Raw genomic sequence first — 121,909 nt, 5'->3', positions numbered from 1 at the left:
AGCACTTAAAGACCTAGGTAGGAGGATTATGAAAAGGACTTGGTCTAGCACTCTGCTCTATTGTTAGGACATTGATTTGATTCCTGAAACAAAAAGACTCAAAGTAATCATGTCTTCAATGAAACAGATCCTGTTTCTCTCTCCTGTAAAGGTCTACTTGGTCGCTGAGGCCAACATGGCAGCTCAGCGATCACAAGGGGCCTGGGGTCCTTCTGTCTTCTGCCACCCTCATCTTGTGGGTCAAGACAGCTGCTCCAGCTGGTCCTATCTCTACCCTGGAGTTAGCAGAGAGAGGACACTGGGATGGGGAGTCACTCTCTTCCATCTTTTTAAGGGCACATCCCAGAAACTGAACATATCAATTCTATTCATATCCCATTGGCCAGGATTTAATCTGCCTACTTATCTGCAAGGGAGTCTGGGAAATGTAGTCTTTGCCATGTCAGAAAGGGAGATGTGATATCAGGGAGCAGCCTACAACTTTTGCCAGGGCCGCCGACTTGCTTGGGTCACTCAGCCTCATCTTTGAACCAACCTCTTACTGTCTGGACGACAAGCCCCGTGAGGTCTGGAGTGGGGTCTCTCTTGCTCATCACTGAACCTTAGCGTGCACTGCAGGGTCTGGCGCATGGGAGCCCTAGTGTTGGCTGATGCGGGTGATGAATGGACAGCATTCGGGCTTTCATAGGCGGGAGTAGCATTCTTCCTCATTCATGGGTTTAAATTTTTTCCCTTTCCATGACTTCTGGCTCCACTCTCTACCCCCATCATCTCTGTGTGCCAAGCCTTTCTGAGTCTATGAAGTAAAATTGTGCTCTGAGCCAGAATCCAGAGTATGATTAAAAATAAATGAAAGTTGCATCAAAACAAGTTAACCACAAGAAATGGCCTTTCCAGGGTAATTAGCGTTAGCCCTGGAGGCCAAGCATAGAGGGCCAGACTCTAATTACCAAGGGCTGTTATCAACACCTCTACTGTGTAGGGCAGAGAACAGGAGAGCCTGGTCTGCACCCCTCCATCACTGGCCCCCCACCACTGTAGAGCAATAGGCAGGACCCTCCCCACAGTGGGAGGGAGAACGAGTTCTAATTCCATCTTTGTCTCTACCTGTTGGAATGATGTTATGAAAATCCATACCTCGGGGCTGGGGATGTGGCTCAAGCGGTAGCGCGCTTGCCTGGCATGCGTGCGGCCCGGGTTCGATCCTCAGCACCACATACAAACAAAGATGTTGTGTCCGCCGAGAACTAAAAAATAAATATTAAAAATTCTCTCTATCTCTCTCCCCTCTCTCACTCTCTCTTTAAAAAAAAAAAAAAAAAAGAAAATCCATACCTCCTGGGGCCAAGCATGGTGGCTCACACTTGTAATCCCAGAGTTTGGGACACCTGTAATCCCAGAGCTTGGGAGGCTGAGGCAGGAGGATCACAAGTTCAAAGCCAGCCTCAGCAACTAAGCAAGGCTCTAAGCAACTCAGCAAGACCCTTCTCTAAATAAAATATTTAAGAGGGGCTAGGGATGTGGCTCATTGGTTAAGTGCCCCTGGATTCAATCCCTGGTACCAAAAGAAAAAAAATATATGGACCTTTTGAAGCCTCGGTTTCCTCATCTGTTAAATGGCAGGCTCTGTAATCATTAATAATATTCAGATAATGATGGCGCCTAACTCAGAGACAGAGGATCCTCAACGTTGTCAGTTCACCCACCCTCATCTCAGTAACTTTTCCATTGTGCCAGGCCCCAAGAAATACCTGACATATATAAAAAGTAGTTAGGTTGAAACAACTTAGTAATATTTGCTTGCACAGCATCTGACAGATTGTCCTTTTGTTTCCCTCAGAAATGTAACTGTTTTTTTCTGCCTCTGTGAGTTTTCTGCAGTACCTGGGGGTGCCTTGGAACACAGTTTGGGAACTGTAGTCATAAAAAGGTTCTGGAGATGCTCTGAGGTTATGGATGCCAGCAAGATGCCTGGCGCAGAGTAAGCCACCCAGAAATGTGGGTTGTCCTCAATTATCCTTCAAGCCCGGTGCTCAGATCACCCTCTCTCGTCCTTCCTGGGTCTCCCACCACCACCAGGCGGCACTACCTCCTGCCTCTAGCTCCTGCCCTGGGGTCCCTGTCGGCCAGCCTCCCTCGGGCCCCTCCAGGCCTGCAGCCCCCAACTGTGCTGATTTCCCTACTAGGGTGGCCCCACTGCTCCGCCTCTCCCTCACCTGCTCTCTTGGCATGACCTCTTTGTAGATGGCCCACGTCCTGGCCCCTCAGGTTTGGGGTCGGTCTTGTGACTCGCTTTGCCCTCAGGCAGGTGATTCTGAGCTTAGGCCCTAAGTGACCTCATGCCGTTCCACTTGTTCCTTTCTTCTCTGTCCCTGTCAGGAGGGGAACATGTCCCAGGCACCCAGTGATTCCAGGAGGATGACAAGAGACCCATGGAGCAGCCTCAGACCTGCCGATGGGCATTCTGAAGGAAGCCATGCCAGGCAGCCCACACACTCAGAGCAAAAGTAAACCATGGCTGTGGCTGGAGAAACACCCCCGACCGCCACGTGTTCAAGACTTGACCCCCGCCTGCAGCACTGCTGCCGACGTGACTTGCTTGGGTCACACAGCCTCTGTTTGAACCAGCTGATGGAGCCTCTTATAGTCTGGAGGTTATCTAAGGGTTCCAAGAGGTGGGGCCTGGTGGACCTTATAGTCACATGAAGGGGATAGTGAGACCCTGGCCCCTCCTCCCTCTCCCTCCACGCCCCCCCCCCTTCCTTTTCAGGAACCATGAGGTGAGCAGCGTATTCCAGCACACATTATGCTGCTTTGTCAGAGTCCCAGGCAACAGGGTCAACTATGGGTTGAAATCTCCCAAACTGTGGGCCAAAATAAACCTTTCCTCTTTTTAAGTGGATTATCTCAGGTATTTTGGTACAGTGATAGAAAGCTAACTCAGTGATTATTTTGTTGGAAAGTGTGGAATTTTGGAAAGGTTTGTTATACAGTGTTCTTACTTTGTTTTGTTTTTATGGGGGGTGTGTGGGTACCAGAGATTGAACTCAGGGGCACTTCGCCATTGAGCCACATCCCCAGCCCTATTTTGTATTTTATTTAGAGACAGGGTCTCACTGAGTTGCTTAGCACCTCATTTTTGCTGGTATGTGTCACCACACCGACGTACAGTGTTCTTGTAACAATCCAACTTCCCTATCTGTGGCAAACTCAGAGTCTCTTGAGCTCAGCTCTGATTAGGTTACCAACTCAGACACACAGCTCTTCAAATACAAGCCACCCCAGAGCCCAGGGTCTGCCTCCTGACCAATCCGTGGGGGCCACCGCTGTGCAGCACCCACCTCTGCTCCAGGCAGTTGTCCATGATGACAGGGCCCCAGGAAACGAAGCCTGGGGTCCTACCTGGAGGGGCTCATGTCTAGTCCCTGTGTTCAGAAGGGGTGTGAACAGGGCTGGGAGAGTTTCTCAGATCTTCAGTTCTGAAGAGTGACAGCTGAACCAGAATAGAATTGGCACATAGCATCTTGTCTGCACGTGGCAATGAGATGCACTCAGGCTGTAAATCCTAGAGTACAAGGAACCTGAGGCTCGTTACAACTCAGGTTAGTAGTTATTTAGAGACGTTTTGCCTGAAGAGGGAAAGGATAAAGCCCGGCTGTGAACAGAAAGTCTGATGGATCCTGGGTTGGATCCCAGGCACCAGGGCCCCCAGAACAGCACCCATTTTTCTGCCCGGTAGTTCTGATGCTTGGAAGGAGCCCAGGTGCACCTCTGACCCACAGAGTCCCTTCTCAAGTCTCCCTGGTCTCCTGGTTCAGGCTGCTGCTTGCTGATTGCGTCCTTGAAAGAACTCTCAGCCTCCTCCTGCTGGGTCCCAGCCTGTGCCCCGTGTCCCTTACCCTCTGTTAGCTTTGTCTTCTGGGGCCACAGTAAATTCATTTATAAACCCTTCCTATAATTTTTACTTCTATGAATTCGATTGAGTTCTATTTCAAAAAAGTTTTAATAGCATCTTTTTCTGTGTTTTTGATTCTTTCTTGTATGCCTTTCATTCTTCTCAGAATATGTTTTTGATCTCCTTCATCTCAGGGGGGAGAGGAGCCGGATCTGGCGGTAGATGGGGTCCGCTGACTCTGGTCCACTGTGTGTTCTGTCATCCGAAGACAGCTTTATTTGGGGGTTCTTGTGTCACCGGGGTTGAGGGAAAGTCCTTCCAACGTGTATCGAATTTGTTTTGTCCCTCACCTCAGGGGATCTGGGTGACAGAACCCAGCTATCTGGGATGACTGTGTCAATCCTCAGGGTTCCTGGCTCACAGGGATAGAATGAATTTTTTAAGACCCTCCATCAAAGTAGGTCTGATTTCTTTCCATGATAACATCAGCTTGATTATTGTTTGTTTCAATCTGCTAGAATATCAACTCCAGGAAAGCAGAGATTTTGTCCCTCTGGTATTGGGCTAGTGCCTAGAGCAGAACTTGGCACACAGTGGATACTCAGTAAGTATTTATTGGAAGGGACAATTAAAGAATAACCACTTCATATTATCCTGTGAGAATATCTGGGAAGTCAGTGAGGACAGTTTGTCTCCCAAGTGGTAGAGTGTCCAGTTACACATGGGGTCTGTTCTTTCACCTAACAAATACCTGTTGCTGCTGATTCCATGACTTCCAACCCCTTTAATTCTCTTGGCCTTTGTCTTATAGTTGCAAGATGATTGCTGTAGCACCAGACATCACGGCTACATTTAAGGTAAAAGGAAGGGGGGGAAAGTAAATGCAAAGGGGAAAACATCAGTAACACTTTCCCTTTCATTAGAACCAGGTAAAAGATCTTTCCTAAGGTCTAATGACAAGTTTCTGCTTTGGTCTCATTTGTTAGGAATGGGTTTCGCAGGCGTCTTAGAAGTAAGGGAATTTGGGACGTGAACATCTTCCTTTATCTAGACTCGCTGGATAAGTGAGAAACGGAGGGAGGGACTGGACCACAGGTGGGATATCTACCCCCCCCCCCCCAGAGGCATATACTCCACATATAAAGCACTAAACAAGCCCTGGGCAAGAGCACTATTCACCTATTTCAAAATAACCATTATTGTTATGCTTTAAAGCTTCACAGTCCCTGTCATCCCGCTGGCTTCTGGAACCAGCAGGCGCGGAGGCACTCATGCCCCAGTGGTCCCCTCCCTTCATATTCCGTTTGTGCAGAGCACTCAAGCCCTTTAAAAAAAAAACCACTACACTTTCCCATGTGAACTGCTTCCTGCTCCCATTTACTCCATCTTGAGTGACTTGGCCACCCTGCTGCCAGCTGAAGGAGGTTGGGGACTCTATGAGTCACAAGTCCCTCCGGCCCACAGCTGGGTCATCATCAAGGTCTTCTCAAGGAGATGAAGGCGGCTGGAGAGCCACCCCCGGACCTTGGGCAGACCCTGGAATGGCTGAGACGGGAGCTGGTGAGGCTTTGCCCACTTCCCCCCCCCCCGACACCAGCACCCCACATTTCCAAGGTTTCCCGTCCCTCCTCTCAGGTGCCCATTGGACAGGGCAGAGGCTGCAGGCAACCCTCTGGGGACCAGCCACCCCATGCATGATCACAGTTTCAGGCCGGGGTAAGTGGGTCGTGGCCTACATAGGAGGCGCGTACCTGGTGTGTCCCTGGCACATCCATGTGGGCTGCTGACCCTGACCACGGTGGACAAGGAGCACGCCGCTGTCTCAGCCCAGATCCTCTAGAGAGCAGAGGACCTAGCAAGGTGTTTGGAGGTAGGAGCCCAGAGGGACTGGGCTGGCAGTGGGAATGCAGGCCAGAGCCATGCTCCTGCTGGGCGCTGGGTGTTACTGAGCTGGCTCCCAGTTCAGAAGTGGCCAAGGAGGCCGAGGGTCTCTCAGCAGGTGGGCTACCAGCTCAGGACTTCTCTGCAGGGCTGACTCAGAGAAACTGAACCTTGGAAGAGAGAGAAAGGGGAGGAAGTCTCTCTCCAGGAAACATCTCCTGTGTCTCATTTCCAGTAAAGATCCACCCCACGGGGTGCAAGGCTCCTGAATGAGTGTGTCAGGTTACTTGGTCGCTTGGTGGCTCTCAGGACGCTAGGCCTTATACCTTTCACTGGGTGTTTTTTTTGTTTTTGTTTTTGTTTTTGTTTTAAAGAGAGAGAGAGAGAGGAGAGAGATATGAGATGAGAGAGAGGGAGAGAGAATTTTAATATTTATTTTTTAGTTCTCGGCAGACATAACATCTTTGTTGGTATGTGGTGCTGAGGATCGAACCCGGGCCGCACGCATACCAGGCGAGCGCGCTACCGCTTGAGCCACATCCCCAGCCCTCACTGGGTGTTTTTGCAACACAAAAATAAAGGAGTGCTCCAAAGTATGGGGGCCACCAGCTGAGAGAGAGGAGGAGGCGGGTCTGGGAACCTCAGGGAGGGCTTGGATTCCAAGACAACTTCTTCTTCTCCTGGGGAAGGACAGACGGGATTGTCCTGTGTATTTCTGGGTGGCTAGAGATTGGGCCAGCGGGGACCTAACCCTGTCTTCGCCCTCAGAGGGAGTAGCTGAGCCAGCAGAGGGGACTGCAGTTTCTCACATCCACAGGCACTGGGCCTCCCGGGCCCCCCCAGGGTGAGTGCCTATGCCAGATTGCTAGGTGCCGGAACCCAAAGTGCCTGTTTTCTCTATAGAACAAAAGCAAGGAAACCTACCAGGTCCAAGCCCCTTTCTCCCCAGGGTGCCAAGAGATGAGAGGCCCCTTGAGCCTCCTCCTGCAAATCCCTGACATCTCGATCACATGAAATTTACATGAACCCATGGGAGCTCCTCGGGAGCACACCCAAGAAGCCCCCTTGACCTTGTCGGGGAAAGGGCCCGCACCAGACTGTCATTTCATGCAGCAAGGGGAACAGATGGTCAGCAGCCACCACAGGCAAAAGTCAGGGCTCTTCCTCTTTTCCTGGGATCCTGTGAGCTCCAGAGTCTCGGTGGGTCTCCAGGAGGAGAGAGCCACAGGCATTCATGGCAAGAAGGTAAACCAGCTCGATGCCCCAGTGCCCAGCCATGTGGCAGCAGGACGGAGATCCACTGCAGAGGCTGAAGACACTCTGCTGTGGAAGCCTCTCCTCAGGGTTTACATTCCTCAAAGTCAAAGGCATCGTGTCTGGCACCTCCCTTCACATCGCTGTGATGCCAGGAGGCCGAGGCAGGAGGATTGCATGTTCGAGGCCAGCCTTTGCCCCTTAGCTGGACCCTGTCTCAAAATAAAAAGGGTTGGACAGATAACTCAGTGGTAAAGTGCCCCTGGGTTCAACCCCCAGTATCCAAAACAAAACAAAACAAAACAAAAACCCCACATCTCTGCATCTCTGCATCTCTGCCATGCTGGGAACATACTCAGACAAAAAGATGTGTGGGGGGAAATCCAAGTCGAGAAAACGCACCCTGAATGCTTTCCTGGGAGTGGGGAAGGGAAGGTCCTAGACCACTGGGGGGCGGCCTGTGGGATCCCAGGGTTCTCCAGGACACAGTCCACGCTCCACCGGAGGGTTCTCTTCCTCCTGGCAGTACTAGTGATGCTTGAGCAGCGGACACCGGCTCCGTCTTCTCATTTGTAAAGTAATCACAAAAATTAAACTGATTCTTTTTCATTGAATATTTTATTTGTCCTTTTTAGTTATACATGACAGTAGAGTGTATTTTGACATATCTTACATCCATGGAGTGTAACTTCATGTGGTTGTACCTGATGTGGAGTTGCACTGGTCGTGTGTCCATATATGGACATAGGAAAGTTACGTTCAATTCATTCTACTGTCTTTTCCATCCTCAACCCCCTTCCTTTAGCCTAACCGCCCCTGTCCAATCTGATGAACCTCCCCACCACCCCTCCTACCTATTATGAGTCAGCATCTGTATATCTGAGATAACATTTAGCCTTTGGTTTTGGAGGATTGGCTTATTTCACTTAACATGTTAGTTTCTAGTTCCATCAGCTTACCTGCAAATGCCATGATTTCATTCTTCTTTAAGGCTGAGTAATATTCCATTGTGTGTGTGTGTGTGTGTGTGTATATATATATATATAACATTTTCTCTATCCATTCATCTGTTAAAGGGCACCTAGGTTGGTTCCATGGCTTAGCTGTTGTGAATTGAACTGCTATAAACATTGAAGGGGCCATGTCACTGTAGTATGTTGATTTTAAGTCCTTTGGGTATAAACTGAGGAGTGGGATAACTGGGTCAAATAGTGGTTTCATCCCAAGTTTTCAAAGGACTCTCCATACTGCTTTCTAGAGTGGTTGCAACAATTTGCAGTCCCACCTGCAAGGTATGAGTGCACCTTTTCCCCCACATCCTCGACAGCTTTTATTGTTGCTTGTATTCTTTTTTTTTTTTTTTTGGTTGTAGTTGGACACAATGCCTCTATTTATTTATTTATTTTTATATGGTGCTGAGGATTGAACCCAGTGCCTCACATGTGCTAGGCAAGCGCTCTACCACTGAGCTACAACCCCAGTCCTGCTTGTATTCTTAATAATTGCCATTCTGACAGGAATAAGATGGAATCTCAGCATAGTTTTAATTTGCAATCTCTAATTGCTAGAGATGTTGAACACTTTTTCATATATTTGTTGACTGATCATTTTTCTTTTTCTGTGAAGTGCCTGTTCAGTTCCTTTGCCTATTTATTGGTTGGGTTATTTTGGGGGCAGTGGGGTGTCAGGTTTTTTGAGTTCTTTATTTATCCTGGAAATTAATGCTCTATCTGGGGTGCAGGTGGCAAAAATTTTCTCCCATTCTATAAGCTCTGTCTTCACATTATTGATTGTTTCCTTTGCTGTGAAGAAGCTTTTTAATTTGATTCCATCCCATTTACTGATTCTTGATTTTACTTCTTGTGCTTTAGGAGTCTTACTGAGGAAGTCTGTTCCTAAGCCACGTGATGGAGATCTGGGCCTAGTTTTTCTTCTGGTAGACACAGGGTCTTTGGTCTAATGCCAAGGTCCTTGATCCACTTGGAGTTGAGTTTTGTGCAGGGTGAGACATAGGGGTTTAATTTCACTTTGTTACATATGGATTTCCAGTTTTCCCAGCACCATTTGTTGAAACGTGATCTTCTCTCCAATGTATATTTATGGCGCCTTGTCTAGTATGAGATGACTTGAAATACTTCTTTTTTTATTTTACTTTATTTTATCGTGGTGCTGGGGAGTGAACCAGCCCCTCCTGCACTCTAGCCAAGCCCTCTACCCCTGAGCTACATTCCCCGGCCCCTAAAATACTATTCTTAATAGAGAAATAATGTCACTAATTATCTCTTATAAAAAGAGACAGAGAGGGGTTGTGAATCTGCATATCTAATCATACATTATGCCTTGACCAGAATCAAGAGCGAAGCCTGGGAACTCTTCCCAGTGTCGGCCTCTGGGGAAGAGACTTGAACTACAGGAGCGGGAGGGGTGGGAGCGAGACTTTTAACAACAGCGGTCCTCTGTATCTGCAGGTTCCATCCTCATCCATTCAACTAACCACAGATTGAAAATATGGAATTCAATTGAAAAACTGTGTCTCTAAAAATGAATGTATAGACTTACTTCTTGTCATTATTCCTTAAGCAATACAGTGTAACAGCTATTTACACGACATCTACATTGGATTTGGAATTATAATGATTCTAGAAGTGATTTAAAGGCCACAGGACTGTGTAGGTTAGATGAGGGGCTTGGGCATCCTTGGATTTTGGTATCCCTGGTGACCTGAAATCCCCCACGGATACTCAGGGACCACTGTACATACCCTGTGTGGCTATTAAATGTTGTATCATGTGTAAAAATTACTGACTCAGAAAATAAAATCTGAACATTTAAAATGAGGAGGTAAAGCATAGAAAAACGTATGAAAAGGTAATTCTTAGGGGAACAAGGGAGAAGGCCAGAGGTGAGTGAGTGACAACACTTGGGGTCCGAGGGAACAGGACCCCTCGATGCTCGTCAGAATGATTAAGACACCAAGAAGAAGCCTTTGTGTGTGTGAATTATATCCATCAATATTGACTAAATTACAAAAGAAAATGGAGAAATGTTTAATATTTATTTACTTATGCATTTAAAAATAACAAACTCATTAAATGTCAATAAAACATTATTAATTTAAAACAACTATCTTTTGAAGCAGATATTTAGTGAGAAGTGTGGTATCATTTTATATTGTTGCAAACTGCTTCATCTCTGGCTTAACAGATGACAGCTGGATTCTCCTCTGCTTCTGCCTCCAATCTGTTAAGGTAGCACATGTGGCCAGGTGTGGTGGCGCAGGCCTGTGGTCCCACGAGTTCAAAGCCAGCCTCAGCAATGGAGAGGGCTAAGCAACTCAGTGAGACCCTGTCTCTAAATAAAATACAAATAGGGCTGGGGATGTGGCTCAGTGGTCAAGTGCCCTGAGTTCAATCCCTGGTTACCACCCCCCCCCCAAAAAAAAAAGGGATAGTACATGTAATAGCTTCTAGAAAACTTCACCATTCACTGATAAGAAAATAAAAGTGAATAATTGAAATAACATTAGTATTGTAATAAAAGTAGTTTTGGCTTTGCTGATCCCAGAAAAGAATTTTGGGGACCCGGGGAACCCAAACTTTATTGGGAATCATTGTTCCAAAGGGCTCCAGCCTGCTGAGTTGACTTCACTTTGTTTTAATATGAAAGAAACCCTGATCACCTTAACACCTGTGCAATGATCGTGGAATTTTACACATCACATGCTAAATAAAGCATGTTTTCGGGTGGAGAATTCATTCAGTCCTCATAAGAGCCTTGGAGTATAAGTAATTTGCTTTCTTCTTTGCAGATGAAGACACTGAGGCTTCGGTGGGTATGGCTTCTGCTGGGTATGGCTTCTGCTGGGTGGTGCGGGGGACTTGCCTAGGACCAGACAGTCAGGGGGACATCGGGCACTCTCGCACCCCCTCACAGTCCTCTCTCTCTCTCTCCTAGTCCGAGATGCAGATCCAAGACCAGCAGCTTCTGCTCACGCTGAGACATCTTCACGGGGTCCTGGAGGAGCTGCGAGCCGAGAGCGCCCGCTGGGAGGAGGCACGGTCCAGCGCAGGGACCAGCCCTGTTAGAGCCCGGGCGGGCTCTGAAGGCCGGGGCTGCCAGCCGGTCTCCCTGCGGGGGCTGGCCCAGCTCCTCCGAGGGGAAGAGAGCAGGCGAAGCTCCCTTCCGTAACTGGGCAGAAAAGGCACTGACTGGCCTTGGGCCCTCCTGCCGCTGGTGTGGACTTCGGCTGTGATGTATGGGAGGGGGCTCTGGAGGGGAGCCCGGGGGCCTGGAGCCTGGGACCGGGTTCTGGGGTCATCTCTGGCCTTATCTGCTGTGTTTCTGGATCCGTCACTCAGCTCTGTCTCTGGTCCCTTTTCTGTCACTTATCTGTCACTGCTTGTTTTGTTTTAAGCACCAATAAAGTGCAGGACGCGGACATTCTTCAACGTGCAAACGTGCCCCGGCTTCAGGAGGCTTCAGGAGGGCAGCCGCAGCAGGAACCCCGTCCCTGGGAGTCTCCCACCGACGGTTACGATGAAGGGAGTCGGTGTGGCCACGGTGGAAATGAGACCTAGTGACTTAGAGGCCGATTTCTTCTTCCCAGCAAGCTTCCTGTCCCCCTTCACCTGATAACCACCGGGTCCTGTCGCCATCCTGGCCCCGGAATGCGCCTGTCACCAGGCCTGGCCAATTATATGATTCATAGTTGGCCTAACAACGTGATTGGTTGAATAGGTGAGCATGTGACTCCACAGAGCCAATCACAGTCCTTCCTTGGGATTACTCTCTGGAAGCTTGGGCTCTCCCTTTGTAAAGCAGAGGCTGTGGGGGGCCTGGCAGGTAGAGAAGACCAGTCTATGGTAGGAAAGAAAGGCTAATCACTTGGAATGGAACCACCGTTTGACCCAGCTCTCCCATTCCGTGGTCTTTACCCAAAGGACTTAAAATCAGCATACTATAGTGACACAGCCACTTCAGTGTTTATAGAAGCTCAATTCACAATAGCTAAACTGTGGAAGCGACCTAGATGCTCTTCAATAGATGAATGGATAAAGACACTGTGGTATAGATACACAATGGAATATTACTCAGCATTAAAAGAGAATAAAATTATGACATTTGAAGGTAAATGGATGGAGCTGGAGAATATCAAGCTAAGTGAAAAAAAACAAAGGCTGATAAGTGGAGGCCGATCCATAATGTGGGGGGCAGGAGGGGGGCATGGGCATAATGGAGAAACTTTGGGCAAAGGGGAGGGAGGCGAGGAGAGGGAGCATGGGGGCAGGAAAGATGGTGGAATTAGACAGACATCAGTTTCCACCCCCAACAAAAAGAAGCAGAGAGAGGCCACATAGAGATGGACAGAGAGGAGGAGCCCCGACTCTTTTAGCTCCTGGTTTTGAAGCCTAGCTTGTGCATTCTTTCCAGTGAATTCCACAATCACCACTCCCAACCACATATGCTGATTTGGTTTTGCTTCCCTCCTATGCAACCAAAATGCTTCCAAGGGATACAAAGAAGCAAAGAGAAATCATTAAGAAAATAGTGTTTTGTTCATTTAGGGTTCAGGCAATGACCTCTGAAATAGTAGGCAACAAGGCTCAAAATACAGCAGGACACTCAATTGTGTGGGATGCATCATCAGGACTTTGAAAATATGTCTGCCTTTAAGACAGGCTCAAACAGAAAAGGTGAAAGTGAAAAACGTCATCGTGTTAGGATGAGCCAATTGGTGGGCTTTTGTTTTGACAACTGAATGGCATCTTGTTAGAATATTGTTCTTTACAACTTTGAAAAAGTAAATCCTTTGCATACAGAAGCAGAGTGCAGAGGGTGTGTAATAAGTACAGTGTGTGTAGTCAGGCTAACCTGCAATGTTAATAAAATACTTGATAACAGCCAGGTGTGGTGGTGCACACCTATAATCTCCAGCATCTCGGGAGGCTGAGACGGGAGGATTATAAATTCAAAGCCAGCCTCAGCAACTTAGCAAGGCACTAAGCAACTCAGTGAGACCCTGTCTCTAAATAGAAAATACAAAAAAGGTCTGGGGATGGGGCTCAGTGGTTAAGTGCTCCTAGGTTGGAAACCTTGGTACCAAAACCCCAAAACAAACAAACAAAAACCCCTGCTCTGTGCAGCTGAGGCCGGGACCCTGCCAGCCACATTTCTAGGCTGCCAGCTGCTTGCTGTTGGGCTTTGTTGTCTTTGCCAGTAAAAAGGGGGGGGGGCGGTTAGACTGAAGTAGCTACCAGGTACCCTCACCAAAACGACCCTCCCCATAATTATGCTTCTTGTCACCAAGATTTTGCAAGGGCATCACAGGAGTTCTGCAGAAAGCCCAGTGTGCTCTCAGCTCCCTGACTTGCAAAGGCCCAGTTTCTCTTTCTTGTAAAAACTAGATCTGCCAGCAAGCTCATTGCCCCCAAATTACTACTAGTGTTTTTGTTGTGAAAACCTCTGTCTAGCCTAGGAATACGGAACAAAATTTACCTCCACGGAACCACCCACTGCTATGTAAATCCCACCTCCCCCCACACACACTGGGTCTAAATCTACAAGAATTTTCAGACTCAGGGTCCAGAGATTTTTAGTCATTAGCCCCTCTGGACTGCTGCAGCTTAAATAAACCTGCTCCCTGCTAATTCTTCAGGTGACCAGCCTCATCTGTCCTACATCAAGACCACCAGGCAGGAGAGAGAAAGGCCCGGCCTTTGTTCCCTGTGGCCTTCCTGCTCCTATGAACAACCTCTAGCAATGCCGCTTCCCCTCTGGCAGCACCTCCTTCCAGGGAACCAGCCCTCTCCAGGGTGGAGGTCTCGGCCCCATGGGCACTACAGAGTGCAGAGTAGCCGGCTGAGGCCCCACAGGGCTCCTCCTCCTCTGAGGTTTTGGTTTTTTTTGGTGGGGGGATTGTATCAGGGATTGAACTCAGGGCCACTTGACCACTGAGCCACATCTCCCCCCCCCGACTTTTTTAAAAATATTGTTCAGTTGTATATGGACACAATATCTTTAATTTTTACTTATTTATTTTTACGTGGTGCTGAGGATAGAATCCAGGACCTCATGAGTGCAAGGCAGGAGCGATACCACTGAGCCACAACCCCAGCCCCCCTAGCCCTTTTTTGTATTTTATTTAGGGTCTCACTGAGTTGCTTAGTGCCTCGCTATTGTTGAGGCTGGCTTTGAATTCTTGATCCTCCTGCCTCAGCTTCCCAAGCTGCTGGGATTCCAGGCATGCACCACCACAGCAGGCTTGAGTTTTTAAGTTTTATATAATTTCAGCTTCTTTTCTATGTTCCCTCAGCCCTGGGGGTGGTAGATGCTTCCTGTAATTGCTACCTTAAAATTCTTTTTATAACCTCCAGTCACCCAGTTAACAACTCTATACCTAGTTAACACTTCTTTATATTAAATTCTCTGTGATTAAAAAAAAAAAACTGATGTGGTTTCTGACTCCCACCTGTCCCCGACTCAAACAATTGTTTGCTATTCTTACTAATGTCACTGTGATCATTCTTGTTGCTGTCTCTTGGTGCACAAGTACAAGAGTCTCTAGAAGGAGACAGTTGTAAGTGGAACTGGAGGAATGTGAACACTGATTTACAAGAAACCTGTTTTCCAAGATGGGTCATCATTGACCCTCGTCCCAAGCAGTGCATGAGCGGTCCTGATGCTCTGTATCTAGCCAACAATTGATATAATCAATCTTCTTAATTTTGCCAATATAATGGATGCAAAATGGTATTAGATTGTGATCTTAGGGCTGGGAGTGTAGCTGAGTAGTATAGCATTTGCCCAGCATGTGCAAGGCCCAGGGTTCCATTCCCAGCACCACAAAAAATAAGAATAAAGAAGATTGTGATCTTGAGCTTAACTTGCACGACCCTGACCACATGTGGTTCTTAACCTGAGTTTTAATTCTATCTCTGCCATTTACTTACTTTTTGATCTTAGTTAAGTTGCTCAGCCTGTCTGGTCTATGATAAAGGGGATGATAATTGTACTTACTCATGGGATCATTGTGCAGATTAAATGGGATAATGCACATAAATCACTTTACACAGCACTTGGCACTGGAAAGGCTAATAAATGGCAGCTTGTCATTACTGCCGTGTGATTATACACCGATCTGTGAAATTGTGACTATTATAAATAAATGGGCTTGTTAGCAACCATCATCTAGAGAGATCTGCTTAGCCTTGAAAAGAACAAAAGGACATGGGTCTATCACATCCAGCTTCCCACAACTGGGCCCACTGACCAAACCCCCCTGCAACCTCCACCACCTAATCTGTGAAGATAAACAGACCTAAAGTACCCGAGCCTGCCCCTCTGATGTTTTTCTTTCTCCAAGACTCCACATCTGGAACCAATGTTCAGTTCCGGATCTCAGCTCCCAACTGACATCCCGAGCGTGGATCCTCTGGGCTGGCTGGGCTGGGAGTGGTACCCATCCAGGGCAGCCAGTGAACACCAGGGGGCGCCGTGCACCGTGCTCTCAAAAAGGAAAGCGCGGGGCTTTCTCTGCTGAGACGGCAAAACCAAGAACGCACCCCCGAGCCTGGCATCCAGGTGAAGAGAGGACGGGACACAGATGGCAAAAGACTTAATGAGATCAGAAGCTAAAAGCCGAGGAGCAGGAAGAAGAGGAGTTCAAGACGTGAAGCCCACAGTGGGCAGGGCAGGACTCACTGTGAGGGCTGGGAGGTGATCAGAGGCTCTCCTTGAAAAGAGGGCAGCCTCATCCTTGGCCTGCAGCGACAATTTCCGGAGCAGGCACGGGCGGGTAATAAACTGTCCCTGGGCCAGGAATGTACAGCGCTTGCCTAGCATGCACAGAACTTGGGTTCCATCCCCAGCACTGCAAACACAAAACAACAAAGGGCCCCAAATTTAAAACAACGTCATTCTATGATTGCAACAACACTCACAGCTGTTGAGACCCTACTTCCCGTGGGTCTGTGGGTTGCCTGGGCTCAGCTGAGCGGTTCCTGCTTTGGGTCCCGGGTGGTTGCAGTCAGGTGGTGGACGTGGCTCCATCCGTCTCAAAGCCTGAGTCCTTCACCCCTCTGGCTGATGCTGGCAGCTGGGGGATCTGAGCTGAGAATGTCAGCTGGCACAGCTGCCCAGGACCCTCTGAGCCCAGGGGCTTCCTCACTCATGCTTGGCCTTTACGTTCTGGCCTTCTTTTTGCATCTTTTCGCTTCTGTTTTTTTCTGCTAATGATTTCACTGTCTTGCTGCTTTTTTGAAGTCGGAGTCTACAGAGGAAATCTGATTGGTCGGCTCAGCTCTTGACACCTGGACACATGTTAGATTGTTGGCACAAGATAGGTTTATTTCTTCTTCCTCCTTCTCTTCTTTTTCTACCTCTTCTCCTTCCCCCTCTTCTTCATCAACACACATTAATATAATAGGGGGATTTAACGTGCAGGCTGGGACTTGAGGTTGCCTGGGTTTGAATCCCAGGTCCATTGCTTATGAGCTCTCTAACCTTGGACAAATAACACAATTTTTTTTTCTGCGTTTCAGTTTGCTCCAGTATAAAGTAGTGGTAGTAAAAGAAATACCTCATAGGGCTTTGAGCAAATGTAATGAGCCAATATGTTCCTGACACATTGGAAGTGCTCCACAAAACTTTGCTATCATTAATGATGACAGCTACCATTTTTCAGTCAGGATCATGTAGTGGTTAGAGGTACAGCTGGAAGGCCCACTGCCCATGTTCAAATCCCAGCTCTGCCATTTACTGTGTGCCCTCAGGCAGGCCATTAAATGTTCTGTGCCTGAGTTTTGTCACCTGTAGAATGGGGCTAATAGTCTTACCTACCTATCTCCTGGGGTTACTGTGAGGAACAAATGAGGTCATACCTGTAAAGCACTCACAATGGTGCCTGTCATCTAGTCAGGTCCAAGTGTCACATGGGCTATTCATTATCATTCTCAATCACCTTCTCTAACTTCCAAAACCACATGAAGCATTGTAAAGATCTTATCACACTGAATTGCAAGGGTGATATTATATCTCATTTTATGGGCAAAGGAACTTTAGAGGAGCTAAGTTGTCCCCAAATAACAAAATAACCAAAGGTGTTGGTGGAATTAAATCTTGGGCCCTCCTCCTGCCTAAGCAGGGCTCTCACCAGATGATGTTGCTCTTCTGATCAGCAACAGTGGGGAGAGGCCCAGCATGGGAGAGAGGAGGCCCAGAGGTCAGGCACACGTGTCCCCTTCCCCTCCTCCCTCGGGCGTGTGAATGGAACTCCAGGTCAGCACTTCTGTCCTCACCCTGGCTAGCAGGCAGAACAGAATCTGGGATCCCCAACAGGGCACCTTCTTCCAGGCTACCAGCATCTCTGGAGCCCTAGTTCATAGGTAGGGTTTATGGCCTGATCTGCCCAAGGCCTCCCCATGCCATAGTTCTCCTGTTTCACTGGCCTGAGGTCAGTTTTACTGGGCCACAGGCTAGGTCAGGTATTGGCCATGCTGTCCTCCCTCTGGGGGCTCTGAGGGAGAACGCTTCTCACTCCTTTCTGTTGCTGGTGGTTATACCAATCCAATCTCCACCTGCTTTCTTTGTTTGTTTGGCAGTACTGGGGATGGAACCCAGGGCCTGGTGATGCTAGGCAAGTGCTCTACCACTGAGCTACATCCCCAGTCTCCATCCATATCTTCTAATTGCCTTCTACTCTCTGTGTGTAAAAATCTCCATCTGCCTTTATGAGGATTTGTGTGATTATACGTATGGCCCACCGGGACACCCAGGATAATCTCTCCATGTGGAGATCCTCAGCTTAGTGACATCTGCAAAGGATCTCCCCCCATGTTTTTTTTTTCTATGTAAACTAACATTCACAGCTTCCAGGGGTTGGGATGTGGTAGCCTACCACAGCTGGTGATCAGCAGAAGGGAATTTCTCTCTCATTCTTGTTGGAAATCATTCTCTGACCCATGTGCAGGAGTAAGACTCTCACCTAGAGTCAGCCCTCCATATCCATGAGCCCCACGTTGTTGGATTCAACCAACTGAGGATGAAAAATTTTTTTCACGAAAAAAATTGCATTGTACTGAATGGGTACAGACTTTTTTTCTTGTCGTTATTCCTAAACAATAAAGTATAATCACTGTTTAAACAGCATTTGCATTGTAATATTTTAAGTTATCTACAGATGATTTAAAGTATACAGTAGGACGTGTGGGTAGTTTATGCAAATATTATGCCATTTTACATAAGGTACTTTCAGCATCATGGAATTTGGTGTCTATAGGGAGTCCTGGAACCAGTCTCTAAGTACACTAAGGAATCACAGTAGCCGTAACCTTGGGCCCAGTTAGAAGAACTTATATATATATATATATTTAGTTGTTGATAGGCCTTTATTTATTTATATGAGGTGCTGAGAATTGAACCCAGTGCCTTACACATGCCAGGCCCCAGCCCCCAGAACTCCTATTTTTTGATCACCTACTATGCACAGAGACCATATCCTCTCACTAGTAAGTATTCCCACTTGACAGAAAAGAAGACTGAGACCCAGCGAGCAATGGCCAAAGAAGCAAAAGCAAGACACTTGAGAACAACTGAAACTGGCATTCAGAGTTGGACTTGTGACCCATAGTTCACTTTCTAATCCTAGGCCATCAGAGGAGAGCAACCATGTACTCTGTACGTGGGCGCCACCTAGTGTTCACGTAAAGCCTTCCTTCAGGGAATGGGCCCCTCTGCATCTTCCCATCGGCTTTCCTATGTATTGTGTGGCATTGCATTGGGAGGATGGCAGAGGACAGGGTTTTCGGTGCCAGAGATCTGGCTTTGAACTTAACTCTGCCACAGACTGAGCCACCTGGGTCAGTCACTTCTCTGAATCTCCACTTAGCCTTAACTCCAAAAGGAAAATGACACCTCTCGGAGATGTGGAAAGGATCAAAGTGCTTGGTAAACTGGAGATAACTGGCACAATGGGAAGAAGCCTCGCGTGCAGCTGAGCAGGCCTGGATTCACTCAGCAAATACTGTGCACCTGCTGGGTGCAAGGCTCGGTCTGGGATGTGGGAATGCAGCAATAAATTACAACAGACCAAGTTCGGGCCACTAACATTGAGCATTCCAGTTTGGGATTCATTCATTCATTTACAAATACGTTTCTGATGCTAACAGGCACCAAACACTTCCTAAGTCATCGGTACAGAAGGCATCCAAGATGACTGGAGCCCAGGGAGCAAGAAGGCTGAGCAGGACAGATCCAAGTTTGTGGGGCCTGAAGTTCACACAAGTTAGTGTGTCCTTTAAGAAAAGAATACAGGTTGCGGCTCAGTGGCAGGGCGCTTGCCTAGCATGTGAGGCACTGGGTTGAGTTCTCAGCACTGTAAGTAAGTAAGTAAGTAAGTAAATAAATAAAATAAAGTAAAGTTCCACCGACAACTGATTTAAAAAATTTTTAAAAAGAAAGAAAAGAATACAAAGTCAGAAATACGGAATTAGGTTAGGAGGAGGATATTTTTTAGAATTAGAAAAAAAATGACAAATTCCAAAATTTAAAAATCTGACAAATATCACACATTATAAAATATAGAAACATAGAATAATATTTTTGTTGTTGTACTGAGGATTGAACCCAGGGGCACTTAACTAACTAATCTCCAGCCCTTTTTAATATTTTGTTTAGAGACAGGGTCTCACTGAGTTTCTTAGCCCCTTGCTAACTTGCTGAGGCTGCCATTGAACTAGTGAGCCTCCTGCCTCGGCCTCCTGAGCTGCTGGGATTATGGGTACCCAGCAGCATAATGTTTTTTTATTAATTAACTGTATATGCCTCTATAATAATTTTCTCTATGCTTTTTCTGATATTCTTAAATCACCTACTCATAACCAATGATTTTTTTTGTTTTTTTTTTTCTATAAAGAGACCAGGGAAATAATTTAGTTCTACAAGGTTGATTAACTTTTTGTGTGGCTACTTTAAATAATTTTCTTTATGTTGTAAAGTTTAATGCTGTGTAAAGTTTAGGAGTATTGCCAAATTTGGAGAAATCTCTAAGTTTCTTTCATATGAGCTCTAAGTCTCATTGCATAGTGACTAGTTTTAAATATTCTTTGAGCTAACAGTATATTAACTAGTTTACTGTCAAAGTCCCCATTGTAGTGGTGTGTTATAAGTTCTGTATTTCATTCATCCAGGTTAGCATTTCATATCAAATAATAGAGAAAATTAAATCTGTCCCAATATATTTATTGTTCACTCATTTTAATTAGATTATCAAATGATCCAAGAGTCTATTCATTATTTTGTTTTCAAATGTATCTATCCACCTTAGTGAATTACTATTTCTGTTATGATCCACAGGACATTTTGTCCATAGGCACCAGACATCAGCAAGACAGATGTGCCAACTAAACCAAGATCCAATACAATGAGATCATACAACCTGCAACTTCTCACATGGATGTACCAGCTGTTTATAGGACTGTCACGTTTGTGCACTATGAGCACAAGATTCATTTCTCCTACTCTATGCAATTCTTGTTTAAAAAGAAGAAAAGGCATGCTGTGCATTTATAATTGTATATGCTTCACTGCCAGATAGATTCTGATAAAAAAGAATTTCTGCTTTAACTGAGCTTTGATGAGAACCAAATCCTCTCTTAGTTGAATATGACTGATGATTGGAAGAACTTTCCATAGACCAGTTTCTGGCTCTGTTTCCTATCCCTGTGCACACACTCCTGATGCTGGGCACCATGGACCTGCATCCTCAGTCACACGAAGGGTGAGCCAGCTTGGTGGGCGGCTGGTGTGTTCCTGGAAGCCATTCCTACACTGAGATGGGTAGCAATAACTTACCAGAGATGGAAGTGACTAAGGACCACATAATTAGATCTCTCTACACCTGAATCAAACGCACACTCAACTCTGCCTTAACCTCAGCCCTCGTTTATCCATTGCCACTACAGTGTGATAGTGTCCAAATGGATGACCTTGATCTGAAAGGATCACAGCTAAATATCTTTCATCTGTGAAGTTTACAGAAACATCTGCCCATGTGAGCACATCACTAGGTGTCTCCTAGGACCTTAAAAGGGCTCATACAAGGAAGACCCTGAAAGTGAAGATGCAGGATTGTCAAGGGAAATCCACCATATGAGATGAAATCATAAGTAAGGGGAAGATCATGGAAGGTCTTGTAGTTGTTAGAAGGGAGTTTGAATTTTATTCTAAGGGCAACAGGAAGAACTTTCAGGCTTTAAAAGAGCAGGTTGAGTCATATAACAGGATTTGAGTCACATTTTTCAAATACTTCTTCTGGCTTTGTTGTGAAGAATGGGCTTCTGGGAGGCAGGTGACATGAAGGTGACTACTGAGGAGGCTATGGGAGATCTCCCAGGACAGCAGGGGCTTATCTAGGGTGGAGTGGGTGGAGAGAGTGAGAAATGGAGAAAGTGAATTTTTATTTGAAGGTGGAATGATAGGCTTGCTGATGGGTTGAGGTTGACATCAGTGGATGTCAAAGGTGGCATCAAGGGTGTCTCCCAGACTTCTGCTTAAGTGGTTGCTGTAATCATCCCCTGAGTTTGGAAGATGAAGTTAAACTTGAGTATGAATCTTCTAACATTCCCAACTATGTGACTGCGAAAATGTCGCTTTATGTCTCTGGACTTTATTGCAAAGGAGAAAAAAAAACCCAATAACTATTTTTTTGAGGTTGTTTAAAGAGTAAATGAAGTAACCTATGAAAATGCCCAGCAGGAGACCAGACTTATCAATAACCTTATGTTGGATGTCACTGCTGCTCTGAGATTTATTAGTATTTACTATGCAGCTCCAGGGAAAAAGCAGCCTTGGATCCTTACATTCTAGTATGATTTTTCTCAGATCCTAGCAATTGGCTTTGTTATTTAAAGCTGTGATATTCGAGGCTGGAAAACTTTTGTTGTCCCCAAAGGGCATGTTAACGTGAATGACCTTACTAATAATAACAAGTATTTATTAAGCACTTATTATTGTAAGCCATTTACATGCATTGTCTCATTTATTTCTTACAGTATCCTATGGCACAGGTACTTTTATTATCACTTCCATTTTACAGATGACAAAAACTGAGGTATCAAGGGATCAAATAATTTCTCCAGAAACTTCTAACTAGTAAGTGGAGGAGACTGGACTGCATTATAGGGATGTTCAGAGATCCAGGTGGAAGGATCACCTTTCACAATGGAATTATAGGGATTGTGCCTGGTCGCTGTTGTGCCCCAGGTTAGCAGAGGTCCCGCTGCAGCGCCCTAGCACAGCCCCTGAGACGACTCGCTAGGACGGAGCGCCCCGCCCATCACCGGTAGCCCCGCCCACCCCCTGCCCTTTGCCCTTTCCGCTGCGCTCCTCATCAAGCCACACCCTCTCTCCCAGCCCCAGCCGCCACGCCCCCTTCACGCCACGCCCTTCGCCCGGCTGCGCGTAGCTGACGCACAGTCGCGCCGGCGAGCCCCTTGCCTCAGACCTGACGCGCGCCCCCGGCGACTCTTCCTCACAGTCCCTGCTCCGGCGCACCTCTAGTCAGACCGGGCTCTCAAAGTAGGGCGCAGCCTACGGGCCGGGCGGGCTCCGAGGGCAGTAGGCAGGCAGGGTGATGGGGATGCAGGCCGCCCGTCCCCGCGCGCGCCAGCCCGCTCCTCACCGAGCCCTGAGGGCCCGGCCTGAGGAAGAAACGCGCCTCCCGCTGCCCGCCTGGGGCTGGCGGCGCCGCCCAGGACCCCGGGCTCTCTCACGGCGTGCACGCGGGCTCCTGCGGCCGCCCGGGTCTGGGGTCCGCCCTCGGGGGAGTGGTCTGCTGAGGAGACCCGGGCGTCCCTGCCGGCCGCTTCGCGGACCGCGTCCCGGCGCCTCCCTTTTCCTCGCCCCTCTCCGGCTCTCGCTGCCCTGGGGGCTCGCCGACTCGGCTCGCCAGGGCGCCCGCCCCTGCCCCGCTCTCCTGCGCGCTGTCACCCTGCAGCCCGGGCGCTGGCGCCTCCTCCCACCCACTGTCATTGGCTTTACTCCGCGTGAAGCAGAGTCAATCTAGGAAGAATCCCCAGGGTTGTGGGGTATTGGAAGGGTGATTGGGGGGGGGGGAAGGGGTGAGGAGGATTGGTTTGATTAGTATATGCTTAAGAAAATCAATATCTCAAAGAAAAAGAAAAATCTCAGGGTCTAGTTTTTTTTTTTTTTTTTAATCGGTTACTTAAAAGGTCCTTTTAAAGGATCTCTCACCTGGGAGCAATTTCAAAAGATAAATTGGACTTTATTCCAAGATGCCCAAAGACACCCATTATAAAAGAAAGTGGAGCCAACGCAAGGCATAAACCTCAAACGTCGAAATCTCTAGGTGTCCCTCGGGGGTTGTGGTTTGGTAATTGCACAACCTATAGTTTTGAGCATAAGGAGGTGATTCTGGCGGTGAAAATGGGCATTGATCGAAGTTCACTCCGTTTATAATTCCGTGGCCGACGTTGTGTTCATTTTGGCTCAATGTTCTCTTATCCAAACTTGAAATAGAAAAAAAGCTTCAGTAACCTTAGTTTAAGGTTACTTACATGTAGACAGTACTTGGTTCTTCTCTAGGAGTCAGCCAAAAAGTGCTGTAAAATCTCTTCTCACTTTGGGCTTCATTATGGAGCCTTAAAATGTTATCAATAGTACAGTTTGCACCCTAGGTACTGGTATGACTGCACATATGCTGTGACTCTACATCGTGTACAACCAGAGAAATGAAAAGTTGTGCTCCATTTGTGTACAATGAATCGAAATACATTCTGCTGTCAAGTATAACTAATTAGAACAAATAAAAAAAAAGAATAGTACAGTTTGTAGAAATGTATAGTACTTTCTTGTCGTCAAGTGAGGATGTTTTTGTTACCATTCTTATTTCAAAATGTTTAAATTTGTTTCTTTTCTTGCCATCTCTGATTCATTTTAAACCTATAGTTTCGTTTTGTCTTCATTTTTCTCTTCTGATAGTCCTTTAGAATTCTACTGCCTTAACTTCAAAAATTAGTCGAATAAACCAGAGCATCTTGAAGAAAACAAAGAAATTCAACACTTGAATATGAATCAATGATCCCAACACTTCACAAATTCTCAAAATTCTGTTTCTTAGTTTTGTCCACTTTTTCCTATTCTATTGTTTCCCATTACCATCTCCTATTTCTTCAGCCTTTCCCCTTTATTTATTTGACCGCATTAGTATGATCTCAAATTCTGTATAGGATAAAATAAAACCTAGGAAGAGATCATTGATTAGGATACATTTAAACCAGATATAGTTAAACTATTAGAGCTCTGTCATTACTTTATAATTTGTGTGTGTGGGGGGGTGGGGACTGGGGACTGAATGAACCTAGGGGTGCTCTAGCTGAGCTACATCCCCAATATTTTCATTTTTTATTTCAAGACAGCATCTTGCTGAGTTGCAGAGGATCTTGCTAAGTTGTTGAGACTGGCCTGGAACTTGCATTCTTTCTGCTCAGCCTCCTAAGTGGCTGGAATTAGAGGCATGCCCCATCACCCCTGGCCTGACATTAGTTTATTATTTTATATTCTAAATAAACTTCTCTTTTTTTTCAAGAAAATATTTTGAAATATATTGAATTAAACAATCTGTTATTTTATAGAATTGATAAGAATGTATTTGCTTGCTGTAAAATAGTCCTGAAAGGTTTTTATTATCAAATTTTAAGTATCTTTTCATTTTCTCTCTAATTTGTTAAAAATTACTAAGGAATACAGGCAACATGTTCTACACCCATGTGCTTATGAGTAAACGAGGGCCACTGGCCAAAATATGGCTCGCAGCTCACTGGGAGAAGAAACTTACAAAGGCTCATGTATTTGAATGTAATCTAGAGATAACCATTGAAAAAATTCTTTCACCTAAGGTATGTTACTGATTAAAACGATAGTTTTTATTTTCCATGACTTCTGAAGAGGAAAGGACTTAAAATATATTGGCGGGGCTGGGAATGTGGCTCAAGCGGTAGCGCGCTCACCTGGCATGCGGGTGCGGCCCAGGTTCAATCCTCAGCACCACATACAAACAAAGATTTTGTGTGTGTGAATAACTAAAAAATAAATTAAAAAAAGAAAACAAACAAACAAAAAATATATTGGCAAGAAAAAAGAAAATTTCTCGTCTAATGTTCTTTTTTTAAAAAAATTTTTAGTCTTAGACACAATATCTTTATTTTATTTATTTATTTTTATGTGGTGCTGAGGATTGAACCCAGTGCCTCATAAGTGCTAGGCAAGTACTCTACCACTGAGATAAAACCCCAGCCCCTTGTCTAATTCTTTAACATGGAAGCTGTTGAAATGGATTCAGGCACAGGGCATTTATATCATAAAATACATTTGCAAAGCAATTTTACTTCTCATATGATTACTTTAATTGTATTGCATTTATTGCCTGAATATATATCAGTTTTGGGCTGGGGCTGGGGCTCAGCGGTAACGCACTTGCCTGACATGTGTGAGGCACTGGGTTGGATTCTCAGCACCACATATAAATAAATAAATAAAGGTCCATCAACAACTTAAAAATATATATATTAAAAAAATATCAGTTTCCATTGGTAATTGTATCATATATTTATCATAAATACACTGGGCCCTGAAGAAAAAAGGGCATATTCTATGCATATTTTGTAATATTTCATATTCCCTAACAAAATACTGCTATACATAGTAAGTACCTGATAAGTACTTATTAGAAAATAATGAATTAATGAATTGGGAGCATAGGAAAAAGAAGGAAAATTGATTATAAATTTAAAAAATGTGAAATTATATTATAAACAAGAGTATTATATTCCTTATAAAACAACTATTAGAATTTATATGAAAATATTTTAACTCAAAACAAATATTAGAATTTGCATAAAAATTTGATATTTTTATATTAAGTGTCTTTCTGCTTGAGAAAAGGATGAATTATAATTAAAAAGCTACTATGGGCTGGGCACTGGGTTAGACTGTTAATTTTTTAAATTTCCACAACAGCCCTCTGAAATCAACTTCTTTTGGCCTTAATGAAGTGTGGTAGTTGGCATGAACTTTTGTGTTGATCAGATTTATATTTTATCCTTGCTTTATTACTTAATAGTTATATTACTTACACATGCCACTCAACATATCTGAGTATGGATTTTTTCTTCTGTAAATAGATGTTGTCAAAATTAAGTAAATCAGTGTATGAAAAGCTCTTAGGACAATGCTTGGCACAAAATAAATATAGAATAAGTTATTAAACTGAAGTTCAGAGGATTAAGTTACTCAGCCTTTGCAATTGAGCCACAGGTTGAACCCAAGTCTGCCTGACAGCAGAGTTTACATTCTTCCCATAATATTAATAATAATATACTTCACTTAAATGCCACAGTAGGTTACCTTTACTGAGTAAGCAAAACAGAAGTTAATAATTTTGCAAGGTGAAGGAGAAGTTAAGTGGTTTACTTTTAGAATATGGAATGTTTTTTTTAAAGAGAAGAAATTCTTATGATTTAGTAATTTTCAAAGAACAGGATTCATGAACCTAATTTTTATTATTCTAATACTTCAAAAATTATTGAAAGGTGAAAATTGCACTTCGAACTTCAGGACACCTTCTTTTGGGAGTTGTTCGAATCTATAATAGGAAGGCAAAATATCTTTTGGCAGATTGCAGTGAAGCATTTCTTAAAATGAAGATGACATTTCGCCCAGGTATACATGCAACGTTAATTTGTCTCACTCTTGGTTCCCTTTTACATTTTTATGTTGTGTGGGCTCTTTTAATTGGCAGAACCCTGTAATTTCAGGCAAGAATAGTGAATGTAAACTTCATTTTGCTGAATTTAAGTTTCCGTAGTTAAGGAAAAATTATATTCTTTCCCTTGTTCTTTTCCCGAGTTTTCAGGAAAAAAGTTATGATTCCTAAAACTTGTAATGTTCCTGTGATTTGTGTAAGAAATACACTTAAAACAAGCAGACTGTGTAAGAACTCTGATATTCCATTTGTAATGTGTCATTTAGTCTGTTACGTCTGTTTTTGCTTCTATGAGAGAAATTAGAACTAGCATGACTGACAAAGTGTAAATATCAATAATTGTCATTGTTTTTAAAATTTGCAAGACTTTTAAGTTTCATGCTGTTTATGAAATATTGTCAAAATTTCCTGGCATTTTAAAGTGCTGGAGATATATATAAAGACTTCAAATTTTAGTTTATGTAGCATCTGTTCTACTTTTACTACACCCATCATTTTCTATCCTCTGTGATGGTTATTTAGATACAGTAGGTCTTTCCTTTATCGTTAGTTTTTAAGTTCCCTGGCAGAAGCATCTTTGACATTCCATTTTCTGAATCTCTTATAGTATCATCTTTTGTAGATTTAGAATTTACAGTTTTTTTTCTTTTTCAGTTAAAATATTTGTAGAATCTCAAGATAGATTTATACTCACACTGTGGTTCACTTGCCCAAATATAATTTCATTTATATATTCCATAAATATTTATTGATTTCATACCTTGCACCAAACATGATGTTTGACACACTGACAAATAAGATAAATAGGTTCTTTTTAGTCTGGGGAAGAAATCAGAGGATGAAAAGGTTTAAAAAACTTATTACAATACTTACAGATTGTCATTGTGCTATAAAGGAAAATAAACAGAACACTACAACAGAAAATAACAGAAGTTCTCTTTAGTTGGCCAGGAAAAACTTTTCTGAAAGAACAGAATTTAAGCTCAGACTTGAAAAATGAAAAGTACCCAGTCATGTAAAAAGTCCCCGAGGGAATGGCATACTAGGCAAACGAAAGTGCAAGAGCAAAGGTCTTGAGGTGAAAAAAATGCTTGACTTTTTCAGGGAACAAAAAGGCTAGCATATTTGTGGTAAGTATAAAAAGTGAAGAAGAGAGTGTCTTTAGATGATGCCTGATAGATTTGTAGCACTGGAGAGGCCCCAGTTAGAAATCTGAATTTTATTTAAATGTACTGGGAAAATTGCTAAACTGTTTTAAGCATGAGAGTCATCTGATCTGTTTGCTTTTGCTTTTGCTTTTGATCTGGATGCTTTGTTAGAGAAAAAGGACTAAAGATGGACAGGAGTGGATACGGGGAAACCATTAAATAGATGAAGCAGTTGTTCAAAAATGAACATTTAATTGGGAATGTCTTACTTTATACCACATCATTGCTTATTGAATGTGATTCTTTAATTTTCAGGATTGGTTGATCTCCCAAAAGAGAATTTTGAAGCAGCTTACAACGCTATCACATTACCAGAAGAATTTCATGATTTTGACACCCATAATATGAAGTAAATTATTTTATTTACTTTCCCTCAACTTGATATTTTTGGATATTTTATTGTTTTCATATTCAAATTTTGTGAAGGCCAATGGAGTGTAGTTAACAACTAAACAAGTACGCAGTTGACAAAGGCTTAAATATAGTATGACATTCTAAAGTGCAACAATAAAATGTATGCTTATATGTTTATTGAATGTTGTATGCAATATTGACAGTATATTTATCTAGTCATTCAGTAAATATTCATTGAGTGCCTTTCCTACCAGGCTCTGTTCCTATCATTGAAGAGATAGCAATGAATCAAATACAGCTTTTGGCTTCCTGGATCTTACGTTTTAGTTGAAGTAAACTGACAATAAATACACAAGTAAATACATAGTACTCTAGGAAATGGTCAGATGATAAGTATGAAGAGAATAGAAAATAAAATAAATAATAGGATGGTCAGGAAAGGAATTTCTGATAAGGTAAGAACAGAAACCTGAAGAAAGTAAAGGAAAACTCATTCAATAATGTGGAAAAATGTTCCACAAGTGGAAAGGCCCCAAGAACACATTCGACATTTTCAAGGAACAGAAAGGAGGCAAGTGAGATTAGAATAGAGTGAATGAGGAGCTGAATGGTAGAAAAATGTGGTCAGAGATGCAAGAGGTGCAGATGATATAGGGCATTGTAGTTTGCAGTTAAGTCTTTTATTTCACTCAGAGATGAAGCCCAGGTGTGTTGTGGTTTTTTGTTTTTTGTGGTGCTCGGAATAGAACTCAGGATCTTGGGCATGCTAGGCAAGTGCTTTACCACTTAACTACAACTCAGTGCTCCACAGTAAGGTTTTGAATAGAGGAGCGACCAGATCTGACTTGATTGCAATGCCTTCTCTCTGGCTACTTATTATAAGGGTAAAGAGAAGAAGCAGAGAGCCCTTGAGATTATCAAAGCAGGAAATCCTGGAGAAAGAAGATAGTATCTGTGACCAGTTCTCACTCTTCATCTTATAGAGGTGGTAGCAATTTATAGATATGCGTGGAAGGCACAGCCAACAGGATTTGCTGATGAATTGGATACGGCTCTAAAAAAAAGAGGTGAAGGATGATTATATGATTTTAGGAATGAAAACAGAATTAGGATAACTAAGGAATGTCAGGTTAAAGAAGGGGAGAGAGAAGGAAGTAAGTTAAATCTTGCACATAAATTTTGAAGTGACTATTACACATTTCCAGTGGTCAGAATGTATGTGTTCTCCTTAATTCAGATGTTGAAATCTACCCCCTAAGGTTATTGTACAAAGAGGTGGGGCCTTTGAGTGAGTGATGATTAGGTGATGAGGATGGAGAGTGCTTGTGGATGGCATTAGTGCCCTTATAAAAGAGACTAGGGAAGGCTTCCTTGCACCTTCTACCACCTGAGGACAAAGCAAGAAATCACCATCTATGAGGAACAGGACTTCACCAGACATCCAATCTGTAGGCATCTTGATTTTGGACTTCTCAACTTCAAGAACTGCACAGTAAATTTCTGTTTATAAATTACCTCATCTCATGGATTTGTTACAGCAGCCCCAAAGACTGGGAAGTCCAAAGTCAAGGTGCCAGCAGATTCAGCGTCTAGTGAGGGTCTGCTTCCTGGATCATAGTCTTCTCACTGTGTCCTCATATGACAGATCTTGCAAGGCAGCTCTCTGGGGCCTAATAAGGGCACTAATCCCACTTCTGAAGGCAGAGTCTTCATGACCTAGTAACTTCCCAAAGACCTCACCTCCTAATGCCGTCACATTGGTGATTAGATTTCAACCTATGAATTTGGGGGAACACAACGTTCAGGTTATGGCAGGAATGGGCGTCTATTTTGAATGCTGTTTGTTAGCACAAGTAGGATAAAGACTGAGAACAACCATTGGATTTGGCAACTTGGATATATGTATATATAAAAAACTCATGATTATATGTGTATGTGTATATTGTGTATGTATTTATGTGTACGTATGTTGTGTATATGTATATATATAAAACTCCTGTTTATAAATAATAATATTGAGAAAATAAAAATTTTTATTTTATAATAAACCTATTTTTTTCTTTTGTTTAAAGTTTTTTTTTCTTTTTAAGGATGCTTCAAATTCATTGTGTTCTATTCTTATGTTTTCCTCAATCTTATATTCCTCTATAGTGCAATTGATGTTACAGAACACTTTACTCAAAACCAAAGTAGACCTGAAGAAATTACACTTAGAGAAGATTATGGCAATGATCTACTTTTCCAAGCAGGGAGCTTTGGTGAGAATATATCAGAAATCAAAATTACAAGTCATAATCAATTATATTTACATTTCTCTGTTGACACAATGCCAGTAGAAATAGCTATAGAATGAATACTTTCATTTATAAATATAATCCCTAATAAATTTTACGTGCCATTTTCTGGTACAATATCATCTCCAAGACTCAGTCTTAGAATGTATTTCTTTCTCAGTGTACTTCTCTTTGTTGACTACCTACTGTGGCAGCTGCTGTCACAGACTTACACCATACCAGAGTTTAAAGGAGCTGTTTTTGCCCTCAAGTAACTTCAGGCTGGGAGAGAGACATGCAAATAAACAATTGCTATAATTAACACATATACAAATTTTTATATGTATGCTGCATTAAATGTCTTCAAATATATTTCCTCCAGTGTATAATGAATATTAGTTGTAAAATAACGGATTTCAAATCAGCTTGGGTGTGAAGAATAGGAAATACTACTATTGAATAAAGATTGATTATAAAATAGAAACTGATTTTTGAAATGTTAAAATATGTTTGGGTGAATGTACTTGACAATTGAAGTGATAAGTTTTAATTCAACTGTATAGTATTTGTTCTTTTTTTCTGGCATCTACCATACTCTGTCTTGTAACATGATATTTATACACATTCCTTTTTAGTTAGCAAGCTTCATAAGGGTAGGATCTAAGTCATGCTCATTGTTTAATTTCTTATAGTACCCAAAACAGTGAACATAGCAGGAGGATGGCCTAAATCTGTCTTGGGTCAGGGAGGGAGGTCAAGGGTATAATGCTTAAACCACATCTCTAGTCTTGGCTTCTCATCCACACTCTCTTTATGTAACTCTTGCTATCTATAGTTGTTTCTCAAGCAATCTGTTGAAGGACTAGTTTTATAATTTTTGTCAATTTCAAATATGTCTATGTTGTACTTTAATTTTGTATTAATAAATTACTAGACTTGAAAATGGATCATTAGAAAAATTAAAAATGTCAAGAAATAAGCCTCAAGTTTTTGTTATTAGAGTTTAGTTACATAAAACTACTAATTGCTATAAAACTTCCTAAAGGTTTACTTCTAATTGCTATTATTTATTATGGACCAGCACCAGTCTGCAGATCATATTTTGAGTAGAATAGGTCTCTTGCTGGCTGTATTCCCAGACCTAGAAATGTGACATATTGGCAATGACATAATTATATTCTCTTAACTACCCAAAACACTCTTTATAGTTTTCTCTGCAAATTCTGCTATTTTTCTTCATGCCTGAAACTTTTAAAATTACTTTCAACTACACTTTCTACCATCTTCATATTAGTGCTGATTTAAAACCCACACACAGACACACACCTAAAATGTCTCTTAGGTCTTTCTGTTTACTTAGCCACCAACATAATTCACCAGTACCAAAGGCCTGGAGTACAGCACCACCCACCTGCAAATCAGCCATTCTCTTCCCACATTTTACATATCTCTGCAAGAGCAATTGTCTTTGAATTTTATTTTTTTTTCATATCACATTTTTTGCTTAAGTACCTTGTCCTTATGACACAGTATCAAATCCCTCTGCTTATCCTTGAGGCCTTATATCAATTTATCACCTTTATTTTATCAACCTTGTTTGTTTTACTCTTAATATAGACACTTTATTCAAGTGTCTTACCATCCAATCAATACAATTTAGTTGTTCACAGTTCTGTGTGTTGTATAATTTTTTAAGAAGTGGGAAGAACATGTTCTTAGAAGATCAACAGAGTTAGATTTGAATCTGGATTTTCTCTGTTGATTTGCTCTGTTGTACTGGACTTCTCTGAACCTTACTGCCCTGTCATGAAAGTTGAGATACTACCAGCAGCATCATAGATTATTTCTTTTCTTTTCTTCTTCCTTCAGCCTTCTCCACCAATATGGGATTTTCTCTTCAAAAACAACCTCAAATATTTCCTTTGAGAAATATTTAATATTAACCCATCAAATTTTGGGTTACTACATAAAATTGGGCTACTATATAAAGTTGAAGGTAGCAATTATTTCTTTTCTGTAATCTCAGATTCTTATGATGCTCAATGCTTAGAAGATAGTGTCTGTTCATTAATTCTTATTCTTAACTATGCTTAACTATGCTTCTCTAGTTCATGTAATGAGCACTCAGGTAATGCTAGCCGTTTCAGTGTTATCATTTTTACTGCTCTAACTATTAACATATTCAATGGACATTATGAGTCCATTCTTTAATATTTTTAATATCTTTCCATTTTCCTAAAAAGGTGGATATGCTTCTTATTTTCCCGATTCTCCTTAGGAGTAAAACCACTGAAGCAATTGTCCTTGAAATGATGTAATGCTTGGTCAAGCAGTATTGGACCTACCTACAGTAGAGGAAATCATTTTACTATCATAGTATTTCTGCCTTCTAGGACATTATTAAACTATATCACAACTTTAAACTCTACCTAATGTTTTTGCATTCTTTCTATTGGGAAGATTATTAAACTAGAATTCTAATCTCTACTGATTAATTGAGTGACTTTAGTTGAACAATTCAAATAATTATTTCAGCTTTTCATTTCCTCATAAAATGAGGGTGGATTATGCTAGGTAATATCTCATTTTCCTTCTAACCCTAAAGTTATGTATTTCTATGACTAACTTAGCATTAATGACATATATTATTTAGGGGAAGAATCTGAAATTCTTAGAAGACATAGCTTCTTTGATGACAACATATTACTGAACTCCAGTGGTCCTTTAGTTGAACATAGTTCTGGAAGCCTTATTGGAGAAAAGTCTTTGTTCTATGACAGTGGAGATGGATTTGGAGATGAAGGAGCTGCAGGAGAAATGATTGGTATGATGTCCAGTCATATAGAACTTAAATATTTATTACTATTAGTAGATTTATTACATCAAACTAAAGTTTCAGCTGTGCTTCTGTATCAAGTAGGTAAACTCATTTTTCAGACAAGCTTTCAAAATCTACAGTATATTTAAGCTAGTCTTAAGTAAATAGCCATCTGTTTAAACACATTTTCTATAAAAGTTTGGAACTACTACCCAGTTTTTATAAAGTCCTAATTTTGGGAAGGGAAGGAGTGAATTCAGTATATCCCTCAAAATACATACTAGATTATATGCTGGAAAACATAGCTTTCTTTGACACAAATTGTGGGACAGCTATTCTAAAGAATCTTTCTGGCATTTTATATTACCATCTTATATTTATATTATGATATTATTATAATCATAGAAATAGGGTAGACAAAAAGTGAGAAAACTAAATGTATATATTTAACCCATCATCCTAGATGGGGAACACCTAAAAAAACTTCTAATATATAATATGTATTTATATAACAATATAATTATATAATAATAGGAAAAATAATATTAAGCATAATATTAATATAATAATAAAAAAGCTCTAGATTATTATTTCCAACCTATTTTACTATGCCTGTGTGTCAATATCATTGAAATACTTGCAGAATCAAGAACTTTGAGCTTAATAAGTTTAAAAATTGTTTGTTAGCTGTTCAGATATAGTTTAAATGTTTTCTAGTTCACATTAAAACTCTGATTATTCCTTCACAATGCCTTTGTATAAAGTAATGTTAATAAGTATTTAGTGAACAAATGACAGATTCAAATCTGTATGACTAAAGTGTGTGTTGTATTTTTCAAGACAATCTATTGCAGGATGATGAGAATATCCTGTTAGAAGACATGCCTTTGAACAGAGAAATCTCCCTTCCTCCTGAGCCTCCTCATGCTACAGTAGGTATGTTGAAGTTTTCCTCTGTGTAGAAAGTCAATGCAGACTAATGTTGATATTAAGCCTTAGAACTTCTGAGTTCAAGCAGCAGTATAGTGCAGTGAATGATAAAGACTGTTGTCCCTCAAACTCTTAGAAGGACTCTAGATAATATAGAATAGGAGGTTGGGTTCTAAGACAGGTGGAATGAAGGGTATTTAATTAGGAATGAGTTGAGTATGAGAACATGTTTAACCCCCCTGCCAAAACTATGCTTTAGAATCACTGAATATATGTTACATGGAAAGAAAAAGATTTTTAAATAGTATGACTTGACAATCTGTATACAATTTAAGAGAAATTATAAATGGAGCTATTTTCCCTATTTGAAATTCTTACAAAATATCTCAGATGATTTAGGTCTTTTAAGCTGATTTTTCTTAAAAATCAGAGGTACTGGGATTATGGCTCAGAGGTAGAGCACTTGCCTAGCACGCATGAGGCGCTGGGTTCAATCCTCAGCAACACATAAAAATAAAATAAAGATATGTGTCCACCTATAACTAAATAAATATTTAAAGAAATTAGAGGTACAACTAGCCTGATTTTGATTCTTCACGATTTTTTTTTAAAGAGAGAGTGAGAAGCAGAGTGAGAGAGAGAATTTTTAACATTTATTTTTTAGTTTTCGGCAGACACAACATCTTTGTTTGTATGTGGTGCTGAGGATCGAACCCGGGCCACATGCATGCCAGGCAATCACGCTACCGCTTGAGCCACATCCCCAGCCCCTCTTCACGATTTTTGATGTTGTATTTACTTTCCAAAACAATAATCAAAATTGAAAATGTAAAAAGAGGAGTAAAATTTTAGTTTTGGTTCTTTATGAGTCAGTTGATAAGTGATCCAACAGAATATAAATATTTTAATGGACATATCAAATTTATGTCAGTCATATATTGCTACCACTGTTGTTACTGCCACTGAGTGTAGCCTACCTTTAAATGACTAGTGTGCACAGAGAATGATGATACTCGACTCACCTAAATACTGTGGGTCCCAGTCCATATAATCTCTGAGTCTCTTCATCTCTATTAAATATATGAGTCTAAGAATTAGATAAGGCTCCCATTAGCAACATAGATCTCTGCTCTGCTTTTACTTTAACTCTCATAGTCTTCTAGCTTACAACATAACTGTATGTTTTTATAATTACTTTTATGGTGTCATTGATTAGTAGAACCAGATAATCCAGATTACATGTGTCTACCTGAAAATGAAAAAATGAACGAAACAACATTATTGTCAAATGAAGAGGAAGGATTTACTCTTGATCCAATCGATATTTCAGGTCAGAGGCACTATTTATCTCCAACACACTGCTATCATGTTTACCTTGAGATATTTGTAATAATCCAGAAAATATTCTAAGAGGTAGTCAATCTAGTAAAAGCATTTGTAATACAATAGGAGAAGAGCATGAAGGAAATTTGAGATGATTCTTTCATTATACTCATTCCTGTTTGAATAATACATCCAGTTTGGGAAACTGGAATATTAAAAACTGAGTTTAGTTAAGGAAGTTATTAAGCCATTATTCTGTGCTGGGGCTAGGAATGAAGAAGATATGGTACCTGCCTTTAAGAAGTTTTCAGTACAATCAAGATAAATAAACATGCAAGTGAATATAGGGCAGAAGAAAGGCATTGTGCCCTTTAATATTTAGCCTCTGACATTTAACATGTTTTTAGAAATAAACAGTAAGTATGAATCTCATATGTAAATAGGTCCTTTAGGATTATACTAATATTAATATATAATTTTAAATTATACTTTTTAAAACTAGAATATTCTAGTTTTAAATAGTATAATTGATATAGATTTCAGTTTATAAACTCAGGCATGCAAAGAATAAAGCGTTCCAATTTTTTCTTTACTGAATTTAACTCTGAGCTGCTATCCCAAATGGCTGGTGGGAAATTCAATCTGCACAACTCCCCTATGTTCTTGGAGTGTTGTAGTACCAAAGTTTAGGGGAAGGGTGTGAGAGGTGAACCTGTAGTCATCAGCTACATCAGTTAGTAGTGACCACTGTCCCAGCTCCACAGACAACTGTATAGTATCTTGTGCTCCCAGGATTTTTACTAAAGCACACCAACAAGCAGGTTTATGTTTTTTCTGGCTCCATCTGATCTGGGATCTTCATAGACTGGGAAATCTAATCCTTGCTCCCCTTTTGCAGTTTTACTAAAGAAAAGCTTGACTTCTGCTTTCTGCCTGGTAAAATTCCCTAAAGGAGTGAAATTCCACAGACCTAGCTTCCTACCTTGAATTTATACATGAATTTAATTAGGGGAGAGCAAAATACAATGGACAAATACAAATGAATGTTTCAGAAGGTTATCCTGGTACATAGGCATTTTAAGGAACCTTCAGATTGGTTAACTTCCCTCTCAATGGAGCCTCTGCTCCAAGCTTCCTCAGATGCCTACTTAGCAAGTCAACAGTGTCCCTCATGAGTACTTTCAAGCAACACCTTTAAAAATATATCAGTTTTTGGCTGCTCAGGAATTCTAGCTGTGCAGAGACTTTACAAAGCATCATGTTCAGAAAATAATGGATTTTCTTCCCAGTGCGACTCTGCAGGTTGTAGACATTTCTTAGATATGCAGTGCCTAGAGTATTATTTCATCAAGCTACACAACCAATCACATTTATGCCTCTTTCTTATATTTAGACATTACCGAGAAAAGGAAAAGCAAAAAGAGAAAACTGCTCATTGATCCAGTCAAGGAGATCAGTAGCAAAACTATGCATAAGCAACTTACTTCCTTTGCGGATACACTCATGGTTTTGGAACTTGCACCTCCTACCCAGAGATTAATGATGTGGAAGAAGAGGGGAGGAGTGGACACCCTGCTGTCAACTGCTGCCCAGGATCTGACTCATGCTGAACTGAAAATGGTAATCATTTCCCTACTATCACATGAGTGCAATGTTTGTTTAAAATTAAATAAATACTCATTTGAATACATATGTGCAACAGAATTTGAACTTGTAAAAAATGGCTCCTCATTTTAAAATTATTTGTTGGAGATCTATCTATCTATCTATCTATCTATCTATCTATCTATATCTATGAATTATAATTTCTGCTTTTTAGCATCTATGCTTATGCTTTATTGGATTGCTTTACTGGGGAAAAAAACAGGAAATAAAAATGTATGTTTTTACAGTTGTTTACAAAGTGCTTTCTGTCCTCTGGCTTTAAACTTGGAAGAAAATTGATACAGAAGGAGTCAGTAAGGGAAGAAGTGGGAAACCAATACATAATAGGTGAGATTTCCTAATTCTGTTGATGTTGAGGGGAATGTGGAAACAAAAGTTTCAATTTACATTTTAAAATGAAAATGGAATCCAATTCCATATTTTTTTAGTAGAAAGGCTATCTCTAGAAAAATATGTTAATTTAAAAGTTACTTCAGTATTGCATTTTTCTGCTTTTCAGATCAATTTTTGTTCCAGATACTTCATTAAAAAGATGAAATATTATTCTTATTCTTACTCTTTTTTACTTTCCCATCCCCAAAAGCAGTACTCACAAACCCTCAAAAAAGAAAATATTTATATCTATCAGGATAATGTTTAAAACAACTAACATGAAAAACTATATAGGAACAAGAGCTATATAATTAAACTGAGGCAGATATTACCATCCACCCAAAGGTACACGGAGTATTAATAATAGCTGATTATTATTGTGACAATTATAAAGTAATAATAAAACCAACTTCTGTTGTCAGTGAGCCTCCACTTCCCAATCTACTGAAAGCATTAAAATGTACTGAACAACATAATGAACTTGAGCTATCCACGTTGTCTTGTGAGTGAACGTGTGAAAGTGTGAGTGTGGAGGGGTCAGCTGACAGAGGATGGGAGTGAGGTGATAAGAGACAGAGGAGGGGAAGGGAAGATCAACATGGTAGACATAGGGGAACTATAAGAAAGTTTGTGTACCCTTTGATTAAATTTGTGGATTCCAAGTGGTCTCCAAAGTTTTCTTTTGTAACAGTCATATCTCAATTCAAGTTTGAAAGGTACTTTGGTTTGAAAGCTTGAAAGAACTCTACTTTACTTTCCTTGATAATTCAGAGGTCTCCAGGGTAGAAGAACCACATTACCAGAAAGAGTTAATTCAACCCCAAACTTGGAAGGATGTGATTGATGAATTTAAGGGTAACTCTCATGAGAATATCAATAAACATATTAACTCTGAGGTAAGTTAACCAGAGAGAATCACAAAAATGTTCTTTTTCTGACAACTTATAGTGAAGGACTGTTGCCTCTGATAGATCTTCTTACATTGACAGTTCATATTTCATCTTAAAATGTTCTATAGTTTCTTTAGTAAGTGAAAGTACTATAAGATAAAGCATTATTTTTATTTGTAAGGCAATATTCTTTACAAGTTTAGAACAGTGATTCACAGAGTAGAATTATTTCACACTGAAATAGTATTTTACATGATATATTAAGTGAATGATAGTCAATCCTTGAATTTGGCTATGTACTGAGAATCTTACTAGGCTCCACATTCAATATGTCATGTAATCTTTTAGGACTCTAGCCAGTCAACATGTTTTATTTCTCATTATAAATTCACCCTTCCTACCTCTAAGAACATTTTAGACCTACCAGTTACCTTGACCTTGAATCTGAAAGATTATCTGAAGTCCATGACCAAAATAAATTTTAAAATTTTTATTTAAAGACATAATTTTTATTTGAAAAACTGCTATTTGAAAACATAGTTGGAAACAATGTGCTTTAAAATATGTTCTCAATTGCCACTTTATTAATGACACAAATGTAATATTATAGTTATACCAGATAAAAATAAACCAATGCTTTTCTGGTCTCTTCTATCTTCACTGTATTTGATAACCACTCAGGGAATTCAAAGTTAACCCACATTGAAACTGAATGCCCTTGGAAGGAAATACAGCTTCACAGTGCATTAAACAGAACATGTATTACTAAATACTTGATAATATATTAGATACGTACTGGGTTGCCAGTACCATCTTCTGTGTTGGGGCTCTGGCATTTCTTATAATGTACCTACTGAAAATTGTAACTAGGTAAACTTATTTAGTTTATGATTTTTGAAAGGAATATGGAAGTGAAGTTATCACAGATATATTAACAATACAGATTTTTTTTTCAATCTTCTTGGAATGAAAGGAAGGAGATTGATGTACTGGTTCTTTGGAACTCTTACTCTTATATCCTCTGCTATGCTTTAGCCTTCAATTCCATTATTAGGTGGCTTCCAAAATAGTGAACAAATATGAAATATAGTGAAGTATGGGAGCACTGTTAGTTTGAAGGGACAGGAAAATATTGATTCTAATGAATCATTTTCAAATCCTCATAAAACAATTTTATATACAATAACTACAAAATTAAGAGTATCTAAACTGTGGGAATAAAAGAAAGTAAAAGCAGAAAAACACAATAAGGCACCATAAATGTGTACAATAAAAAATAAAATGTAGCTGAGTATAATGGTAGGTGCCTAAATCTCAGCTACTAGGGAAGCTGAGGCAAGAGAATTGCAAGTTTGAGGGCCCAGGGCAATCTAATGAGAATTTCTCAAAATAAAAAAAGGCCTGGAGATATAGCTCAGTAGTAGAGTGAGGTGCTGGGTTCAATCCCCAGTACTGTAAAAACAATAATAATACAGTTTCTTGTAGTCACTAAAAAATTTTAAAGCTAAAGTAAAAATCAGCAAACTCTGTTGGAGGAAGCTCTTAAGGTCAGGGATGAGAGCTGGGAATGAAGCTTGGAAATAAATGAAATGGGCTGACAGTTTTATAGCCATGCAAAGGGGAGGTGATGGCGGGGAATAGGAGAATTTCTGGCTTTCTCTTTTTCCTTCTTCCTTTGTCTTTTATCCTCCTTTCAGAGGACACGGTTTTTCCTTTCCTCTTGCCAGTGATGGCTCCAGCAGTGGTGTCAAAAGTCCTGTCATGCCCTGGGTAGGGATATTAATATCCCTTCCCTCACTCTCACTCCCTCTGCTTGCCCATTGCAGGTCTCTTCCTCTGCCACCTGGTACTGGTCTGAGAGGGAGAGGACTGGGGCTTTATAAAATGCTTCAAAGGGAAGTGATCCCAGCAGTAGAGACTGTTTGATGAAGCCTGAAGTGGAGACGGAAATAGGAAGGAAAAGGATAGGGAGCAAGGCGGGAAGGGGTGTGCGGGGTTTTCATCTGTGTGAAGCACATGAGAAAAAGGAAGGTTTATGTCAAGGCCTGCCTGTATGGGAAATTTCAGAAATAATATTTTGAGAATGTGGGTAGCATTTTAAATTAATTTGAGAAACAAATATTCATTTGATTAAAGCATTTAACAATATTAGATTATACCTGTGATAATCACTACCAGAATGACCTATCTTTGTCTAATTTACTTTAGCAGGATCTTATCGAAATGGTTTATTCAGCTACTGAAGAATCACCTTTGATGAATGCTTTCTTGACCCAAGAAAATTGTCAGGTTGAATTGGTAAATATATGGATAATTTGGGGGATATTCTTAAAAACTTTGTTCCTAAATATTTAATATTTAATCTAAAATTTGTTTTTTAGGGCTGTCATGTTACTTTCTAAATTTATAATTAAATTCATTATTTAAGCAGAGATGTATCAGTTCTTTTGTTTTCTTAATTTATTTTGAAATGCCAAATAATTATATGAGATTTTTACCAAAGATTTTAAAATATTAAGAAATCACTGTTGTAAGCTTTTCTAATTAGCATCTCTAGAGAAACCATGCTGTCTGTATTAGGGATACAGCCTAGGGCATTTAAAATTTTATTTTATTTACAAAATAGTGAGGGAATTTTTTTTCTTAACATATGGCTCAAGCTTGTATCTGTATAAGACTTCTGGAAATCAGAAAATGGTTTGCTCATCAGACCACATGTTGATAGCAAAATGAGAAGTAAAATCTAACTCACTGACTCCCTATGCACTGCCTTGTATCTCTGGTCCTTGTCCTAGAACACAGAAGGCATTTGTAAAAAATAAATTCTTTTCTTGTTTTCTTTTTTTTTTTTAGATATACGTGACAAGAGAGTACAGAAAGCATTTTGAATTGTAAGGAATTTCAGCAAAAATTCTTTAGTAAACAATATAAAAACACCTATTAGTACCTGGTGTTAACTGGCTTTAAAATGTTATCTTTATAATAAGTTCTAAGACTATTAGATATTTTTTCAGACATGAAAAATGGACTAAATTCTTTAGATAATCTAGGACAGAAGAAATAACCTGAACTTTTTACCTGAAACATCCAAACAGCTGAGCCAGAAGTGAACTGATTCTTTTTTTTTTTAAGTTGTAGTTGGATACAATACCTTTATTTTAATTTTTTGTGGTGCTGAGGATCCAACCCAATGCTTCCCATGTGTGAGGCGAGTGCTCTAGCACTGAGCCACGTTCTCAGCCCTGAGCTGATTCACTTTTGCCACCCTCTTTGCTCCCATTGACAGTTTATTTTCATACATGGTCAAGCAAACCACACCTCAGCACAAGTTCAGCTGTTTTAATAATCCACTGGGCTTTCCCCACAATAGATTCAGTTGTAGGATGTCAGATAGATCAAATGGACAAGCGCTAGCAACATACACACACGATGCTGAGCCTTTTTCTGGTTATTTGAGCCTTATAGGTGAAGCTACAGTTTCATGGATTTTAACAAAACTTTTTACATTTCAGAAATAGCATTTATATATTTAACAATAAACACGAGTATAGGTAAACTAATTTACCCAAGGACAGACCAGAAGGGAATAAACATGAATCATACCTAGAGAGATTTCAACAACTCCTCAGAAAAAAAAAAAAAATGACTATATTTTTAAAATCAGTCTCACTGGGACAAAGGTAGGATACAGGACAAGCAGGACCATGCTGCATAGCTGGTGGGAATGGGGACTCAGCAGTTTCTGGGGGCACTCAGCAGTTTCTGGACGGACTCAAAAGGGTCCCTTTAGCCTTAAATGATTTAAAATTTTGAAAAATGTAATCTTATTTCTTTTCTTGTAAACTTCATGATAGTTTTGTTTCTATTGTTGTTGGAATTAATCATAACCTAATTTTTTTAACATCTGAACCCCATCTTTAATTATTTTTCCAAACCCTCTGACAATATAATAAAACCCATTTATATATATATATATATTGATCCAACAGATTCTTTTTTTTTTCTCTTGAAAATAACCTCTCTGAGCTCATTGTCCACTTGTTCTAATTCAAACCAATTGCTCTCTAGGTCGGCTGCACAGCTTTTATTTCTTTATCATAAATATGGGAATTTCCAGAATATTCTGGAACTTTCTGAAATCATCTTGGAATCCATGAAATTGAAAGTACTTTGAAAATTTGTTTGATCTGCAGATTTATAGGAAGCTAGACAAATAGCAAACAGTGTGATAACAGTGAACAGGTAGTGTGTGGCATGATCAGTGATAGTGCAGGAAAAATGACAAAGTAGGTCAGATCTGTGCCACTTTTCTTCCCCCAACCCTTGGTAGGCCTGCTCTTTCATCAGATTCATCAACACATTTCCTATGATAATTTCCATTCTCAGAAGCTCATAAGGTGTTTATTGGAAGGGTAAAATTTTACAATTTTAAATATTGAGGTATTTCAGAAAGTGGTTAAGTTTTAAAGACTGAAAAAAATGAACCTATTCAGATAATATAACAGGCAGTTGCTTGACCTTTTTGGACAAGACATGCTCAAAATTGACAAGGTTTCTAACCCAATTGTCATAAACTACTAAACAACAGTTATTTTTAGAGCTCCAGAATCACCAGGGAAATTCAAATAAAGGTCTTTACAAGGCAGTTTTTCTAGAGCTTTAAGTTTATTCTTGTCAACTGAGTTCAGTTTGACTAGAAATAGGATAGTCCCAGCAGAAAGCAATGTCTTGGCTAACTTTACTTTTCAAAGCACCTAAGGGCATAATGCTCTGGGAGCATTATCCAGACAGAATGCAGAATCTCCTACTTTAGATTTCCTTATTAGAAGACAATCTGGAGAACAAAGTTATAATCCTGAAAGGCTCATCTATATTTGTGTTAGTCTTATTCTCTCCATTATCATAAGCTCTTTATTTGGCAGAACTTGGTGTTATGTTTCCCATAGCAGTGAACATAGCTATGCTTGACCAATAGTTAACATTGAGTAAAATTTGCTTAAGTGAAATATTTCTCAATCATTCATACAGGAGTCATTGGAGAATGAACAAAACACTGAAGCAGAGAGATGGAATAGAAGATTACTTCAGATGTTAAATAGTTTACGGGTGAGATGGTCAAGTTTGGCAACTGTTTTCATTTTTATATGTAGTCCTGATTCAATAACTATAAGCCCAGCTAATAACTCAATTATTATGGAAGAAGAAGAAAATGGATATTAAAGGACAACTAGCAGTTGCTACTACAAAGACTGTACAAAAATTAGTTCACAATGAAGCTTCAAGTGTAATTGTATTTCTTGTAAATGTTATGGTTTGTTGTTGTGATTGTTGTTGTTTGGGTTATTACTTCATGTTTTCCATTTATTTACTGTTTATATACCCATACTTAATTACCTTTCCAAACTCTGTGACAATATAATAAAACTCCTTTTAGTATACGTATATCTCAAATTATTAATGGATGTGTCAGTTCCATTTTTCCCCCTAAAAATAACCTTCTTAGAGCTCATCATCCTCTTGTTCTGATTCAAGCTAGTTGCTCTTAAGGTTTGCTCCATAACTTTTATCCTGGGACATTCCTTTATCTTAAACACAGGAATTTCTTTGTTCCCTTTTAATTCCTCTATTTCTTGGTGCTTGATCATCTTTTATCCTAAATGTTTTGGTAATTAACATCCTCTCATAATTTCCTAAGATAACAGTGTGTAGGAAATTTGATCTCACAAGACTGAAAATTTCTTTGTTTTACCTTGAACTTAATTTCTGGATATAAGTTGGAAATAATTTCTCTCAGATGCTGAAAGCTTTGTAACATGGATTCTTGTGTTATTGAAAAGTCAGACTCTGCCTTGGTTGGTGATCCTTTGTAGGTGAACTTTATTTTCTCTCTGGAAGTTTTTTGATCTTTTATTTATCCTTAGTGTTCTGAAATTTAAGGATGATGTGCTTTTTTTTTTTTTTAATGTTAAGTTCATTGTGTTGACCATGTAATGGGTTCTTTTAATCAAAAATTCCATGTTCTTGATCTCTAGGATTTTTCCCCCCTTGGACTTTCTCCTTTTTGTTTATTTGTTTTCTCTTCTTGGAGGGCTTATGGATCTGATAGTGGATCTCCTAAATTGATCCTTTAATTTTTTTGTTTTGTTTTGTTTTTGGTACTAAGGATTGAACCCAGGGATGCTTAACCACCAAGCCACATCCCTAGCCCTTTTGAATATTGTATTTAGAGACTGGGTCTCGCTGAGTTGTTAAGTGCCTCACTAAATTGCTGAGGCTGGCTTTGAACTTGTGATCCTCCTGCCTAAGCTTCCCAAGCCACTGGGATTACAGGCATGTGCCACTGTATCTGGCTGATACTTTAATTTTTTAAAAAATATTTTTTAGTTGTTAATGGACCTTTATTTTACTTATTTATATGTGGTGCTGAGAATCGAACCCAGAGCCTTCAAACATGTTAGGCAAGTGCTCTACCACTGTGCTACAACCCCAGCCCCTATCCTTTAATCTTTAAAACATATTTTATCTCCTATATTAACTTCCCTTGGCTTTGAATGCTTTCACTCTCTGGAAGATTTCCTCAACTTTGTATTCTAGTCTTTACAAAATTTTTATTTCTGCTTTCAACTTTTTGTTTTCCAGGAGTTTTTTTTTAAGGTTATTAACTATGATTTTATAGATTCCTAATCTTTGATTTAATTATTTATTCGGTTTTTAAGATAAAATCTTTATTGAGGTATGGTTAACATCAGTATACAGTTAGATAAGTTTTAATTTATGTGTACATCTGTGAAACCATCACATTCAGGATGACATTAATGTATCTAAAATTCCCAAAGTTTCCTTGCCCCTTAACAGCCCCCACCCCATCACTTGCACTGATCCCGCATCTCCAAGCCACCACTGATCTTTCTCTACTATCAGCCTAACTGCTTTTAATAAATGTGAAACACTTCTCTTCACTTCAGAGATTTCTGTTTTCTTTTGTCCCCTGCATTCTCTGTCCTTGGCTTTCTTAAATACATTCTTTTTTGCTTTTAATGTGAGAATAAATTGTACTCAAATATCTGATAGTTATCTGTTCCTATTTAAGAGTATCAAAAAACAAGATTCAAAGTTCTATATGCATGGTAAGGCTTGTTTGTAGGCTTGTGGTCTTGATAGCTAACTGGGTGATGCTCCTCTGCCATACATTATTATTGAAAGGATTTTTTTTCCTTAGAATGGTGGGTTTTCTTGAAGCAATCTTTATATCTGCTGCCTAGGAAATATAAGTATGATGCCAGTGGTTCAGGAACCAAAGGAAAGGGAGAGGCTGGTTGCTTTACTGTATAGATGTGGAGTGTCACTTAATCTCCATGTTTGTGGTGTGATACTTCTCCTTGCCCATCCACAGTGCCAGGGTACCAAGACCAGAGCTTCAGTGGTTGGTACCTCCAGAAAGACACCTTCTTGCCTTCTGCTGTATGAGTGAGTAGTCATCTGGTTCTGTGAGGTTGAGGAGTGTCAGAATGTCTAACTCTCAAGGAATTCTGGTTTCAGTCTTCCCCTCACCTCCAGCTTTTAACATTCTCATGTCTCCAGTTCCTGGGTTTTCCCAAGGTCTGTGCCTTATGCTGGCCTCCCTTGGCTGGCTTTCCTCCTTGTTGATGCATGGGTTGCAACCTTCTCTACTCTGCTAAGTCAGTTATGTTTTCCATTTCTGTGTCTTTATTTCTTTTACTTGTCACTTTTTTATTCCTTCATTTTAGAGGGTTTCTTTAGGAACAGAAATAAGCAGATGTGTTAAATATTGCATATTTGACCCCTCAAGATTTTTCAAAAGAATTTTTGAAATTGAAAAAGTGGTTCCTATTCCCTCCGGGTGAGGGGATGGCTGTGGGGGGCACCCAATCCACATCTTGTCTCTCAAGAGAGGAAATAAATGAAAGACTGAAAGGTTGCTGACTCTGGGCCACATTTTCGGTTAAGATAAAGCACAATAAGATATTTCATTTATTAATTTGTTAAGGATTATGAACTGGAAAAACATAATATTTCTAAAAGTATTTTACAATTATCCAAGGAATACAATACTCAGGGTTATCAGACAATATTTACTATACTCTTTCTAATTAAAAAAACTATGCTTCTCTAGGAATCTGATTCCAAGGCCTAGACTCTAAAAAATGAGTTATCTTAATCCATAATTATATACTTTATTATACCTCAATTATTTCTAGTAGGTACACAGGTGCCATATGATGAATCCAATATCTTTTAAATCTGAAAGATGTTCTCTTATTTTATAAAATGTACTTCTGTATTTACCACTTAAGTTGTTTATTGTCTTCCCTGCCTCTTAGTACTTTTAGGAGAAGAACCCTAATAGGCTGAGCATTTTCTTTGTATTTGAAGCCTCCCAAAGTTCTGTGGATATTTTTCTGCCTGAAAGTATAAACTATTTGCATTTTCCATAGGAGGTATTTATGTTAGCATCAATGTTTTAAATGACCTAACATTTTGTATAACACATTACAAATTTACATAACATCCTTTATAAGATGGTTTTTTTTGTTGTTGTTGTTGTTTTGCTTGTATTTTCTTGATGAACCAAACTGGTGCTGAGTAACCTATGGGATTTTTATAAGTTTAGTAAAGAATTGTTTGTATTCTTCCATTTAAGGATATCATAGTTACTTATCTAAAATTTCAGTATCTTGTTTTTCATTTTGAATCCACAGCCTGCTTGACATCTGATGATTTTGTTTCCCTTTCCCTTCCTCCTTTCTAATCATTTTCCCAGGAATCCAACAAGATGGGAATGCAGTCCTTCAGTCTGATGAAACTCTGCAGAAATAGTGACCGAAAGCGAACCGCTGCCAAGTTTTATAGCTTTCTTGTTCTAAAAAAACAGCAGGCTATTGAGCTGAACCAGAGTGCTCCCTATGCAGATATTATAGCTACAGTAGGACCAATGTTCCATAAGTTGTGAAGGAAACCAGAACATGCAGGTTTATGCCAACACTGGCATTTCCGCATTGATTGTTCAATTTAATGCAGAAGCCACCTGGAAACTGCCGAAGTTCTGACATCTCATAGGTCAGATGCCTATTTCTATTCCCTCTCTAGGATTCAGATCCTATTCCCTCTCTGTAAATTCAAAATAATCATAGACAGGATTGGAAAACTAGATGCTTACAGAAATACTTCATTATAACTATTTTTTTTTAATGTAGAGCCTTTATCATTTCCTTGATTTGAATGTTGTATTTAGGCTACATTTAGGATTACATTTTTTTAAATACTATACTTTCAAGAAACATTGAAAGATGTTTTTTCAAATGATATTTTACATTGGATTATTTACATAAATTTTGTGGGATTAATGAATAATTAATACTTTCTTATTTCTACACAGACAGTAATTTAATTCTAATGCATAACATCCTTGATATGACCTAATGCCATATTTTTAATATGATAACTTAACTGAAGAATTATAAAATTCATCTTTGTTTTAAACTTCCTAAGTGATTTTTAGTCTACTTGTTGGTCATTTAACTTGTTATTTATTATTTAATTATTATTATAACTACCACTAATGTTTCAGCATAACTAAATCTGCTCTCTTTAAATTTTTTTAGTTGTTAATGGAACTTTATTTTATTCATTTATTTATATATGGTGCTGAGAATCAAGCCCAGTGCCTCATACATATGAGGCAAGCATTGTACCACTGAGCCACAACACCAGGTCCTAAATATGCTTTTTATGTTAAAAAAAAATCAACAGACACTTGTTCAACTGCAGGCATGTTGTCTGCAGCTAAAATTTGAGTAAAGTTCACTAAAATAATTGTTCTTTAACTTGGTGCTTACATTTTTTACATTAAAACAATTTTTTTCTTAGTTAATGTTTGAGTTAGGAGATTTTGTTTTATGCCCTGTGAACTCCATAGTCACTGTAAGATGAAGCCTATAGTGCTACAAACAACTAAATCCTGAATAGCCTCAGAATGAATAAGTCATAAGGTACAAATATGAGGTACAAATGTCGAATTTGCTTTTATAATTTTTCTTTTATTTTTAAAATTAACATAGATTGATTTTATTTTTGGTGCACAGCTATGTAGATTTTTATAGATAGACAGATAGACAGATGGATCACAATCAGGAGAAAACAGTAGCATCACCCTAGAAGACTCCCTTGAATTCTCTCTTTGTATTTACACCCTTCCCACATTTTAATGTCTGGCAACCACTCTTCTGCATGACTACACTTTTGTTTTTTAGATCCCGTCATATAAATCATATGGCATGTAACTTTTTGAGACTGATTTCTTTCATTCCACATCACATCTTTGAGATTCACCCAAGTTGGTACATGCATCCGTAGTTTGTCCCTTTTTATTGCTAACTATCATTCTGTTTGTCTGGATATGCCAGTTTATTTATGTGTTTACCCATTAAAGGATATTTAACTTGTTCCCAGTTTTTATATTTATAAATAGAGCTTCATATATCTGTGTACAGTTTTTGTGTGAATATAAGTTTTGATTTCTCTGAGACTGGGATTGCAATGTCAGGTGGTACATTTAACACTATAATACACTTCTTTTCCAGAGTGGAGGTACAATTTTGCATTCTCACTAGTAATGTATGAAAGTTCTAATTTACTTGTTAGTTTGAGATAATTGTAGATTTGCATGCGATTTTAAGAAATAATACAGAGAGACTGTATACCAGTTTCTCCCATTGGTAACATCTTTAGTATAATATCACAACCAGGAATTTAACATTGCTATAATCCACCAACCTTATTCAGCTTTTACCAATTTTCCATGTACTCATTTGTGTGTGTATTTAGTTCCATGCAATGTTTTCAGTGGGTAGCTTTGTATGAACACCATTATAATACAGAAGCAGAATAATTCTATCTCGAGGATCATTTATGCTGCCTTTTATTAGCTAGTTACCTCCCTCCCTACTCTTCTCCTTAGCCACTGGCTACCACTAAGCTGTACTTCATTGCTATAATTTTGTTAGTAATACAATTGACTTTCCTGGGTTAACGTTATATCCAGGGACTTTGTTAAGCTTACAAATTAGTTTCAGGTGGTTTTGTTTGTTTTCATGAAGTCTCTGATATTTTCTACACAGACAACCATTTTATCTACATAAAGAAACAGTTATATTTCTTCCTTTGCATCCTGTTTGCCTTTTCTTTTCTTTTCTTTTTTTTTTTTTTTTTTACCCTGTACCACTGGCTAGAACACTTAATATGATGTTGGATAGGAATAGTGAGACTACTTTGCATTGTTCCCAGTCTTAGAAGATAAGTATTAATTATTTCACGGCAGAATATGATGTGAACTATATTTGGGTGTATAGTTTTTGTTTGTGTGTTTTTAGTGGGGAGTAATTTGTATCAATCAGATTGAGGATTGTATTAGTCTGCTTTCTATTGCTGTAACAATGATGCTGGGTACTTAAAAAGAAAAGAGGCATATTTAGCTCACAGCTTTAGAGGAGGGTAGAAGTCCAAGATGAGGCAGTCATATCTGTTTGGCCTCTGGCGAGGGCCTCCTTAACTACATCACAGCATGGAGAATGGCATTATGGCTGGTGTATATGCCCGAAGGAGAGCTCTTGTGGTCATCAGGAAGCAAGGGCAACCCAGGATCCATACTTGCTCTTTTTAGAACAATTTGCTAGTTGCCTGAACTAGCCATGATCTGTGCTCACAGTAACTTAACCACTATCCACCTTTTAGAAGTTCTGTCGCCTCAGTACTGCCATGCTGAGGACTGACCTTCCAGCCCATGAACTTTTGGGAGGCATCTGAATCATAGCAAAGACATTCCTTTCTATTCCTAGGTTGCCGAGAGATTTTTATTATGAATGGATGCTGAATTCTGTCCAATGCTTTCCCTTATTAGTTAGTTGGATCATGAGGGTTTTTTCTTTTCTGGCTGTTAATATTGTAGTATACACTGATGGACTTCTAAATTTTTAACCCATCTTGTATTTCCTAAATAAACTCTACTGGTCATGGTGTACTCTTCATTTTATGTATACTGTATTTGATTTGCTAATAAATTCTTAACAGCTTTATTTAGATATAACTCACATACCATAAAATCAACCCTTTTCAAGTATTCAATTCTGTGGTTTTTAGTATAATCACAATGTTATGCAACTATAACCATTATCTAATTTTAAAACACTTTCATCACCCCAATTAGAAACCTCATACTCATTAGTAATAACTACCAGTTCCCTTCTTCACCCTCCACAGGTCTTGGCAACCACTAATCCACTTTCTGTCTCTTAAGAATTTGGCTATTTTATATATTTACATAAATGGAATCATACAATATTAACTTTCATGCTTTGTACCTGGCTTCTTTCATTTTCAAGGTTTATCCATGTTGTAGGACATGCCTTTTTTTGGGCAGGGGGCAGGTTACCAGGGATTGAACTCAGGGGCACTCAACCACTGAACCACATCCCCAGCCTTTTTTTGTATTTTACTTAGAGACAGGGTCTCACTGAGTTGCTTAGCGCCTTGCTTTTGCTGAGGCTGGCTTTGAACTTGCAATCCTCCTGTCTCAGCCTCCTGAGCCGCCGGGATCACAGGCATGTGCTACCTCTTGGCCATACCTTTTCTTTATTTCTTTTAGTGCCTAAATAATATTCCATTGGATGGGTATACCACATTTTATTTGTCCAGTCATCAGTTGATGGACATGTGGGTTGTTTTCATTTTTGACTATTATGAATTATGCTGCTATCAACATTAGTGCATAAATTTTTGTGAATGTGTATTTTGATTTTTCTTGATTATGTAGATAGTAGTATAATTACTGTGATATAAGTTTATATTTAAAATTTTAAGGAACTATCAAATTATTTTTCAAAGAGTAACACCATTTTACATACCTACCAGCAATGTATGAGAATTTCAGTTTCTTTATATCCTCATCAAAACTTGTTATTATTCCTCATTTTTATTATGGCCATAGCAGTGAGTATGAAGTGGTATCTTAGGTATCTTACAATTTTGACTTGCATTTCTTTAATGATGCTGAACATCTTTTTCATGTGGATTTGATAATATATTATTGAGGGGTTTTGTTCAAAGACATAATCTTTTTTTTTTTTTTTTTTTTGGTAATCTTTCTCTGGTTTGGGTAGCATAAAATGCTTGGAAAGTGTTTCCTCCTATTCTCATGCTCTGGAAAAGACTGGAGATTTGTGTTATTTCTTCTTTCAATATTTGGTAGAATTCACACCATAAAACCACCTGGATCTGGAGATTCATATTTTGGAAGGGTTCAAACTATAAATTGATTTTTTCAATAGTTGTAAAACTATCAGTCGTCTATTTCATTTTGGGAGTGTTTGGTAATTTGTGGTTTCAAAGAATCATTCTGTTTCATCTACATTGGTGAGTCTGTGTATGCAGAGTTGTTTCAAGTATTCCCTTATTATTCTTTTACTTTCTATGAGATCCATAGTAATAACCGCCCTTTCATTCCAGAGGTGTTAATTTATGTCTTCTTTCTCTCTCTCTCCCTACCTCTCTCTCTGTTTTTCCAGTTGCTCTAGAGGCTTGAAATTCATTGGTCTTTTCAAAGAATGTTGTTTTGGATTTTTTGTTCATTCGTTTTTTTTGTTTTGTTTTGTTTTTGTTTTTGGTGCTGGGATTGAACTAGGGGCACTTAAACACTCAGCCCACATCCCGAGCCCTTTTTATATTTTATTTAGAGACAGGGCCTTGATAAGTTACTGAGGCTGGCTTTGAACTCATGATCCTCCTGCCTCAGCCTCCCAAGCCCCTGGGATTACAGGTGTACACCACAACACCCAGCCTACTTGGGGTGGGGATATAGCTCAGTTGGTAGAGTGCTTGCTTCACATGCACAAAGCCTTGGCTTCAATCTCCAGCACCACAGGTAACAACAACAACAACAACGAAAACAACAAAACACTTCTGTTTTGGATTCTTCTTCTCTTTTGTTTTTCTATTTTCAATTTCATTGATTTTGGTCCTGTATTTATTATTTTTCCCCTTTGGCTTGCTCTGAGTTTCTTTTGCTCTTATCTTTCTAGTTTTATTAAGGTGGAAGTATAGATAATTTATTTGTGCTCTTCGTTTTTGGAGGGTGGGGGTACTAGGGGTTGAACTCAGGGACAGTCGACCTCTGAGCCACATCCCCAGTCCTATTTAGTAGTTTACTTAGAGACAGGGTGTCACTGATTTGCTTAGCGCCTCACTAAGTTTCTGGTTTGGAACTCATGATCCTCCTGCCTCAGCCTCCCAAGCTGCTGGAATTATAGACCTGCACCAGTGCACCCAGCTCTCTTCCTTCATTTCTAATGTAAAAACACAAGGCTACTCATTTCCTTCCAAGCACTGCTTTAACTGTATCACATATTTTGATATATTGTATTTCTGCTTTTGTTCAGTGAAAAATATTTTCTAATTTCCCATGAGACTTCCTGTTTGACCTATGAATTATTTAGAAGTATGTTGCTGAATTTCTAAGAGAGATTTTCCTGCAATTTTTTCAATAATGAATTTTGTCTAATTCTTTTATGTTCAGAGAACATACTTTAAATGATTTTGATTCTTTTTAACTTTGTTAAAGTTTGTTTTATGTACCAGTTTATTATCTATCTTGGTGAATGTCCCATGAGTACTTAAAAAGAATATATTCTTAATTTTTAGGTGAGCATCAATAAACATCAATTGGACCTCGTTGTTAATAGTGCTGTTCAATTCTTATCTTGCTTTTTTCTATTAGTTCTACCAATGACGGAGGACAGGAGTATTTGTGTCTTTAGCCTATGATTGTGGGTCTGCTTATTCCTCCTCTCAGTTTTGCTTCATATGTTATGAGGCCTTCCAACAGGCACAGACACATTTACAATTATTGTTGTAAATGGATTATTGAAATGTACAATTGTTATATCTTCTTGAGTAAGTGAACTTTTTAATTATTGTGTAATGATATCCCTGGTAGTTTTTCCCCTGAAGTCTGTTTTTCTTATATTAATAGTAACTATAGTATACTAATAGTATCTATACTCTCTAATAGCGATATCTACTTTCCTTTGATTAGGTTTACATGGCATATATATATATATTTTTTTTTCCAGATTTACTTTTGGTCTACTTATGTCATTGTGTTTAAAATGAATTTCTTGTATCCTGCAACTAATAGTCACTTTTATCTATTTTTATAACTTTGTCTTCATTGATGTGTTTAGATCACTTCATTTAATGAGCTTATTAACATGTTTGGATTTATGTCTGCCATTTTATTTTTTGTTTACCATTTGTTCCCTTTATTTTTCATGCCTGTTTTCCCTTTTCTTGCTTTCTTTTGAAATATTTGAACTTTTTTTAGAATTCCATTTTAATTTATCTGTTACATTTTTAAAAATATAAATAAAATTTCTAAGAACTGCTCAAGGGATCTCAAAATGCATCCCTAACATCTCATACTCTACCTAGAATTGGTATTTTACCACTTCATGTGGAATGCAGAAACCTTTCACTTTCTTTATACAGTATATGTCTTATTATTATATCTAAATACAAAAACCCATTAAACAATGATACAATTGTTGCTTTCAACAATCTCAACTGTCAAACATATTTTAAAGAATTTAAGGGGAGTGTATATTAGTGTATTTAATAGTATATTAAATTCACTCAGATATTTACCATTTTTTAATGTCTTTCCTTTTTGGTATTCCATGTTTTGTTTTTGACATAACGTCTCAGTTTTTCTTTATCTGAGAAAGTCTTTATTTCACTTTGGTTCCTGAAGGATATCTTTGCCCGGTATGGAATTCTGGTTGACGTCCCCTTTCTTTTGGCAATACATACAGTTGTTCTATTTTCTCCGGCCCTCTGCAGGTTTCTAATGAGAAATCTGCAACTACTCAAAGCATTACTCTCATATAATTAATGCATCATTTTTCTCTGATTGCTTTCTCAAGACTATGTTCTTGGATTTTAATGTTTAGTAGTACCTGAAACTATGACATTGTTCTCATTTGGTTCATCTTCTTTGGGGTTCCTTATAAAGTTGGAAACTGGAGCCTTATTTGCTCAGCTCTGCTTTGCTGCCTGCTTCCCACAGTAATTGTCTGCATCTGGGACCAGAAAAAGATGCAAACTAGCAGGGGCTCACCCTCCCTCAGGACCACAGCTACTCTGATTGGAGAAGTTTCTTCTCCCTCAGAGTTTTAGGTACCCTGTGTGTTCCTGCTGCCAAAGGATTACCTGGGGACTGGGGTAAGAGAAACTGAAGAAAAGATTTTAAAAGAAAAATGTATTTCCCCCACTCTGAGAATCAGAAGTCTCCTGTCTCGTCCTCAAGTCAGAACCAGGGGATCATTTGTGAGCTTTCTCTCTGTGGATTCCCGATTTTGGTGTATCTTGAGACCAGCCTGGGAGAGATCAGAGGAAACAAAAATGGTAAATTCACCACTAGCTCAGTAGCTCATCAAATTCTGCCTTTCCCCAATGTGCCTGCTAGTATTTTTTTTTCTTTAGAATCCTCAAGTAGCTGCCTCTTTTATTTTGTTCCGGTTTTATTGCTGTGTTCAGTGGGAGGAGTGCGCTTACCCAGACCTGAAATGAAAATTGCTTTTGAAACTAAAAGAAATGTAACTATTTCCCAATAAATACAAAACCAAACAAAATTCCTGACTTTTTTGGAATAATTTTATCTTGTTTTATACTTAAAATCCTCACTCATTGCAATTAATATTATAACTAAACACTGATTCTCTTCTCAATCACCTGATTTCCGATGCTCAGGAGAATTCTTTACTAGCTGACACCATTCCAGATGGAAATAATGGGGGTAGAGAAGCTCTCTTGTTTTGGAGATGTTCCTAGTGGAGATTTCTGGGAAATGTAGTCTTCTAACTACCAAGCAAAATAAAACATGGGGGAAAGACAAAAAATATGTATATATTTGTATAATGAGCTCAGAAATTTTCTCCTGCTAACCATATAGTGATTACATGGCTTCTTTTGGTTTTGTTTCAAGTGTAAAGAAGTCATATATGATTTAGGTGGATGTTCCGACAGATAAAAAATTCCTCTGTTAACTGGTTAATACAGCATTACGCTTTGTAGACAGCAGGCCTCAATATTTCACATGGCTTTTTCAACTACAATTTCTATTCCTGCTACAATTTCTCTGCCATATTTTCCCACAATGACTAGTATAATAATGACCACCTGATAGGAAGATTCAGTGTAATTGAATAGAAGGGAAAATATAGCTACCATCAAAAATGTATAGGCATTTATTGCAAGACAAGAAAAGACACATACACACACAAACAAATAAACAAACAAAAACTGCACTTATTATAGAGTGCTATAGAAAAATATTCGGCTTTGAAAAGTAACAGAAAATTTTAAAATAATGATTTCTTCATGTACATTATAAATATTAGCTATTTCTCACCAGGCCAATAATGCAGAGTCATGAAGTAAGTCCTTGCACTTAGTTTATACATTTTTCTCTTGGAAAAGTCAGCTTGGGGAGGAGAAGACAGGGTACCAAGTTTAGCCTTAGCAACAGTAGACAGATACTTAAAGACTTAAAGAGACTTCAGACATAAAGACCCCCAGCATGACATCTGAGCATTCTTATAGACAACTAGGGCCTGGAATAATGTGTGCTTGCTGGACTGTTCATTCAGTCAGTTCTTATTGAGCACTTACTATGTGTTAGGTGCTGTTCTAGGCAATGGCGATAGTGTATATTCTAGTGAAACAACTAGTAAGTCAGCTAGCTGGTGATCAAATACAGGGCAAAAGAGTGGGGGAGGAGACGGTTTGTATTTTATATAGGGTGATTAAGGAAGGCCCACCAAAGGACAGAGACATTTGAGCAGAGACTTGGAGGAAGTGAAGGAGCAAACCACTCCAGGCAAAGAATGGCAAATATAAAAGCCTGGAGGCCTAGCAAGGGAGACAAGACAGTTCATGCCATGAGATAAAGTCGGACGGGTCAGACAGGGCAGATGGCAGAGGTGACAGAGAAAAGTGCCTGTGAGCAGAGGACGGCTGATCAGATAGGGCTTGTTCAGAAAGAGGGAGCCCCTCCCCACCCACCCACCCCACTTCCCACCCGTGGAGCAGATGAGGAATCAGGCCCAGAGAGTGAGTATCTAAAGTTGCATGGCTCAAGTGGAACGGCTAGACATGGAAAGTGGAAATGCAGTTTCCTGGACTTTTTTTTTTTTTTCTTAATCCCTTTGTTGGGGAAAACTGAAGAGAAAGACCCCAAATGAACATTTTAGGTTGCGAATGCTTTCCTTTAATCAACAATTCTCTGTTTTAGTCTTTCAAAGGAAAACATGTCTGTCCTAAAAAATCAGTTTCTGCTTATTATTTTCTTCGTAGTCCAAGGGTTGTCCACATTAAATCCTCAGACTGGGTCTGGGGAGGGAAAAACATTCCTAAAGGCCTTCAGCTCAGATTACTATACTGCGCGCGAGGGAGCGAGATGGGTGTCCTCATCCCAGGTTACAGATGAGAAAGCTGAGGCCCCAGTGGCGAAGGGACTTGCCCAGGGTCAACACGCTTTCAGCCCCGCCCCGCAGCCCGCCCCGGACAGGCTGGCGCGTGGGTGGGAGGGGAGCCCCCGTGGGTGGGAGGGGAGCCCCCCCTCCCGGCGCGCCGCGTCCCTCGGGGCCCTGGGGAACCGGAGATCAACTATCTCTTTAAGAAGGAAAGTGAAGACGGGCCGCTTACGCAGCTGCCGGCGAGCCGCCGACTGGCTGGTCCCCTGCATCCACCTCACCCTCCTCCCCTCCCTCCTCCCTCCCGGCAGCCCCAGCCCGGCCAGCACCCGGCCAGCCGCCTCCAGCTGGGGCTCGGGAGAGCGAGTCGGCGGCCCGGGCTGGGCAGCCAAAGCCATGGAAGCCTCGGCAGGTGATGACCAGGACCCTGGGGACCTCCGGGCCCACCGCCCAGCTGCGCCCGCCGCACCCACGAGCGCCAAGTGCCAGGGGGTGGGGGCGGCGCGGAGCCGCGCACTGGGCCCGCGGCGGGCAGCCCGCGCCCCCAGCCCTCTGCCCGGGGCGGCCCAGCGGTCGGCGGGGGGCTCGGCTGCCCCGGCGTCCCCCGCCCGCGCTCAGCCGCCCCGTGTGTCTCTCTCCCCCGCCGCCGCAGGTCGCTGATCGGGGCCAGGCGGCTGCAGCGGCGACTGCAGAGGCGCTGCGCCAAGCCGGGCCGGAGCGGTGCGGGCGGCGGGACTGCGGAGGGCGAGTGGACTCAGGTAAGGAGGCCGCGGCCGGCGGGAGGGACCGCGCTCGGGCGCCCGGGCCGGGGGCCGCTGGCGACCGCTCGCTGCGACAGAATCCCTCCGAGGGCACCGCTAGAGGGATTAAGCGTGACTCATTCCTGCCCTCCCTTCAGTCCCCTGCATCTTCCTAAGCGCCCCCACCCAGCCTGAGATTGACTGATGACAGGATGCCGAGCGCAGCAGGGGGTGCCCCAGGTGGGCGACACCCGAGCGCTGCCAGGGAGCGCCCCCTCCCCGTCCTGTTTGTCTTCCTCTGGTATTTGGCAAACAGGCGGGGTTTCTTTTTTTTTTTTTTTTTTTTTTTCCTTCTTGGAGAAGGAGCCAGGGTACTGGGGGTGGGAGCAGGACGGAACCCCACACCTACTCCAAGGTCAAGTGCCAATGACTGCTTCTTCCCCACCTTTCCCTCCGGGGAGCCTCCGCGCTCTGCAGTGTCTGGAAAAACTGCCCAGGACTCCTAGAGTGGGCCGCAGTCTCCCTTGAGCTTCCGCGGGGTGTCCGCACTCTCCTCCACTCCCGGGCAAGGAGGGGGCTGTGGGCGACACCTACCAGCCTGGGGAGCCCCAGATTCCCTGCCTCAGCCCTGCAGACTCAAGGAGAGGCCTGGTCACATGCTGCCTGTTCCCTGAGCCTTCTCTGCCCATCTGGTGGTGTGGGCTGGGCTGGGCTGGAGGAGCTTCCTAGGAAAGATGATCTGCGTGGAGTGGGGTGAGGAAAAGTGCTAGAGATCGGGGTTCTAGGCCCTGAACTTGCTAGTTGGCGACAAGTAGCCATCTTAAAATGCTCCAGGCGTGGGTGTCTTTCTGCTGTGTTCCATGCGGGAGTTGGATTCAATGGTCTGTTCCGTTTAGGGTACCCCTCAAGCTGCTCTTGTCAGGGGAACCTCCCTACCAAAGCTATTGGATTTCAGGTCTGTGGATTCATGGGGATTCCCTGGGTTAGTGCCTTTCAGCTCTGGACTTCTCCAGTGAAACGCTGACCTTGTGGGCCTCCCGGCACTGGAAGTGTCAGACAGGTCTACAGTGACATCCCTGTGCTGTTATGCCTCACCTCAAGTTTCAGCTTCCTCCTCTGTCACCTGGGAAGAGGGGTGCCTGCTGGAAGCTGCTGGGATGGTGCCCATGCCTGGCACATAGTGGGTGCTCAGATCTTCCAGGCTCAGGGGAGGTGGCCCCAGAGAGAGAAGAGGAGGGCTGCCTTGAATCTGCTGCCCCCCCCCCTCCCGGGCCAGTCTTTTCCACATCCCTGAGGATGGTGTCCCTGCCAGGAGACGATGAATACTGGAAGGTGTGGGGCCGCCCTGCTGAGGGCCTTGGCAGCAACCAGGAGGTGCAGACATTTCCACTGCCAGGGCTGTGACATCACTCTAGCAATTGATGGCCCCGAGGAAACGTGTGTGGGCCAGCCCTGCGCTTGGAGCACCCTCACGTCCTCGGGCAGAGGTTCCCAGGGAGCAGAAGCATCTGATCTTGCATGTTGGTAAGGGGACGGGCACGAGACTGCCAGATTTCACAGGAACCCCCCTCCCTGGAGTCTCTCCCTGAGACCAGGTCTGGGGCACCTGTATTTTCTCTTCTTTATCTTCCCTCCATGGCGTCGTCTCCAGCCTCCATTTGGCCTTTTCCAGTTGATTGCACAGATGCCTTCTGCCTTGGACACCATGGTAAAGAGGTTCCCCACTGGGGCGGGCAGGGCATTCTGCCACTGCACCATTTAGGCTAAAGGGAACCATGGTGTCCCCGCTCTGCCCTAAATCCCTGTTCTACCGTGAGCTCCTGCTGACAGAGGCTTTTCCTCTCTGTGTTTCAGGCTCTGTGCTGTTGAGCACAAAGTAGATGCTCAATAAGTGCTGGATTGAATATATTTGAGGAAATGTTTCCTACAGCAGCGGGGTTGACTAGCTCCTGCACTGGGTAGGGGCGCTATAGGGAGGAGGGCTTTCAAGTAGAGGACACGGTCATCGTTATTATAACTAATACTCTCGGCTTTGCCATTGTCATTGGCTAACAGATACTTGACATGTCCTTCTAGGGCTCCTGACTAGGGCCAAAGGGGGGCGCATGTGCTGGGAGGGTGGTGATGTTGCCAAGGAGGGGTCCCGATGGCTTTGGCCAGTGTGAGACGTGACTGTGGAGGGAAGGGGCTGGGAAGAGTGAGCCCAGCCATCGCTGTGTGGAGGGAGGGAGCAGAGCAGGAGTCAAGACGGGCAGCAGGAGGTCAGGAGATCAGGCCCCGGGTCCCACTCATCCACCCCCTCGTCACGTGGCCTTGGCTCAGCCAGGCCCCCCTCAAGGTCTCTGCATCCCCATCTCTATACTGAGGGGACGGGGCTGGACGGCTGAGGCTCCTTTAGGACTGACATTGTTTCAAGTGGATAACTATTCATTCCTCCTGGTATTACGTGTAGAAGATACCAGACCCACACCCACCTCACGTAGGCTTCAGAACAACCTAGGCCTATTGGAAAGATGAGGAAACCGAGGTTTAGACCAAGTGACGTGCCCATGCGGCACAGCTGGAGATGGTGGCCTTGTTAACCTGCCACGAGGCCTGACTCGCTTTCCTTTATGAACCCCGCTGTGGCTAAGTGAGGGTGCCCTTGCACACTCCTACAGGGGTCGGGACAGGAGGGTGGGAAGGCTTCGTGATGAGAGGTCGCAGGCTTGCTGCCGAGGGCCGGCCGGTCAGATCGAAGGGTGTGTGAGTCATGGTTGGGGAGTTCAGCACGAGCTCTGCTTTCTGACGGGGCGGGGTGCCCCTTGACCAGGGAAGGTGCCTGGGTCTGAATGGCAGTCAGGACAGACACACTTTTGAGTGCTCCCTGTTTGCTGTGCTCTGTCTTCTGCCGGCCGATGATCTGCTCCTCAGACCCTCCCAACACACAAGCACTTTATAAGAATCCTAGAGGCCAGAGAGCCAGGGTAAAGGGGCTCAGGGCTCCCCAGGGCTGACCGCTGATGTGTCATAGAACTTGGAAGCCGCTGGCCTGGGCCTCAAAGGCCTGCTTTTAGTCTGAGGCCTCCCATTGTCCCAGTAACCGTGTAAGCCAGGCTCCTCTGGGAGTCAGCGTTCCCACCCCTCCACCAACTGGGTGCCTCTCCTGGCCCTAAGAGGCCCAAGTGTGCCTTTACCCCACCCTGGGGGCTGGGGTGGACTCCTGCTGCTGGGTGCTGGTTAGTATCTGCTGTTGTCTGTTAGTGGGGTCCTGGGCGAAAAGCACAGGGTACAGGAAAGAATCAGAGGTGATCCCTGGTTTCCAGAAGTTCTCATGGAACAGGGAGAGCTGGATACCCAACAGTCAGTGTGAACAATGCCTAGGAGCTGTGAGGCGTGCTGACGCGGGGTCTCAGGGGAGCAGAGAAGCCTGGGTGCTCTGTCCCACCTACCCCATGGGCCTGGTCGGTTTTGGTGAGGTGGCACATTGAGGTTGGGAATAAAAACAATGATAATAAAGGGTTCAACCAGCTCAGGACATCTCCAAAATATTCTAGAGAACTGTTAGAGCTCTCTCGCTCTCTCGCTCGCTCTCTCTCTCTCTCTCTCTCTCTCTCTCTCTCTCTCTCCCTTTTTTTATTTTTTTGGTACCAGGGATTGAACTCAGAGACTCAGCCTCTGAGCCACATCCCCAGCCCTGTTTGTATTTTGTTTAGAGACAGGGTCTCACTGAGTCTCTTAGTACCTCGCTCTTGCTGAGGGTGGCTTGGAACTTGCCATCCTCCTGCCTCAGCTGCCTCAGTGGCTGGGATTACAGGTGTGCATTACTGCGCCAAGCTGACCTTTAGTTCTTGTCCCCAGCAACTCAGAAGGTGGCCAGAGAGTCTGAGGGCCATCCAGGCTCACTCTGTGGCACAGTTCCAGTTGGACCATTCATTTGGCCTCGGGTGGACCAGAACCTTCCCTGTCCTTGGAGGATTCTAGAAGCTGGACTCTTCAATTCCTCTTGGAAGGCCCGCTTACTGCCTTGCTTGGGGGATCCTTGACCCTGTCCACCCTCGTCTGTCCTGCCCGGAGGAACTCAGAGTGAAAGCAGTTACCCGCGATTGCTCAGCAGGACTGGGCTGTCCCTCTGGGCAGTGGGGCTGCAGTTCTGAGCCAACTGCAGATGCTCTTTCTGCATCTGGGCCACCAGGGGCCTGCAGGGCCACATCTCCACCTGATGGGCAGCCGGTGCTGACAGGCTGGGTGCAGGTGCCACACTGAGTGAGGCCCTTGAAGAGAGGGAAGCCTGTGTGCCCCCCGGTGCTCTGCATCCCCAGTGGGCAGGTATTTTTCGAGTGTTTGTCTCATGCCCAGCACTGTCCTCTGTCACTGAGGCGCCAAGCCGGCCAGAACGCAGTGTCGGGGAGGAAGTGGCCTGGTGCGGAGATCCAGCCCTGAGGAGCCAGGAGCTGTGGGCCCTCGTGCTGGCTCTGCCATCGACTCAGTGGTGACCTGAGACCAGGCCTGGTGCTCGTCCACACCTCTGGGAAGCAGAGCTGGTGACCCTTCCGACTCTGGCCATCTACAGCGCTTCTTCCTGTTCCATAACCACTTCAGGGGTGCAAGGGTGGGCGGGTGCAGGTAGCCGTGACTTGGGGAAGAATAAGATAAATGTAGCAAGAGGCCAGAGGAGGGCTCTGGGGCTGGGGGACGGGGCTGGGGAGGGGCTCTGAGGCAGGAGACACCTGGAGGCGGTTGCTGTGTGTTTTGTTTCATGCACTGAACCAGGAGGAGCAGGAGTCTGCTGTCACATGGGGACAGGAGGGGACGGGAGGGCTGGATGGTGAGCAGTGGCTCCTGGACTTGGATCTCAGAGAGGGCCTTGGGAACCAATCCTAGGTTGGCCAGCTCTTTATTATGCTGGGGAAGGACATTTCTAATGACACTGAGGGTTCACTTTATGGTCACATAGAAGCATTTAAACACCCCTCTCCCTGAGACAGGAAGGCGATGCTGTCAGGAAAAAGGCACCACTTCCAATCGGATGCCTTTTCCTTTTCCTTTTCTAGAAACTCACTGTGGGCCGTGGGTGTAGCTCATTGGTCGAGCACTTGCCTCGCCTGTTCCGTCCCAGACACCGCAGATAAACAAACAAACAGCCCCTACTGGGCACGGTGGCTCTGGGGTGGCACACGCCTGTCATCCCAATGCTCAGGAGGCTGGGGCTGGAGGATGGCAAGTTGGAGGCCAGGCTCAGCAACTTCACGAGATTGATCATAGAGCGCCTCTGGGTTCAGTTCGAGGACCACCAGCCAGCTCGTGCATTGTCCTGACTTTGCTCATCTCGCCCCACAGACAAGTGTCCTTGTGTGGCTCTGGAGTCAGGTGCTTGGGTTTGGATTTCCTTTTGGCCTCAGAGTCTCTGCTTGTCACCTGTGAAATGGGGAGATGATGCTGTCAATCTCCTAGGGCCATTGGGAGGTCTGTGTGCTAAAATAAGGTACATAAGCCCCCAGGGACCTCGACTGCAGTCTCCTAAAAAGGCAACATGGGGGCTGGCCATAGGGGAGGTTGTAGGCATGGGGATTCTGGTACCACCGTTCTTGTCCATGAGTACGTGGGCCCGTGCTCTCAGATCTGATCCACAGCACAGAAATCCAGATATTTGTCTGTGACATCTTCTAATTTTAAAAATGTGGCCGACTGGACAATGTTTTCAAATGCACACTTTAAAATGTGCCTGCGGGCTGGGGGGCGTGGCTCGGTGCAGCGGTGCTTGCCTGGCCTGCACCAGGCCCTGGGCTCAGTCCCCAGCACCACAAAAATAAATCAGCAAATAAAGAATCAGGTGCATCTGTGACGGGCCATGAGGTAGTGGCCTTGATGTGGGTTTCAGATGTGGGGCACGCCCTGCCCAGCAAATTGCCAGCCGGTTCACAGAGGAGGGACACTCGGCCGAGAGGCGACCCCAGCCAGGGCAGCCTGGCCTGTGAGCTCAGAGCTCAGCCTCTCTTTGACAGCTGTCAACCGTTGGATTCTGGGCCCCCGACTTCAAAGGCCCTGGTTGTGCCCCTCTGTTTTGGGTGGCTCTGGCAGGACTGAAGCTCTGGGGACTGAGGCTTCCAGACACCTCCCTGTCCCCTCTGGAGCCTGGGCCCCACCAGGCCTCCCACCAGAGGTCCCTGACAGTTGGTGGACAGGACAGCCTCAGAAGAGGATGGCCTGGGAACCCTGGCCCTTCCCCCACCCAGAGGCTCTGGAGAGGAGGCCCTCCTGCCCGGGGAAGCCGCCTGGGCGTGCTGCCTCCACTCGGGCGGGCGCTGGGGGCCGGCCTGCAAGCTGTCGCCTATTGCATGGCCCTGCACAGGCGAAGCTGAGGTCGGGCGGCATTCTTGGAGAGGGACCTCCGAGGAGCTCCTGATTAGCAAGAGGGACCCTGCAGACATGGCTCCAGGGCCTTTGGGGACTCAGATCAAAGCCACTGAGGACGGTCTGCGTTCCTGTGGTCCAGGGAATCCCTTCTTCACCGGGCACTGGCGGTGGCCAGGTTCCAGTCTGGCCCTGGCGTGGGGGGGGCGGGGAAGGCAAAGAAGTACGTGTGTCCCTTAATCCCCCTGGTGGGTTCTGAGGGTCTCCGGCACCTACAGTGGTCCCTTCCCGGGAGCTCTCAGCCTGGTTGAAGGAAGAGGCACGGCTGGTGCATCAGCCTGACGGAAATGGGGTCTCCATTGACACTGACTTCCGAGTGCCAGGTGCTGGCCACCAGAGTGCCTGCCCTAGAGGGCAGATGTGGCAATTGTGACAGCACCCTGCATGGTGCCAGCCACTGGGTGCAGAGCAGTGTTATTATTGGCCTGAAAAACTGGGAAGACCCTGAAGAAGGACCCTAGCTCTGAGCCCTGGCGCCACAAAACTGACATTGTTTGAGGCCCACTTAGCCTCTGTTATCCACATTGATGAGGACGCTGAGGCTCAGAGAGGGAAGTGATTGATTCAGGGTTGCACAGCGGCTGGCCGCAGAGCTCTACACTGAGGTGTGGTTAGAACAGGGTCTGAAGAGCAGGTGGCGCAGGCTGGGGGAGGGGAGAGGAGGGAGGCGTGGGCCAGGGAGCCCGCTGCTCTGCTGGCCATGGGTGGGCAAAGGCAGTTCCCTGTTCCTCTGGTTGTTGAAACAGTAACGTGGAGGCACAGTGATCCTGGGTCCCCCCAGAGCCCCTCAGGAGGTGGGCCCAACACTGCCCCTTCAGTGAGACCGGTGTGGAGGTCACCTCCCTCACATTTGGGTCACAGAGCCAAGGGGGAGGAGCCCCTGCTCCGTCCTCTGAAGGAACCGCCTCCTGGGAGCAGCTCAGGGTGAGCAGGGCCTCGGGTCAGGCCTGGCCGGTTTCCAGTCCTGTCACTTGGGACTTGGGACACATCGTGTCACGCCCCTGGCCATTTCCTCATCCACCAGAGAGGGATCGATTGTTCCTGCCTGAAAGGAGAGGGGACCCTGTTGGCAGCGGCCATGGGAAAGGGCCTGTGTGCAGGATGGGACGTCCCCTCGGTGGCTCCTCTGCCCCCAGCCCCAGCTCTCGTGCAAGTTAAGTGACACCACACTGTGCACGGCACAGGGACATGTGACCTTCTGGCAGTTTCCTGGCAGCCAGGGGAGAGAGCAGGCTGTGGAGAGGAAGCAGAGCCACTGTCCCGGGCGAGGTCCCCAGCTCCTTCCCAGGGGCCGAGCTGCCAGGTCTCGGGCCCCAGAGCCCAGGTTCTCCTGTCCCCTCTGTCCTTGGCTCTCGGCCTGTTCCTGGAGGAGGCCGGCGCTGCCTGGTCCTCCCTCCCGCTCTCCGCGGGGCCCTGGCGGGCCAGGCTGCTCACCCGGGGTGGACGGGCGAGCTCAGGGCCGAGGACGTCTCCATGCTTGATGGCTTCAGCCAAGTAAGTCCCTAAGTGACCCTGGGCGCACTGCCCAAGCAGCAGTCGCGGCGTCCGGGCATCTCATTATCTTCCCTGCATTGTCCCCTCTCTCTGGGCTTTATTTTCCTGTGGCTACTGCTCCCTCTGCTCCTTCAGCTCTGTTTGGGGGCCCAGCTCACACACCACCTTCGCCCCACGCTGAGCTCTGTGCTGTCAAGAGCCCCGGCCACCTGCCAGGTGAGGAGCTCCTCGCTCTAGGGGCTACATGCCCGAGAGAGCAGGCTTGGGTTCCTGGGGCCGGGCAGGCGATGCGTGTTGTGAGGAACCTAGAGACCCGCTGTCCAGGTAAAGGACACCAGGATCCCGCCCTCGGCAGAGAGCAGGAGTCCTGCTTCCTGACTGGGCCTTGCTGAAGGCACAGATCAGAGGTGGATGCACTCTAACCGCCCTCTCTGCCTCTACTGTGGATTTGCTCTGTGACCACGGACAAGTAACTTACACTCTCTGTTCGTTACCTCAGTAGTAAAATGAGCATCCCAGTGAATTCCAGCCTCATAGGAGCAAAGTTGGCATGAGAAACCAGATCAGAAATTCCCTCTGTATGTGCCAGCTCCACCTGAAATTCCAGCTACCCAGGAGGCTGAGGCAGGAGGATCTCAAGTTCAAGGCCAACCTGGGCAACTTAGTGAGACCCTGTCCCAAAAGAGCTGCAGACATAGTTCAGAGGTAGAGACCCCAGGTTTAAATCCCTAGTACCACACACATTAAAAAACAAACAAACAAAAATATATGCAAAGTCCCTTGCACAAAGTTTAGTATATAGTAGGTGCTTAATAAATGACAGCACCGTTCCTTCTAGAGTTAGGAAGAACCTCCTGTTTTCCCAAGATCCTGCACCCCTTTGGTTGGTAATGAGCTCCTTCTTCACCGGAAGGGTTCAAGCAGGCCTGGGTTCCTGCGGATCAGGAAGATTCTGGAACTTGAGTCCCTCTGACCTTGGCCTTTGACATCTTCAGATTCTTCCTGCCCCAAATTTCCATGATTCTGAAGATCTCAGTAGTTGACCATTAGAAGTCAGCTACTTGTTGATTGATTGTATGTCCTCCTCTGAGAAGTGTCTGTTCAGGTCCTTGGCCCATTTGTTGATTGGGTTATTTGTTATCTTATTGTCTAATTTTTTGAGTTCTTTGTATGCTCTGGATATTAGGGCTCTATCTGAAGTGTGAGGAGTAAAAATTTGTTCCCGTGATGTAGGCTCCCTATTTACCTCTCTTATTGTTTCCTCTTGCTGAGAAAAAACTTTTCAGTTTAAGTAAGTCCCATTTGTTGATTCTTGTTGTTAACTCTTGGGCTATGGGTGTCCTATTAAGGAATTTGGAGCCTGACCCCACAATATGTAGATCGGAGCCAACTTTTTCTTCTATCAGACGCAGAGTCTCTGATTTGATATCAAGGTCCTTGATCCATTTTGAGTTAACTTTTGTGCATGGTGAGAGAAAGGGATTCAGTTTCATTTTGTTGCATATGGATTTCCAGTTTTCCCAGCACCATTTGTTGAAGATGCTATCTTTCCTCCATTGCGTGCTTTTAGCCCCTTTATCGAATATAAGATAGTTGTAGCTTTGTGGATTAGTCTCTGTGTCCTCTATTCTGTACCATTGGTCCACGCACCTGTTTTGGTACCAGTACCATGCTGTTTTTGTTACTATTGCTCTGTAATACAGTTTGAAATCTGGTATCGCTATACCGCCTGATTCACACTTCCTGCTTAGAATTGCTTTTGCTATTCTGGGTCTTTTATTTTTCCATATGAATTTCATGATTGCTTTATCTATTTCTACAAGAAATGCCGTTGGGATTTTGATTGGCATTGCATTAAACCTATAGAGAACTTTTGGTAATATCGCCATTTTGATAATGTTAGTTCTGCCTATCCATGAACAGGGTATATTTTTTCCATCTTCTAAGATCTTCTTCTATTTCTCTCTTTAGGGTTCTGTAGTTTTCATTGTATAAATCTTTCACCTCTTTTGTTAGGTTGATTCCCAAGTATTTTATTTTTTTGAGGATATTGTGAATGGGGTGGTTTTCCTCATTTCCAGTTCAGAAGATTTGTCGCTGATATACAGGAATGCCTTTGATTTATGCGTGTTGATCTTATATCCTGCCACTTTGCTGAATTCATTTATTAGCTCTAGTAGTTTCTTTGTAGACCCTTTTGGGTCTTCTAGGTATAGGATCATATCATCCGCAAATAGTGATAATTTAAGTTCCTCTTTTCCTATCATGAAAAATGAAAAATGAAAAAATGCTTACCGTCTCTAGCAGTCAGAGAAATGCAAATCAAAACCACCCTAAGATACCATCTCACTCCAGTAAGATTGGCAGCCATTATGAAGTCAAACAACAACAAATGCTGGCGAGGATGTGGGGAAAAGGGTACACTTGTACATTGCTGGTGGGACTGCAAATTGGTGTGGCCAATTTGGAAAGCAGTATGGAGATTCCTGGGAAAGCTGGGAATGGAACCACCATTTGACCCAGCTATTGCCCTTCTCAGACTATTCCCTGAAGTCCTTAAAAGAGTATACTATAGGGATACTGCTTCATCGATGTTCATAGCAGCACAATTCACAATAGCTAAACTGTGGAACCAACTTACATGCCCTTCAATAGATGAATGGATTAAAAAATGTGGCATTTATACACAATGGAGTATTACTCAGCACTAAAAAATGACAAAATCATGGAATTTGCAGGGAAATGGATGGCATTAGAGCAGATTATGCTAAGTGAAGCCAGCCAATCCCTAAAAAACAAATGCCAAATGTCTTCTTTGATATAAGGAGAGCAACTAAAAACAGAGCAGGGAGGAAGAGCAGGAGAAAAAGATTAACATTAAACAGGGACGAGAGGTGGGAGGGAAAGGGAGAGAGAAGGGAAATTGCATGAAAATGGAAGGTGACCCTCATTGTTATACAAAATTACATATAAGAGGATGTGAGGGGAAAGGGAAAAAAATCAAGGGAGAGAAATGAATTACAGTAGATGGGGTAGAGAGAGAAGATGGGAGGGGAGGGGAGATAGTAGAGGATAGGAAAGGCAGCAGAATACAACAGACACTAGTATGGCAGTATGTAAAACAGTGGATGTGTAACCGATGTGATTCTGCAATCTGTATACGGGGTAAAAATGGGAGTTCATAACCCACTAGAATCAAATGTATGAAATATGATATGTCAAGAACTATGTAATGTTTTGAACAACCAATTAAAAAAAAGACCCCCCCCCAAAAAAAAAAAAGAAGTCAGCTGGGCTTGGCTTGGAGGTCTGCTTAGCACAGATAAAGAGTCCCGCTGGACGTGTGAGCTCATTGCAAGACTTGGAGGAGGCCAGCGCCGGTGTCTCCCAAGAAGTGGCAAGGGCACAGAGAAACTCAGGCCCTGGAGAGGCGCTCGGATGGCCGCAGTGGGGGGAGCCGGCCTGAGCAGGTGTGGGTGGATCTGGGGAAGGCTGCACCGTGGCTGCTGGAACGCATGCCCTAGGGAAGAGATGGGGTGGATGTGCCTCTCATCCCCCTGCCCTGCACAAGCCAGTCACAGAGGAAACACTCTGGAAAAATGCTGAGTATGTGACAAATAGCCTAAGCCGGGCGCAGCAAGGTTTGCCTGTGGTCCCAGCTACTGCTCAGGAGGCTGAAACGGGAGGATCACAAGCCAAAGTTTGAGGCTGGCCTCAGCAGCTTAGCAAGACCCTGTCTCAAAAAACACAAAGGGCTGGGGGCGTAGCTCAGTGGTTAAGTGCCCCGGGGTTCAATCCCCAGTCCCCCAAACGAAACAGAGCACAGCACGAGTGGCCTGGGGTCAGGGGGATCCTCGGTGCCCCAGAGGCCAGGTGGCAGTCTCATACTTGGTGTGAGTGTGTGGGGGGCTGCGGGGGGGCTGGGTGTGCATGCCTGGGGTCCCTGCACAGGGCTGGTCACAGCACTGATGCCAGCAGCAGGTGACACTGCTGTTCCCAGGAGCAAGAGCAGCTATAGGCCCCTCTCCTCTTCCAGCGTCACTGAGCAGAGTGGATAACCGGAAGCTGCCGGTGTTTAAAGTCCCCTTTGGGTAAGTTTTGACATAAGTGTAGACCCAGAGCCGACCCCCACAGTGAGATGACGGTCCATCCTCCTCAGGCTTTGTAATCCCCCCTCAGCCTCCTCCCACCTCATTCCCAGACAACAACTGAAGACGCCTTTGTTTTGGTTTGCTTTCGGTGCTGGGATTGAACCCAGGGCCTTGCACCTGCCAGGTGAGCACTCTCCACTGAGCCACACCCAGCCCAGCTGGCCTCTAGTTCCCATAAAGGAACCACGAAGGGTGCACCGATCTTGATGGGGTTTCTTTCACTCAGTATATCTCCATTTTGAGGTACTAGAGATGGAACCTGGGGACACTTAGCCCTGAGCTACATCCCCAGCCCTTTTAATTTTTTATTTTGAGACAGGATCTCACTAAATTGCTGAGGCTGGCCTTAAACTTGCAGTCCTCCCACCTCAGCCTCCTACTCTTCACTGGGATTACAGGCGTGTCCCACCACACCTGGCTTCAGTATTATTGAGAGTCCTGTTGTGTGTATCTTCCTTTTTCTTACCGAATGGTATGCATCCATTGTGTGGATAAATCATAAAACAGGATTTGTTTGTCCATTCAGTTGATGGACAATTGTTATTTTCCAGGGTTTTTTTTTGTAATATAAATAAAACTACTATAACTATTTGTGTATAATCTTTCAATGAACATGTGTTTTTCAGTTTTCTTGGGTAAATAGCTAGGAGTAAAATGGCTATAATTTGGTGAATACATATTTAACTTTCTGAGAAACTGCCCACGTGTTTCCAAAGTTCTGTGCATTGTACATTCCCAGAGCTGCAGCGTGTGAGGATTCCAGCCCCTGCACAACTTGGCCAGCATTTGGAATGGCCAGGCTTTAATTTTAGCCATTCCAACCGCCTGGGTTTCCATTTGCATTTTCCTAATGACTAATGACGTTGATCATCATTTTATATGCTTGTTTGCCATCCATGGATCTTCTTTACCGATTTGCTCATTAAAAAAAAAAAAATAGAGCCAGGTGTGGTGGTGCAGGTCTGTAATCCATGCGGCTTGGGAGGCTGAGGCAGGAGGATCGTGAGTTCAAAGCCAGCCTCAGCAACAGTGAGGTGCTAAGCAACTCAGTGAGACCCTGTCTCTAAGTAAAATACAAAATAGGGCTGGGGATGGGGCTCAGTGGTCCAGTGGCCCTGAGTTCAATCCCCAGTACCAAAAAAAAAAAAAAAAGAAAAGAAAAAAAGAATTACTGTATGAGTTGTATTACTGTACTGACCTTGAGCCTTAAACTTGAATACAAATTCTTGGTCAAACAATATATTTTGCAAATATTTTCTCTGGGTCTGTGGCTTTCCCTAGAGGGGTTGTGAGAGTCTCATACTCATGGTACATGTGTGGGTGAAAAAGAAAACTTGAGAATCTAAAAGACTGGCCAGGCACCACGGTGGTACACAAAGTGCACACCTATAATCTCAGCATCTGGGGAGGCTGAGGCAGGAGGATCACAAGCTCAAGATCAGGTTGGGCCCTTAGCAGGCCCTGTCTCAAAATAAAAAATAAAAAAAGGGCTGGGGGTGTATGTGGCTCAGTGGTAGAGCACCCCCGGGGGTTTCATCCCCAGTACTGCAGAAAATAAATTAAAGAGAGGGGAAAAGAGAGAGAGAATCTAAGGGAGACTGGCTTCCGAGAGACCCTTGCTTCGGAATTCAGTTCTTCCTCCTGCCAGGCAGGTAGGAAGGCCTGCGCCTGCAGGTACTCGGGCCCACAGGGCTCTGCAGCCTCCGTCTGCAGACAGTCCCAGGAAAGTTTAATGCCGGAGCCCACATGGCACGCTGATCTGAGAGGAAGAGGGCTGTGGCCGGCCCTTGATGCCTCATTCCTGTGACCCGGGGTGAGTGCTGGGAGAAGGCCACCACAGCGCCTGGCCGTGGGTGGGAGGCTCAGCAGGGCTCTGCAGCTGACCATGGCCCCGAGAGGGTGAGGCCTGGGGGTCTGCCCCATCGTGATCTAAAGGCCTCTGGGGTGCGGAGGAGGAGGCTGCGTGCTCTTTGATGGCGGGTGGGGGATGCCTGACTCCGCTGTGCTCCGCCCGGGCTGACCCACAGGAGCAGGCGGCCATCAGCGCCTCTTAGGGAGCCCGTCCACAGCGCTCCAGCAGCTCGTGTGCGCGTGTGGGGTGTGCATGCGCGTGTGGGGTGTGCATGCGCGTGTGGGGGTGTGCATGCGTACCTGTGCGTGTGTGGGGGCGTGGAGGCCGAGAAACCCCGACAGCTGGGAGGAGCAGGCTGGAGAGGGACACAGGCGGGGACTTTGCAGGCGGAGGGCCCTGCATGGTGGGCAAAGGCGGGCAAAGGCGGGCGAAGATGGTTCCCGAGACGTTTGGGAAGGGAGTGCGGTGGGAGGTCACTCGGAGGTCACACGGAGGTCACGCTGTCCCAGTAGCTCTGAGAGGTGGCAGGTGTGGTTTCCACTTTATAGACCGGAGACAGGTCCGCGGTCCGGAGGTTGTGCCCTCCGGTTGTGCGTGGACAACAGCTGAGTCCCCTGCTGCCAACACTGTGCTGTACTCTGCCAGGCTTTCCCCGGGAGCTGGAGGCCAGAGAGGAGGGCTCTGTGGGACCCCTGCCCTCCAGGTCATCCGCGGGCTGCCTGGCTCCCCTCAGCCTGGTAGCTGAGCCGCAGTCTGAACGCAGCCCTGTTCCCGCACCTGGCAAGGCTCCCAGCCAGGGGGAGGCACCGTGCCGGCCTCTCCCAGCCCCTGCAGGTGAGCGGACAGCCAAGGTGGGGCAGCTCGAGCTCACAGGCCAGGACTGTCACCGCAGCTTGGACACAGAGCCCGTGTCTGCTTGTATGTTTAAGCAGAACAAAAACTGGCTTCTGTTTTAAGGGAGAGGGAGGGTGTGACCTTTGGGAGGCAGTGACTGGAGTTCATCACCCACCTCTTGGGGTGCCTGCATCGTCTCTGTTATTCTCCCCCTCATTCCCCACAGGGTTTCTCCTGGGCCTCCTCCTAAGTGTCTCTCTGAAGCCATCTCTGCTTCTCCTTCCTCCGTGCCCTTCCCTCCCCCACTTTAGCTTGGCAGCCTCCCCTTGAAGCCTCATTACCCCCCACCTGGTCTCCTAGTACCTCTCCCCCTCCTTTCCTCACCTATTCTTGACAGAATTAGCACAGGATCCTCTTTTACAATATAAATCTGACCTTGAGCCTTAAACTTGACCTTGACCTTAAAACTGCTCAGGACTTTTCTTTGGTAGGTTCCTCTCCTGGCCCTTGTTCCTCTCTACTTCCCTGCGCCCTGAGCTTAGCCCTGCAGGAACTTCAGCCCCCCGCCCCACCCCGCACTCTCCGCAGCCCTCCTCCATAGACTGCTCTTAGTGCCCGGCAGCAGCTGGGCATTCACCCTTGAGAATCCTGCCCCAGTGCCCCTGACTCCTGCAGAGACTCCTTTCGCCTCTGCCCACCCCCTCTTGGAGCCAGGCCTTGATGACCAGGACTGTCTGTCTGCAGAGGCAACCACTGTGCACCGGAGAGGCTTGGTCAGTGTTGAGGACACAGCCACTCCAGAGCCGCCACACAGACAGAACCTGCTGGCATTAGGAGAAGGAGGAGCTTTGGGAGCCTGTCTTTGGGTCTTGGAGCTGGGCCACTTTAAAGCTCAGCCTCAGTTCCCCACTGCCCCATGGGGGTGAAGGCCACAGAGGGTGGGGATGGAGGGTAGGACTATCCTGGATGACTCTTTCTTTCTTTAAATGGTATTAGGGATTGAATCCTGGGGTGCTTTACCACTGAGCTGCATCCCCAGTCTGTTTTAATTTTTATTTTGAAACAGGGTCTCACTAAGTTGCTGAGATTGGCCTTGAGCTTGTGATCCTCCTGCCTCGGTCTCCTGAATTGCTAGAATTATAAGTGTGAGCCCCCATGTCTGGACCTGGTGACACTGTCTGAGCTTTGGCCTAGTGCCAGTGGTTTTGTAGAGTGGAAACCCCAGCTACTGTGTGGCTGTCATGAACAGGGGAAATCAGTGACACAGACCTCCAGGAAAACAATGTGGTAACACATTCAGACATTTTGACCCTATTAATCCCTAGCAGGGATCCATCCTGAGGAAAAATTCCTGAATACAGAACAGTAATTGTGCATAAATATATCTATTTTTGCATTATTTATGACAGAAATAAAGTCTAAATGTTTAGCAGAGAAAAGTTACATTAACCATCATGGACCAACAAAGTGGAATATTATGTAGCCCATAAAACACTTTCTATAAAGAATATGCCATATGTACAATTCCTACACTGTGTTAAAACTTTAAAAGATACAAAATTGCACATGCACAGGAGTGCCGGCACGGGTGCACACACATACACACACACACACCATGGCCAGAACACACACACACACACACACACACACACACACCATGGCCAGAACAGTGTAAAAATAACAATGCTCCCCTTACCCCCTGCCAAAAAAAATCTGTGCTCAGGCAAAAGAAAAAAGAGTAACAATCAAATTATTCAGTGATTTATCTTTGAGTAGCAAAACTGGAAGTTCTCTAAAGGGTGAGTTCTACTTTAATAACTATATTAAAAATGTAAAATCCACCCAGGCTGAGCTGAGGGAGTCTCTCCAGTCTGTATCCTCCTTGGGATGACTTCCTGTCTGTAGAGCAAGGGGAAGACACCGCCGTCCCCTGAGTGCTGGCGCCAGACTCCCAGGTACATCAATGCGTTCCACTGAACCTCAATTAGCAGACGAAGCCACAGCACCCGGGGCCCCAACTCTGAGCTGCCTGAGGATAGAGCCCTTCCTCCCGCCCTTCCTCCCTCCTTCCCTCCCTCCCTTCCTTCCTTCCTTCTTTCCCACTGAGCCATCCCCAGCCCTTTGTACATTCTGTTTAGAGACAGGGTCTCACTGAGTTGCTTAGGGCCTTGCTAAGTTGCTGAGGCTGGCCTTGAACTTGCCATCCTCCTGCCTCAGCCTCCCGAGCCTCAGGGCTTGCAGGAGTGCACACCGCGCGCCCGGCTAGAGTCCCTGCTGTCTGTGGTGTGCTGGATCCCTGTGACTGTGACGCTCTGGCTGCTCAGGGGAAAGGACAGGTGGAAGGGACACTTGAGAGCACTGTGTCAACAGGGCAGGGGAGGGGCTGAGCCGTTCACCTGGTGCGTTTCATAGAGAGGAGGTCAGTGTTTGGCAGCAGCTGGAGGAAGAGCGCTCTTTGCTGGCTGTAGTGGGAGAGGGGTGCTCTGCCTCTCCATCCCAATAGCCTCTTCCTGCCAGGACTCTCCACTGGCCCCAGCCCCCCATTCTTCTCACCATCTGGGATCCAAGCCAAAGAGCATTCGTTTCAGGGCTGGGTTCCCGCCCCCCGTGCATCACACTGCCCTGGATTCAGAGCTGCAAGCCGCAGGTTGAGCTCAGCTCTGCCACCAATTGACTTGGCGCCTTGGGCAAGTGCCACCCCTCCCCACCCCCAGCCCAGGTCCTCCGCCTTCAGTGGGTCTAGGCTCCATGAGACATGCCAAACCCCAGGGCCAGGCAGCTAACAAACAAAGCAGGTCAGGTTAAGAGCAAGATCTGAGGTAAGAATTCTGCCCAAAGGGAGCCACTTCTGAGCCCTGGATAGTCATTGCCCTGCAGAAATGTGGGCACAGAGCTGCAAGATCCTCAGTTCAAGACAAACCAGAAGCCTGGATTAAAAACATCTGAGCCGGACGCCATGGCGCCCACCTGTAATCCCAGCAACTGGGGAGACTGAGGCAGGAGGATCGAAAGTTGGAGGCCAGCCTCGGCAATTTAGCAAGACCCTGTTTCAAAATACGAAGGACTGGGGTGAAGTGCCCCTGGGTTCAACCCCCAGTCCTCTCCCCCACTCAAAAAATAAATCTGATTTAAAATTATAAAGGCTGACTCAAATTAACATCCGTACGCACGCAGGTGAAAGGAAGGCCCTCAGCAGGCTTGGTGCAGCCTATGGGCTGCCAGTTTGGGGCACCATGGTCGCCTGCCTCGGAGCAGCTCGGACTTTGACTCTGCTGCAGCCAGGGCAGAGCAGACCAAGGCCCCAGCCTGTGGGAGCTGGGAGGACGGCGGGTGGTCAGCCCAGAGCAGGGCTTTGCTTAGCCTTCATGGTTGCTTTTGCCAAGTGCATGGTCTCCAAAGGCTTCCTGCCGCCTGCCGCAAGTCCTGCCAGCTGGAACACGCTCCGTGGACTAGGGCTTGTCATGGGCTGCCCTGCACTTGGGTCACGACAGTGTGCCTTTAAAGACACAGGCTGGCACCCACTGTTGGCAATACAGCAGTGTGACTCTGTCACCTGAACTTCTCTTTCTTTTGGTTTTGATTTTTTTTTTTTGTACCCAGGATTGAACCCAGGGGCACTCGACCACTGAGCCGCATCCCAGCCCTATTTTGTGTTTTATTTACAAACAGGGTCTCACTGAGTTGCTTAGCAACTTGCTTTTGCTGAGGCTGGCTTTGAACTTGGCCTCAGCCTCCCAAGCCGCTGGGATTCCAGGCCTGCACCACTGTGCCTGACCATCTCCTGAACTGCGGCATCGTAGTCACGACGGGCCTCAGAGGGAACCTCCATGCTGGAGGTCGATCCTCATGTGCGGTAGTTATATTCTATCAACTTGTGCAGACTATTGAGCTGGGAGGGGAAACACAGGTCTGGGACCTGTGAGTCTCGGGTCGGGCCATCTGCCTGGACGCAGAGCCTTGCTGTCCGGGGGCTTGTTTAGAAGCACCTTCCTGCTCCAAGTGGCTTCATGCTCGTGAACACCAGCCCCAACTCGGCAGCCAGGCCTGGAGGAGGCTCACCCCATCCAGGCATTCTCTCGGGGAGACCCCCTGTCTGCGAGAGACTGTGGACTGCGAGGGACTTGAGTATTGATTTGGGGATTTCAGATAAAATCTGAGCAAGCAGGTGAATTCATCACGGAGACTCCCGAAGGACGGCTCCCCGGGTTTGACTGTCTTGGCTCATTCTCTGAGAGCTGCGGTCAGGATTGGGAGTTGTTGACACAACTAACTGGATTTCCTGAGTGTGCAGAGGTGCTCTGAGGGGCAGGAGGAATCCACTCGAGTTCCAGACCTTCCCCAGCCTGCGCCAGGGCGAATGGAGAGAATGCAGCGGGTAGCGCCTGCGCCCAGGGGCTGCGGACACAGGGAAGATTGCAAGTCCAAGGGCAGCCCCACAAAGTGAGACCCTGCCTTGACGTTTAAAAAGTAAAAAGAAGTGGGAATGGAGCTCAGGGACAGGTCCCCTGAGTCATGTCCTGCCTCGCATGCACCTGGGTTCCGTCCCCGGTGCTGCAGATGACAACAGCAAAACACGGTGCGGCTTTGGTTCTCCCCACTAAGACCCAGTGGCTGTGCTGTGTTCCAGTCTCCGCTGGTCCCTGAGGACTCGGAGGCGGAGGAGACCCTTCCCCCTCATGACCTTGCACAGAGACAAGCCCACTAAAGAGGGCTGCGTGGAAAGGACTGTCATCATGTAAATGAAGCACTGCGGAACCTCTGCCCTGCTGTTGACCTGCCCAGAAGCCCGTACTTACTTGGGTGGTGACATCCACCCCAGGGTGTGCACACCTACTTATTTGGCAAATAGGTACTGAGTGTCTTCAGTGTCCTGGGGACTGGGGACTGGGGACTAAATAAAGATCAAAATGGACCGGACACAGTAGATCACACCTGTCCTCCCAGAGGCTTGGGAGCCTGAGGCAGGAGGGTTGTGAGTTCAAAGCCAGCCTCAGCAACTCAGCGAGGCGCTAAGCAACTCCGTGAGACCCTGTCTCTAAATAAAATAAAAAATAGGGCTGGGGAGGTGGCTCAGTGGTCGAGTGCCCCTGAGGTCAATCCCCAGTACCCTCCCCCAAAAAAGGTCCAAATGGGCACGTATCCAGGGCTTCCTTATAGATCCTTGTCTTCCTTAAATTCTAAGGACAATAAACAAAATAAGCACATCAATATATTAGACGCTGCTAAGCATCATGGGGGGAAATAAAGTGTGGGTAGAAAGAGAGGGTGTGCTGGGGTGGGGGATTGTATTTTAAAAGGCTCATGGAGAAGGTGCCTTTGGAGCAAAGACCTCAGGTGGGTGACATTACAGCAGGTAGCAGTCTGGGAGCAGAGCATTCCAGGCAGAGGGGATGGCAGGTGGGAAGGTCCTGAGGTTAGGAGTAGGCACGGAGTCCCGGAGACTAGGGCCCAGGGAACCGGGAAGCAGTAGATGAGGGTGGGAGGGCAGGGCAGGAGGGAAGGGTGTGCAGGACCTAACATCAGAGGAGTAAGAGCTCGGCTTCTGCATCACCATGGGATCTGCTGGAGGGTTCTGAGGGGAGCAGGGATCTGTCTGATCTGCGTTCTGAAAGGACCTCTCCAGCTACAGCGTAGAGATGCAGGGGTTTAGGGGACTGCTGCGTCCAGGGGAGGGAGGGTGGTGGCTTGGACTAGGGAGAGGAGACCGCAGTCACTGGCGAGTGTCGGATTCTGGCCACACAGTAAGGGGGAGAAAGCTGGTGTTTCCTCTGATGCACCTGAGTGTTGACCTCATCACCTGGAACAACCGCATCGCTATTAACAGAAACAAGGAAAGCTACAGAAAACCACATTTTTTTGAAGGAAAAAGCAGAAATCTGCATTTTGGACATTTAACTTCAACACACTCTGTTTGACCAAAATGGCTGTGTCCTGACATTCTGTGGTTTGGTAGACAGCTCTTGGCCTACGACTTCTCTCTCTCTCTCTCTCTCTCTCTCTCTCTCTCTCTCTCTCTCTCTCTCTCTCTCTCTTTGCCAGTAGAACTAAGAAGATATAAAAACTGACACTGTAGTTAGAAATCTCTAAAATACAAACTATTACAATATTTCAGATTCAGATTTGGGGTAGGGTCAGTGGTGGTGGTGCACCCCTGTCATCCCAGGAACTCAGGAGGCTGAGGCAGGAGGATGGCAAGTTCTAGGCCAGCCTCAGCAACTAAGTGAGACTCTGTCTCAAAATTAAACAGTTTTGAAAAGGGCTGGGGGTGTGGCTTAGTGGTTAAGCGCCCTTGGGTTCAATCCCTGTTACAAAAAAAAAAAAGGATTTGGGGTTGGGATAAAGATATAATATGTGGAGTCCATTAGAATAATAACAGACTTAGGTAAATAAATAACTGCCACTGGAGGGCTCTCCCAATGCCAGGACCTTGCCAGGCACTTACCAAATGTCACTGCTCCTCAGAGCCATCTTGTGCTGGACCTTGTTAGCCCCACTCTACAGATAAGGAGACCGAGGCCTCGAGAAGTAGAGTAGCACGTCCACCCTCGTCCATATGGTGACTGTGGGAGTTTGGAATCCAAATCTCGTTGTAATTGACCCTGGAGCCTTTGTGTCTTCTACCCGGTCAGTTCTACTCCTGGGCAGGGGGAGAACCATGGAGATGGGGTCTTTAACAGGTTGTCAGAACCTCCCTCCTGAAGCATCTTGAAAAGCCGACTCAGGCTGAGTGGAGGGGCAGGAGGGCATCTGATGGTCACCCGCCCTCATCCAGGAACTGGGAGCCACGGGGCCTCATGGCGGCTCTGGATCCCCTGGAAGGTGGTGGAATCCAGCGTGGCTGGCCGGGACCCGAGGCCAGGGGCGGCTGCGGGGAGAGAGCTGAGGGGCTGATGGGGGCCGTTCTGGGCTTAGCCCCCAGGAGCTGCGGGAAGATGAGTGCGAGGAGCTGAGTGGCCACCTCGCAGTGTCGCGGTGTCGGTCTCCTGTCCACGCTGTGGGTTTCTGCTAAGTAAATGTGGCAGTTGGACTAGAGTCGTGGATGCGCAGGGAGGTAGAGGCGGGGGGTCTGTGGTCCCCGTCTGGGATGGGGACGTGGCCCTGGCAGATCTGATGGCCTCTCCACAGCCCTTTAGCCCTGTGGTCCTCGTGACCCATGGGTGCCTCGACCCTGTGACGAAGCACGGCACAGTGGGGAACTTGGTCCAGCTCCGAGGCACCGTCTTCTGGCCCGAGGACCTTGGTGCTGGTCCGCTCCATGTCACTGTGGCCAAAATACCCGCAGCCACAACCTCGAGGAGGAAGGGCTTTGGCTCAGGCTCCAGAGGGGAGCTCTGGGCCCAGGGGAGGCAGCTCCTAGGGGCAGAGGGGTGTGGGGGGGAGAGCGGCTCAGGTCCTGCCGGCTGGGGGCCGAGGAGGGAAATGGGGAGGGGGCCGCAGGAGAGACGCGCCCTTCCAGGCTCACACCAGTGCCCCACCTCCCAAGCCATGCCCCGCACGTCACAGTGACCACCGGTCCCTTCTCACTAGGGTGGACTGAGGAGGCTCCTCATAGCACTCGTGGTCCAGTCATCTCACCTCCCAACACTCCCGCCTTAGCACGGGATGTTGGGAGTGGGGGATACCTCATACCCAAATTATACCACCCTCCTCACGGGCTCCTGCAGTTAATCCCATGCAAAATTCTTTCTTTTGACACTTGGTTTGGGATATCCTTATTTCTCCCCCCAAATTAATCTGCTTCCTGCTTTCTCCTAACCAGGAGAACAAGACGGAGTACAATTGCCCTTTTCACCCAAGTGGCCAGGAAGCTCAGCATGAAATCTGAACCCCATTACTGCCACCATGTCTGTGCCTGCATTCTGGCTATAATCTTCCCTCCTTCCCTGGGCTGTAGTTTCGATGCACAGTTTACTGTATGTCCTTTGTGAGTTGCTTCAAAGTTGACAGGACTTTTTCTATCTTACCCCTGGGCTTTCCTTCCAGGACTTCTTTAACTGGAAAGCTACCCTGTGTCTTATCTGATGGAACCGTTGCCTGGGTTTAGTGGGGGTGACAGGTGGAGGCTTGTCACCGGCGTCAGCTCCCAGCCTAGGCTGTGCTCCCTCTCTGCAGGGCAGTCCCAGGGACTCTCAGACTCTCTGGGCTTCAGTTTCTCTCTATGTAAAATGATGGGCTGTGACAGGCTCTGCCCACGATCCATGCCTGAATTCTGAGAGTCTGTTAGCCCTGTTGGTATTTGGGGTCAATGCCGGGGACACCGACTCAAGGATCCTAAGAACCAAGTCCAAGAGATGAAAAGGGATAGCAGTGCCACCATCTGCCCCTTCCCGTGACGCTGTCAGGCTGGAGGCTTGGAAGGAGGGGCAGGGAGAGGAGCCGGCTGAGGCTTGACAGCTCTATCAGTCCGGAAGCCCAGGGAGGCCTCTGCGGCGGCCAAGGTTGCTGACGGCCTCCATCTGCTTGGAGCCCCTTGCCAGGTAGCCACCAAGCTGGGACTGGCTCCGTGGCCCCTCTGTCCCCCTACCTTTCCCTGAGCGTCCATGATGGTGCAGCTGGGATGGTGGAGGGATGGGAGTCAGGAGGTACCTGCGGCTCCCTTCCCAAATGGGAGGCCTGGCCCACGTGGCCCTGGAGAGCGGTCCTGGGGGAGGCTGGCCTGGAGGCCGTGCCCATAACTTCAGAAGCACCCCTGGGTGTGCTCTGACTTCCTGAGGGTATAGGCCGGCGAATCTCTGAAGAGAAAAAAAAAAGATCTCCTTCAAGACATAATGGTAGCTGGGCGCGGGGGGCACGCCTGTCATCCCAGCAACTCCGGAGGCTGAGGCAGGAGGATGGCGAGTTCAAAGCCAGCCTCAGCAACGTGAGGCACTAAGCAACTCAGTGAGACCCTGTCTCTCTCTAAATAAAATATAAAATAGGGCTGGGGATGTGGCTCCGTGGTCGAGTGCCCCTGAGATCAATCCCCAATCCCCGCCGCCCCCCCAAAAAAAAGAGGAAGTGGGAGTAACAGAGGAGATGACCAGTCTTCTGACCTCCCAGAACTGCCCCATCCTTCCACTATTCTCTTTCTTTCTGGTGCTGCTGGGGATTGAACTCCGGGCCTCCCACGTGCTGAGCAAGTGCTCTACCAGAGTCCAGCCCCCGGCCTTCCATGGCCCTCCGTTTGCTACTTTAGTTGGATCCTAGAGAGTCAGGCTGGGAGAGGCCAGAGCAGGGTGGTCCTGCAGGGCCTCTCCTTTGCCTCCAAGATGGTTCTTAAGAACAAAGATTAGGGCTGGGGATGTGGCTCAAGCTACCCGGTAGAGCGCTCGCCTGGCATGCGTGCGGCCCAGGTTCGATCCTCAGCACCACATACCAACAAGGATGTTGTGTCTGCCAAAAACTAAAAAATAAATATTAAAATTCTAAAAAAAAAAAAAAAAAGAACAGAGATTTACTCTGGTTCAGAGGAATTTCTTTTAAACCAGCTCTGTCCTACACTTCCCTCTCATCCTGGTGAGCGCCGCATTTATGGAGGCACCTGGGGACATTCTCCCTCACCTCCACATGGCTTGGGAAGGTCACTTATTTCTTTTATGCAGCACCATGCATCCATTGTCTGACGAGGGCTTCCCGATGCAGTGGAAATGCAAAATGCCCACTATCCAAGTGGCCACCTTGGGACTTTCCCCTCCCCTGCGGCTTCAGGTTTCCCAGGTGTCAGAGCCAATAGTCTCCGCCTGGCCTCCCTCTGCAGGGAGCTCGGGAAGCACTGCCCAGGGCTGACCCAGGGCCAGGAGACCAGGCGGCTTCTGGGCCCACTGCCTGCAGGCGGGTGGAGGAGGCGTTGCCTGTGTTCCCCTGCTGCACACCTGCCGAGAGCTCTGGGCACTGCCTGCCATCTCAGGCATCCCTGGCCCTTGTGCGTTTAAAATTCGCATCGTGCTGGGCATAGGGGCACACGCCTGCCAGCCCAGCGGCTCTGGAGGCTGAGGCAAGAGGATCGTGAGTTCAAAGCCAGCCTCAGCAAGTTAGGGAGGCACTAAGCAACTCAGTGAGACCCTGTCTCTAAATAAAATATAAAAAAGGGCTGGGGGGGCTTGGGGTGCGGCTCAAGTGGTAGCGTGCTCACCTGGCATGCGTGAGGCACTGGGTTCAATCCTCAGCACCACATAAAAGAAAATAAAGATATTGTGTCCACCTAAAACTAAAAAATAAATATTTTTAAAAAAGGGCTGGGGATGGGGCTCAGTGGTTAAGCGCCCTGGGTTCAATTCCTATTATATATGTATTTTGTGGATTTTTATAAAGCTGCAAAATTTTTACTGAGATCAAATTCACACAGGGATAAAAGTTACCCTTTAGACGTGTACGATTCAGGGGTTTGTAGGACATTCACAAAATTGCCCAGCCAGTCCCTTCATCTAATCGAAAACACATTTTCATCATCCCAGAAAAGAAATTCTTGCAGTTGTTCTCTATTCCTCCTTTCCCTCGCTGCTCTCTGCCAACCTGTCTCCAGGGTTTGACTCTGCTGGGTATTTTGTGTAAAGGAAATCATACAATACGTGGTATTTAAAAAATATATTTTTTAGTTGTGGATGGAATAGTTGTAGTCGTGTTTATTTATTTTTATGTGCACTGAGGATGGAGCCCAGGGCCTCACGTGTGCAAGGCGAGCGCTCCGTCCCTGAGCCCCAGCCCCAGCCCCAACACACGGTCTTTCATGTCTGGCTTCTTTCATTCAGCATCATGTTCTCGAGGTGCCTCTGAGTCGCAGCACATACGAACCCCTCATTCCTTTTTGTGGCTACGTAGTATTTTGTGGTGACCCCTGTCTCATGGTGTCCATCCGCCCGCCTATGAATGGACCCTGGGCAGTCTCAGGCTCAGTGATGGATCGCTTGCTGGGCCTGCAGGAGGCCCTGAGTTCCATCCCCAGCCCTGAAAAAAAAAATCAGTTGACGTTGGATCGTGTCCACCTCTTGGCCATTGTGAATGCTGCGGCGGTGAACGCGCCTGGCAGGTTTGTTTGAACACCTGTTCTCCGTTCTCTGGGGAACACACCTGGCAGAACTGCTGGTTCACATGGTGATTCTGTGTCTCACTACCGGGGAGCTGCCAGGCTCCCCCAGCACCTTCCCCACTTCCTGTTTCACTGTCCAGCCACCCTGGTGGGTGTGAAGTCACACCTCGTTGTGATAAACAGGGTGGGCACATCTTTACCCGGCAGCCCCTCCCCTGGCTCCGCACTGATTGGCACGCGCTCCGCCACTGAGCTGCACCCCCAGCCCCAAACCCTTTTAAAAGGTAATCTTACTTCAGACCCCCTTGTGCAGAAGGGGTACGGGAGGGAGCTCTTGAGGCCTGAGCACCCTCCTGGGAGTCCCTAAGCCAGGTCCCCTCCATGGTTCGCAGACCCAGCCCAGCGCCCAGAAGTCAGAGTCTGACAAGTGGAGATGTCCGGGGTCGGTGGCCTCAGCCCTCCAGCCCATCCTGTTGCCCTGGGAACCCTTCAGCCTTTGGCCAAGTTGTGGGTCCACCCTGCCCCTGTCCTGGGGTTGCCACTGGGCAACCTTCTCCCAGTGGCAACCCCAGGACAGGGGCAGGGTGGCGTCCTCTGTGGCTGCAGCCCTGAGGTGACTTGTGTGTGCCTCGATTCCCAAATCCTGAAGGATGGTCAGCTTCTGCTGATGGTGCGCAGGAGCAGGGCAGTGGCTGGTGTGGCCACGAGGCCAGTGGAGGGTCTGCCCAGCTCAGCCGCGAGTCGCCTGGTGTCACCAGCTCTTGGAGATGGAGAGGTGGCTGTGGACATGTGCTCAGCCCGCCTTCCTGGCCTCTCTGCACAGCACTCTAGGAGCACCCGCTCTGCCCAGGCAGCAGGGACGAGCCCCCAGGGACTGTCCCCAGGTGGTTCCGTTCCCTGGGATTTCAGGGCTGCGGTTTTAGGGTTGCTCTTCTATACCGACGGCTCATGCTTCAGAAAGAGATCACTGAAGGTCCACGCAGGGACTTTGCTGGGCTGGAATCTGAGGTCACCCTGGTCTGTGCCCTCCCCCAGGAAAATGCCATGGTGCCTGTCGGGGTCCGGGTGCAGCTTCCGAGTTTTACAGATGTGGAAACTGAGACCCAGGAGTCCCAGCGGTTGAAGGGGGCAGCATTGTCACTGGACAGCACTGGAGCAGATCGTTAGATCCAGAAGCACCTCAGAGACCATTTAGTCCAGCTCCCGGGTCCAGCCCGCGTGTTTCATCCACTGTGTGACCCACGTGCATGTGTGTTGATTGTTTGTTCCTGTGAAATCCCCCGGGGCTGCTCCCTGAGTCCCAGCCCCAGGCAGTCGACATGGTCAGGAGGAAGTCGGGGAGAGGCCCCTGGGAAGGGCTGCGGGCGGCACCTGCACACGCAGTTCCTGTGCCTGAGCCAGGGCTGGGTGGGGGAGGGTGCCCCCGGCTGGCCGTCATACCGTGTGGGGGCGGCCGTGACCAGCAGGGCCCCTGGGAGTCACCAGAGGGAGAGGGAGAAAGAGTTGGGACCAGTGTGAATGGGAGGGCCTTGAACTTCAGGGTCCAGAGTTGTGCCTTGGTTTTTATTTAACTCTGACCTCTAATGAGTTCCAAGAGCAGACCCTCCTCTCCCTCCCCCTGCCACTGCCCCGTCTCCATTTCTGACCCTCTCCATTTCTCCCTGGGAGCTTTTAGTCACCCCCAACTGGTCCCCCGCCCTCTAATCTCTCCTGTCCCAGCTCACGCCACAAGGACCCCAGCCCAGGAGGTTTCTCAAGTGCAAATCTGATTGTGCCTCACCCCCTCCTTTGAAAGCACCTGCAGGCCCCCGCCACCCCAGCTCCCATCTGTGCCCACAGCCCACCTGGCCGGCCACCTGCCGCACCTCGGCCTCCATCTCTGCCCGCTCCGGGCACCCTCGCTTCCTGAGGCCCTGCTGTTGAATGATTTGCTGCCTCTGGCCAGACTGCTGCTCCCCTCCCCTGGCCATCTCCATTCATCCTCCAAGGTCCAGCGCAGATATGGGTTGGGACAAGCTTTTCCTGACCTTCCTGAGGCCACCAATGTGCCTAGAATGTGTTTCTGTTTTGAATCTCATATCACATTGCAATTGCTTTCAGATTACTGGCTGTGTGTGAGAGTGTGTGAATGTGTGTGTGTGTGAATGTGTGTGTGGTGTTGTGTGTATATGTGTGTGAGTGTGTGTATATGTGTGTATATATGTGCTGTGTGTGTGGTGTGTTTTGTGTGTATATGTGAGAGTGTGAGTGTGTGTATTGTGTGTGTATTGTGTATGTGTGTATTGTGTGTGCGTATATGTGAGAGTATGTGTGTGTGTCGAGTGTGTGTATATGTGAGAGTGTGTGTGTGTATGTGTGAATGTGTGTGAGTGTGTGTATTGTGTGTGTGAGAGAGTGTATTTGAGTGTGTGTATTGTGGGTGTGTGTATATGTAAGAGTATGTGTGTTGTGTGTGTGTGGTGTGTGTATATGTGTGTGCATATATGAGACTATTTGTATGTGAGAGTGTGTGTATTGTGTGTGTGTGAGTGTGTGTATGTATTGTGGGTGTGTGTATGTAAGAGTATGTGTGTTGTGTATGTGTGTATTGTGTGTGTATATGTGAGAACATGTATGTGTGCATATGTGAGACTATGTGTATGTGAGTGTGTGTGTATTGTGTGTGTATTGTGTGTGTATTGTGTGAGTGTATTTGTTGTGTGTGTATTGTGTGTGAGTGTGTGTATTGTGTGTGTGAGTGTATATTATGTGAGTGTGTATTATGTGTGTGTAGTGTGTGTATATATGTGTGTATTATGTGTGTGTGAGTGTATGTATTATGTGTGTATGTTGTATGTGTGTGTTGTGTGTATTGTGTGTGTGAGTGTGTGTATATGTGAGCATGTGAGTGTGTATATGTGAGAGCTTATGTTTGTATGCGTGAATGTGTGTGAGTGTGTGTATGTGTGAGTGTGTGTATTGTGTGTGAGTGTGTGTGGGTGTGTGTATATGTAAGTGTGTGTGTTGTGTGTATGTGTGTTGTGTGTATATGAGTGTGTGTGTATATGTGTGTGCATATGTAAATTTGTGTATGTGAGAGTGTGTGTGTGTGAGTGTGTGTGTTGTGTGTGTATGTTGTGTGAGTGTATGTGTGAGTGTGTTGTGTGTGTATGTTGTGTGAGTGTATGTGTGTGTTGTGTGAGTGTATGTGTGAGTGTGTTGTGTGTGTATGTTGTGTGAGTGTATGTGTGTGTTGTGTGAGTGTATGTGTGAGTGTGTATTGTGTGACGCACACTGACCTAAGCCCCACATACGTGTGGTTTCATGTTGCATGTGTGGGGCTCAGGTCGGCTCTCACAGTAACCACAGAGGTACATTTCGTCACTGTCCCATGTACAAATGATCCCGACGCTCTGAGGAGTGGCATGAGCTGCCCGAGGCCTGCATCTGGGATTCGAGCCCAGATCTGCTGGACCCTGGTTGCAGGCCCCCAGGAAACCTGGGCATGTGGGGGACCCGTCTCAGGGGTGGACGCAGCAGGGTTGCCATGGTGCCCACAGGATGGGAAATGGAGGGAGCCAGGAGCACGAGGGGCTGCTCCCTTAGGGTTCAAAGGATACGCTGCGTGCTTACCAGCCAGGCCACTTCCATTGCAAATGGCACCCTCTGGCTGCCTGGGGACAGGCCTGTGGGACTCCAGGCTGAGCTGGTGGCATGGTGACAAATGCCATGACAACCTGCCTCCTCTCTGGGGCCTTGGAGGGAGGGAGGACCTGAGAAGGCACAAGGCACATACTGAGGCGTCAGAGCAGAACTTGGAGAGGTGGCTCCCTTTGAGCCTGGGTGGCTTCTGCCCGCCCACAAGGGACACTGCCTGTCAGGTCCTGTCCCAGTAGGGGAAGTGCCACTTCCACCTCCATCCCGAATGAATGGCTGGCTCTGCCTCCCAGGAGACTGTCCCGGCATCCAGGTTCCAATGCCGGCCCTGTGGAGGGAGGAAGGAAGGGGGGGCGCAGGAAGAGGGAGGCAAGGGATTGCCAGGCAAGGTATCAGCAGGGACAAGTGGGGACAAGGCCTTCATTGTACCAAGGCCACACGCAGCTCCGAGCCAACGTGGCATCTTGCCTGCCTCTCAGGACGTGGCCCTGGAACTCTACCTGGACTTTCCTGGCTCTTTAGCAACTCGCGCCTGAGCTGGCGGGCAGGAGAGAGCCCCGTGCTGGGCTGGGAGTCCCGCGGGTGCTGGGCTCAGCCTCCTGCTCGCCTCCTCCCAAAAGCCAGGGGGAGGGGCGGTGACTGAGAATGGCCTGCAGAACCAGCCTGGCGTGAACTGGAGGCCAGAGCCCAGCAGACTACAGTGAAGCAGGCTGGGGATACAGCTCAGCTCGTAGAGCCCTTGCCTCGCGTGCCCAAGGCCCTGCGTTCAATCCCCAGCACCACACACACACACACACACACACACACAGCCTGCCTCGAGGGACACTGTGGGAAGTAAGGGGGCAGGATGCAAGGAAGTCCTCAGCAGGGCCACCTGGCCACAGAGGGATTCAGTGGATGACAGGTGATCTTTGGGCTGTTGTCCATCCAGGAGGAAAGACCACTAGCCCTTGCTGGTGCCACCCCCAGCTGCTCCTGGTGCTTGGGAGACAGTGAGCCGTCCACACCAGCACTGGGGGCACTGCTGGCCTGCCCCACACCTGCCCAGAGCTCCTGCTGGGGCTGCCCTGTGGCTCCTGGAGGCCCTGCCTGGGGGGCGGGACACTGCCCGGTGAGCAGCTCAGGTGACAGGTGTGGTGTCTGCGGCTCCTGCAGCCCGGCACCTGACACCTCCAAGCAGACAATGCTGGCTGTGTCCAGGCTCCAGGGGAATAGGCCATCTTTGTCCACCAAGGAGGCAGCCCCTCCACTGGCTGGGAGGCCCGGACTCCTGGGAGGCCCTGCTGTGGGAAGGGGTGGTCCCTGCCCCAGGGACCCTGAGGTTTGAGACCCAGTCCTTAGTGCCTGATGTTGGGCTGGTACCCAGGGGGTGACCCAGACACTCCCTTCCCTCCTGGGGGCTGGTTCCTCGTTGGTGACAGGGGACTAATCACAGCACTTCCCCATAGGGTTGTTGGGAGGAGTCGATGGCGTAATGTACGTAATGTGTGGCACGGGGTCTGGCGTGGAGCGGGCTGGACGCTGCTCTCCCTGCACGAGGAGGTCCACAGCACGAGGACCCCAGCCAAGTCTCCTGGAACCCAGGCCACTGTCCTCAGTCCCTGCTTGGAAAGTCGAGGGCTGCCTCTGGAGCTGGCTTGGAATTAGCATTTGGCTGCAGAGAGCCCGGTCCCTCTGCGTGGCACTCTAGGGGTCCAGCTGATGCCCACACGGCCCTCCTCCCCACCTGGCCACAGCCTCGCTGGCATGGAGCTTCCCCTTCCCTAAAGCCCCACCGGCTGCCCTTGGAGCCTGTGCCCCTGCCCAGGAAGGAAGCCTCAGACACCTAGCAGGAGCCAGTGGGCCAGAGTCCCTCCAGCCAAGGACGCTTCCTGTAGGGCCCACCCACCAGCACAGCTGGGAGCAAGCAGAGGGGGGTTCTGCTCCGTCCCCACCCCCTCTTCATCTGCGCTCAGCCTATGCCCTAAGCTCCCGGGCTCTGCCAGGCTCAGCATGTGTGGTTGCATGGGGGACTGCGGGGGTGCCTGCATGCGGCGAGGGGCTGGGGGCCACAGCGTGTCCCGTGTCGCAGGCAGGCGCTGGGCATGTTCATGGAGATGTGTGTGGTGCACCTTGGAATGACCGGACACGGGGCCTGCTTGTGTCTGTGTGCGTCCGTGTGTCTTTCTACACATGTGTTGGTACGTTGGTCTGTCTTGTCTCCCCTGTAGACGGGAAGCCCCGAGCATCGTGCCAACTGGGAAGTTGATGGTCGTCGAGACCAGGCCAGCCTCACCTGGGGCTCCTGGTCCTGCCCGGGGGTCCTCCAGACTGCAGCCTCTGCCGAGGAGGGGGACGAAGATCGGGGGAGGCGGGGTCTGAGGGTCAGGGACCCAGCCCTGTTGCCCCGGTGACCCTGGGCACGACCTTTCACTCGTCTGGAGACACCGGGTTGGACTGACGGTTTACAGCCACCCCTGGGGCTGTGACGATCCGTAGCAGGAACCTGTGCACCAGCCCCTTGAACTCACTGGGAGAGGCACTTGTGGCCAGAGCTTCGCCCAGTCCTCGGGTGTCCTGCCAAAGGGTGGTGACAGGAGAAGCCATGCCGGGCAGCGGCCCCAGTGAGAGGATGACATGGCCTGGCCCGGCCCTCCCTGCGGCCCCCCCAACCCGCCCTCTCTCCTCAGCCCCGGGGACACCGCCTATCCCGCCCCTCACCCGGACCCGCAGCCTCATGGCCATGTCCCTGCCAGGGAGTAGACGGGCCTCTGCCGGATCCCGCAGGTGAGTCTTCCCCTGGCCCAGAACCTTGGCCTCCGGGGGCGGGAGGAGGGCAGGCCTCTGTCCCCACCTGCCATTGACCTGCAGTGTTCTTGGAGCAAATCACATCCGGGATTTCCTGTCTTTAAAATGGGCTTGCTAATGCTCAGCCCTCCAGGAAGGGCTCAAGGGCTCCAGTGACCCGGGATGAAGGTTACCTGGAGGCTCCAGCCTCGGGGCTCCTACCAGGACCCCCCTTCAGCGTTGCTCCTGGAGGGGGCCACAATCCCCTCCCCCGGCTCCGCTGGCCTCCATTGGTCTTCACCCAGGCCCTCCTCCAGTCCCTCTTAGATCTCCTACCCTGGGCTTGGGGGACCCTGGGAATTGAGGACTCACAGAGGGGCCCCACCCTTGGTCCACAGCCCCGCCCACCCGCTCCTTGTCCGGGGACCCCAAGGACCAGCCTCCTGGCTTCCATCTTGATTTGCGCTGTCTGTTTTGTCACCCCTGTCTGTGCTCCCCCTTGTCCCCCCGCTTCTCTCCCTGATGACCCCAAAGTGGGAGTACTTTGGGCCGCAGCGGCCTGGCTGTGTTCGCCCAGTGTCCGCAGCTGCCCACCAGCCAGAATGAGCACCTGCCTCTTCTCCCCGCCCCCAGGCGCACCTCGCCCCCGGTGAGCGTGCGGGACGCCTACGGCACCTCCTCCCTCAGCAGCAGCAGCAACTCGGGCTCCTGCAAGGGCAGCGGCGACAGCAGCCCCACGCCCAGGTAATCGGCTCTCCTGGAGCCCGCAGCAGGGCTTCTGACCATCCCTGACTCCAGGATGTGACAGCCGCGCGACCTTGAGCAGGTCACTGCCCCCCTCTGAACCTCAGTCCTGTCTTTAAAACGGACATGATAATACTCACCTGCACAAAAGCAAATCCAGTGTCCTAAGTAACCTCGGGTGATGCTTTCAGAACGCGGAACATGAGGTAGGCGGCTTTCGAAAGCATAAGTGCTCTTCCCCCTTCCTGTCCCACCATTCTTTGGGAACAGCATTTGTCCTCAGCACCACAGGATGGCTCTTGTACCACCAGCCATCAGGTCAGCCATCCAGGAAGAAAAAAGATGGAAAAGACCCAAGACCCCCTCTGCTGTCTTCCCCCCCACCCTAAGAAGACACTTTCCCTGGGAAACCCTGCTGACACCTCATTGGATAAAAGAGGGCCATGTGACTATCTCTGGCTGCAGGCCAGTGAGTGCAGAGAGTTGGACTTTTCCCCAGCACAGTGCCACCCCAGACAAAACCCAGGTTCTGTTGGGAAGGAGGCAAGACCCCTATGGGCACGCCACCAGCATGCTGCCAGCTTGCTCTTCTCGGGGAACACTTTGAGAGTGGCAGAGGTGGCCAAGTTTTGGAAAGTGAGATGTGTTATAAAGGTGCTGAGTTGTGGTGTTGGACACCGGGCGTGAGACTGGAAGAGCAGGGTCAGGTGTTCAGGCAGGGAGGGGGGGTCAGGTGGACAGGCAGGGAGAGGGGGACTGCAGGTCCTCAACACCAGGAAGCAAGAGCAGGAAGGGCCCCTCATTCTGCTGAACTCACCGTGGGTGGTAGGGGAGCGCGGGACCTGCAGGGAGTTGGGATTTGGCCTCTTCCTGTCTCTGAGTCCCCATTTCCTTGTCTGTGAAGTGGAGCTAACAGGCCATACGCCTGCCCCTCATCCCACATGCCAATTATTGCTCTTATTAGGACTTTGATCTGAGTCAAAGGTTCTGGGCAAGAAAAGCCCAGGAGATGTCCTGCCTGCAGCTCCCAAGGCCAGAGCCTCTCTGGGGAAGACCCATGTGGCCCTTCCAGCAGAGAGGCTGTCATTTGTGTGCAGTGAGGTCCAGAGCTGTGGAAGCAGGAGATCTCAGGATTTTCCACCAAGACACATGGGACAGATGACCTGTGCAGGATCCCCCAGTTTCCTGCTTGCATCAGACCTCAGAACCCTGAGGACATAAGGGGATGTGTTAGCTTACGTCTGCAAAAGTCTATAATTGGCAATTTCAATATTTTCTCGTTAGTAACAGATTTTTCTAGCACATCTCATAACCGTAGCCCTCAGGGTCATCTCAGCCCCAGCTGGAGCTGTGGTTCTGCAGAATCGTCCTCCTGCTCATCACGAGGATAGCTGCCCCTGGGTCAGCCAGGGTGCCTGTTAGAGCCAAGCTTGCAAAGGCCTGAATGGCTGAGAGACACGCATCATAGCATGTTTTCCTTTCCTTTTATTTTATTTTATTTTTTGCTGGGGAGGGGTACTAGGGATTGAAGCCAGCGGCGCTCAACCACTGAGTCACATCCCCAGCCCTTTTTAAATTTTTATTTTGAAACAGGGTCTCTGGTCTCACTAAATTGCTTAGGGCCTTGCTAAATTGCTGAGGCTCTCAAGTCACTAGGATTACAGGCACATGCCACCACACCAGGCTCTGTTTATATATTCATATATGTATTTTACAAAGATAGAGAGTTAAATGTAAAAAGACTCATGAAAGAAAATGGAAAAATATTAACACAGTCTCTTCCCTCTAACCTTCTACTTTTACTAGTTTTATCTTGATTCCACTAGTACCACCACCACCCACCACACCCCAGGCATGGAGGACAAACTGCGTCCCTCTGGCCAAGTCCCTTACATGGGGAGGACAGGTAGAGGGCCACATGGGCCTTAGGACAGTCCATGTGGCTTGCTTCTCATTTGGAAAGAGATTTTTTTTTTAGATCAAAGGGAGAAAACACAAGCCCCCAGCCCATGTCACCCCCTGACCCCCTGCCCCTTGCCAAGCTATAAAGAGGCCTACATGGGATTGGGCTTGAGTCGAACTCAGGGACCAGGAGGTGACTACATAGATGGCATTTCTCCTCCTTCCCACACTAGTGCCACATTCTCTTCCATGGTTTACAATCTACAAACACTGGAGAGATTCCACAGGACTTTAAAAATGGCCTCCAACTTTAGGACCCACCAGGGCCTGTAAAGCGTCTGCCCCTCTCTGTGTCTGGAAGTCCCCATCCTGGACGGAGCAGGGTGGGACGGCAGCAGGGCCTGAGTCTCTGGTGACGTGGGGACATGCCTGGGATTTTAAGGCAAGATGCAAGGAGGTTTCTTTAAGAACAGAAGATCCAGCAGCCAGGAAGCCGTGGGTGGAGCCGTCTGGGCCTCAATCTGTTGTGGAGTGGGGGGCAGTGGGGGGGGCCCTTCCTCCGGGAAAGCCTTGGTCAGCCCTGGTCCCTGGCACGGCTGCCCTCTGGTTGGAGATTCCTCCTCCTCTGCGTGGTGGGCTGTGTGTGCCGCACCCAAGACACGTCACTGCCGTCTGTGCAGCCTGCTGCCATCAGGGCCCTGCAGTGACAGCCCATCCTCAGAGCCACAGGTGTCCATGCATGTGTCCCCAGAGGGTGGCAGTGTGGCCACCCAAGGACCATGGCCTGGCACAGGTGGTCACTGGTGAGGGCACCAGCAAGGTGATGGGGGTGTGGGGGCATGTAGGGGGCTAGGACTGGGAGTCCTGTACCCAGATCCGCACTCCCAATAAGTGTGGCTTCCGTGACATCCACAGGTACATGAGGGTGGGTGAGGGCAGAGTGCCCTCCAGCGTCTCCCTCCCTGTGCCCAGGCTGTGTGGGCTCCAGGCTCCAGAGAGGAGCGCTGCCGACCCCGCCCTTGACCTCCGTGCCACCTGGAGCCCGCCCTTCCTCCCAGCCTCTGCACCCAGGGTCCTTGTCTGAGTCGGGGGCTGGGAGCCTGGCCTCTGGCTCACCCTGGGCTCTGGCTCACCTCTGAAGCCAGTGCCCCTCTCAAAGGTGAAGGCACCCTGTACCCAGGGCTGCCATGAGGACCAGGCAGATGGCAGCCGGAGGGCGCTTGACAAGGTGCCAGGTGCCGGGTGCCCCTCCTGGAGACCCCTGTCCTGGGTTTACTCAACAGTCCCTCAAATCCAGAAGGCTCCCCTGCTCCTGGGGCCTGCACAGGAGGTGTGGTTCGGAGGCCCCTGGGGGTCACGGACTGAGGATGGTTAGGCAGGTGTCCCCTGCCTGTCCCCCACAGCACCAGTGCCCCCTCCTCCCCACCCCATGACGGCGTCCCTTGCAGGCGCTCCATGAAGTACACACTGTGCAGCGACAACCATGGCATCAAGCCCCCCACCCCCGAGCAGTACCTGACGCCGCTGCAGCAGAAGGAGGTCTGCATCCGCCACCTGAAGGCCCGGCTGAAGGACACCCAGGACCGGCTCCAGGACCGGTGAGCGGGCGGGGCGGCTGGGCAGCGGGGTGCAGCCCAGGGGGCCTCTGAGAAGGAGGAGCGGCCAGGGCTTCATGGCGCCCACTGCACCCTCCTTCCCCCCAAGCCTCGTCTGGGCCCCTTAGTAGGACCCGCCCCCCAGCTCCTCTGGATGGCCCCAGGAAGCTGCTCTGGTCCAGGTGGGGGCTGCCCCGGTGAGGAGCTGGCCTGTCGGCCTTGCTCCTGTGACAGTCTGTCCCCAACCATGGGCCCTGTTGGCCACTTCTCTTCCCTGTCTGCTGGGGAGCTGGAAGGCAGGGTTTCTCCTGGCTTAACCCTCCTCTGGCAGCTCAGGGTGAGTCTGAGGCTGGCTTTGAACTTGGGATCCTCCTGCCTCAGCCTCCCAAGTCTCTGGGATTTCAGGAGTGTGCCACCGCACATGGCTTCTTTTCTTATATAGCACCTTATCCTATGTGACTGTCACCATGCAACTCACCTATCCAAAGTACACCGCTGGGTGCCTTCTAGTGTGGCCACAGGATTGTGCAACTGTCACTGTCATCTAACTCCATCAGCATTTTTATCACCCCACAGGGAAATCCTATTCCCAGTAGCAATCACCGCTTTTCTCCAGCTACCCGTCCCTGGCAACCACTGGTCTCTGTGAAGTCTGTCTATTTGCATGCGTGGACACACCTTTCTTTCTTTTAACATGTTTAGTTGTCGACGGACACTGTACCTTTACTTATTTATTTGTGTGGTGCTGAGGATTGAGGCCAGTGCCTCGCACAGGCTGAGCCCCAGCCCCAGCCTGACACATTTTTCTTGCTCTGCCAAGCAGCCAATCCGGTCGGGGTGCGTTGTGGTTTCCAAGCGCAGGTTTGGGGTGTGCTGGGGGCCTTGCTGTCCTCGAGCTGGGCTTTCTATTTTTGTTTCTCATCCTCTTCCTAATGATCTCCAGGCTCTGCCTGACCTTTTCTCACTAATATTCCCAGGGAGCAGATGGCCCATCTCTCAGCTGCTTTTCTAGGCCAGCTCTGCGGCTCGAGAGCAGACCACCTGCCCTGCGTGGCCTGGGCATGCGCACACCGCAGCCCTGTCACTCGGCCCTGTGGCCTCTGTGGCAGGTCCTTCCTTGCTGGGCTGCCACACTCCTGGCCCTCTGTGGGGCCACCTCAACTCCTCAAAGATGCCCCGTGCTTGGTCACTCTGTGCTCTGTACGCCGCGTCCCCACCACTCCAGGTGTCTTTCCCATGTGGCTTCCCCATGTGGCTTCTTTGGCGACCTCCTCCTTCAGGACCCAGTTCAGACATAATGCCCTGTTGTCCACGGAGGGCTGGGGAGCCACTGCCCCCTGGGGTCCAGGAGGCTCCAAGGGACCAGCCAAACTGAGCATGCCCAGTGCCTTCTTCCCAGCCCATCTTCTTGGGGGGGGGGGTGAGTGAGCAGTCGGGGGAGAGGCCAGGAGTCAGCCACGCCCGAGGCAGGAGGAATGAAGGCCACGTATCCCACGTATCCCTCGTGCTGTGAAGTGACATCTGTCACTTCCACTTGATTATTTATTTTTGGTTCCGAGGATTAAACCCAGGCTAAGCCACATCCCCAGCCTTCATTTTTTTTTTTTTTTTTTTTTAATTTTGAGACAGGGTCTCGGTAAGTTGCTGAGATTGTTGGAGGCTGGCCTTAAACTTTGGATCCTCCTGTCTCTGTCTCCCTTGTTGCTGGGATCACGGGCCTGTGCCACCACACCCGGCTTGTCATTGCTGCTCTAAGTGACTCAGGTTCGCTGCTGCCGGGTCGTGTCCTGTTGGATGGTCGACTGCCTTCCAAAGGAGGCCGCACTGCTGGCCACGTGGCCACTGCAGTCCGCGAGGCCTGGTCCCTTTGGTATGTTGTGGAATGAGATCCTGGGCCTAGTCCTGAAATGGAATTTCCATTCTGACTTTGAAAAGCACGTGGTTCCTGATCTGGGACCTGGAACTCTGCTGAGCCCAGGAACCCCACACTGACTGCCGCGGCATCGGTGGATTTAGGGCTCCAGCTGAGTGGGTGCTCGTGGCCTGGAGGGCGAGGCTGCCCAGGGCAGGGGCCAGTCCGTGGAAGGCTGTCCTTCCTTCTCACTGCCTCTAGCCAGCCTCTGCTCAGGCTGACCCCAGTGTCACCTCCAGCCACACGGCCTTTCTCTAATGTCCCTGTCTGCACCCTCCAGGTTCATCTCTAACTCAGGCCTTTGAAAGGCCTGTGCTCTTCTGCACCAGCACCCTCCAGTGGTCCTGCTGGCCTGCGCCTGCCCCTGCTCTCAGGAGCAGCCCTGTCTTTCCCCAGCCGTCTTTTCAGCTCTCCTCCTTAGAGTAGGTACAAAGAAGAAACTTCTAGCATGGCTGAAAGCGAGAGTCACTCCTGCCACTTCTCACCCTCCGCTTGGGGGATGGCAGAAATGTAGCTCCCCCTGCCGACATCGAAGGTGGTCACTTCTCTCAGGCCACTGTCCTCTCCCTGGGGGTCTCTGGCCAAACGTCCCTTTACTTAAAATGTTCACCACCTGCTTTAGTAGGAGGCTGCATCCCTTTCTATAGAGGAGGCAGAGCTTTTCTATCTAGTTTCTATTGTTTTACATTAAAGTTTTATTAGGTTTTCTAGCCGAGCATGGTGGCATCCGCCTATAATCCCAGCAGCTCAGGAGGCTGAGGCAGGAGGATCCCGAGTTCAAAGCCAGCCTCAGTAAAAGTGAGCACTAAGCAACTCCGTGAGACCCTGTCTCTAAACAAAATACAAAATAGGGCTGGGGATGTGGCTCAGTGGTCAAGTGCCCCTGAGTTCAATCCCTGGTATCTCCCCCCCAAAAAATCTCTGCAGCTCAGTCCTGGGGGATGGGATATGGACATTTCTTCTCTCTCCCAGGAGAGGGCCCCTCCTGCCTTCAGCCCTGGCCTCCTGCTCCCCCTGTCCTCCTCCTCCTGGTGGGGTAGAAGGGAACCAGGCAGGGGGTCCTTCCTTTTATTCCTAGCTCTCAGCCTCTGCAGCACAGAGCCCTCTGTCCTGGGTGACCCTGCCCCGTCCTTGCCTCTCCCTGGTGGTGGTGACAGGCCAGGCAGGCAGGCAGCGAGCAAGTTCATCTCATCTGCTCACAGGGACACAGAGATCGATGACCTGAAGACGCAGCTGTCGCGCATGCAGGAGGACTGGATCGAGGAGGAGTGCCATCGCGTGGAGGCCCAGCTGGCCCTGAAGGAGGCCCGCAAGGAGATCAAACAGCTCAAGCAGGTCATCGACACGGTCAAGAACAACCTGATCGACAAGGACAAGGGGCTGCAGAAGTACTTTGTGGACATCAACATCCAGAACAAGAAGCTGGAGACGCTGCTGCACAGCATGGAGGTGGCCCAGAACGGCATGGCCAAGGAGGATGGCACCGGGGAGTCTGCCGGCGGGTCCCCCGCCCGCTCCCTCACCCGCAGCTCCACCTACACCAAGCTCAGCGACCCTGCTGTCTGCCAGCCTGGTGACCCCCCCAGCGCCTCCGCCGAGGATGGACCTGACAGTGGCTTTGTGGCCGCTGATGACACGCTGAGCCGGACTGATGCCCTGGAGGCCAGCAGCCTGCTCTCATCCGGGGTGGACTGTGGCCCCGAGGAGGCCTCGCTGCACAGCTTCAACCTGGGGCCCCGCTTCCCCGCCAGCAACACCTACGAGAAGCTTCTGTGCGGCATGGAGGCCGGCGTGCAGGTCAGCTGCCTGCAGGAGCGCGCCATCCAGACAGACTTCGAGCAGTACCAGCCCGACCTGGACGCCATCCTGGAGAAAGTGACCCAGGCCCAGGTCTGTGGGACAGTTCCCGAGGACAGGCACCGGGAGCCAGATCCCCACCCCCCAGGGCCCAGAGACCCCGATTCAGCAGTGGTGGTGACCGTGGGCGACGAGCTCGAGGTCCCGGAGCCCATTACCCACGGGCCCACCGTGCACGGACCTGGAGCCAACCCCAGCCCCGGCCCGTCAGTGAGCGTGGTGTGCCCCGTGGAGGAGGAGGAGGAGGCCGCCCCGGCTGAGAAGGAGCCCAAGAGCTACTGGAGCCGCCACTACATCGTGGATCTGCTGGCCGTGGTGGTGCCGGCCGTGCCCACGGTGGCCTGGCTCTGCCGCTCCCAGCGGCGCCAGGGCCAGCCCATCTACAACATCAGCTCCCTGCTGCGGGGCTGCTGCACGGTGGCCTTGCACTCCATCCGCAGAATCAGCTGCCGCTCGCTGAGCCAGCCGGGGCCCAGCTCGGCCAGCGGGGGCTCCCAGCTCTGAGGAGGCCTGTCCCCGCAGCACCCGGCCGCCTGACCACTGATTGTAGGGAAGCCCTCCTCCCCTCGCCTGTCCCCATGGGTATCATCTTATTTATTTAGTTTTGGGTTTGGAACCATTTTCCCCCCAACATTACCAGGGTCCAGGAGAAGGGCTTGGGGGAGACACCCCAAGACTTCCCGAGAGAGAAAGGTAAGAAAGGCCAAAGACCAGGAATGAGGGGCGCACTGAGTGGGCACACTGCAGAGAGAGAAGCTGGTGAGGGCCCCCTGTGTCCACCTGGCCCTTGAGACAGGGTGGGCCCTGCTTAGGAAGTCTCTGGATCTCTCTGGGGAGGCTTCCCCCCTGCACCATCCTGTCCAGTGGCCTGTCCACTCCATGTCCTCTCTCCCAAGTCACCCCTTGCCCTGAGCCCAGGTTTCTGGGCCAATATTATCCCTTCAGATGGAGGCAGCCGTGGCCCAAAGTGCAGACAGCTGACCCACGAACTCGGGGCAGGGTCTGGATCCCAGGCCTGGACTGGAGCTCCAGCGCCCCCAGCCTGTCCGCCCCTTGGGATTCAGAAGCATGGGGCTGCCGGGGGCAGAAGGCAGGGTGGGCTCTGTGTCTGTCTGTCCTCCCAGGCCCTCCCCACCATCCACTTTCCTCTTGGTGTTTCTGGGTGTGTCCGATCGTTCTTCTGTGAGAGAGCTAAGCCCCACGGGCTCCGGTGCTGCTGGGCGGGGACCCTCACCCGAGACAAGGTCCCATCGCGAGTATCCACCAGCAGGAAAGGCGTCAGGGGCAGGGCGGTCCAGGGAGCCCTCCACCTTCTGAGATGAGGCCATCTCATCTGCTGTCTGCGAGGCCTGGCTGGACTCAGGAATCCTCGGCCAGTTTGAAAAGCCGGAGGCCCCCACGGCCCCTGGAGCTTGCCCAGTTTCTCTGGGGGCCTCGGGCCCAACTTCTCCCTTGCACTACGTTCACTTTGGGGACTGGTTCTCCCTCATCCCAGGACCTCCAGAGAGGTGGCTGCTTCCTTTCCGGGATGAGTGTCCTTGTGTCTTCAACCTATCTGCCTCGGAGGAGGGTGCAGATTCTGGCAGATCTCAAAACGGGGTCCAGAAGCCATGGGGTTCGTCCAGGCCACAGCAGGGACGTGTTTCCCGGGCAGGGGGCCTGGCAGAGGGGGTTGGAACTCTGCAGCCACCTTCCCCCTGCCCAAGCCCAAGCCCAGTCAGCCTGGGAAGCTCACTGTCCCCAACCCTTGCCTGGAATCCCGTGGGAGACCCCAGAAAGCCGGTGATGTTAATTGCCATGACTAGTTTACAAGGTCACATCCCTCCGGTCATCGGACCCACCTGCCAGACGTCAGGTCCCACATGGGGAGTTGGCGGGACTCTAGGTCTCACTCGGCCCTCTGGCCTAGGGGCCACTCCGGCTCCCTGCCAAGGTGGCTTGCCCTCACCCCACTGCCTGACTCACGGGCTCTGCCCTTCCGCTCTGTGCCCTCCCCTCGAGGGGGCACCTGCATGCCCTGGGAATGGGCAGCAGCCCAGCCATCGGGGCAGGAGCCCCCCCACGCGCTTTGTGCCTCCAAAGACCCCCACCTCGTTTGGGGCCTCAGGCCAGCCCTCCTCGCGCAGCTCCCCCCCCCCCCAGCTGAATCAAGCCCGAATGCCCGGGGTCTGCTGGGGCCGCCCCACAGGACACTGGGCTCGTGCCATGGAGGAGGCAGGGAACAAAAGCAATCCAAAGCCAAGCCAGGACTGGCCACGGACCCAGCCTCCCGAGCCGTGTCCTCACGGAGCTGCGTAGCGTCTCCCTAGACACAGTCAAAGCTTTGCAGACAAAATAAATGTACGAACTCATCTGACGCCATAGAATCTACGTGTTTTCCGCTGGAACTTAGTCGAGCTCTGCGCCCCTCTGCCCCTGTCCGCGTCTCGCTGTCTGTGGCCTTCCTAGTGTGTCTGTGTGTCGGTGGTCGTGGGCAGGGCACCTGGGGCTCTAGTCCACTCTGCCCTGCTGCTCGAGAAGCCCCTTGGAAAGCGCTGGGCAGTGGGTGGGCCTGAGGCCCGTGGAGGAGGGGACGGGGCTGGCGGACGCCTCGACTCCTGCTCTGGGCCAGACCTGCGTGGGTCGGGGGCCCAGCCCATCGTGTTGGGTCCCCTCTGTGGGTCTGCTGGAGCCTTTCTCAGGCTTCTCTTCTTGCCAGTGGAGAATGCAGCTCACTGCCCAGCCCTGGGACAGACCTGGGCCCGCACGGCTGATGCCCCGGTCCAGCTTCTGGGCCTGTGTGAACTCAGTATCCTGCATCTATGCAAAGGGGCAGTGCTGCCTGAATAGTTCCCAGAGGTGGCCGAGCAGCAGCCTGCTGGCTCCAACTCCCGGCCCTGACGAGCGGGGCCCCGGACAAGGGCCTGGGAGGGCAAGGCTGGGGCCGGGGGCTGGGCCTCCCCAGAGCACTGATCCTCTAAAGCTCCCCTTTCCCTTCTGCTTGACCCTCCTCCTGTCGGGGTGTGGCCCTCCCACCTGCACTTGGCTTCTGGAGTAGAAGTCGTCGGGACCCCCCTCCCAGCCCCTGGCTGGAGCCAATAAGTCCTGAGGAACGAACGACATCCCCAGGAACCACGGTCTAGAACTGTTGGTCCCTGGGAGCCCAGAGGCTAGAAGCAGCTTCTCCTTAGTTCAGGACCAGGGCAGCCCTGATGCCCCTCTGGTCACAGCTCAGGCAGGAAATGGGAGCTGGGGCCCGGGCTTCTGCACGGAGAGCTGACCCTGAGCAGAGTTTAGGCCCAGTGTCTCCCAAGGGAGTAGCTTAGACATTCACAGAGCACCCTCCCGGGCACCACGAGCACAGGGGCGTCTGGCAGCACTTGGGGGAGGGGCGGGGCAGCTTACAAAGTTCTAGACAAACACCTGCCGAGAACTCACGACTCCCTCTCTGACCTGGGGACAATGCCATCGGGTCACAGTGCACTCTTATATTATTAGACCATTGATGGAGAGTTCAGGGGGCGTGGGAAGCGGGAGGTGGGGAGGGTCCTGACTCTCGTCCCCTTTGTCCTTTGTTCAGAGTCCTACCTGCGCCAGACAGCTCTGATTAAAGCATGAGCACACAGCAAGACTCTCCGCCTGGTTTCTTTGTACAGTGTCATTTTCTAAGGCGGGGGTTGGGGGAGGCGCGTGCTGTCCTCCCCCAGCACAGAGGGAAGCAGAGGCTGTCGGCGGGCCACTACTGCCCACTCCACATCAGGGACACCCTCTCGGCCCACCCCACTAGGTGTCAGACCCTGGACACTGAGTGCCTTGCATTTCTTCCTCCCCAACAGCCCTGACGTGGCTTCTCATGCCCACTTTGCAGATGCAGGAGCAGCCACGGTCACCCACAGCTCAAAGCCAAGGCCACGCTCCGTCCACCACACAGCCCCCTAGATCCAGCCATCCCTGCGCCAGACTAGCTGGCAGTACATGGCGGAGGCAGGGCCAAGTCACCCCTCTCAGAGGGGATGCGTAGAAAGGCCTGAGTGTCACCACTGTTTCAAAGAACACCAGCCCTGGCGTGTCACGGGACCCAGGATTCTGGAATTCCCAATGACCTTTGAGGAAGGGATTGTGTTTCCAATCAAATCTTTATTCCAGACAGTCAAGGGTCGTAACTGACCATCTGTGCTCAGTCTGCAGCAAAAAGCAAGGGAAGGCGAAGGCGAGATTCTCACGAAGAATGTGGTTCTGTATCTCAAACTGCGGGGCTGTTTCCCTGGCAGAGGCAAAGTCTTCCAAGGACTCAGCTACGACTCTAAGAGGCGTCTGGCTGGCCCGTCCACGTGCCCAGCATGTAAATGAGTGCAGAGAATGGGCTGCATCGGGTACTGCTGGGGCCGTGGCCCGGTTAGGAGGGAGACTCCCAGAGACCTCCGTGCCTGAGTGACAGACTCACGCCATCCAGTGCCACCCACCTGAAACGTGCTCCCCTCAAGACCCCACCCCACGAGGCAGCCAGCTGCAACCTGTCATCCAAGAGGCCACTGCCCTTTCCTGCAGGAGGGTGGGATGGCTGAGCTGCCCTCCTGCGGCTTCAGACATCTGGGATGGAGTGGTCCATGGTGTGGTGGAGAAGCGTCGGGGACAACCTAGACAGTGGCAATGGTGACAGTGGTGGACACTGGAAGCTCCTTCTCCCTGCCCAGCCCCCCAAGCCTGTGCACCCCAGGGGGGCATTCTCCCCTGTTCTAAAACTTTCAGATCCCCAGGAGCCACCAGCCACCTCGGAGAGAGGGGAAGAGAGAGGAGGAGGGGCAAGCCGGGCCTGCCCCCTGGGTCAGCCTTGGAAAAGCCAGGGTGGCTGAGCCAGGTGGCCCCGGGGGGCAGGGGGACGAGGAGGGCGCTCCTTACTTTTTGATCATGTGCTCGTAGATCACAGTGGGAATGAGGGTCAGGGTGATGACGTTTCCCGCTGAGGCCAGAATCTCCATGATGGCTTTGTCCTGGACAGGAGGTGAGTGAATGGTCTCCCTGAGGGCTGGGGCCAGAGACACTGCCACAGGCCACTGATGCCCAACTGCAGGGGCCAGGCCACCTGGGCCCCTGAACCTGCCTGGCAAGGGTTAGGCACAGTCTGGCTTGAGCAAGGACGTGGGCCTCCCATCTGAAGATCTCCAGTGTCAAAGGAGTATGCAGCCCCCTCCCTCGCCCGCGAAGGCCAGCTGTGTGGGCCTGGCAGACGGAGCCTCCTTCCCCTTGCGAGGGCCCACGTTGCCACCCCATCTCCCTGGCCCCAGTCACACTGGGGTTTGGGTTCTAAAGCCCAGAAAGAAGAACCCTGCAGTGGGAGACCCCTGCTCGTGTGGCCAGACAGCCTGCGCGCAGGCCAGGGGGTGCTGTCCCCTACATCTGCGACCATGAGGAGGACAGACCTGAAGTCTCTGAGCAGCCTGTGCCCGCAGCCCAACACAACAGCCGGGGCCATCGGGGCCTCTGGCCCGGACTCAGGGCCTGGTGACCGTGACTTTGCACATCTGTCCCTGGCTGTGTTCTTTTAGTTGTTCCAGAATAAATGGGAACGAATGTGCCAGGTGGGGACTAGTGACAACCACAGAGTGAAATAAACTTCAGAGAGACCAGTGAAGAAACGAGCCATTTAGAGCCTCTCGGTAGAAGGACAAACTCCTCCCTAAGGCCTTACAGAGCCGTGGCCTGGGACAGTGACTGATAAACTCACGACCATGCCTTGAGCCATCCATGCAGATGACAGAATCCCATCTTAGCAGGACTGACTTCCAGAAGAGTTAGGATGGAAGAACTGTAATGCTCTCAAAGGAGGAATTCACTAATATCAGGGCTCTCCAGCTACTCGGAATCCATATTACTATAGTCAACTTTTTAAGCACTTTTTAGTTGTCATGTCTGAGAAAAGGGAGATGATGCAGTAGGTGGGATACTGGACAGATATTAGGAAGAACTTCCTGACCACAACAGTCACTAAGAACAAACTCCAAGGAAGGTGGGGGAGACTGTCAGGCATAAGGAAGCAAACAGGTGACAGGAATGGCTTGTGTCAGCTGCGGAGTGAGATGCCACTACTCACACCACTTCTGTGGGGGGAGCTCTGTCCCACAAGTACCAAAGCACTGGACATGGACAGGAGGGGGCGCTCCCTCTATATCACAACTGGGTTTGAGAGCCACTCTCAGTCCAAGTGGCATCAAGTCAGGATAAAGCCACTTTCACTTGTTCGGGACCATATGACTCATCATCCTTGGTCCATTCCCCCAAGACACCCCTATTCCAGATGCACAGCGCCCACCCCTCCTTGCACCTTCTGGATTTTCAAACTCACCACCACCCTTGAAAAAGGAACAAAGATCAGAAGTGATCAACATGCAACCAGGAGCGCCATGCAGAGGAAGAGGTGTCCATGCAGCGGGCATCTTGGGGGGCCGTGTCCTCACATGCATTGCCACGCCCCTCTGCCCTCAGCGCCCAGGGTTAGTCACAGTAGCTAGTACTTACTGAGCACTGCCCTGTGCCTGGTGCCTGCAGAGCTCTAGGCACAGGGTCTTACTGAAACCTTAGGAGGAGGAAGCTGCATGGGGAGGGGAGGGGCTGCAGCCTGTCCAGATACCAGCCCTCCCACCCCAGGGTCTCCCCCAGCCCACGGAGAGCCGGCCACCGCCTACCTTCAGTCCGATGACGTTCTGCCCGTTCACCTCGCACACATAGTGGTTGGTGAGGAGCCCGTTGCGGGCGGCAGAGCTCCCTTTGACCACAGAGACCACCTTCCCCTTCTTGATGAAGAAGCCCACATGACCCAAGCTGTCCTTGTGCATGGTGACCGTCCGCTGGAATGGTCTGGCAGAGAGGGAGAGTGAGCTGGGCCTGGGGACGAGGCTGGAACTAGGCAGAGGGGCTCTGGGGCTCTGGCTGCTCACCTGTCCCTAATGACCATGACGATCTTCTCCGGCGAGGCCTTCTTCAGCGCCCGGTGGGCCTTTTCCGTGCTCCACCCAGCGCAGTCCCGCCCATCCACCTGCAGGATCTGGTCCCCGAAGCGCAGCCCCACAAGGGAGGCGGGGGTGTTGGCCTGGACCAGCTGCACGAAGAGCCCCTGGGGAAGGCGGCCTAGAGTCAGCCCCTGCCGCCCTGAGCCGGGAGCCTACCTGGCACGGGGTCTCGACCCTGCGGGGCAGGTAACACGGTCACCCCATCTTCCTGAGGAGGAAGCAGGGCAGGCCACACAGCTGGGTGCACGGCGACCCCTCCAGTGCACGCCCCTCCAGAGGCATGGCCTTCTCAGCTTTCACGGTCTGCGGACAGTTGGGGGGGGGGGAGGCATGGCTCCCCAGGGAGCCACGGACCAACGGGAGCCCAGAAGGGGTGGTGGAGAGTCCTTGCCGCAACCTAGCCCAGCCCCGGGACCTTGGGTCAGGATGCCCCTCCTCACTGCGGTGCCCTCTCGGGCTGGCGCGCTTTCCCGCCAGGGGTCGTGTCCGGCCGCTGCGCCTACCTTGTCGATGGCCCGCAGCCGCAGCCCCGTCTTGCCGCGCTCGTCCTTGCACAGGTGGATCTCCCGCACCCCGGGCTTGATCTCCGCGCGCTTCACGCCTAGGTTGTTCCCGGACACCGGTGCCACCACCTGGCCAGGCAAGAGACTGGATATCGCCTCCTGCAGCCATCAGGGGAACAGGGAGTCAGGCCAACCCCAGGAGCTGAGGGCCTCAGGGGTCTCTGGGCTGGCGGGTAGGAAAGGGCAAAGGAGGACCCAGCAGTCCCTGGGAGCCCAGATCCACCCCAGACCACACAGGGCTCCGCAGGGGCTGGGAGGCGCCGTGGCTCCAGGAAGCCACTAGAGGGCATCAAAGTCCATGTCCCTAAAAATGGACTGAGAAAGGGTGGTGGGGCCCCAGGGAAGGGAGGGGGGTGCGTTTTCCAAGGCAACTTGATATCAGGAAGAGATCCCTTCAAATTCACTTAAAATAGAAAAATAATATGGTAAATAGTGAGCAGTGGCGGATGAAAGGGCTCAGTATAATTCTCGTTCTTAAAAAAATGAACCCCAAAATATAAAGATTAACAAATGCTTCCTCATAAAGTGCAGAACAAGGCAAAGATGTCTATTCTCACTCATCTACTGAACAAAGTACTGGAAGAGCTAACCAGTGCAATAAGGCAAGAAAAAGGAGAATAAAAGGCATACAGACCAGAAAGAAGGAATCTAACTGTTCTTATTCATAGATGACATCACAGTCAACTAGGAAATCCCAAGGAATCTACAAGTAAACTCTACACCCAACAAATTAGCTCAGCAAGGTCATAAGATACAAGTGAGAAAATCAATGCTTCGAGCCACAGGTACAGAGAATTGGGCTTGTTAGACCCAGCTACTGCAGAGGCTGAAGCGGGAGGATCCGGTGAACCCAGGAGTTCCGTGCCTGGGCTGACAGCAGGACCTAGTCTCAAAATATGTGTGATACTTCTGTATATTAACAAGTACAAGTAGAAACTTAAATTAAAAATAAAATATCACTTATAATGATTTGAAATAGGGGAGATATTTAGGCATAAATCTAACAAAACATATACCGAAACTGTAACAAAACAACCTAACACTGTTTGGTCAAACAAAAGCTAAAAAAGTAGAAGAGTATCCATGGGTTGAAAAACTAGTAAAGTTATCAAGTTTACCCAAACTGATATACAAATATAATATAATTTCCAACAAAATGTATATAAGTATTTTGTAGATACAGGTGCAGTTAGTCTAAACTTTTTATGGGAAGACAACAAAATTTTAGAATAAAACAATTTGGATAGAAAGAACAAAAGGAGAGGAATTTCTCCACCAAATTTCAAGATTTCTTCTATAAGACAGTGTGATACTGGACACACGGATCAATGGGACAGAATCAAGCATTCAGAAATAGCCTCACAAGAGAGGACAAGGGCTTTGCCGCAGAGGTGCAGAGCAGCCCGAGGGGACAGGGGGACTCTCCCAACAAACAGCTGGAACAGCTGGAGCAGTTGGGCAGCCAGGGGCAAAAAAAGCGACCCTTGACCTAAACTTCACACCTTATGCAAAATTTAGCTCAAAGTCAGTCATAAATTTCATGTAAAACATAAAACTGTAACAGTTTTAGAACATAAAGAAGAAAATCTTCAGGAACCAGGACTTGCCAAGAATTTCTTAGATGATAATCTAAAGGTATGAATCACAAAAGAAAAATAGTCAAAATTTTGGCCTTGTCAAAATTAAAAACTTTTGCTTTGCAAAAGACTCCACCCCCATTAAGAGAAGGAAAAGAGTGGGCTGGGGTGGTGGCTCAGCGGTAGAGCGCTCGCCTTGCATGTGCGAGGCCCTGGGTTCGATCCTCAGCACCACATAAAAATAAATAAATAAAACAAAGGTATTGTGTCCAACTATATCTAAAAAATACATATTAAAAAAGAAGTATAAAAAGAGTAAGGTGTGGTGGTACATGTCCATTCCAGAAATTCAGGAGGCTGAGGCAGGAGGATTGAGAGAGAGGAGGGGGTGGGGAGGGGAGGAAAGAGAGAAGACTCAGAGAAAATATTTGCAAACCACATATTTGACAAAGGACTCTAGAATATATAAAGAATTCCCAACACTTGACTTAAAAATGATGTAATTACAATTCATGAAAAAATAGTCAACATTATTAGCCGTTAGGAAAATGTAAATTAGACCAAGGTGAGGCGTCACTACACTGACCATGTGACTAAAATGAAAAATAGTGCTAACACCAAATGCTGGAGAGGAGGTGGAGAGACAGGAGCACTCATGCATGGCTGAAAGGAAAATAAAGTGACATGTCCTCTCTGAAAAATACTTTGACAGTTTTTTTTATTACTATACATTTACCATATAACTTAGTAACTGTACTTAGTAACTGTACTCTGGGCAATTTTTAATCTTTATTTATTTATTTATTTTGGGGGGGATACCAGGGATTGAACCCAGGGTGCTTAACCACTGACCTACATCCCCCGCCCTTTTTACATTTTATTTTGAAAGAAGGTCTCACTAAGTTTCTTAGGGCCTCATTAAGTTGCCCAGACTGGCCTTAAACTTGTGATCCTCCTGCCTCAGCCTCCCAAATTGCTGGGATCATAGGCGTGTGCCACTGTGCCCAGTGCACTTTGAGCATTTATAACAAGAAGAAAGAGGAGAAAGGAAGGGAAAAGTGAGGAGGGAAAAGTGCAAGCTGGGTGCAGCAGTACACGCCTGTAATCTCAGCAACTCAGGAGGCTCAGGCAGGAGGATTGCAAGTTTGAGGCCAGCCTGGGCAATTTAGTGAGGCCCTAAGCAACTTTGCAAAATCCTCAAAAATAAATAAGAAGAAAATAAAATATGTCTATACAAAAACCTATACATGAACAGCTTTGTTTGTAATAATCAAAAACTGGAACAACTAAAATGTATTTCAACAGGTTAAACAAACACTGTTACATTGCATGGCAGAATATTTCAGCAATTAAAAGGAATAAACTGCTGGGCATAACAGTGTACATCTCTAATCCCAGTGACTCAGGAGGCTGAGGCAGGAGGATCCCAAGTTCAAGGCCAGCCTCAACAATTTAGTGAGGCCCTATGCAAGACCCTGTCTCACAATAAAAAAATAAAAAGGGCTGGGGGTGTGGCTAGATGGTAAAATACTCCTGGATTCGATCCCTAGTATCAAAAATAAGTAAATAAATAAACACATAGATAGATAAATAGATAAATGATATGTACTACTGATGCATATGATGACTGGCATGGACATCAAAGACATACTGAGCAAAAAAAAAAGCCAATCTTGCCAGGTGCGGTGGTGCAGGCCTGTTAATCCCAGAGGCTCAGGAGGCTGAGGCAGGAGGATCACAAGTTCAAAGCCAGCCTCAGCAAAAGTGAGGCAGTAAACAACTCAGTGAGACCCTGACTCTAAATGAAATTCAAAATTGGGCTGGGGATGTGACTCAGTGTTGAGTGTCCCTGAGTTCAATCCCTGGTACCAAAAAAAAAAAAAAAAAAAAAAAAAGAAAGCCAATCTCAGAAAGTCACATTATAATATATAATATTTCAAAGTGACAAAATTATACAGATGGAAAATTAAACTAGTAGTTGGGGAGGGTGTGGAGGTGGGAATGAGCAGGATTCCAAAGCAGCCGAAGGGGCGAGACTCTGGGGCTGAAGTGGTTCATCCTTGACTGTGCTGTGGTTCCAGGTATTTAAACATGTGACAAAATGACACAGACCTGCAGGCATTCATTGCACCAGAGTCAAACTCCTGGATTTGAGATAGGGCTATGGTTATGTAAATCGGAACCAGTGAGTGGGGGTGCTGCTCAGGGCACTGGCCAGCATTCCTGAGAGCCTGGTTCGATCCCTGTGCTGCAAAAGAACAAAAAGATCAACAAAACATAACCAGTGAAGAAACTGGGTGAAATATACTTCTCTATACCATATTTGCAACTGCCTGTGAGCCTATTATTTATTTTTTACTTAACCACTGAACCATATCCCCAGACCTTTTATGTTTTTTTTTTTTTTTTATTTTTACTTTTTTTTAAATTTTGAAGCAGAGTCTCACTAAATTGCTTAGGGCCTCACTAAGTACAAACATTGGCCTCAAATTTTCGGTCCTCCTGCTTAACTCTCCCAACCTGCTGCGATTACAGGCTTGTGCCACCTTGCCTGACTTAAACCTATTATTTAAAAATGAAAAGTTTGGGGCTGGAATGCAGCTCAGTGGTGGGGCACTTTCCTACCATGTGGGAGCCCCAGGTTCAATGCCTAGCATCACAAAAAATGATAAGTAGGTAAAATAAAAAGTAAAACACAATGCAAGAGCCTTCAATTACAAAAATACATCTTATCCTCTTATATTATTATAACCTAGACTGAATGCATTTATGTCCTAATTACCCAACATGACCTTCTTTGCTTCCTGGTTGTATTTCACAGCATGACTATCAAGGAGGTCATTTAGGAGAAGGACCGTAGGGTGTCACCGGTTTTCCCCAGGGCCCACATGTCCTCATCCTTAATGATTTCCTCCTGTCAAGTCCTCACTCATCCATGGATTTGCATATGGCTACTGTCACTTGCATCAGCTTCATGAAACCCTGCAGCCTTGGCAAGAGGTGAAATGGTTCTCTGCAATCAATTGCATTGGCTCAGGAAGAAGCTAGACAATGGGGACATTGACAGATGGGTCACAGGGATGCCAGAGCTGATTGCAAGGGGTCCTATCAGTGAATGTGTTTTCAGGAGCATTTCATGTGACAGTTTGGTATGCTCTCTGAAACCATGAAAAGCAGGAATCAAGTATTGTTGGACTTGGGGAGCACATCGGGGTGTGAGCACCTGCCATTGCTGCTGAGTCACAGGTGGCCCTAGCATTAGATGTCCCAGGCTCCTACTGGCTCTAATGTCTTTTCTTTGCATCCAGCTGTGTCAGACCAGCAGCCTGAAGCCACAGGTCAAGGGGCAGGGAAGACATGAAGCCCCAGAATGCTTCCCATAAAGGCTCAAAATGAAAAGTGCTGCTAAGAAACAGAGCCATAAATAAGAACCCAGCGGAGAAAGGAGACTCAAACACAGAGAAAAGATGAGACCCGGGGCAAGGGGGCTTGGGACATTCCGAGCCGCAGCTGGACAGGAGACAGACACTCACACAGTTGCCCTCTGGCATCTGGGGCAGGCTCTGCTGGACTTCTCGGCTGGAGAGGGAAAGACCCATGTAGCTCTCCAATTCTGCCAGGTTTGGGTACAAAACTGATGGGAGAGGAGGAAGAAAGGTCACCCAAGAGCATGTGCTCCTCCACTTCTGCCTGGCCATCCATTCCTAGTAAAAAATAGAACCTGGGGATACTGTTTATTCCCTGTGCTGAGCCCTGGGACGCTTGCTGCTGGTGCGGACTGGCTCAGAGGATGAGCTGCGCATGGGGAAGGGAGCCTGCCTTTGTCCTGGAGCAGCCTGGGCCTCAGGGGCCCTCGGGGACCACTCTGGAATTTGACTCCACTGACTTTGGCACCAGCCAAACACCCAGCACAAAGCTAGTGGGGGCCAGGTGGGGTCCACAGTCATGGAGGAAGGACTCTGAGCCCAGGGCAACCCCCAGAGAACCTGCACAAGGTAGAGGGCAAGATGGAGCTTGAGTTCAAGTTTCTATTACAGAACTGACTCAAAACGCAGGGGGCACCTCAGGGGGCACCATGAACATCTGGTGTCCCCAGGCCTCCTCCCGTGGTGGCCCTCACTAAACCAGTCGGCCAGTGTCCCCTCCAAGGGTTCTGGAGAGAGCAAAATGTGCATAAAGCCCTCACGTAATAGAAGGCGAGAGGAAGTGTCCAGAAGTGTCCAGAAACGTGAGGCTGGGTTCTCAAGGTCAAGACTACCCCGAGACCCAGGCAAGCAGGACCTGCCCCATCCTGGGAGCAGAATCCTCCATGTCCTTTCTGGTGATGGGGACCCACGGGGACCAGTAGTGCCAGCTGGGGTGTTAGGTGTGAACATCTGTGTCAGGCTCACTCACCTGAGGGTGGGGACACAGCTGTCTCCTGGGCAGGCAGGGCGGCCATCCTGGGCAAGGCTCTGGCCTGGGCCTGGGCAGGGGCAAGGAGTTCCGTCAGCTATGGCCAGGGCCCCGGGATCCTCAGAACCTGGGACTCCCTGAGCAGGGGAGTCTGGGAATTGGGTACAAGTGTGGGCCTGGGATGGGGGTGCCCTGGAGCTCTCCAGGCTCTGTGGCCTATAGGTGGCTTCTACGCTCTGTTAATTAGTGGGGCCCAGAAAGCCCAATACCATAGGTTCTCACTCCCACATTCAATTTCAAAGAAGTAGAGAATAGAAGTGTAGTTCCTAGGGCCCTGGGAGGGTATGGGGCAGGGAGAGGGTTGGAGAGAGGATTGTTAAAGGGTGCAGGGGTGCAGCAGGACAGGAGGAATACATTCGAATGTTCTACAGCATAGTCAGGAAACTCTGGTTAAGAGTAATGGATCAAATATTTAAAAATAGCGAGTAGAGAGGATTGTAAGTGTTCCCCACACAAGGAATGGTAAATGTCTGCAGTGATACAGGTGAGAGCTGCCCTTATCGGACCCTGACACAGTGTAGAGGTAGTGAAATGTTACGCTGTGCCCCATAAATAGCTACAGTTACTATGAATTAATTAAAATAAAGAGTTTTTTTTTTTTTTCCAAAAAAGTGGCCTCTGTAGCTAGACATCTTTCTGAGAGGAGGTTCTCCTGGGGCTAATGACCCACCAAATGTCACCACCCAATTTTTTTGCCTGCGGCAGCCAGGACACCAAAGCCAACCTCCTGAACAAGTTCTCAGTGGGAAAGGCTCAAATTCTCAAAGTGCTCTGGGACCCCAGGACAGTGGGCTGGAGGGAGGAAGAAGCTGGACACACCAAGGCCACACCCTCTGGGTTTCCCGTGGAGCTGGCCCTGGCACCACAGGGTCCACCTGCAGCAGGAAGTGTGGGGACAGAGCTGGGCCTGAAAGGCATGGCGGTGGCTCCTTGGTCCTTCCCACTCCTGCTGTGGCTCCGCTGGCCCAGCCCCTGCAGTGGGACCGGCAGGCCACAGGGACTCCCAGGAGTGCCCAGGGTCCACAGCACCCAGCGCCTTCCAGAAAAGTCTCCCTTAGTTTCCCGGGGGTCACCCCCAAGGCCTCAGCCAAGGAACCCAGGCTAATGGGGCCTGGTGGCTTACCTGGATGACTTGGTCCACCTTCAGGTCCTCCAGAGATGGGTACAGGGTGGACATGGCTGCTCCCTGGGACACCCTGCAGAGAGAGAGAGAGTGAGAGGCTGAGGATGCATCTCCCACCTTCCTGAGGAGAGGCGCAGACATCAGGCTTCTGCCCCATACGCCACTCAGCACTCCCGCAGATGAGAAAATCATCAAGGGGTGTTATTATCCCTGTTTTAGAAATGGGGGGACTGGCTGGGCATAGTGGTACATGCCTGGGGAGGCTGAGGAAAATTGCAAGTTCGAGGCCAGCCTCAGCAGTTTAGCAAGACTCTCAGCAATTTGGAGAGACATATCTCAAAATTAAAAATTAAAAATATCTGGGGATATAGAGAGGTGAAAGGTCAGGGGATGTAAAGCACCCCTGAGTGTAATGCCCAGGAGAAAGCAGAGGGCAGGGGGAGAAAAGAAGAAAGAAATGGGAGGCTAGGTTTTGAGCCAGTCTGTTTGACTCCAAAGCTCACAGTCTCTACACATCCAACCATGTTTGGCTTAGAACCCAGGCCCAGGGGACCAGCCAGGATATGCTATGGAGGAAAGGCAGAAATGAACCACATTCTCCCCTGCCATCTGTCAAAGGTCAGATCACTCCAGATCTAAATCTAACCCAGCAGGCATATATAAAGGACCTGGTGTATATCAGGTCTAGGTTAGGGGTATGCACAGAATCATCTCACAACTACAAATGGCAAAGGCAGCAGGGCATTCCAAGTCCCTGCATCCCCCACTTCCCACACACCTCTAGATATTTGAGATCCACTGTATACCACTGATTTCCAGACACCCTGGCAACTTCTGATCTTAGCTAAAATGAAGTAAGATCCTTAAAATTCATTAAAAATATGCACACGGGGTCTGGGAGTGTAGTCTAGTAGTATATAGCACTTATTTAGCCTTTGTGAGGCCCTGGGTTCCATCTCCAGAAACACACACACACACACACACACACACACACACACACCCCTAACATACATACAAACAGGCAAAATTCAATCACTGGACAGAGCTTGGTCCACAAAGGTAGACTGGGGTGGTGGGCAACTGAGAACACTTGCTAACAGCAAGACTCAGTAGAGCCCCTAAGCAAGATGCCCAGAGAAATTAAAGGAACCTGTCATGAGCCATCCATGAGCTGTGTGTGTGAGCTATGCGCATTTGAGCCCTATGAGGGGACTGGCCTGACGTTGTGGCCTGATTGGGCTGTGCGTATGTGTGCCTTTTCTCTCCCTCTGCCCGTGATCCCACACAGCACCTGAGATGGGTGTGGCTTTCCAAGATGTCAATCAACCTGGGGATCACAAGACATCACCAAGCAAGACTCCACCCTTCGAAATCCAAACCTTTGCCTTATTTGGGTGGAATATTCTACGATGGCTTTTCCTCCATAAATAGGGGGGTTTCTGTTGTGCCCTCTCTCTCTTGCCTCCCTTGCTCACCTTACCTTCGTGCACGGGAGCTGACACCTGAGGGCTCAGAGCTGTCCCTGACACCCAAAAAGGTATTTCTGTGTTTGTGTGGTTTTATAGTTGCCAGTCCGGCCAGTGGGGATAGGAGTCACAGCCTTTTGAGAAATGCTTTGTCTCCTTCCTAGATAAAATGCAGGAAGGGAATCTTTATTGGTCTTTCTGGACTCTTCCCCTTGACCCACTCACCCCTGGCTCTGGCACACCTCCACCTCCACCCCAGCTCGTGACCTGCCCCACGCCCTGATCACCCTTAATCCTGCAGAAAGGTGCTCCTGGTAGAAAGGTCACTGTCCCTCTCACCCTGGGCCTGCCCTTAGGGACAGGCTCTGGCCAGCCTCCCTCCCTGAACTTTTCAACTGTCCTCAGTCTGTTTTCCCAGGGGGACGGCAGGTTCTCAGGGTCAAGATGTGTCCTATTGCCTACATGTGACAGGTGCATGTGATAAAGGAAGGCCTGATGGTGGCACAGGGGACTGGGTGGGCTGTGCCAAGGGAAATGTGACTCTGGCCTGCTCCTAGGGACCAGCTCCTCTGGGCACTTCCCTTAGTGATCCGTGGGCACCAAGAACATCCTCATGAGTCACTGTTCCTTCCCACAGTGCACATGCTGCCCTACCCCGTCATCCCTGACCCCCATCCCCCACCCTTCCAGTCTGTATCAAGTCCCCTCCCCCACACGTTGTGTTGTGCAAACCTCCTTCATCTCTCCGTCCCTCCCCGGGGCCACAACATCCTCCAACAAGTCTTTACCTCCCCCATCTCGATGCTCCCAGAGAGCGGCTCAGGTGTTGTGGCCCTGCGTGGTGTCCCTAGGTGGCATGCCACTGCCCTCAGAATGTGACCTTTGTTTCCTAAAATGGCCCACAGGACGTCCTGATTCCTCTGGAGATTGGAAAGGGCACCCCATGAGCTAGCTGTAAACAGATTGCAGAGTATGTAACATTCAAATTAGTGGCCTAAATGCAAAACTCAAGACCCTGCGTTTATAATCTAGATTTCCCACTGCTCCTAAAAACAAATAAACAAAAACAGGAAGCTTTGTTGCTCCTGGACCGCATCTGAGTAGCTATCTATGGTGGAGAAGCAGCAGACTCCAGGGCACCTCAGGCCCCACCACTCTGTATTGTCCCTTACACCCAAGCCACTGTACTAGACAGCATCAAGACCCAGGGGACATCTGTTGGCAACAGTGGCCTCACTCTCCGGCTTCTTTTCTTGCCATGCATCCTCCCAGTTCCTTCATTCAGTCCCAGTTGTGATAGGCTAGTTTCAGATATTTGAATGAATGTTATTGTCCCTTGTCTCCAGGCCTTTGTGGGTGTCATTCCTTCCATCTGGAATGACCCATCGGCCTCCTCATCTTGCCTGGCTAGATCCGAATAATTTTCAAGTCCAACATCAAGGGACCCTTCTTGCAGGAAGCCCACTTGATTTGTGCTCCTGGTAGCTACTGCCCCATGTCCTTACTCCTGTTGGTCATTCACTGCTCCTGTGGTCATCTCTTTTCCTGTCCAATTGCCTCATTAAATTGGAAGTCCCAAGAGGCAGCAACTGGGCCTTTTCACTCATGGCCGAGCTTCTAGCCCCTAGCATGGAGACGAATGCAATTACATTGTCAAAGCTTAGGAACCAGCTTCCTCAACAAGACTCCTATAATTGCAAGAAGTAAAATCAAGAATCAATAAATGGAATGGAATCAAACTAAAAAGCTTCTTCACAGCAAGGGGAACAATGTGAAGAGAGAGCCTACCCCCCACCCCACCCCCTCCTGAAGTTCAAGTCTCTTCCCCAGAGGCCGACACTGGGAAGAGTCCCCAGGCTTCCCTTGTGGTTCTGGTCAAGGCATAATGCGAGATTAGATATGCAGATTTACAACCCCTCTCTGTCTCTTTTTATAAGTGGTAATCATTAACATTATTCCTCTATTAAGAGTAGTATTTTAGGGGCTGGGGAATATAGCTCAGTGGTAGAGGGCTTGGCTAGTGGCAAGAGGGGCTGATTCAATCCCCAGCACCACGATAAAATAAAGTAAAATAAAAAAAGAAGTATTTCAAGTCATCTCATACTAGACAAGGCGCCATAAACATAAATTGGAGAAAAGATCGCCTTTCCAACAAATGGTGCTGGGAAAACTGGAAATCCATATGTAGCAAAATGAAATTAGACCCCTATGTCTCACCCTGCACAAAACTCAACTCTAAGTGTCAAGGACCTTGGCATTAGACCAGAGACCCTGTGTCTACCAGAAGAAAAACTAGGCCCAGATCTCCATCACGTCCATTTAGGAATAGACTTCCTCAATAAAACTCCTAAAATGCAACAAGTAAAATCAAGAATCAATAAATGGGATGGAATCAAATTAAAAAGCTTCTTCATAGCAAAGGAAACAATCAAGAATGTGAAGAGAAGCCTACAGAATGGGAGAAAATCTTTGCCACCTGCACCCCAGATGGAGCATTAATCTCCAGAATATATAAAAAATTCAAAAAACTTAACCCCCCCAATAACCAAACAATAAATGGTCAAATGAACAGGCACTTCACAGAAGAAGAAATATAACCAGTCAACAAATATATGAAAAAAATGTTCAACATCTCTAGCAATTAGAGAAATGCAAATTAAAACTACTGAGATTCCATTTCACTGCAGTCAGAATGGCCATTATCCAGAAGACAAGCAACAATAAATGTTGGTGAGGATTTAGAGAAAAGGCACACTCATACATTGCTGGTAGGACTGAAAATTGGTGCAGCCACTCTGGAAAGCAGTATGGAGCTTCCTCAGAAAACTTAGAAGGGAACCACCATTTGACCCAGCTATCCCACTCTTTGGTATACACCCAAAGGACTTAAAACCAGCCTATTACAGTGATTTAGCCACATCAATGTTTATAGCAGCTCAATTCACAATAGCTAAGCTATGGAACCAAACTAGGTCCCTCGGTGGGACACCAACCTCCCAGTGACTGAGTTAACTCCCCTGCTGGGGGATGTGGCCTCAGGCACACATGCTGCTAGACTGCCCTGCTCTTCCTGACTGTGTCTTCCTGCCAGTGCTGGGCTGTGTCTTCCTACAGCCCCATGGGTGGAGCTATGATCACCTGCTCCTTTGTAATATAACCCCTTGCCCTGTTTAGGATAATGTTCCACGGAAGTGCCTTGTGTGTGTCCCCTTCTCTTACTGTGACCTTGGCTATGGCCTACCTAATTGTCAGTCAACCTGCTGATAGTGGACATCATGAAGATAGACTCAGCCCCATGAAACCTGACCCCTTGCCTCATTTGAATAGCTTCTCCTCAATAAAAGGGGTCATTGCCTGCTCTCTCTCTTCCTGCGGACCCTTAAGGTCAGAGAAGCAGTCACAGTGACCCCAAAGAAAAAGGTATTTGTGTCTCTTATGTGGTCATTTTACACAGCCCAGTTAGCCCAGTTTCCCTGGAGTGACCCCCTGAGGGTTTTAATTGTGAAAACTCTTCAAGAGATAAATGGATACAGAAAATGTGGTATGTATACACAGTAATACTCAGAAGAATGAAATTAATGCCATAAAGAAGAATGAAATTATGGCATTTCCTAGTAAATGAATGGAACTGGAAACTATCATTCTAAGTGAAATACATCAATCCCAAAAAGGCAAGGCTGAATGTTTTCTCTGATACACTGCCACTAACATACAATAAGAGGGTGGGGAGGGAAGAACAGAAGTTCATTAGACAAAGGGGAATGAAAGGAAGGGAGGGGTGGGAATAGGAAAGACAGTGGAATGCATCTGACATGACTTTTCTATCTTCATATATGAACACACCACCAGTGAAACTCAACTTGTGTACAAACACAAGAATGGGAAGTTATACTCCATATGTGTATAATATGTCAAAATTCACCGTACTGTCATGTATATATCAAAAAGAACAATTAAAAAAATAACTTGTGAAAAATAATAATATTGCCAAGGGCGATGCTTTGTGCCTGGGCTTTCACTTTCCTCCTTGTAAAGCTCAGCTCTGTTATCCTGAGGACACCCACCTTCCTAGGATGAACCAAACCGTCATGTAACAAAACAAAACAAAACAAAATAAAATCTGTTTATAATCTGTTCCCTATACAAATATAAAGACAATATCCTTGGTTTTAGCACGCACTGTATTATCCCAAAATGCATATAATAAGTTAACTGAGGGAAGTTATACTTTGTTTTCTTCACCATTTTGGAAAATCGCTGTGAACCCTGCTCACCACAGGTGTCAGCACAACAGCCTGCCCAAGCCTTCCTGCAGTTGTAGCTGTCACCGTGACTCCAAGCTCCTATATACTAAGCCTTTGACTCCAGATGTCAAATATAAACTGTTGCAAAGTTCAGTTGAATATTGCCTCCTATTAAATCTGAACTTGTAAGTTGGGTACAAGCATGATCAACCTAATCCGCCTGACTTTACAATCGTTTGTTATAGATCACTGCCACTTCCCTTACTCCTCCCATATAGACAAAGCCTCCTATTGATTTTTTTCTCTTTCACCAAGAGGGAACCATCGCCTAGCATGAAGCCTCAGGATGAACTTGCCCCTTCCCTTGCCTCAATTTCCCGCTCTGGGTAATGGGAGCAACCAGCACAAACTCCATGGACCGAGGCAGCGCAGAGACCTGGGGCGCACCCTCCACGCCCGGCCCCAGCTACCCAGCCCATCCCTCACACCTCCCAGCTGACCCGCTAGCGGCTCCCGACCCGCCTCTCCCGCCTGCATTGCCTACGGCGCCTGCGCAGAGCCCCCCCCAATTCGGCAGTGTCTAGGGCGCATGTGTCGCGCCCACCTAAGCCCCAGCGGCCGAGCGCAGCTCCCAGAATGCCCCACGGCTGTGGAGCGAAAAACGGCGGCCTCCGCCGCGTAGGAGGCCGGCTGGGTGGGTTACTAGAGTCACAGTACAGGCGCTCGTGATTAGCGGCATCCGCAAAGCGGCAGAGCAAGCGAGGCGAAGGCTCGGTCTCGTTCTGCGTCCCCTCTACGGAATGGTGGCCGCGCCAGTCGAAAGAACCTTAAAGTGGGCGAGGCCCCTGCGCTCCCACGCCCTGGGCTCCGAGCGACACGCGTGGGCTCCGGGGGAGAGGGTGAGGCCGAGCGACCGCTGCCAGCCTTGGGAGATCCTGCTCCCCGCGGCTTGTTGCTGGTGTGAACAGGAAGTCTCCGCGCTCCCCTTGGCTTCCAAGGCCCTTGAAGACCAGAGCGTTTCTGCCCGGCGTGACGTCACGCTGCGCCTCTTGACCGTGTGCCCCCACCTCACGCGGATGCTCCCCGGGCACCACCAGGAATGGAAGGAGACTTGGGCTTCCGGTGAAATCAGACCCACTGCCCTTTGACAAGGGACTCTGGCAGTTGGGACTGTAGGGTTAAAAAAAAAAAAAAAAAAAAAGGCTAGGAAAGCCACCTGAAGGCAGAAGACCCTAGAAAGTTCTAGGCAATGAGAGTGTAGTGTGCAGTGCAGTACGGGGGATAGCAAAGCCCAGGCCTGAGAGTCCAGCTGCCCTCTGGATAGTTACTACCTCTTGATTCTCCTACTGAAGTTTCCCTCAGCTGTGCTGTCCCTCCAGTGCAGCCCCACCAAGTCCATCCATGGGCTGAACCAAAAATCAGTTTTCCTCCGATCCTGCCTTTCCCTCCTTTTGAAACCATACCCACCTCTTTATCAGGATGAATCTCAAACTTGAGCCTGGCATAAAATTTCCCTAACCCTAACCCTGATAATGTCCCATATCACCTCTGCACTCATTCACCGTGCATTTTAATTCATCCCAAATTATTTGCTGGTTCTAAAACAACCTGAGAGCTCAGTGCCATTATAGGTGCTGTGCCCTCTCTTGAATGACATTCACAACTTCTTCCTCATTCATCTGATGGTTTAATTCTAAGCCCTCCACGGAGAGAAGGGCAAACCTTCTTTCTCTAGACCACAGAATCTGTCACCTATGCCTTGCTCATTCCATAAGTGTTTATTAAGCATCTACTATGAGCAAGACCTTTTGCATTTCCTGGGTTGCAATTCCACTGTGCTGTATTTATTTGCTTATCCTCACTTCTCAGAGAATGTCATTTAAGAATCCACAGTGCTGAGCATAGTGCCTGGCATATAACAGGCATCCAATTATTTCTTCCAAAGGAGTTGAAAAGCAGAGACAGGAGAAAGTCTGAAAACCTAGATATGCAGTCTACCCATTCCCACAGCTTAGAGAAGGAGAAGAAAACAGCCCTGATAGGTAGCCTAAAGGTGGTGGCTTCTACAATCTCCGAGGAAGAGTTGACTCAGTTCTTAATGGTTTCCTGCAAATAATTGGTTCCCCAGAAAGAAACAACCCCTCTAACTCGCGTCTCCCTGAGGATTTTCCTCTCCCTGTACTTTTCAGATTCCCATCCCTGAGCTTCTTTATAAGCAATAACACCCACAGCAATCTAGCAATCAGGTCCTGGGAGATCAGGGCTGAAAGGGGTCTTCAGCCCCCATATTTGAATAGAGTGAGAACACTTTGTTCCAAAGAGCTGAAGCTCAGGGACTCCCACGTGTTCCTGTGGACAACTCATCCTTTAGAAGACAGTGTGCAGGAGGGAAGCGTGGGTTAGGTGGTGGAGGAATAGCTCTGAAGGCCAAATTAGCCCAGGGATCTGGTGAGTCGTAAAGGAAGAGGCTGTTGCTAGGCCCCAGTCCCATACCCCCACCCCCTCCTCTCAGGGCTGTACTACCTGCTGAGGAAAAGCTGTGGACTTCAAGAAACACAGATATTCCCAAATGGGAACGCCCAAGGGAGTCAGGGCAGGAGCCAGGACTTGGAGGGAGGCTGAGCTCAGACTACCTGCATCTGGCTTGTGAGAGCAGAGCATGGCTAAGACCCTTTGGGGTGTCATTTCTTTCATAATATGGATAATAGTACCCATATTACCCATATCTAATCCCCAGAGTTGTCTGGGGATTTTTTTTTTAAAGAGAGATTTGGAAAACATTTAGCTTGGTAACTAGCACATAATAGGCAATCAATAATAGTAGTTCATTTATCCAACACATTTACTGAGTGCCTACTAAGTCCAAGTACTGTTCTAGCTGCCAGCAGTATGGCAGTGAACAGAAGAATTGGTTCTTGAGGAAGTTCCTTTGTAGTGAGGAGCTAGATTAAAAAACCCTATGACTTGGTGGGCTCTCAGGTGGTGGGACCCGCTAGGGAGAAGGTGAAGCAAGACGGAGAGTGGAGAATCAGGAGGTCCAGAGGAGCCTGCCTGCAGGATGGGGGGCATGTGAGGAAAGGCCTAAAGAGGTGGGTGAGGAGGAGCATTCCAGGATGAGGGCACAGCTGTTGCGTAGGCCCTGGGGAGGGGGTGCCTGCTGTGCTCACGGACATCTGACCACAAGACTGCAGTCAGCTGTGCAGAGGGGAAGCAGCAGAGGTGTTCCTAACTTAAGCACAGTATGTCAAGTAGCCAGGACAGCCAACAACCCACGGTGGGCCCACTCCGAGCCCCTTCCTGAGACCCTGCCATAGAGGACATGGGTGGACTCCTCGTTTCTGTTCTCATTCTGTTGTCCCAGCTGGGCTACTTCCAGCCTGCAGATGAGGACACTGGTTCCTAAGTGGTCAAGCCACTGGCTGTTTCCCAGCA

The 121,909-nt window shown here is 47.6% G+C and overlaps 4 protein-coding genes across 6 annotated transcripts; 3 read left to right on the top strand and 1 right to left on the bottom strand.

Annotated features, from left to right (window-relative positions):
- The first annotated feature begins 5,389 nt into the window (after nt 1-5,389).
- On the top strand, nt 5,390-11,218 carry C6H20orf202 (chromosome 6 C20orf202 homolog). Its single transcript, XM_077799508.1, has 2 exons — nt 5,390-5,455; nt 10,985-11,218. Exons 1-2 carry the CDS (start codon nt 5,390-5,392, stop codon nt 11,216-11,218), a joined length of 300 nt encoding a protein of 99 aa, XP_077655634.1.
- An 11,304-nt stretch (nt 11,219-22,522) lies between these two features.
- Rad21l1 (RAD21 cohesin complex component like 1) lies at nt 22,523-47,611 on the top strand. The gene is made up of 14 exons (XM_026402156.2): nt 22,523-22,603; nt 24,786-24,942; nt 26,635-26,764; nt 28,271-28,364; nt 30,521-30,627; nt 33,296-33,466; nt 34,301-34,396; nt 35,607-35,720; nt 37,107-37,333; nt 37,606-37,705; nt 38,522-38,646; nt 40,849-40,938; nt 43,669-43,746; nt 47,423-47,611. The coding sequence occupies exons 2-14, from the start codon at nt 24,799-24,801 to the stop codon at nt 47,609-47,611; spliced, it is 1,665 nt and encodes a 554-aa protein (XP_026257941.1). The 5' UTR covers nt 22,523-22,603; nt 24,786-24,798.
- A 9,897-nt stretch (nt 47,612-57,508) lies between these two features.
- Snph (syntaphilin) lies at nt 57,509-101,036 on the top strand. Of its 3 annotated transcripts, XM_026402107.2 has the most exons (6): nt 57,509-57,594; nt 57,835-57,940; nt 89,957-90,053; nt 90,687-90,797; nt 94,148-94,297; nt 97,409-101,036. In XM_026402107.2, the coding sequence occupies exons 3-6, from the start codon at nt 90,004-90,006 to the stop codon at nt 98,565-98,567; spliced, it is 1,470 nt and encodes a 489-aa protein (XP_026257892.1). In that variant the 5' UTR covers nt 57,509-57,594; nt 57,835-57,940; nt 89,957-90,003; the 3' UTR covers nt 98,568-101,036. The 3 variants fall into 3 exon arrangements, with proteins under 3 accessions (XP_026257892.1, XP_026257891.1, XP_077655953.1); XM_026402106.2 differs by lacking the exons at nt 57,509-57,594; nt 57,835-57,940 and having other exon boundaries at nt 89,872-90,053; XM_077799827.1 differs by lacking the exons at nt 57,509-57,594; nt 57,835-57,940; nt 89,957-90,053; nt 90,687-90,797 and adding an exon at nt 90,987-91,003.
- Nucleotides 101,037-102,226: 1,190 nt separating this feature from the next.
- Nucleotides 102,227-112,821, bottom strand: Sdcbp2 (syndecan binding protein 2). The gene is made up of 8 exons (XM_026402139.2): nt 112,768-112,821; nt 111,585-111,654; nt 110,723-110,823; nt 105,553-105,711; nt 104,978-105,153; nt 104,726-104,897; nt 102,942-103,033; nt 102,227-102,679 (listed from the first exon to the last, which is right to left on the bottom strand). The coding sequence occupies exons 1-8, from the start codon at nt 112,819-112,821 to the stop codon at nt 102,625-102,627; spliced, it is 879 nt and encodes a 292-aa protein (XP_026257924.2). The 3' UTR covers nt 102,227-102,624.
- Nucleotides 112,822-121,909: the final 9,088 nt, after the last annotated feature.

This window comes from Urocitellus parryii, chromosome 6 (assembly GCF_045843805.1).
Source record: "Urocitellus parryii isolate mUroPar1 chromosome 6, mUroPar1.hap1, whole genome shotgun sequence".
Classification (NCBI taxonomy): domain Eukaryota; kingdom Metazoa; phylum Chordata; class Mammalia; order Rodentia; family Sciuridae; genus Urocitellus; species Urocitellus parryii.
This window is presented reverse-complemented; position numbering and strand designations above follow the sequence as displayed.

Coding starts and splice junctions, on each gene's coding strand:
- Sdcbp2 (XM_026402139.2), bottom strand. CDS start 112,821: ATGTCCACCCTGTACCCATCTCTGGAGGACCTGAAGGTGGACCAAGTC. Junction 111,655..112,767: donor AGGTGGACCAAGTCATCCAG/GTAAGCCACCAG, acceptor GCCCCTGCCCAG/GCCCAGGCCAGAGCCTTGCC. Junction 104,898..104,977: donor GTCATGGTCATTAGGGACAG/GTGAGCAGCCAG, acceptor CCTCTCTGCCAG/ACCATTCCAGCGGACGGTCA.
- C6H20orf202 (XM_077799508.1), top strand. CDS start 5,390: ATGAAGGCGGCTGGAGAGCCACCCCCGGACCTTGGGCAGACCCTGGAA. Junction 5,456..10,984: donor AATGGCTGAGACGGGAGCTG/GTGAGGCTTTGC, acceptor TCTCTCTCCTAG/TCCGAGATGCAGATCCAAGA.
- Rad21l1 (XM_026402156.2), top strand. CDS start 24,799: ATGTTCTACACCCATGTGCTTATGAGTAAACGAGGGCCACTGGCCAAA. Junction 24,943..26,634: donor AAAAAATTCTTTCACCTAAG/GTATGTTACTGA, acceptor AATTATTGAAAG/GTGAAAATTGCACTTCGAAC. Junction 34,397..35,606: donor GCCTCCTCATGCTACAGTAG/GTATGTTGAAGT, acceptor GTCATTGATTAG/TAGAACCAGATAATCCAGAT.
- Snph (XM_026402106.2), top strand. CDS start 89,872: ATGCCGGGCAGCGGCCCCAGTGAGAGGATGACATGGCCTGGCCCGGCC. Junction 90,054..90,686: donor GCCTCTGCCGGATCCCGCAG/GTGAGTCTTCCC, acceptor CCCCGCCCCCAG/GCGCACCTCGCCCCCGGTGA. Junction 94,298..97,408: donor CAGGACCGGCTCCAGGACCG/GTGAGCGGGCGG, acceptor ATCTGCTCACAG/GGACACAGAGATCGATGACC.